Here is a 128283-nt window from a genome sequence, read left to right as displayed (position 1 = left end):
AATACCTTTTTAGCAAGAAGACATTTAATGTGTGGGGATTCAGATGTTCCTTCAGTACCACAAATATAACAAAATGATGAAATAATGAATATTACAATTTTAATAGTGGAAAAAAAGACATCACTTCATCACTTTGCATCTCCCTAAGGATACACTCATATTTCAGTATGGTAATGCTAGATATTTTTTTTTTGTAGATAAATTTTAAACTAGACGTATATATTCCTTTTTTTTTTTTTTTTTTACTGTTGGGAAATGCATGATTTGCACTTGTATGTGAATTCAATCTGAAGTTTTTTTTTTTTTTTTTTTTTTAAAAAAGGTCCTCCCTTTCCCACTATTTTCTCACTTTCTTAAAATTCTCAAATTACATTTTCCAAGAGGAGATATGTCCTGGCTCCTGGCTAAGAATTAATTTCATTTCGTGATCAAATAAAATCAGTGCAAATGTAATTCTACCTCTATGTGTTCTGATGTAGCACTTCCAACACATAGACCGATAAAACAACTGGATAAGTTCATGCCCAAAGCAACAAGCATTCTCAGATTTGTCATAGGTTTGGATAGACACAAGCTTGCCTCAAGCTTCTCTCATTCCAATCTGAGGGGGGAGAAAAACCCTCCCGGAATCTTCACAAACTCTTGGGTGTGTCCACACAGCCTTAGCTCTTTTTTTTCTCTAGGTTATACAAAGGAGGAGGAGTCGACATCAAGATGATGATTTCCCTTCCATTCCATTTTAAATCAGACTTCTTCCACGTGTGCATTTCAGCACACTTCAAATGTTAACCCTTCAATTGTCTTTCTCCAGGGTGTAGTTAAGGTCTGTGTTTGGTGATAGCATGCTGATCAGAGGGCCAGCCATAATGCTAACAATACACACTCCAGACATCATCACTCCTTTATTTAACGTTTCCCTACACCGCCATTACAGATAAATAACCTGTGTCTTGTCCTTCCTTCTCTGTCCTGTGTGTATCAGGACACCCACAGTGCTCACCTGCAGTCAGGGTGACTGGAGTCTTCAATAAACGGCGAGAAAATACAGCTGCTGTCAGCAAAAAATATAGTAGCAGAACTGTAATTAAAGATGAAAGTATGTTACGTTGCGCTTGGGTAGATAGGGCACAACATTAATTTTCAATATAGCAATAGTAACTAGCATTTATTTGATAACAGAGATACAGTCTTTTCAGTCTTATGGATAACACACTGAATTTTTGATATGCTATTCTTGTTTGCATAAAGCAATTTACAAATAAACGCAAATGTAATCCAGTCACAGAGATGAATAGTAGAGCGCTAAAGCTGCTGTAAGGGATGTTAGCTGTTCTTGCTAACTTCCTCCAGACCTAGTCACTAAAGAAGTCCATCCATCTCCTCCCTTCAATTACACACCCTTAATCTAGATGTCTGTCTCAAGCCACGCCATCCAAACACATTCACAAGCACAGCGCACTGGTTAAAAAGAAAGAAAGAAAGAAAGAAAGAAAGAGCAGCAATGCTTTTGTTCTATGTAATTAGTTACACACTGCAACCAGTTGCATGAATTAGATTTAAGTCTATTTCGAGTATAAATTGTTTAGTTTACAAACTGAAAATATAATGCTTGCACCAAGCAACATAGTTTCAGCAAATATAACTTTATATATAACTTAACCATAGTTTCAGGTTATAACCTAAAACGTAGGAGTAGTATACTTCTTGCTAGCTACTATACTTCTGCATTGAAGCAAGTTTGTATCTGCAACAGGCAGGCAACTATTATAAAAGGTGTAAACATTCACTGATGCTTAAGAAGGCAACACGATACACCAAGAGCCGGGGGGGGGGTTCAAAATTTTAAAAACAGTAATTAATCATCCAGGTAACAACATACAGTATTAAGAATCAAGCATGTGTAAACTAGTCCACTGTCTTGTGTAAACATCTGTTATGTGAAATAGCTTATTCAAGGCAGGACTAAATAAAAAGCAAAATGCAATTTTTATGATCCGTCTTATTTAAAAAAAAAAAAAAAAAAACCCAAAGATTAACATTTTGCAGATTCTGCAAGGTGTATGTAAACTTACGACCTCAACTGTACATATATAAAACAAAACAAAACAGCAATTCAGTTCATGTTAGTAATCTAGCTAGTGTAGAGTTGGTCAGCATGAATGTTAGGTACACTAAGTTTGTGGTATCTGAGATAGTATGCAGTAAGAGCATATTATAGATTTTCTTTTAATATATCCATGAAATCCATGACACATCTTTTCCTGTGGAGAAAATCTGAAAAATCCCAAACTGTTCAAACACTGTATTTGTGATTTATAACCTGGAAGTAAGTAGTGATCCTTTATTCTCTACTTCTTCTTCTGCATTCATTATATAGTGAAATGTGGGACTTTCTATTACTTTGTCATTTTCTGATACCTAGTGGACACGTTCTTGTTACGCATAAGTATGATGGTAGACACCGAGACGCATACTCTCACATGTTTGCAGATACACAGATTCTATTCGACTCTATGCTTCAGTAGTAAGAACAGCTAACGGGCAAACTGTTCTGAAATACTCCATTTGTAATGTATAAATTAGCTAGCTTTTTAGACATTATATTCTGAATATCAGCTGACTTTGCAATGCCTGAATGAATTTGTAGAATTACCTTGGTGTAGCCACTTGGTTGGATCAAACAGTGCTACGTTACTATAGAGGTAGTTATGTAGCTAGCATGTAGTGATAGCAACTAGGCCTGGATAGAGTACAACAGCACAACAGCTAATTTGACTAGTGTTACCAAGTCTGTTGTCTGTTGTATGTTGTCTGTTATAAATATATAAATAGATGATCTCCTATTGCATCAGAATAGTGTGTTGTTTCCCGTTTATTTAAATGAACTGATTTTTAATAGGTACAGAGCCTTTTTAAAAAACAAAATTGCTGATCATGGGTAGGGGAAAGACATTTCTTTCACACAATATTTGAAAATGAGCTATTCTTTAAGTGTCCGTTGATTGCAGTTACTATAAGGAACTATGGGAGTTTATTATAAACAATACCGTTTAATAATCAGGTGTAGTGTAGAGCTGTTTTGAACACCATGATTTCATTTCTAGTAAAATGCACTGCTGAAAAGAAATGCACTATTACCAGTGTTCTGTCATGAGCCGTGAAGTAAAGAAGAGTTTGGAGAATGGAGAATACGCACCCTCAGGTCATGGAGTGTGTGAGGACAAGTCCTGACTGGTGCTGCGGCAGATCGGTCTCTCTCAAATTACACCCATTCTCTGGTTTTCTAGCTTCATTCCACTGTGCACAGAAAGCCGGGTTATTTTACTATTCTTAGGATTCGAATTGGTGCACTATGAATCTTAGACAAAAGAATATAATCGAAGCTATCTGATTATGAGAATTAAATTCCATCTTAAAATGATACAAAAAGTGTTGACTTTGTTTGGTTGGAATTGGTTCACTTATTCTCAAGTTTAAACTATGCTAGCATTTAGAAGCACTGTGAAATTCCTATGATAATATTGAAAATAACAATGTCAGAACGTTAATATTCACTTTCTCCCTCCAGCTTTGCTGATTACAGAGCACAGGACAGTCACTTTTTCTTAAAGCATCTTAGGAATGGCTATTAGAAGAGACTGTTTGGCCAAAATGGGTGGTGCATCATGTGACTGACATAACCACATCATCAATGTGTCGTGGCAGATGTTATACACTACCATGAGTCCTGTTGTACAGCAAAGTCATATTGTTGTTGCTAATTATTGTGATAAGCTGTTTCAATATTAGATGTCAGGAGAGCTTACATAATTTTTGCTCTAATTAGCAAATGCTTTATTTGACCGATATCGCACAAGCAAAAGTGCTGTTGTACTGAATATCAACACGGCTGTGATTCGACTGTAGGCATTATCCCAGCCTTGCTTATATTCACTGCACCCGCATGATTGTGAGTGTAATAATGCTTTTATACAACCGTTCTAGTACTATGAACAAGAAATGGATATCGAATAACTGACACTTCAGACACAATATGACCAAATATTTTGTTTATTTTTGCTCCGTCTACAAAAATAGTTCCTAAAGTGCAACAGCTGAATAGAGCATTGCTTATTGCCATGCAACGCTCAGACTGACTGACAGCTTGTAATAAGTGTAGCGAAGGTTTCTCTGTAATGAACTATTGCTAGAATTTGAAGTTCATATAGTGAACACAGACAAGTGGAGTGATACAAAAAGTGAAATGTACCAGTGCTGTTATACTAAATATCAGCACTCATGGAATAATTATCCAATCAAATTAGCGGACTGGAACTAACTGTTTTACAATATGTTTTTGGTAGATATTATGGTATGTACTTCATGACGCTTGACTAAATAAGTCTTACAACTCCACTGATTTTATAAGAAACATCGCTTGACGAACATACTTTCCCATAAACGGTTTTGAGTTTTTGCAAAAATCTATAAACAAAGCACAAAAATGCTAAATAATTGTCTCCTCAGAGGAAACTTTAATTACACTTTTAAAAAAAAAGGTGTCATTTCCTCTCCCTTTGAATGCGCTGTTACTATAGAAATGACAGTAATATATTTGAATGAGTGCTTTAATATAAACCTGTGATTTGCCTTGCAGTCAACCTTTTACTGTCCAAACTGTGCCGTTATAGAAAATGAATCAACACAGTTCATCATCCCTCATAAAGCATATGCTAACTAGTAAACATGTGACTTAGGATGCCATGGCAATAGTTATTACACTGCAACAACCAAAATAATAACATGGTAAAAAATAAAATGTCATTAAATTTTCTGTGTCATGAACGGAGACATTTGGCTGATGATTGGGTTTGTGTGTGAGCGACAGATATGCATCATCACGTGCAATTACTCACAATTAAATATCTTAACTTAACATCGCCTCTTCAGTTATGTGCCAGCAGAAATGCCGAAACATGGAATTACAGTCCTCTGCTATAATAAATGTTTCTATTACAGACTTGAGGTAAATCAGATGGATTCATTTTGTTCCTACACCCTAGCCTACAGTAAAACAGTTATTAACCTTTGATTTAAGTAAAGGTGCCTGAGAGGTAAAAAAAAAGAAGAAAAATAATTCTGATGGCATTCTCACTGTCATTGGTCAAACTGTTAAATATTTTCAGGTGTGGTGGGTTTAAAGAATGGCTTGGGAGTGAGGATAACGTGATGGTTAAGAATAACTGTATAAACTTTACCTATATTCACTTTTTAACTCAGGAATTGTTTTGGATATTGCTCGCCTGATATTGTGTTGAGACTCCGCATTTATTTATATAAAGTTAAGTAATTAACACTCAGAAGGCTTTGACTATTAACATTAAATTATGAATTTGTTACAGTAGTCTTGTATTGTTACAAAACATTGGCATATACTTACACTATACACCTATTCCTTAGCATACATAAATAATATATCAATTTTTTAACAAATGCCATTATACCACTGCACTATTGAATTCTGAAGGTATTGATTAATTTTCTCTAATAGCATCTCGGAAGAACTTCTGACTGCAAGCCTAAGTATAGGTTTCTATATATACTGGTTAGTTCTAATACATTAAATTTTCTCTAGTAACAGCTAATTCACAGGGACTTGTATGGCAGACACTCCATATAACCAAAGCCTAATAATAAACTGGTTTAAAAAATTGTGTTGTATACTTGTTGATAAAAGTTGTGACATATTTCTCATTAATAAATAAAAAAACAATAGTGGAAAGCATGTTTTCCTCGTACCTCTGGGGTTGGGGGTTTGATTCTCGGCTCTGCCTTGTGTGCGTAGGGTTTGCATGTTCTTCCCGTGTTTCAGGGGTTTCCTCTGGGGACTCTGGCTTCCTCCACCAAAGACATGCTTTGTAGGCTGATTGGCATTTCTAAATTGTCCATAGTGCGTGAATGGGTGTGTGAGTGTGTGTGCGATTGTGCCCTGTGATGGGTTGGCACCCCATCCAGGGTGACCCTTGTCTTGTGCCCCGAGTCCCCTGGGATAGGCTCCAGGCTCCCCGCGACCCTGTGTAGGATATGCAGTACAGAAAATGGATGGATGTTAGTGTTGGAAAATTGCCATACATTAGAGCAATAAAACCCTTCAGAGCATGCTGTTACTGGAAAATAATCAACTTTGGGATGGTGTGATACTGTTACCACACTGAAGTTGAGTCATTTTCTATACTCATGCCCCCAAAGCATTTTATTGTTGATAATGGTTGATTATTTTCCTATAACATCCTATATTTACTATAATGTTAGCTAGCTAGTAAGCCTAACTTTGATGCGTTCACATAACATCCTAGTTTTATTCGCAGTGATGATTTCATCATTTGTTTTCACTGATGGTTCACTGTAACAATCTTCTACTTATATTTATTTTTTGGTTTTTTTAAAAAAAAACATTCAACTTTGCTGCATTTATTTATGAAAGTCACCCCGTCTAGGGTAAATTTTCAGAAGTCTAAAATACAGGCACCAAATGCTTACCCGGCAGTAAAAATGCCTAAGTCAGTGGAGAGAGATGAGCATCCTTGCCCCAATGTATCATATATTTTCAGTTTCAATGGAAATAGCATAATGATCTGCATATTATGCAGCCAAATCCCAGTGGAGATATCAGCATTTCACAGCTCAACATCCCAACCTGCAGCAAAATGTACAAGTAAGCCATTAGCTAGCTGAGTGTGCGAGAGTAGCTAACTAGATCTTTTGAGATTTTACAATATCAACGCTCTGTTTTAATCATGTATTAAACTTGTGTTAAATATATCTGAGCTGTTACAGCCTATAGGTAAAGCTTAGGATAATGTGCCACTGAAACCCCAACAGCTAATGTTAGCTTTCTTTATATACTGTTGATAATCAAAGTGGTGTTCATGTCGGCATAGTTAGCATAATTATTCAAAATTGTAGATATAGAACATTCTTGGATTAGTTGTGTCAATTGTAGACGGAAAAAGATTATTTGTAAAGTAATTACAAAAAAGTTTTGTTTTTTTTTATCAGATGGCTTACTTGAGTAATTTTCTTGATTGCTACTTTTACTTTTACTCAAGCGAATTACTGATACAGTAGCTTTACTTTTACTCAGGTCAAGTATGTTTTGTACTCTTTCCACCACTGATCCCCACACATCCCCTCCTCAAATCAAACCTTGCTCATAGTACTCTAAGCCGTTGGTATAGAACTGAAATCATGAAAATACGACTAGTTGATGGCTAGATGTATTTAACAAATCAAGAAATGATTTGACTGCTTAATATTTATTGATCTAAACTGTATTCATTTAAATTTAAATTTCACAGGAAAACGAAGCTGCAAATATTCTGATAAACTTCATAAGTCTAGATTCGTCTTGGTCTTCAGAGAGACTTGATGTACTGTAGTAGGGCTTAATCCAAATGTTTTGTAATACAAGTATTTAAATTTAATAATCGGAGGTAGTCAGATTCCATTGATGTTGCTATGATATAATAATTGGATCAATTCACATGTTTCTTTGTTGCCACTATGAGACTGCTAAAGCACATCTTGGTGTCTGTTTTTCTGTGACTGTCTTTCACAGGACATTCAGTCATCAAGACTGGCATCCTTCCTGAATAAAATGTTCACGCTGACAGAGGTGAAGCATTGCCGATGTGCCTGCAGGGTAACACTAGCTTCTACACGCTACAGTGGAATTTAGCTACCTGTGAGCTCTAATGAGCATTTGGCTTTCACTCTCGTCTCCACCTCTCCTTTTCTCAGCCTCTCATTCGGGCAAATCCTTAGATGAAGCATATTCACACTTTGTCCTTTTCTCAGGTAAAGGAAATATATAAGGTGTGAAGTTTGAGTAGCTGTGATGGGGTAGTGAGTGGTTATTTGCTTAGCCTGCAGGCAGGCAGGAGAAATCTTGCAGAGTTGGACGCAGTGCTGTTTCCTCTGCGTGTCCCAGGGGCCGCTAGACAAACACGCTCAATAGTTACCCGAGATCCAGACCTCCCCTCTGCTAGTTCACAACATGGCCGCTGTGTTTTCTCTCATCTGATCTTCAGCTGGTGTGATCAGTGTGTGAGTGGGTGTGTACATGTGGGTGCGTGCAGGCCCAGAAGGGAGCATTAGTCGGCCCCAGTGACCACAGACGTGTCTGAATCTCCACCTCCTATCTTTTCTAAGTCTCTCTATAATGCAATTACATGCAGAAATATCCTTAGTGATGTATTAATGCATTGACCCTCTATTGACCTGGACATTCATTTACTTATATTCTTGTACAGCAGCATGGCTGCTTCAAGACGTTTCTGAATAAGATCTGTCAGTTAATGGAATGTGTATTTGATACTAGACATTTCTAAAATATTTTTGCATATTCATTAGTTTTGTAGCATGTGTTATGGAGAAAGGGGAAGAGTGGTAAAGAGGGAGGGTTAGTTGAAGTGGGATGTGCTTTAAAAAAATCCCGTCCATAGCTTCTTATCCGTCTGGGTTTCCTCCAAGAAGTCTGGAAGGCTCTCTTTTCCCCCTTTCACTTTTTCCTTCACATTACATTTGTTCCATGTATTTGGCTCTTCTTTCTCTCTGGTGCTGTTAAATTAAATTAAAAAAAAATTATGAAGCCCATCTCATCATTTCAAGGTTCTGTTGGGCTATTAAGCTTGCTTCTACTGCTCTTCTTCTTAATATCTCATTTCATAATGCAGTTTCACTCTCAAGAACTTCTTCAAAAGTCTGCGCTTCTTTTGGGTGGACAGTTATGGTTGAAAGAAAGCCAGATGTTGGCAGGCCAACTCATACTTTTTCCTTTTCTCAAGCGTGATTCTTTTTGTTTCCGCAGTAGATGACGTGGCTGTAGGTCTAAAGGAAGGATTTCAAGGCCTGCTCTTTGCTGTACACATCTTCAGAAAGAGAAGGAAAAAATCCTAATGATATACAAACTGAGCCAAAAAGATTTGGAGTCTCGCAGCTGCAGTATGAGTTGCTGTTGAGCTCCTCCTTCAGGGGGAAGATGGGTCAGAATTTAGGACAACAGTCTCCAGTCTAGGAAAACATAACATTAGAAACAGGGTAGCAATACTGTGGGTGCTGAGTTATTGTTTATGAAGGTCTAAGCTAGTAGTTTTTATATGGTCTACCCTAGTGGATGGCATGGCTCATAACTTGAGTGTATTTCAAAAGCAGCCTAAAATGGTCATAAATCAACAAAGCAAGGGCCATAGTGAATTGTAACAGACTTTAGTTGTAGGAATTGAATCTAAGGTCTAAACTCAAAAGTTAGAGAGCTGTGAAGGAATGAAATAGCTTAAGGAAAGGGGATATAAGACATGTGAATGTTTTCTTTTTTCCTTTTGTCTTTTTTGGCCAGATGTGTTTCTCTTCTCTACCTCCCCTCAGCTTCTGTGATTCATTTTCCACAGGCATAAAAGCTGTTGCCCCTCCCTCCCATACTTTTTCTTCTCTCTCTCTCTCTCTCTCTCTCTCTCTCTCAGCTCTGGAAAAAATGCACAGCAGAAGGAAGGAATGAAGTGTTTTTAAGGTACATACATGTGAGCAGAGGATGGTAGCATTCTTGTCCTCCCCCTGATTAGATCATGTGGCCATTTTGCTGACTGGTATGGGGGGTTTACTCTTCCTGGGTGCAAATAATTCTTGTCTACAAGGGGCTATGATTTAGGAGGCGGGGCTTCCATACATCACTCTCACTGAAGTTGAGAGGAGCACCCTCCTTCATCAAGCTCTCATCAAGCTCTCTACACTCCTCCTACTTGATGGTATTTTCCCACCTACATGTACACAGGAGGAATAAGTCCTCACAGCCCACCCCACACAGGGGCTTCCCTGTCACTTTACATTAGTTTACAAGGTAAGCTAAACACCGTAGGCATGTTTTCAGTGATGTAATTGAATTATAGTACTGAGTGGTTTAAGAGATTAAATATAGCAGTAATCTCGGTTTCAAAATGACACATTAAAACAGAACTCACCTTTAAACCAGTTGCCATATCTAATGGCAAATTTGACCTCTGCTTCTAGACAGGAGGCATTCGTTATTTATGTCTGTACATGCATGATCCGAATGTAAAGCTATTTAAACTGAATGGTTAAAAAACCAATAAATAGGCCACCCAAACCTTAACTGTTTATAGCTTTTCATCTGAGTTGGCTCAAGTGAGTTGTTGCAAATTTGCTAAGTCTGCTTTAGATTTCTAAGCAAATACAGTGTGTGTATGTAGTGGCTGAATAAGAAAAATCAGGATGACAGTTTCAGCAAAAACAGAGAGGTTGCCTAAATTTAGATACTAATATAAATTAAAAAAAAATAAAAAATTTAGCCACAAATGTCAGTAAATTACCCGTAGGACATAACGAGAATAAGAAAAAAGCTAACAAAATTTCTTAGAAGAAACCCTAAAACTCACATGAGCCATTTAGTTAACTAGCTAGCCAACTGTCATAGACTTAGAATAGTCATCTTATTAAGTAACATTTCATAACTACAAGAGAAGATTAACAAAAAAGGGATCTATTCTTAAACTGAGGCAGGTAGCATGCCCTGTAGATATACTCCTGCAGAGAGTCTTAACTTCATGAGAGGCATTGCATGTTGAGAGACCTGCATCATTCCAGGGGAAATAGATTTGAAGTAAAAACTGTGGATTAAATAAGATCTACTGAAAATCTAGCTGTTTTGCTGGAGGTCACAAGCATGAGTTTAAAAGCAAGTTAAGAATCAGTAATTTCAGCTCTGGTGCTGTGGAACAAAATGGTTTTTGTTTTGAGTTTACTAGTAATATCTAGGGCCAATGATTTCTAATAGTAATAATAATAATAAAAACACCTTAAAATCTCATTTTACTTCAGTTATTCATAACCTGGCATGAAATATATTACACGTCGACTACATTGTTTGAACTGAGAAGTTTGAAACTCAAAAGAACTGTGAAATGAAACCATGATAATGTGCTTTCAGTGCATAATGTAATGTCCCAATTTGTAAACTTGTAAAAATCTCATCTAGTAATATGGAAAGATACAAACGTAATGTTGGGGTTGGGGATAATGCATTAAAAATGATTTTTTGAATTGATGTAAATTTCTTTTAGGATCAGCTTCTAAGCTATCATGTTGGCAGATCACAGAAACAGAACAAAATCTACAATTAACATTTTATTAGTTCTGCTTTGTGTGACCCAACAATGCAACAGCACACAACTGTCCAATCACATTTGGTTAATAGAAATGGGGAAATGATTTATAAAAATGTATATCATTTTTTTTACATACAAAAATGTATATAATGTGTATAATTTTTTACTTGGCATTTTTATCATTTGAAGTACATATCCTCAAATCGAACCTGCAGTGAAAAAAAAAAGAAAAGTTGACTTAACTTAAAATTTCAAGGCAATTTTTAGTTTACTCAACTTTTAACCAAAGTACTTCACTTAACTCAATTTTTAACCTTAAGCTGAGTAAACTAAAAAAAATCTGTGTAGCAAGTTACCTTGAAATTTTAATTTGAAATTTTTTTACAGTGTGACAGAGTATATTTATTCTTAAATTCTTATTCACTGCATTTCAAATCCATTGTTCTAGAGAAAGATGAGCACAAAATGTATCCACCGTCTCACTATTTAGATCCAGTGCATGCTATATAAAATATAATATGTGTTTCTAATATATTATGCAGTTTTGTGCTTAATTTTCAGTAAAAAAACTGTAGCGTATATGATTGACACCTTTAGTCACACAGTCCCCTGTGCCACCTCAGGTGAACCTTCAGTAATTTTACCATCTCTAAAAATTACACTGCATCGCTGTCTGCCACGTTGTCTTTTTCATTCTCTCTCCCCTCCCTGTCTCTCATACCTCCTCTCCTCAGCTACATTTTTCCCTGCTGTCTCTCTCTCTCTCTCTCTCTCTCTCTCTCTCTCTCTCTTTCTCTCTCTATACCCTCTAGTTGTTCATTGCTGAGACTTATGATGTGGTGGATGTTGGGTTAAAGGGAGTGTCCAGGTCATTCAGTAGCTTCCTGTACATTTTAAATAGCATTTTCAAAACCACCTTATTTTTTAAATGTCTGGAGAATCAGGTCAGGATGCAAAGGTTAGGATCAGACTAATTTAATGATATTTTGTTGGACCTAAAATCAACACTGTCATCCAAAACAGCCTCTAAACGTAGTGCTAGTCATTTTTAACTTCATGCAAGGTGGCTCAAGAGAAATCATGAAACCATGCTGACATGGCACAGAAATGGTGGGAGATGTTTAGTAAAACATTTTGAAAAGATATCACTGGACAGACATTTACAGATTTATTTACATTCTATTGGGAGTGGGGCCTCCTACATATATATATATATATATATATATATATATATATATATATATATATATATATATATATATATATATATATCCAGAAATAGGTTCAATTGCTGAAGCTTTGCAATGCTGCAATATGATTGGGATTAGATGATTAGATGAGAGGATAAAATGAGAGGCTTAAATACAATTTAATACAATTTATTCTCCACTTTAGTCAAGTGGGGTTTTACTGCCATTCCTCTATATAACTTGTGTATATATGAACGACATGTTGTTTTTTCAGGACCATGGTACAAAACAATATAGTACAGTACATAAGTCTACATATGCAAATACATGACAGCGAGATGAGAGCAAAAGTGTAGGATAAATACACAGGATGATAACATTATAACGTGTAGGTGTGCAGTAAGGGTCATACAACGCTGAATAGTCGTGATGCGTCCAGGTGGGTGTCGGGAGGCAGCAGTGTGTTCAGGCCAAGTATAGTCTTATATATTTTAATATACCCAGTATATTTGTGGTTGTTTTTCAGAAGATTAAAAAACTTGGAGGCACAGACATTCAAAGCTTCCTGTAATCATTGTAAGACATCTATAATTTTCTGTTCAAAGTAACACTCACACTTAAAAACTACACATTTATAAAAAAAAAAAAAGGGTTCATCAAGCATTCTTTCATCCATCCATCCATTTTATAAAATGCATATTCTACACAGGGTGGCAAGGGAGCCTAGAGCCTATCCCAGGGAACTCGGGGCACAAGGCAGGGGACACCCTGATCGAGGTGCCAACCCATTGCAGGGCACAATCTCACACTCATTCACACACTACGGACAATTTGGAAATGCCAGTCAGCCTAAAATGCCTGTGTTTGGACTGTGGGAGGAAACCGGAGTACCTGGAGGAAACCCCTGAAGCACGAGGAGAACATGCGAAATCGTACACATGGCAGGATTTTAACTCCCAACCCCGGAAGTGCGAGGCAAACGCGCTAACCACTAAGCAGCTGTGCTCACCCATCAAGCATTCTTTGCATAGATAAATCTTCCTAAACTGGTTCTAGTGTGGAACCTTTTCTGAAACACTTGTAGGGTTCTACATAGAGCCTTTAAGTGTTCATCCGGAGTGATAACAGACCTTTTTTTTCTTTTTTTCTAACCCTTTTAAAGTTTTCTTTAGTTTGTTCCTCTGTGGGAGCCCTTAGGCAGTAAATATAACAGAGTGTTTCCCTTAAAGAATTAGACTGCTTGAGAACTAGCCAAGAAAAACGGATGAACCCCGTTTCTAAGATGGTAGGGATGTAAGCTGTTAAATGAGATTTTAATTAAAATGTACTAGGCGTAAGACTTAACTGACTGTTAAATGAGACATGTACAATAATATACTCACACACATTTCACATTAACCATATGGGTTAGGGTTAGGGTTATGGTTATGGGGCTTTATCATGCTAACTGGTGGCTACACGCTTTTATTTCTTACGTCATGTTGTCAAACTTCCTGTGAGTTTGAATATGAAATATTTACTTAGGACAATATAATAAGGAAATAATAAAGAAATATAACATCTGACATCTGAGCTGATATTTTCCCTCACTTTTGCCTTTGACGTACTGGGTCATGGAAAATATCAGGACTTTCAGTGCTGTATAAACTCAACCACCGGAGTGGTTAAATATATTCTGCTAAAATATATAATATGTCCTCACTCAATCACGTTCAGTAACTGGATCCTGAGCCTATCCCAGAAACACTGGATATGAGGCAGGAATACAACCGGGATGGGACGCCAGTCATATGGACACTGGGAGAACATGCACAGAAAATCCAAACAGACAGAAAGTCATATTCAGGATCGAAGCAGAGGTTTCAAAAGAGGTACTAGATGGAAACCTGAAAAGGAGTCATTCTGTTGTAGGGTTCTACCTTTAACCACAAGTTCTTCATCTTAAAGCGTATTAATCATTAACTTCTATGAATTCTTTAGTAACTACAGCGAAACTAAGAGGGAAGTTGTGCAGTAGAATGAGTGAGGTTCAGACGGGTTCTGCAAAAATCCTGCAAATTTAATGCTAGATCTGTTTATAAAGATGGGACCTCACTGCATTCGGGTGACAAGACTTTTTCAATTTACCTTGTTTTGGCATCAAAATGTTAAAGATTCTTTTCTGACAAAGATACATGACACAGTAAAACCTTTAACCATAAAAAAAAACAACAAAAAAACAGCATTTTACACTTTCAAATTAAGCTTCCATAACGTTATATGAACATTACAGAATGCTATGATTTACATTTATATTAAATTACAGTACTGTAGCTCAGCTCCACTTGCTTCTCACATGAACTACAGGAGGGGCAGCTCACGTCTCCTGTCCTAGCCCCAGTTTAACCCCTGGGTATAATTTATTCTCAGAACCAAATTGTATGTATTGTAAACGTTCTCTCAACCATATGATTATATTCAGCTCTGTAAAAAGGACAATACTGAATCAGTTTTCAGGACTGTCTGGCATGTTTTGTTGCATTTTGTTTTTCAGTTTATTCCTTTAAGGGCAGATGTAGAGAATCCTTAGCAGTTCTGTGGTGTAAGAAATGCGAAGCATTCGACATCTCTCCCTGTTCAGAGACCTTTCTCGAAATGACTTCACCAGGCAAGGAGGAGAAGAGAAAACAGACAGCATAACACACAATGCTCTAAAGCCAAATTAATTGTAAAATGTATAATATGATAAATATTGGAGAATTCATTGTTTTCATACATTGTGGATGGATAGCTTAGTCTTTTTCCATTGTCTTTTAGAAACCTATGGTACAATTATTGTCTGCAAACACTCAAAGCACTACATCTCCTTGTGATGATCTGCCCTATAACATGCTCTCTGAGTGAGAGAGCAGCATCCTCTTGTGGTTAGAAACAGAGATGTATGTATAAGAGAAGAAAAATTGGTGTGCCAAACCAATGGTGCAAGAGTGGAGGCTTCCTTTTGTTGTGTTAAACTATTTAGCTCTTCACTGGCCGTGTAGGCATATATAAATATTCCTAGATTACAGTAGGCAGCTGCTCAAGGAGATCAGGGCAAAAAAAATGAGTATACTTACTTTATTGTACGGGAATGCGCAATTTCTATTTCACTGGGTCAAGCGATGATGCCTAAATAAACTAAATAGCTTTCCAGCTAACACAATGCTACACAATAAATAGCTTACTGAAATAATATGCATTGTACAGTATAGCAGCAGGGGCTAAATATGGTTGTGTATGTGGTTTGTAACTCCTTTTTGTGGTGCTGCTTCACTGATTAGATACAACATTATAAATAGACATAACAGTCTCTTGTAATTGTATTTAATAGAAAAAAACTATTTCATAGCAGTGACCATAATCCTCCACTGGATGGCACTCAGAGATTAATATAAAAAATGTATTAATTAAAACAACAACAACAACAACAATAACAACAAAAAACCTTGACCTTGCTACACCACCCTCGGACATATTGCCACCAAACCATTATGTATAACCAGAGTCATCAGTTAGATGTGGCATGGGACCAGATTCAGTATACAGTTCAACAACTTGCACACTCCCACACACAAACTCGCACACACACACACACACACACACACACACACACACACACACACACACACACACGCTGTGCTCATTCATGCTTCTGTGTCTTGGTCACTCTTATTCAATCACCCACTGCTTTGCACCACAGACACTTTAACAATGCTAATTACAATGGAACCAAAATTCAGTGGAAGATTATTCTAGTGCATATGTTTTTAGTACGTATGAACGGATTTTTTCATGCGTCCGATAATTTTTAATTCGGACCATTTTTAGTGTAAAGTCTGAATTGCAATGATTTGTGGTTTCTAATATTCATTCATCTTCAGTAAATGCTTTTTCCTGATCAGAGTCATGGTGGATCCAGAGCCCACACACCCTGGACGGGATGCCAATCCATTGCAGTCACTATGCTCACACACATGCACATATTTATTTATGCTTACAGGCAATTTAGTGTAGCAAATCCACCTGCTGGTATGTTTTTGGCAGGTGGCAGTAAACCGGAGGACCTGGAAGAAACCCACACAGACACATGGGGCACATGCAGAATTCCACACAGACAGTAAACTGATGGATTCTAAAATGTTTTCTAATATGTTTCTAATATGTCTATTTTTAAAAAATAAATGTATTACACGGATGATGCAAAGTTTAAATAACTAGCTTCAAATTTACAAAGTACGCCTTAAGGGAAAAAAAATAGTTCGAGCCATAATTCCATAAAAGACACACGAAGTGATGAAACAGATGAAAGCCACAAATTGCATTTCTAGAATCTTCACTAGATTCCTCAGTAATTCACATTTAATTTAAAAAAATCTTTATGTATAATGCAATTCAAAATTTCAAAGGATTAGATGCTCAAAACAAGGTATTTAAGATGGATCCAGCCATCCAGCTACTATACTACTTATCCTTCAGGGTTGTGGGGAACCTGGAGCCTATCCCAGGGAGCATTGGGCACAAGGCAGGGTACACCCTGGACAGGGTTCCATTCTATCGCAGAGCACAATCACATACACACTCACACACTACGGACATTTTGGATATGCCAATCAGCCTACCATGCATGTCTTTGGACTGGAGGAGTAAACCGGAGTAACCAGAGGAAAGCCCCGAAGCACGGGGAGAACACGCAAACTCCGCACACACAGGGAATCGAACCCCCAACCCTGGAGGCGTGAGGCGAACATGCTAACCACTAAGCCACTTAGGTATTTAAGGTATATAAGATATATCTATAAGATAGACATAAGATATATCACCAATATATTAAAGATTAAAGGACTAATATAATCACTAATGAATGAAAATTGTACAGTATCTATGAGAATGACTATCTATCATGTACATTTTTTTTTAACAAAATAAGTCCTACTTATATTTTTACTCTGAATTTAAAAAAATTTATTGAGTCCGAGACGCTGTGTTCCCTAGAAGTTCCAGAGTTTAAGGGAGTAAGAAAAATCTTCCACTGAGATCCGTGGAACTAACACTTTTCACTTAAGGGAATTAATCATATGCATGCATTAGACTTGCAAATGTGCCAGGGGTGCGCAACAGAGCTCATGAATAAAGGTTAAATATGGTGTCATCACTCCAAGGAAGGATTCAAGGGAGATGAATCATAGATCAATAGTCTTGAAAGACATTGAGAGACAGCCAAAGAGAAACAGGGCAATCAAGTATATGCTAATCTACTGTGTCACTGGCAAATGTTAGCCCTGAAATTATGACGTGGAAAGAATTTTTACAGAATCAAAACAGGAACTAAATTGATATTAACAAAGAATTCACACTTCTAAAATGATATTCACATATGCACCAATACAGACCAAAAAAAAAAAAACATTTTAAAATGTTTAAACATTAAAATAGAAAATATATTATTCTTGATTTTAATTTGACAGTTTTATTTTTTTAGACGAATCACAAAACAGAGGTACCTGTTGGGGAATGCAAACGTTTGGACTGAACTGTATTTTTGCTATTATTTTGAATGTACTTTTAAAAGGTACAGTGAGGTTCAAAGGTCTGAGACCATATTGAATATCTGGGGGTTTTTTTTCTTCATTTATTTAAAACTGTAAATAAACAGAAAGTTTGGAATTTTGAGAATTTGCTGAACTGATGAGGATGTGCTAACTTGCTTATCTTTTAGCTGTGTAAAAAAAAAAAATCAGCTAGCTACCTTGTTACTAATTATTACTTGTCACTTTATTATACACAATAAAATGCACTTGAGTGGAATTAACAATAACTCTGATGTGGAATGCAGAAATAGATATAAGCATTTTAACATAATAGACAAGAATGTGGGTGCATAAAACCATAAGCTGAAAAAAGAAAATCAGTTATTAGGAATATGTGTCTTGTAACATGTGATCTGTCCATCTAACTGTCCATCAGCTTTTGCTTGCCACATGACCACGAAACACAGTCTCTCAACAATCTTAATCTTCCTCAAATCATACTCAACATTAACATATAAAAGACAAAAAATCTCTTGCTTTGATGTCAGAAAATTAGGAAAATAACATTTAATTTTGCTTTTCACAGGCTATGCACATTTCAAAAATGCACAATGGGTTATTCTGTATGTGCAAAATGAAAAGCAAGACCCCAAGAAAAAAAAATGTAATTAAATTAAAAATCACTAGAATAACTGTTAGACCAAATTAAAACCTAATTCAGTACAGGGAATTGATGAGAGTACTGTGTGATGGAAGTGGAGTGCTGTGTGAAGCAACTTGGAAGCAACAGTAAGGCCTTTTCACATTCATTAAATGTGTAATTAGACCGAATCATTAATACCTTGTAACACCCTGATGGGTGGAAATAAAGACTCAGGAGGCAGGCTTAAGAGAGAGAGAGAGAGAGAGAGAGAGAGAGAGAGAGAGAGAGAGAGATGTGGAATATTGTGCTTTCTAGCCCTGTTACAATACATCCACAGCTTGATGTTTGATTGTCTGATTTAGAGGACTGCTTAGACAAGAACTAGTTGTCTCTCTGGGATTTCCCCAGGGTATAAATAGACTACTCATTAAGCACACAGAGGTGTTCTCTGTGACACCTTCTCGTATTCACATCAGGGACTTGACCATATCCTTGCTGTCACATGCAACTATGTTAATAACCAGATAGAAACCTTAAATGTAATTACTGATTAAAGGCAAGGATGATGAGAAGCTCTGTTTTGGCCAGTTTGAGCTTAAGGTGGTGTTCCCTCATCCAGTCCGAGATGTCAGACAGGCAGGCAGAGATGAGTGCTGAGATGGACGGATCTTCAGGCTGGAAGGACAAATAGAGCTGGGTGTCATCAGCATAGCAGTGATTTGATAATCCATGAGACTCAATCACAGGCCCCAGAGATGTAGTACAAATAGCAAAGAAAATTACATGTGCCAGTGGAGAGGGATGTGTTAAAGTGCACCTATTATGCTTTTTAAAGGTCCTTATTTTGTTTTAAAGGTCTCATACAATAGATATACTTGCATCCAAGGTAAAAAAACACAGTGCTTATAAATGACTCATTCAAGGATCTGTTCACTCTAAACTCCTCCTTTCAGAGAGCCTACTCTGTTCTGATTGGTCAGTTATCACAATCTGTTGTGATCGGTCTACCGCTTACAGCGCGTGTCAGAAAGGAAATGACCATTACCATATACAAGTTTCAGCTCCGTAGTAATTTCGGTTTTACCTTACCAATTTGAGCCCGAGGCTGATAATGATGCGTTGGAAGATCAACCCGAACCACCATCGCAAGCACGACGAGAACAGGAAGATTCTCAGTGGTAAATTTATATATAGTTTGGCAATAACATGAGTAAGCCGGTTAGCAGAGGCTAACAGCTAACAGGCAAACAGCTGTGCACTGGCTGCAAACGTATACAACACAAACCCAGACATTTGGAACACTTGGTAGAAAATATATGCATAAGTAATTGAGAGAGATGTATCATCACATAAAAGTACATTGTTCAACAGGGCCTTTGACACATTAGTCATTACACCCCTCAGGGTATTGAGCACTGCCCATGATTGCCAGACACTTCTTTTATATGGTGTTGAACCATGACGATAATAACTTGCCAGTCCCAGAAACCGTCTCACCTCATTTTTGGCCTTTCGTCATGGGCAGGCTACAGTCGCAACAGTCTTATCACTATGAGTTTGATAGCCCACATACTCGACCAGTCACAGATTTTGCTGGGTTCACCATGAGGCCAACTTGTCTCAGGACTTTAGGACTAACCTTACTTGCTGTATATGCCACTGAGAATCATGACTATAGATTGCTATGACAGCTATGTAAAAAGTATATGCACAGTGGGGCTATTGCACACAATAAATTAGATGTTGAGGCATAGCCAGCAGTTCAGAAAGCATGAAAGGAAGAATGACAAATTGGTGGCACCCAAATGAAGTGAAAAAAGCTGTACTGTTTTCTTACTTTGTGGCAATAAAGGAATCAGTCTATAACTCTTGGTCAAGGCCAGGGTTGACTAAAATTGAGCCATACATAGCCAGTCCAGGAGCTTGTTAGTATGAGGCTATACAACCATGCTGGGCAGAGTCTCAACATGGTGTTCTATGAAGACAGTGAGCCCAGGCAGTGGAGAAAAACGCATCTGAGCTTTCAGTTTGAAAACTGTCAACCTCTGCGTTTTGGGATGGTGAGACATCTCCATGTGGGATTTGATGTTTTTGAACACTGTCCTCCCAACTCATCTCTCTCTGGCACTGCTGTTACCAGAGCAACAAGAACTGCCTATTTCCACTGTTTAAAGTGGTGGAGGTGGTAAATCCGCTATGTTTTTCTGGTGTCCTTTCACAATACTTCATAGTTGACTTTCACAGCTCACTGGGTGCCCTTGTCACTTGGTGAGTAATTTTGAGTTAAAGGTGGGCAGTAATAAAAGGACTTTCTAATTTTTTTTCTCATCAAACTCTTTCATTTGGGGGTGATCAATGGTGATCTCCCTAGGCTTGGAGTTATGGGCCTTTCAGAAGTGTCTTTAAATCAAATGCCTTATTTGTCCTTAACTCAGCAAGAGAAGCTTGCTTGAGATGCAGGGCATTCCAAATGAAAAAGAAGTCTGGTTGGGAGTAGTACCCTTATCAAGTTCGAACATTTGATCTCAGGTGTGACAGATGTGTCAATTGGACTTGACAGTGCTTTTCCTCTGGGGAATTTTCTTGATTTGAAGTGAATCTGTTTTGTGAAAAATATGAAAGTGGAATTGATGTGATAGCCTTTGGCAGCCAAAGTGCTTTCACCTTCATTTTAACCACCACTGACTTTTCCCTCAAGCAGACTTGTCTGTGATGCTGTTATGGTGGGCCTTACAATTCTGAGTGTTGCTTACTTGTAATCTAAAGACGTCTTGCTGTACTTGTATTCACATATACAGTCAATTCCAGAATTATTGAAAATGTTTGTGAAAATTATTTACATTTGAAATGATGTGTTCTCCTTCCAAATACTCATTTCAAAATTATTGGCATACTCAGAATTAATATTTAATAAAGCCTTCGAGACTCAGATGGCCATTTTAACCTCCTGACAGAAACCAGGGTTTTGGGCTAAAATATCCTGCCAAAATTCAAAGCATCAATCCTCCACCATACTTCTTATTCTTCTTCTTCTTCTTCTTCTTCTTCTTCTTCTTCTTCTTCTTTTTTGCCAAACATGTCAAATGGCATACATGGCCAAAATGTTTGATTTTCGTCTCATCATCTCATCATAGTCTCAAAAAACAAAATGATGTTTGGTGATGTTCAGAATTTGTAGGACTTTTAAAGCATTTGCAAAGCTTTTAGACAGCAGGTTGTTTTTTTAATGGAGGTGTGTGTGTGTGTGTGAGAGAGAGAGTATATGTGTGAGGTTTGAATATTAATGTTTATTGTAATGTGTATAAAATCCCTGTAAAATCCCTATGGGTCTATCATTTTTTATTTGAGTTAGTAAATCTTTTTGGAGCTGTTATTATAGCTGTTATTATATTAACACCAGAATAGTGTCATAATGGTTTCTCTTTAAATGTATAACCAGTGAGAAATATGACAACTTTCTAGACTAGATGGCACTGTTGTTCCTCCTCCCAGTATTTGAGGCCAACTACAACTACTTTGTACAGCGGCACCTTGTTTTGCATACCCACACTAGTGTTTTTCAGCTTTCCTTGTAAAGACACTGACTGGAGTAAGAGAAACAACGTAATAATAATTGGACTTTAGTCAATAAAACATTTTTCCTGAGTTATATTTATTGTCCTCATACAAGGTGTCTTATGAAAGCCACTGGCTGTTTTTAAAGATGTACAAGTAATATGTTGAAATGTTATAAGCAATTTTAATTTATATTATTACCTCCTTCTATGATATGATGACGTATAAAAGAAGTGTTAAAGAATTACAGAAGTGATGCAATAGGATCTTCTGTCTTGTATAATTTCTTGACTAAGACAAGGCCTCCTAAATGTGATGAGAGCTTCCTGTGTGATGCTAGTTGATTAGAAGCACTAACAACTCATTAACACTTGTCTGCATTTATTAGGTTTTTAATTAGACATGCTATCTTTCCATGCTGCACCATGAGCCTGGGGATTGTTCAATTACAAATATAAATTTAATTAGTCTGTTTTGGTGTTAAGTGTACATAGAATATGAGTAGTACTTACTGAAGATACTTATCAATTCATACACATTTACAAAAAAAAAACAAAAAACACCTTCACTTGTTTGTAGCCCACAATTACTGTTCTATGATTGTCTAGCTGTGTTTAATTCATTCACTTTCAGAAATATCTCCACAAAAGCAGATGGCCCTTTCCCAAGAGTGCTCAGTCGGTTAACAGTCAGGCTGCCCAGGGGAAATTTGTCCTCGGGTAAAGACCCAGCCTTTTTTTTTTTTTTTTTTTTTTTTTTGGAAAGAGCTTTAAGTAAAAGCAGCATGCATAATCTAAATCAACAATGCTGTTCCTGGAATGATAAGTACCTGCTTTTGTAATGGAGTGTGACCCTGTGGTCCAGTTACTGTGGAGGTAGCCAAAGCAATTTATCTTATTTGAACAAACTAATATTTACTTGGGGGAAAAAACTGTCACCCTGTGAACCTACAGTAAGTGGAAAGGTATGGATTCTATTGCAACTCAATTACACCAGACAATATTAGATAAAGAGAAACAATGGAGTGGAGAAATGAAACAGTACTGTCATGGTCTTCAGTTACAAATGACTACATGGAAAGAAGGAAAAAGTCAGAAAAGAAGAAAGCAGTACAATGCAGGAATTACCATTTGATAATTAATTTTTACCTCTGCACCTCAAAACGCACACGGATTTTGGTTATTGATGATAAACGAATCACCTTTTGCCAATGACCCAAGAATATAAGCAAACATTAACTAACACTAGCTAAAGACCGCTAATAGAGCTATCTATAGTGAGGAGAAATAAGTATTTGGACACTTTTGGTTGTGTTATTTAATATATTTTTGAATATATTAACCTGTGTATATAAATTAAACCTATTCAATTCATATTCACAGCAAATCTTTGACTTTGAACTTATAGGACCAAAAACTATGTATTTAGAAGCGTAAACATAGATATGTTTTAAAAATGAAATTGATAGAGGAAAAAAGTATTCAGACACTACAAATCATCTCCATCCACAAATCATTGGCAATTACAACACGAGTAATTATTCTCAACAAGTACCGTTACAGTGAAGCATGTACTAAAGTACTGTAATGAAAGTACATGTAGTTTATTATTTTCCCAGCCCTGAATGCAGATGAGCATTGCAGTGTGTGGACTATTATAGACACAGACGAACACTTCCGTAGTCCTCACTGCGTTGTTTTTCTTTATTTTTTGATTTACTTTGGATTGTTTTCTTTCAAGCTTATATGGAAAGACTTTTTAAAAATGTTCATTGAGTGTGTGTGCGCGATTGAAAGCTATTTAAACTCGACAGCTTACTCTGTATTCACAATTTCAGTATCTCGTTGCCAATTATACAATTTAAAGCCTATCAGTCGAGGTTTGTATTAATGAGTCTCCTTACTTTGTAAAAATTTACACAAACTCAGGAGATCTCATAAGAAAAGAATGTTGTTTTTTTTTCCAAACTGGATTTTCACAAATACCATATTTCTTGAGTAAATGCTCCTGTCATTATTCTCGTTCATATCCAGCTTGATAAATGAGTCTCAGTGTTATTGGTGGGATATGGTGCAATTTTACAATGTCCTTCTTTTTCTTCACACTGCACCTTGGAAAGAAAATGAGATTGTACAATGAAAATGTTGTGAAATAATATATGTTTTTTTTTTTTTTTTATGAGAAAGGAAACCCTTTTAACAGGAAACAGAGCAGCAAGAACTGATTGTGCTTCAGTAGTTCAACAGGCATACCTTGTTGGAACATGATTTCACAGCCAGCATGAGGAAAATGCAACCATACAAAACAACCATAGCCTTCCATTGGATTAATGTGCAGCCAAGTATTGCCCAGAGATTGAGGAATACTTCATGGTTCATCAAAGGTGGGAGTAAAATTCCACCCCGTTAAAATCAAGCAGTGACATCACACTTTCTATTGCTAATCTGGGGTCTTTAAATTTCTTACATGTTTTTGAAATTATGGATACTTTTACAAAATTAATCAGGATGTTCAATGAGCTTACACAATTCACAGAACTACGTGAACTAATGACCCTGTGGTTTTCGGTTCCTTCAGTAACACCCCCCACGCCAACACACTTTTTCTCCCTTTCCCCAAATTTAATTAATTACTAAAATGCCTTTATTTTCTTTACACATTTTGTCTGTTTTAAAAATGTAATTAGAAAATGGCACATATGTATATATATATATATATATATATATATATATATATATATATATATATATATATATAATATGTATAAATGCAGATGTAACATAAATGTATATGTGTAAATAATTAAATAAATAAACAAAAAAACAAACAAACAAACAAACAAATGAATAAATAAAGTAAGTTGTAAATGCCATGCATTGATTCACATACCTTTTCCAGCATGAGTCATTTATCCAAAATGTTTAGGATATTCCTGTATCGATAGAGAAAGCAGTTATCATTGACGTGGTTGTTTTTTTTTTTTAACCTCAAGTACGTATACCTTATGAAAATTAAAATACTTTTGGGAAATTATAATTGTTACTGCTATAATTGTTACTGAAACTGTAGTCTAACACAGAACCATGGAAGTGCAACCCATTACTCACTTCGGCATTTAAACATTAATATTGTTTAATTTTTTATTAATAATTTCAATAATTTATTTATAAAGGCATGTCCCTACCAACTTTCACAATAGCTGAAATATCCTTATCAACATTTTTGGGCTTTTAATGGAGGGTAAAGCAGATGATAGTTTTTCCTCAGATCTTTTAGATGTTGGTACATGCAAGAAAAAGATAAGAAATGGGGAAAAACAGTCAGCAACTGTTTGGTAGTAGTCAGCAACGGACACAGGAATTGTTCATTTATGTTTTATGCTTTGCCTTTGATTTTTCGAACGGTTAAGATGAAACATTTCTCTTGCATTCCATCCTTGAAAGACATCCTGGGTATTAGTGTTCCCAGGGTCCTATGTTCCCCACATTTATATGGCACATGAAACATTTTGCTCCTTTTATGACCGTTTACTGTGTTTTATAGGCTACAGTATGGCATTTCTTCAGTTTAATGTATACATTTCACTATTGTCCATGCATGGCTTTGAACTGTATGAACGTAGACTAACAGCCAGTTTTAGAGCAGCACAAATGAGTGTTCAGCATGTGTAATCTAGTTCATTTTCCAAGTTCATAACTTTCATAAATTTTTAGTGTGGATGAAGGATGGATTTTAAACTAATGAATGTTGTTATTCATTTAAATGTGTCTTTGGTGTCTATAGTTAAAAGGTAATAAAGTTAATAGGACCCTGGGAAAATGAGTCCTGACTACATAAAACCTTTGGGAAAGTTTACTTAATGTGTGTTAACAGAATATTGAACTGGGGAACATAGCGCCCTGGGAACGTAGGAAGCTATTAGTGTGCTATTAGCTAGGATAATGGCTCGCTCTTTGTATTTTGTCTATGAAGCTCATTTTTAGCTAGCTAGTTATAATGTGAACTAGATGCCACCTTAAACCTTTCCATGTATATGTACACTACTTGTACTTTCAGAGTCAAACAAGTGTGTTAATGTTCTTTTATTATCATTTGCCCAGTTTTTAGAGTATGCATACATGTTATTGCATGCTAATTTACATGTGCAAGTGGGCAATCAAACAAATCTATTCAAGTGTAAATCACATATTAAACTGATGGATTGGTTGCTCTCTGTGTTATAGGCTATAGGTTTAAGGCTCAGAGTAACTTTCCTTTCATGTTTCATCTTCAAATTTCAAGAGAAATCTATGTTCAGTCATGCAGAACATGCTGCAAAATCTATACATGTCATTCATGAAGTCCTGATGCAACTACACTTGTTTAATGGACCTTCAGGTTGAACAAACCCCACAACAGGTTTGTATAATCTGCACACTGAATCTAAATATTGTTTGATTGGATACAGTGTATAATTTTTTGTTTCCTTAAGCTTCAAAACATTTTCCCAGGAAACTCTGGAATGCTGCAGGCACATTTACGAGATGGACAAGTAACTCAACCAATTTTCTAACAGGTGATACAGGTAATAAAAGCAGTAGGTGACTTGCTGTCATTTGTCATAAATTTTTGGGAATAAGCCTTTCCTTGACCATGAAATGAAAATCATGAATTACCTACTAGGCCAACAGTTCGGCATCTTGATCTTTTAACTTTCACTAACTGATGCATGAACTCATACTTACGTCTTTTTTCTAATACACACATAGGCTTTCTGTAATCAGGCTTGTGCGATTAAAGGAAGAATCTGCAATTTTTAAGTCAGATCACTTTTAATAATAGTCAAAGTTCTCCTTACATTCTGACAGTCGTCAGGAAAAACTCCAGTCTCAGCGGCCACCACGGGCTCTGTAAACGGGAGAAAGAAAGAACCCCCCACCACCACTCCCAAAACCCCACCAACACCAAATGACAAATGGTGGTACTGTCTGGCACACACGTTTCCTTAAGGGTTATGACAGTATTTTACAGACTTGATTCAAGCTCAAATGCTAATTAGAACATGCTAATTCAATCATGTATTTCCCTGAAGAGCATGCATAATTTGAGACATAATTCACATTCAGTTGCAAAGCATTGATTTCCATTTGTATCTTTATGTACAGCAATGTATCATAGCTGTCGAACTTAAAATGCAAATGCAAAGTCCATTTGTCATTTCATTTTCAGTGTCTAAACTGTTATGATTCTGCCGTACTGAAGAATAACAGCAACCCGTACATTTGCGATTGCACTTTCTCATCCTTGGCCAAAATTAAAATGCCAATTCTGTTTGAATTTGCATTTTCCACTACAAACGAGGTAACCCTGTCAATCAAACATTGTAGGCAGGGAATAGTAACATCTGACTAAAATGTGCAAATAGCTGACAGTCCTGACTTTTCAGTGTTACCAGGTCTGAGGCATTTCCTGTGAAAATATGCTACTCTTGCTATGCCGCTGTGAGTCAATTTTTAAAATGTGGGTTGGAGGTTGTATCAGTGTCGGTTATATCAATCATTTGCAAACAAAATACATAGATTGGACTATGTGGTTTTTTTTTTATGCATACAATCAGTGCATATCCTATCGTGCATGGATGTAGGCTGTGGTTATGATAAAAATGTAGCGAAGAGACAAGTGATATGGTGTAGAAATTAGAGAAAATGGAGAAGTATTTTAACTACAGAAAACGAAATATATCACATAGAAAAGATGGATCACGCTGTGTTTTTGGCAAGCGTTGAAATGTCCTCATATCATTGGTATGGATCGGTATGAAATAACAAAATGAAAATAAATAAGGAAAAGTGCTCATCTAGCTTGTCAGAAATTCCTCCTTTTAGCCATATGGATGTACTCCACACTTTAATGGTCAGGGAGTATAGTAAACATTTTGCCTCCCTCGGACCGCTGTTTTGACTCTTCTAGAGCAAGTTTGACAGTCAGGGATGTTCACTATCATGTTTTTGCTCAGTGGGAGACAATGTCTTGCTAAATATGCCCATATATCTCATTTAAGAGCTGTACCATGCTACAGAGATGAAACTACTTCTATGTCAATGTCAGAAGCATCTACTTCCACTTTAAATATCTTTAGAATTTTGTGCTTTCATGTTTTCAACAAAAGACTTCTTATGCTACGACTTTATGTGTGTCATGGTTAGACATTTGGGCAGAATAAATTAGCATATCAATATAAACAATCATAATTGGCTCAACACACTGATATTTAATGAGGTCCATAAGGCATCACTAAATACTCGTAGTGACCAGGAGTGTCTGGAATAAATATTCCAGCTGTCTAAGCTGTCTGAAACCTGTCTTTCAGAGATAAAAAGGCATCAATATATAGTTCATCTTTGGCATCTACACTACCGGGCAAAAGTTTGGAGACACTTGACTGAAATGTTTCTCATGATCTTAAAAACCTTTTGTTCTGAAGGTGTATGATTAAATGTTTGAAATCGGTGTTGTAGACAAAAATATAATTGTGCCAACATATTCATTTCTTTCATTAGAAAATAAACTTTTGATTTTACAAAGAAATATTTTTAAATGGATGACTTGGAGTGAAAAGCAGCCAATAAGTGTCCAGCGTAGGTGGGAACTCCTTTAATACTGTTTAAAAAGCATCTCAGGGGGATTCTTCAAGAAATTGGTTGAGAAAATGCCAAGAATACATTTCTGGAAATTCTTGTCAAAAATGTTTTCTACTTTGAAGATTTAATTGTTTTGATTTTATTTGTTGTTGTTTTTTTTTTTTATCACAACATAACTCCCATCGTTGCATTTGTGTTATTCCAGAGTTTTGATGACTTTATTATTATTAAAGAATGAAAAGGGGGGTAAAGAATGAGCGTTTCTAAACTTTTGACCGGTAGTGTACATCTTATGTCTGATTATTTTGAATTTTTTTGGATTTTTTTTTTTTCCATGGCTTGAGTTTTGGCTCTAAGCAGAAGTTTTTCTCATGGAAGCATGCATGTCACTAATAAGTCTACTGTATAGACTTCAGGGTGGTGAGGTGGTAATTAAGTGACTTCGGACTTACTAAAACATCTATGAGGTTGTGATATGCCTGAGGCAAGGTTGTCTAGAAGGAGATTAATGGGCTTTCAGTGCAAGCTGACTTTAAACTCTTAGAACAAGAGCATAATTAGCACTGGGTAGGAGGGATTGCAATACTTTCTCCCTTGTCGATCAGAAATACACTAGCTAATATGGGTGTCTTTGAAGTCATGTAAGCAGAAGAGGGCACTTAGGGCTCCAGCAGCACTATGATGATTTATGAGGTTTTTACCATTGTTTTCATAACACTGTAAATACTGACAAAATTCTGGATTGTTAGGTGGATCATGCTTAAGCAACTTCAGCACTTTTCACTAAAACCTGTTTTTGATTTCTTTATTTTTCATCCTTTAAATAAAAGTTTTTGGCTGCTGTCTGTTCTACATGTATTTGGCCTGGTCTTTTCACAACATCTGCATGTTGCCTAACATGAGGTGACATGCTTCCATGAGGTAATGACAAAAAATAGTATAGAAATAACACTGATAGACCATCAGGAGAACTGTTGGTCATGCTGAGTGAGGAAATGCATATGCTCAGGGAGACCTACTACAATAGGAACAAAACAGGTTTTTATTTTATTTTATTGTTATTAAGACCTGTAAGGTTACCTACCTGGATTGGCACCCCATCCAGGGTGTACCCTGCCTTGTGCCTGATGCTCCTTGGGATAGGTTCTCCGCGACCCAGTAGGATAAGCAGTATAGAAAATGGATGGATGGATGGAAGGTTACTTGCCAAAGTGGCTTGTAAATGACCTGTTAGTGCCTAATTTTTTGTGTGCAAGAGTGTGTGAATTAGTGTATAAATGATGCCCTGCGATGGACTGGCATCACATTTGAAATGAATTTAATCACCTTGTGCCTAGTGTTGCACACACTCATTCATTCACATTTACATCCAAAACACATCCTCATGCTAGCTCACTAGGTCTGAGACCAAGAGTACCATGTCTAAAAACCCTGTTGAGGAGGCTAGGGTAGCCAATGTATGATTTTGGGAAGTGGGAGGAAACTGTACCATATGTAAATAAATAAACAAACAAACAAATAAACAAATTAATAACAATAATGATGATAATAATAAAACTCACTGCAACTCACTGCTTTCAGGCCTCCCAGCCAGCTCCATCAAACCCCTTCAGATGATTCAGAATGCTGCAGCGCGCCTCGTCTTCAACCAGCCCAAAAGAACCCATGTCACACCCCTCTTCATCTCCCTCCACTGGCTTCCTGTAGCCGCCCGCATCAAATTCAAGGCCTTGATGCTCACCTACAAGACCTTGTCAGGAACAGCACCCTCCTACCTCAACTCTCTCCTGAAGGCCTAAGTTCCTTCAAACAATCTGCGATCGATTAGCAACCGACGCTTAGTAGTTCCCACTCAGCGTGGCGCAAGATCCCTTTCCAGAACCTTCACACTAACTGTTCCCCAGCGGTGGAATGACCTTCCAATCTCAAATCCAGATTGCAGAATCTCTCACCATCTTCAAAAAACAGCTAAAGACCCACCTCTTCCATGAACACCTAACCAACTCATAAAAAAAAAAAATAAATAAAAATATATTTATATATATTTGCACTTTCCACCTCTACTCTGTGCACTTTGCTTCTTCTAGAACTCAATTAATGGATCTTGTACGGTAGCACTACTTGTATTGTTCTCTGCTAGATATATTGCTTTGCTTGTATTTTTCTCATTTGTTAGTCGCTTTGGATAAAAGCATCTGCTAAGTGAATAAATGTAAATGTAAATGTAAAACAAAGACAGCAAGTTGTTCCTGTGTGATTCATTAAAATATGTGAAGACATTCTGTAGCATTGTTTTAGACTCAAATCTGAATAATAATAATAACTATTATTATTATTATTATTATTATTATTATTATTATTATTATTGCGATTTGAGTCTGCAGAATGTCTTCAGATACTTCAATGAGTCACACCGGAACAACTTGCTTGCTTTGTCGTTCACCATTTCATAACGCTACACGTGAAAACTGCATTTCCCACATTCCTCTTGATCACGTGACGACTCGGCGTGTCACTCAGGGTCCATACCGGCTTCCGTAGGCTGTCGTGGCGTGAAAACCTAGGCTAACAGTTGTTAGCGAAGATATCAGAAGTATAGCCGGATTTCTCTTCTGTCTATAACAGATTGTGTGTAAAGAGTGAACGCGGTGTTTTAAGCAGTTAGGTGAGGTGATTGTAGGAAAAACACAGGTGAAAACTTGACGGTAAAATGAGGCGTGCAGGTTTGGGTAAGTCATTCTCAATAGTGCTAGTCATCAAAATGGATTATTCTCACAGGTTAGATAACTGGTTACGATTTCTACTTGTGTTCTTTCCATTTCCCGTGTGTAAGCTGAGACTTACTATTACTTAACTAATTATTTGCGCTTTTTTAGGAAGATGTGCTACATGTAGCTTACTTAAGGGGCTTACTTGGGTAACTAGCTAGCATAAATGGTTGGAACGTCATACGTGGAACTTATTTATTTATTTATTCATTTATTTATTCATTCATTCATTCATTCATTCATTTACAATGAACTTTGGGATAACAGCCTGACCAGGGGCTTGAAATGAATGGGAAATGACATTAATGACAAAAAAGGAAATAAATGGAAAAAAATACATTCAAGAAAAGACTTTGTACTAAGGATGCCCCGAATGTTCGACAACCGAAATTATTCGGCCGAAAATAGCAAAAAAAAAAAAAAAACCCCTTTCGGTGTTCGGCCGAATAAATTTGACCGAACAATGACGTGTTTGATGACGCGCCAAATAGCCTAGCAACCAGAGTGAGATACGCGAATTTCAAGACCTCCACTTCCGGCAGCGCGCTCGGACAGATGAGGGGGCGCGCGCATGCACGAGCGCATGTTCTTCGGATGTTGACAACCGTGACATTGTTTACTGTGGACATGTGCGTTTGTTTTGTTTCTGTTCCGGAGTATTCGGTCACGTCGCGAGACTTAAGGGAGTAGAGTATGGAAGCAGGTAAAGACATATTTATTTAAGGGAACAGAACATTAACAACGTATCTAACTATAGTATATCTAAATATAATAATACTCGAGGTGTACAGGGACGCGAGCGGTATATATCCCCAATGTAATCAGCCGTATAGAACCCAATACAACCATTTTTTGCACTCTTGTCAATGCACTTTTTTGTTGTAGGCTACAGTGTTCCATTCTTTCAGCAGTCAGTTACAGGCCTAACATCGGCTATTCAAGGGGCTCAAAGATGACCACATCAGAATATTTTCAATTTACTCATTTATTTATTTAAAGTTATATTGTGCCTTGTTGGTAGCCTATGCCTGCTGGAATGAAAAATGTTCAGTGTTAAATAAATATTTTGAAATTTTGAAAATATTCTTTGAAAAGCAAGACAAAATAGTAAAAAGCACATTTTGACTATTTAATTTATGCAATGGTGAAAAAAATGGTCAAATAAATGGAAAAAACGTGTTCGGTATTCGGCCAAGTTTTTCATTATATTCGGCTTCGGGCAAGAATTTTCATTTCGGTGCATCCCTACTTTGTACACTTTCAGTGTTTCAGGGCACAATTGTTATGTAAAAACCTAAAAGAAGATAAATCAATTCTGAATAAAGGAGACAAAAACCAGGACATGTATTACTCCATTTATTCCATTACAGTGAAGATCTTAGCCATGAGAACTGTTGATAGATAAATTAATATTGAAATGCAGGTAGGTTCAAAACAGTGTTTGTGTTTACATGAGAACACACACACACACACCAAATGTTCAGTGGATTCATAATGGGAATAATGAAGTTTTTTTTTTTTTTTAAACAAATCTAAAACAAAGAAAATTATTAACAAGATAAGTTCAAGAAACGAGTTTCTTTCACCTTTGGAGAGACCGGAGGTTTTGAGAGATATCGTATTCTTCATCTGTGGAACCGTTGAAGCTGATAAGTTATTCATCACTGATTATTCATTAACCCACTGACCTGATCTAAATTAGAGATCTAGTGCTGGTTTCATATGTGATATAAAGTTACTTTGTTCAGGCAATGTGTAACAATGTTATATTAGTTGTACTAAGTGCAAACGTTTGCATGCCCTTAGAAAATAAAGACGATGTTAAATTGATATCAATGGGCTATGTTTCACAGATCTTGCTTTATCGTCATCAGATGGTGTACTTAAGATTTTAATAGTGGAAATAATCGACATTTTTCGCTAATACCTTGTATTCCCATTGCCCTTATTACATACAGCCTTTAACCACTTTTCATGTCTTCTGGGCAGATATTGAATCCTCTCCGTTGTAATTTATTAGACCAGTATATACTATAATACAATTAATCTAGTTAGGCAATCTAATCCAGCAAGCAAAGTTATGATTAGGCAGAATAAACTGTCATCCATCCAGCAGATAAATGTCTTCTGCTTAAAAATGTATTAGTATAACAAAAAATAGGCCTATATTTCTTATGCAATGAAATTCTTTTATAGGAATGTATTGTATCTTTCACGGTACCAAATTAAAACTCGTGTTATATATACGGTATATATTTCTTGTGCCTCCGTATACCACTAGGTATTATGCGGACTGCTGCAAAGACCGTGAAACCATGACTTATGCTCCAATTTATGATTGATTTTAAATTGTCATAGTGTTGTGATTAAAGCTGTTGTATTATTGTTTATGCAGTATGAAATGAATTAAAGCAAAGCATTTTATTTAATGGTTCACAGGTGAAGGAGCGCCGCAGGGGAATTATGTGGCCAGCGGTTACAGCGTTTACGAGGAGGAGAACGAACATTTACAAGAAGGTCTTAGAGCCAAAGTAGACGCACTGAAACATGTAAGTTATATGAATATTATATGTGCAGGTATATGTCACAGTATAGCCAATATGGTGTATTTTAAAGGTGTATGCTGTTGAGTAGTCAGTAGTCAGTCAGGTGAATGATCATTTGTCTCTTCTTATAATTCGCCAGCTTTCAATTGACATCGGGACTGAAGTCAAATACCAAAATAAAATGTTATCAGACATGGTAAGTTTATATGTTTTTATTTTTACATGTCAGATCCTTTGGGCACTATCAAAGAACTGTTGGATAAATTACAATTGTCTAGGAGTTTTGCTAACTTCTTAAAATTGCTGACATTAAAAACATTACTATGTCCTGTGACCGCAAATAGAACTGTCTTTTATTATTATTATATTTATTTATTTATTAAACCATTTTTAACCCAAGAAATCCTATACGCTGTAGCTTTAAAAACATTAAAGTTCGTATTAGTGGTCTACACCAGATCTGGGAGTCGGAGCACTTCACACCATGTAGAATTTAGTTCAAATCATTCAACCGTTAAAAATGATCTGTAATATTCCATTTCATTGCAATAAAATAAAGTGGAATGCCCCGGGTTCAATCATGCTTATTAACTCCGGGATTTTCCTGGGTCAGAAATGGTCTTCGGTGGTGGCTGACAGACATGTTCATCCACACACACAGTAAAAAGTATCCTACCCACGTGATCTGCCAGCCGAATACTGACGACAAATTTAAAATAAATGCAGAGAAGCAGTTTGCGATTTTTGCTTATCCTGTTTATTCATGAAATAATAATAATAATTAAAAAACATCACTGTCTTATTTGAAAAAAGTGGTAAGCACTTGATAATATTCTCATGTCAGGACAGATTTTCTGTAAAATGAGTAATACTGTACTGTAGTTAGTGACCTGTTCTACAATTAAGCCTAGTTCAAAGTAGAAGCATTATTTGATTGAAATATTGGAAAGAAGTATTTTTCAATAAATGTTTTGGCATTTAGTGTGTGTGTGTATGTATGTGTATATATCATTTTACAATAATCATATTAGTGAATTTAAAAAAAAAAAAACAATTGGTTAACTATCAGAATAATCCTTAGTTGCTGGCCTACCTGAAATGCTAATGTAAATATCCATCTTTACAAATATAAGACATGTCGTCTAAACCATCAGTCTCATTCTACATGATAATGAAACATTATGAGGACTTATTTGTGCTAAAAAGAGGTTCATTCTGGATTTGATTGAGTGCCAATATGATGTATAGAATGAAAATATTCATGCTCACACTTTGTTGTTGAAATTTGCTTGTGATCTAGACATCAGAAAGTTGTGCTTATCTCGGCAGTGAGGAGCTTAATCAGTTTTGCCACGTGGTGCAGTTTTACAATGCAAATTATACTGCAGTCTACATATTTAGTAGAGAATAATGCTTTAATTAGTTCCTAGTGAGCGAACGTTCAGGAGCCTGTTCACAAAGCGTGTCTATTATATATGCGTAGGAAAACTTCCTACAGGCTGCGAATTTGCATATGAGGTGCATAAGCGTAATCTGTTAGGTGAATATTCTTTTAAGAATTTCAGACATGCAAAGGTACACTAGCTAATTATGATGAGACCATTGGTCTAAACCCAGAACAAACCCTGCATAATATTTTTAATTTGCTGTAGGACTCGGACTTTGACTCAACTGGCGGTTTCTTGGGAGCCACCATGGGCAGACTGAAGTTGCTGTCCAGAGGAAGTCAAACCAAAATCTACTGCTACATGCTACTTTTTGCTCTCTTTGTATTCACTGTTCTTTACTGGGTGATCAAACTGAGGTGATGGAAAGACTAATGACTGACTGCTTTCTTGACATCCTCTACCCTGTGTGCCATGCTCCGCTGCATCAGACAAACGGAACGAATCAGGCCAGTGATGCCTCTGAAATGATTAACAAAGAGTATCTGATGTGTTCAATATTTCACTCAAAAGTTATGCAAAATCAGGGACAGAAGTTATTAGTATTCCTCACTGTAATAGGTTGGTCATTTTAGGATGTAAATGTTTGTATTATCAGTATTCAGTGTGAGATATAAAAGGCTTTAAGGCAATGCCAATATGTCATTCTAGATATGCAGCTGTTTCCTAGGATTAATCATACTATCCCAGAATGTTTTTTCCCCACAGTTCAATGCATGCATCATATGAGGAAGTAATCGACTGCTTTTTATATAAACTCTCCGAAAACAAAGATGTTAGTTTTCTATGAATACACAGATCCAGGCTGTGCTGCAGGTCAGAGAACAGAAAAACAGTGAGAAAAACATCGTCTATTTTGTCAAGCTAATTGTTCATCAAGCTTCTTGGTGTAAACAACTTATTAAGCTGGCCTCCTGGTCAGCATGTCCTTTCAGAATAATTGTGACAACACTGTAGTGAATGCACAAAAGCTCTAAACGATAGGGAGGTCACGGTCTGCCCCTGTTCAAGGAAATGTGTAAACATTAAAAATGTTTTCTGAGGGGGAAAATCAACAGTGATAAACGTAATCTTTTCTAACCGTAACATTTTAATCCTTTTTCTGTTGACTTGTAAGTTGAGGTTTAATTTAAGAATGAATTCTGAATATACAGAAGATATCTTAAGCTTAACAGCTCTGGACTAAAAATGAAATGGATTTCTCGCAATTGTGATTTGTACGTAAGAGAAAATATCTAATAATGTTTAACAATATACAACAATAAAATGTTGAAGAAAGTAATTTAATGTTTTATATACACTTTACAATTATACAAACCAATATCAATCATCCATGGACTAATTCTGTTTTATCTAGAACTTTGTACAATCAAACAAAACAACAACCTTGTACTGGTTTTTAAAAAAATAGTTCCCAAAATGAAAATGCTCCTGTACCAAATTGGTTTTCTGCATCAAACAATGTCATTGGTTAAAAGTAACATGAGTAAGACTACACTTTAGGGTGAAAAAGCTGATATCTATCACTCAAAAGGGTTATTTCACTCCTGAAGATTCGGTATAGAACAATAAACCAGAGGGGTTTTTCGGTGACAATAATAATCTTGTAATGGAAAACCTACTTCATTAAAATGATTTGCACTCGAGTTCAAACTGAGTTAAGAACACTGTTCGCACCAACACCGATATTGCATAGTGGTGTTATTTTCTGGGCAAGATGTCCATGTACTTGCAAATGATTGAGAGCATGACTTCATCTGCTCCTGCACCTATTGACATCAGTCTGGAGTCCCTGGTGACGAGATTAAAAAAAAAGACGTAGTTTCAACTACATAATCATCCAAGAGCCATTATGAGGCTGTAATGAATTTGTTAAGTGATGGAGTATTAGAAACCACTATCTTTTAAAATTCAAGTCGGGGCAAGGTCTTTACTTTTGCCTTCATCAGCCACATCGCTAGGTGTCACTACAGCTTAATATGCATTAATGACAGACTGAGGGCAAAGACTAGGTAGAGTTGGATACAAAAAGACAGCAGGGGACAGACCTGTAGAACCTGCTGACAAGGACATCACTGGTGAAGCCCATCCCGCCCCAGTACTGCAAACAGCTGTCTCCCAACTCACGTGCCAGACGACCCGCCTTCAGCTTTGCCATGCTTGCCAACTTTGTCACATCGTTGCCCTTAATGTACAGCGCTAAGGACAAAAGAGAGAGAGAGAGAGAAAAAAGTCATCACCGAACCATTTACCGTGTTGTATCGAGTCTCCTGAGAGTAAATTCATGGCAGTATTTGCTGGTGGTAGGTTGCTTTTCACATTACATAAGTAGCCAGTGAAATATTCAATTTGGAGCATAGTATTTGACCTTCACTAGATATATTTGCTTTAAGGCCAGACTTTGTTTTGCTAGCACTGTATTGAGAACTGAGCAAATTCACTGTACAACTGCAAAAGAAAGAATGGGCTTAAAGGGCAACTCCAGCAAGTTTCATGAAATATGTTTAAAAACAACAACAACAAAAAAAACATGATCTTATACTGCATCATAATTTCTTATCTTAAACAAAAGGAATGTCAATAAGGAAAGTTAAAAATGGTCCCGTATTCTTTAATTATTGTACAGGTCAAGCTTTTCATTTCTCATTTATAAGGAATGTCATTCATTCATTGGAGAGCAGAGCTCCATTTACTTGCTCTTTCCCGATAAGTACATGGTAAATATACCATGCAAACTGTCTTTACAAGTTTAATAGCCCGACAAAATGACATGGCTTTCCAAGCATTTATTAAAATTGCTTTCAGCAGTTCAAGTTGTGTTCTCCGTCGGCTCAAGTTTAAACACATGCAAACAAAATGTGAAAACAATGGCATGACGGACAAATATAACCCGTGTTATAGGGCAGCTAAACATGGAGTATCCCGCTGGAGTTGCTTTAAATGATTAGGTCGATGAGTTGGCCCACCTGTGCATTGGTACAGCAGAGAGCGCAGGAGCTCGATCTCAGTCTGCAGCTCTGCTAACCTGAAGTGCACTACTTGGTGGTACAGCACCGGCTGCTGGAAGATCTTCCTCTGCCGAGTGTAGTTAATTGTCTCCTGCACCACTTTCTCCATCATTGTTAATACTTTATATTACAAACAGAAAAGTGTTAGTGGTATAATAATAAACAAACATCACAATAATGAGCTTCAATAATCTGGATCCCAGACAGGCAGGAGTACATGTGCCACTGACCACAAGAGAGGCAACTATTCATGTAATGAAAGTAAAACTCAGACTTTCCAGCTCCACATGATGACCAGTCCCACATATACAGTCAGACATTTTTGGAAACAGTCTGTCATGGAGGAAGTTGAAGTCAAAGAGAAACATGTTTTCAAATTACCTTAAGGTCACTTTGCAAAGTTAAGCAATGTAGAGGTGTTGTACTTTTATTTCATAAAGAGCACTGCCGTCATTCATGTGATGTCAAGATGACACAGGCAGTGAATCATACTCCAAATACTCTCTCAGTACTAGGGAGTAAATGGTTCTCTATGGGATACATGGGAAATACCACTAGCACTTACTATTGGCCACTCCCCAAAGACGTTCTTCCTGAAATTGCAGCATCTGGTACGTGAAGCCCATTCCCTCTTGACCTATGATGTTTTTACATGGCACCCGAACGTCTTCGAAGAACACCTCTGCTGTGTCCGAGGACCTCATGCCCAGCTTATCAATCTTACGGGCAATATGAATTCCTGTAAGAGATCAGCCTCAGAGTAAAGATTCAGTACAAATAAGCTAAGGCGCTATCAGAACAGGAGTCAGTAATCATACATAAGGAAGTATTCATCCTTCTTGATTCTTGATTGACCCTACATTCTCCTAAAAAATTACATTCTGAGGACAAACAGCTTCTTGATTTTGCATACACTCCTACCAGGTAGATTCATAGGTAGGCAGATGAGAGACTTGTTCCTGTGTGGTGGCCCATCGCTTGTATTGGCCAAGAGGCACATCCAGTCTGCTTGTGTGCCAGTGGTGGTCCACATCTTTCCTCCATTAATGACAAACTCGTCTCCTTTACGCACAGCTGTGGTCTTTATGCCTGGAGCACAACAGAATTTCTTTTATCAGTCTATGAGAATCTACAGAAAACTCTGTTCAAATTCCAAAAGTGTTTCTTAGAGGAAGTTGTTTCTAGTTAGCCAAGTCAGGTTACTGGAAAAACAAGCAGCTGCCAGTTCTGCTTTTAAGGATGCACAGATGTAACATGGTGTTTTGCTTAATGAAAACATTTGGGGAACTCTGGGAATTTCTACCATCGAGATTTTACTTGTGTGCGCATGAAGAAAGGTTCTCTTAATGGTAGGTTCTGTGGATGTTTAAACTTCCTAGAGTTCTAAAAAGGCTCTGAAATGAAGGGAAACTCTTTTGAACCTTTAATTGTTCCTCCAGAGAGAGAGAGAAACAAAATCCTTTGTGGTGCTACCTTTTTCCTAGAACGTAAACAGATGGACAAAATACTCTATGTATCAATTAGCTCTGCTTAAAATCTCTTCTTGCCTAAAACGCTTTTCTCCACTTTAATCAATTTTGTGTCTCATGTACAACTATGCTAATCCCTTGTTGCCTTTTTCCTTGGGGGGAAAAATGTACTTACTTGCAACATCAGAGCCAGCACCAACTTCACTCACTCCCAGGCATGCCACTTTTTCTCCCATTATGGATGGAAGCAAGAACTCATTTTTCAGCTCTGCAGACCCAAATCTACAGGGGCATTGTGTTCAGTTACATACCTCAAAGCAATAATTGAACATTATTCATTATTCGGCACAATTTGCTCCTTTCATTACTGCAAGCAAAAACCTCATGAGATGGTGATGAAAGAGCTTTCCAAAACAAATTGAGATTTTAATAAAAGAAAATTCATTTACAAGGTTATTGATACAACAACTTACACCAAAACAACACAGAAGAGTGCAGAAAAGTCAAAAATTGAACTCGGAACTGAGAGTCCAGGATGTTTAGGTGCAACTTTCTGTATTAATTACTGTAAAATTACTGTATGGACCCTACTAAAACCACAGCTGATAGTAATTTCAGGAAATTCATTTATTTATGTACCACATTTAAGAGGTTACTCAAAGTTACCTGGCCAGCGCAGGAGTAGCCATATCAGACTGAACACCGATGGCCATGGGAATGCCTCCGCAGTTGATGTTGCCCAGTTCCTCTGCCACAGCCACACTGTAGCTGAAGTCCAATCCCAGACCTCCATATTCTGTCAACATCAAACAACTCCAAATGACTGTTTATTTCAACTGCATTTCCTCTGATTTCTGTTTATCTAAAGTGCACTCTAAATATCATTACAATTTACTAATTACTTTTCACACATTATTCAGGGTAGTATGTCATGTTTAAGAGCCTCCACGAAGCTAAATACTTAGAGATCAAGACCAAGGCTAGCCTAATATATGGCTCCATCCAAGCAGATTCCCCAAGGTTAAAAATTCACTTCAGAGAGGTGGGAGAGGCGGGGGCATGTGGCAGTTTGGAAGATTAATGATCCAGTAGCACCTGAAATGGCCACCCACCTCCAAAGCGATTAACCTGTAGCAATATGTGAATAAATGTGATACTGGTGATAGCTTCGACTACTGGAAGATGATTCCTTAAATGTGTTTATATCACAGACAGTTGACATTTCCTACAGCCAGGTGGAAGCGTAATTTATTTTTAAATCAAGTAACTTTTTATCAAGTATTAGAGATAAAGGCTACATTCTACAAAACTGATATAGAATATATTAAAACCAGTATAGACTATGAAAATAGAAGTTTACTTTCAAAAACAAACCAACAACAACAAAAAAAAACAATGTGGTGTTTACTACTTAACAGTAACACTACTTGGTCAATAAATGTTTCTACTACAGTGCTGTTGTATTCTCTAATCTGATTGGTCAGAAGATTTTGTATAACAGCAGCTCTGACAATAATCCAAGCTGCAAAGCAAGTCACAGGTTTATATTAATGCACTCATTAGACTATACTCATTAGAATTATTTCTATAGTAACAGCTAATTCACAGGGACTTGGTGAATGTTTCTGTAAGGAGAGTTCAATTCGCCCCTCCGCCCTGTGTGTGTGGATCTTGCATGTTCTCCCCATGATTCGGGGGTTTCCTCTGGGTACTCAGGTTTCCGCCCCCAGCCCAAAGGCATGCACTCTAGGCTGATTGGCATTTCCGGATGGTCCGTTGTGCGTGTGTGTGTGTGTGTGTGAGTGTGAGAGAGAGATTGTGCCCTGTGATGAGCTGGCACCCCATCCAGGGCGTCTCCCACCTTGTTCCCCGAGTTCCCTAGGATAGGCTCCAGGCTTCCCGTGCCCCTGTGTAGGATAAGCAGTATAGAAAATGGATGGATGGATGGAGTCTCGAGTTGTTACAGCCATTATGCCATTTTTTTGTGGAGTTGGAATTTGGGGCTGTTTTTGATCTGTTTGTTTGGGATTGTGTTGTGTTTGTGAGGTTTGGTGGTGCGTTTGCTCATGGGTCACGTGTGGTATGGGAGGTGCATATAACGTGGGTTAACCTTCCAACAGGTGCGGATGGAAATGGAGAGCTGGGAAGCACACCTTTTTTTTGACCGCGCTCCTTCAATAGTAAGGTTTCATTTCAACACGTTTTCATTCATTATTTGTTTTTGTCAAGAAAAATAAAGGTCTTTTTATCTACGGCATGCGAGAGAGTGCGTTCATCCAACCCTGTTTCCCCCGTTTCCCCTGCATCGAACAAATCGCCGACACACGAGTGTTACTCGAGTATGTTTATAACAGTAACTTTCTTGGGAACATTACAAGCTGTGTTTTTTTGTCTTACTAACTTAAAGAGAGGGAAAATTAGAGGGTGGTGAGGGAATGACCATTTATTGCTGTTATAAGTGATACTGGCCAAACAAAAATCCTCCTACTGTTAAAAAAAACAAAAAAAAACAAAAAAAAAAAACCACAAAACCCTATGAATGCTCAGAACTTCTTTTGAACTTCGGTTCCATCATCACTTCTGAGAAACAAGGCTTCAGTTTAAACTTCTTTCTCAGGTCTGTCTTAAATGTGTGGTGGCCTGGGAAAACCCTGCACAAAACCAAATTTTTCAAAACTTTCCGGAGCTTAAGTTTCTCTTTTGCATGTACCTCAGTTACAAGTAAAATTCAAACATTTTAAAATCTGTTTTCCACCAAAGGTGGAAGTGGAGAAATTTACATCATACTAAAGTTCCATTCAGACTACACTGAGACACACCAATGCATTTATTATCTACGGAGATCTATTAAAAAATATATAAAAATGTAAAATAAATAAATAAAAAATATGGGACTATGAAAACTAGATCTATGTTTACATCTTTATTAGCCTACAGCTGTGTTTTTTTTTTTTGTTTTTTTTTTATAGCCTTTTTTCTTAACTGGCACCTTTATGCATCATTGCAGAACACCTATAAAAGTTTAAAACGTTAATAAAAACATTTCTACATAATCTGCCTATAACATCAAAGTAAACCATTTTAGTCAAACCCTGTTTTTTTTTTTTTTTTGTCCTTTTTTTTCCTGTTTGCCAGGATTCCACAGTGAGCTCAGACGGCTTTTCTTAGACCGCCACACAATTACCGAGACTGGTGCTTGAAACGAATTACACCTATATGTCTATTGTAAAGATAATTCTTAGTTACGCAATATTACAAATAGTAAGCTGTGAAACGTCACACCACAAACGCATAACGCAAAGCAAAAAACATTTCACCTTATTTGAGAGCATTTATCCATTACACTGGCTCAGGTATGTTATATAAGCACATGATACACAACTCTTTACAATATTTCCTTCAGCAGTACAGGTCATTTAATCCTGGTGTACTCAGAATAGGAGTGTCTGGCTCTAGCAGAGGAAAGTGAATGCAGAGGAAGCAGATACAGCTGTAGAGTGATAAGGCTATTGCAGTGACGAAGCCTGAAACAGCAGACAGATAAGAGGAAAAAGAACATTGGCTTTGGTACATTTAAATGAAGCATCCAGGCAAAAAACATTCAGTTTCTTGATAAGACAGAAACAGCCACTGAGTGCCAAATCTCATGGGGTCCACTATTAGAAAGACCATGAAGAATGTGATATGGTTCAGTCAGTGTTAATTGTCAGGTTTTTATTGTGCGCTTCATGATCATGGCTCTAATTAGGATTGATCGCAAGCTATTTTACAGCTACACTTTGAGAGTATGTTTAAATAAATCAAAGCGTGAAATTAAAGAGCAATCCCCAGTTGTCCTAAAGGAACGGCGGTGTTAACGCTGTTGAAACTGTTCAAGAATGGCTTCAATGTGACAAATTTCACAATTACGGTTAATGCAGTGCACAAAAACGAGGCCCAGAAAAATTTGCCACCACAACTGGAATAAAAATGTGCAATATCTTGTAATTAATATTGAGCAACCGGTTTCAGTACATACCACTGAACTTGATAAAAGATAGAAACGTTCTTTAAAAAAGGGGGAAAAAAACCCAAAACAAGTTCAGCTGCCAAGTTAAGCAACCGGCAAATATTTCACGAGTTAAAATAACAAGATTTGTAGTAACAGGGAGGAGAGGTCACTGATGTGGTGCCCAACCTTGTCCAAGATACAGCTCACACTCTTTCCTCTTCGTGAGTGGTTATAGCACTGGGAATATTATTTCTTAGTGGAAAAAGATGTTTCATATCAACACCAATCAGGATTTCACTCATCTCTCATTATGATAATTCATCATTCATTTCAGCAAACTCTGAAAGACCCTGAACAGGAAGGCCATGTGTCCTGCATGACTATATCTTCAGGTTTACAAGAATGTTGGTCCTTTTAAATGTGATAGATTTTCATGAGGTAAGACTAATACATTAATCGATTTCCATATCTTGTAATTATAAGGTTCTTTCAGACAACTGGAAAATCACTTGACAGCATCGCACTGCATAAAATCATGCAGATACAGGTCAAGATATTAAGTTACTGTTCATAGCACATATCAGAAGGAGAGAAATGTGATCTCAGTAACTTTAACTGCGGCATGGTTGTTGGTGCCAGATGGGCTGGTTACACAGGATGGTGCGAAAGACATCCAGTAAACGGCAATTCTGTGGATGAAAACACCTTGCTGATACAGGAGGTCAGAGGAAAATGCCCAGTTTTGCCCAGGTTTGAGCTGACAAGAAGGCTACAGTAACTCAAACAACCACTCTATACAACCGTGGTGAGCAGAAATGCATCTCACAACACATGGAGCATTGAGGTAGGTGGGCTACAACAACAGAAAACCACATTGAGTTCAGTCCTGTTGGCCAACAACATGGTTCTGAGGCTACAGAGGGCACAGGTTCACTGAAACTGGACAGCTGAAGACTGGAAAAACATCACCTGATCTTATACATCTTGATTTCTGCTGCTACATGCAGATGGAAGGGTCAGGATTTGCCTTCAACAGCATGAATTCATTTACCCAACATGCTTTGTGTCAAGAGTTCAGTCTGCTGGTGGTGGTATAATGGTGTGGGGAATGTATTCTTGGCACACACTGGGCCACTTAATACCAATCGAGCATTGTGTAAATGCTACAGCCTATTTGACTATTATTGCTGACCACATGTATCCCTTTATGGCCACAATACCCATCTTATAATGGCTACTTCCAGCATGATAACATGCCATGTCATAAAGCACAAGTCAACTCAAACTGGTTCCATGAACATGACAATGAGTTCAGTGTTGCCTCCTCATGACATGATGTGGTAATACAGCAGATTCGCAGCATGAATGTTCGGAGTGTTCTCGGTCTTGGTATTAATAATAACAATAAAAAAAAAAAAAAAAACATGAATCAAGAAAGAAAAGGAATAAAACAGCTTGCCATGTCAAAGAGAAACTGGAAAGTACAAAGTCTTCTTTCATGATGTCTCTCCTGTGATGGAAAACTGCTATTATAGAAAATTAATCATTGCCTTCTAAACAATCAGAGCTTAATTCAACAGCGTTGTGGTATTTTTTTTTTTTTTTATGCGCAGTTGTTACAAAATAGTAATGAGAAATCCTCGAGTTTTATATGTTTTGAAAAATGAATCTTGAGCCAAGAAAATCAGAAGTCTTCATGAGAAGTAAAGGACTTAAACCTAAACAAATATTCTGCGCTTAGTTCATTTTGACTGTGTTTCTAACAAATTATAGCTCCTCTCTTAGGGATTACGAGAACACAAATATTTATTTTGTCTCAAATGAAGAATTAATCCTCAGTTTTTTCCTCATAAAATCATCACGAGTCATTTTAGTATTTCAGTAAAAGTAATATCGTACACAAGAAGTGTCTCACAAGTAACAAAGGTTGTACATATCCAGTGAGGTGATTTGAGTTCCCAGATGGTAATCTCATGTACAGGTTAGGCTTCTGAAGCTCTTGTTTAATCCTACCTGCTAATGCAAAACATTCCCAGTGTCAGCGTTTCTTAATGCAAGAGCCTCTGTCTCCTGACCCGTTGGTTTATAAAGTAAATTTCTCATTGCTCCAAACACTGTGCTGGCTCCAAACCCACATCTTTGAAACAATTAAAAAACTATATAAAAACGCAGGATTCTTTAAGGAACACAGAATGAGGAGGACTGAAGAAAATTCCTCACAAGTTAATGTTTTTTTTTTTTTTTTTTTGCCTCTATGCAAAGTTTCATGGACTGCAATATATCGTTTCCCCTTCAATAAGAAATACCACTTAATACACATTTAATCATTTACCTTATTGAAATATTACTTTGATAATGACTAGCTATTTAACTGGCACAGCAGACAAATTAAAATCTAGTCGCTGAGGACACATTTATTAATATTCAAGCTCTTTACGCACAGTCCTGGTGCTTACAATAGATTTATGAGCTCAGAAATACATTAAAAGAAGCGCACTGCTATGTATTCCTTTGTGCATGTGTCTATTCAGAACAACTCAACCTTAATTAATATTGTCATTATCAAACTCTCGTCTTCTCATACATCAAATTTCCACATGCTCAACTCCATTCTCGTACAGAAGTGTAGTAAGAGAGTTAATTACTCTGTAGCGTCCCGTCACTTTAATCTAAAAACGTATGGTCAGCTCACCCACAGGTTTATTGACTCCCAGAAATCCAGCACTCCCGAGGATCTTGAAAATTCTGTGTGCAGGGAATTGACCCTCCTCCTCCCATTTGTCCACAAAAGGGTTAATCTCCTGATCAATGAGCTGTAATAAAACACAATGTACAGCTTTTCAAAAGCAACAGACATTTTTAAGCATCCTTACCTTGAGATATTTTACAGTATAATACAGATTTGACTTAGAATAAACACACTGCTGGATTGGCCTCACTCTCTTGAGTGTATGTGCTTGCTTGAATAATTGCCACCTGTTCTCAGAAACCACTTACACAGATCTATATACACCAAAATAATTTATACACATCGTATCCAAATATGAAGAGGTGCGTTTAATTAAAAGTTCTTTTGTACACTTAGCAGTACTACTGAAAACGGTCTTTAGATGACTAGAGTACATAATGAAACAATGAGCAATGACAGGGTAGTGGGATGCAGATACCAGCCCAAAGTTTATTACGTTCCAACAGCACAACCAGGATTGTTTTATTCTTCAAAAATTACAGTGAAAGTTCTACGATAACAATTTTTATTTATTCGTGATACATCATACTTTTAGCAGTATTTAGTTACATGTTATGCTGTAGTGCATCTGTGAAACAAATCGGTTCCTGTTATCACTGAAGTGTCCCATCCCGTGACTCATATTTGAAATCTCATTACCACATTACAGAAATTATATTCCACCATTCTGTATCATTTTGTTTAAATGGATTTAGACCACATTTGTCACTTAGTGTAAAGTAGTGTTTCCAGCTCATTATAGCATGTAAAGAGAAGTTTTCCTTGAGAGGGAGACCAACTACCCAACCTCAACATGCGTCACAAGGACATGTTTGTTTGCAGTAGCAGCATCACTAATAAGAACTGTAGCAAGGCTCAGTCCCACAACTGACCGAACAGTAACCCTTACAAAGAACAGCTGGGAATCCACTGCTGATGCAATGTAACAACTTAGAGTCCAGTTTTGTAGAAATTATACGTGAATCACTAAACCTTTAGCAGAGTTACCACATGTGTATCATGTATTACCAATGAATAACAGTGTAAAGCACTTTGGATAAAAGTGCAGACCATTCAACATTTATGTCACTGGACATTGAGTCATCAGTGTCCCAATGTGACGTAAGCCAGGGTCCTTACCATTGTCCACACTCATGTACACGATACATACTGACTCACGACCTAGGGAGCTGATACACACTCTAAGTATTCACTGGTGGTAACTGAGTACTACACAGTTTGAAAAGAGGTGGAGCATTAGCTGTGTCTCCAACCATATACTTATACACTATTCCTACATTTGAACATTCTTAACTTTTTGGTACACTCATATATAAAAGGTTCCAACTACACCCTAAAGGAGTTTTTCAGTTTGTTCCTCTAGGGGAAACCCTTGACGTTTCCCTCAGAACCCTACAAGTCCTTATCCATTCAAAATACCCTTACGGAACTCATTTTCCCACAGCGTGTGTTTAGAAGCAGAAAACGGACCCAATATGATCGGTGGTAAGTGTGTTAGAGAGATGGTATCTGCAGCACCACTTAATTCTCTGTTTCAAAATGTACAAATTTACACACAGTAGCTGCAGCAAACCCAGTTGTTAGTTAGTTAAAATGGTAGGTATCTAGTAAGCATCAGTTAGCACTGAACACAATACAATTCTAACACCGTCTTGTGCTTATTGTTTGAATTTAATGAATGTTGTTTATTGTTACTCATTTAAAGTTTTACAGTTACAAGGTGAACAAAGACACAGTTGTATATCTATATCACTCTCTGTAGGCTAACTACTAGCATGCTTTCTAGAAACTGCAGCATTCATTTGTACTAGCCAAACACCAAGCAGGAATGTCAGTTACATAGCTTACTCACTTACTGACCACTTTAATAGGAACACCGGTACCCCTGCTCATTCATGCAATCATCTGATCAGCCAATCAATCATGTGGCAGCTCAGTGCAGGTAGATACAGGTCAAGAGCTTCAATTAACGTTTACATCAAACAAATGGGGGAAAATGTGATGACAGCAACTGCTGATGTCCAGACATTTTCACACACGACAGTCTCTAGTGTTTTCACAGAATGAAAAAAATATACAGTGAGCAACAGAAAATGCTTCATTGATGAAAGAGGTCAGAGGAGAATAATCAGACTGGTTTGAGCTGACATGACAGCAATGGTCAATCAAATAACCACTTTTTACAACAGTCATAAGCAGAAGAGCATCTCAGAACGCTCAACACGTTAAACCTTGAGGTGAATGGGCTACAGCAGCGGAAGACCACATCGGGTTCCACTCCGGTCAGCCCAGAAACTGGAAAGATGAAGATGGGAAAAACACTGCCTGAGCGCTTTCCGATCTTCAAGATGAAGATGTGAACATTGATGATGTAATCGTCAATATTTCCAGAACCAAAGATCAGACATATGAATCACTAAGCCTCAAGAAGTGTTACAATTAGGTAGCATACACTGCCAATGAATTATTTCCTACCAGGTCACTTCCGTGAAATAGATCATTTCCTACTATTTCTTCCTATTGTTATATGGAAGGGCCAGTCTAGCCATCTATTTTTGTATCCAGGGCTGGCCAGTACTTTCAGAATTTTAGTATTTACTGGTAGTAATTACCCACAACATGGAGTAAAAGGAGGGGCATAAGGTGTTTCTCTAATCACATACAGTGGGGTCCAAAAGTCTGAGTTCCTCAATTTTTCAAAAACTGTAAATGAACAAAGTTTAGAATTGAGAAAATTCTAAAACAACAACAAAAAAGAACATGTGCAACATCTTGACTATTCAGTATTCAAGATGTTGTGCAATTTTTAAGTCACTTTTTAAACTTAAGAAAATTTGTGATGTTGACCACATTAGATCCTTTGTTCAAAAGGTCAGATTTTCCATGAGTCGAGTCTTATCCCTTCCACTGGAGCATGTGCTCAGAAGACATGCTGATGGATTTTATCTAACATGAATCATCAGGTTTTACACAAACTTGTGTCACACTGTTATTAAAGCAAAAAGAGGACATACCAAATACTAAGAAACTCTGAAATTCACATAAATATTGCTAAGATTCTACTTTTCACTCAAGTTATTGTTGATAAGATCATCTGTAATGAAAACCTGTGGGTTAAATTGAAAAAGAATGCCAGAGTGCTGGACCCCACTGCCCTGATGCACTATTCCTAGATTACAAAATACTTCACTTTTTTAATGTGTTGACACTGACAAACAAATGCAAAAGAGTGAAAGGAAAAGGATGGACTACATTCTAATATATAAAAACTCCATTTACATACTAAAGGGTTTTTAAGGTTATCCTTTAAAGGTTTTATGCAGAAACCTACAACAGAGAGGGGTTTTATTTTTTTAATAAATGTGCCAAATTAGAACCACTAACGATTAACTATTCGATGAGCAAGAATTCAGAAGTGTTCAGAATCATCTTAATTGCACAGCTTCAAAGGTCACTGGACTGTGCTTGTCAAAGGTCGCTGGATTGAGCTTCACTTTTCAGCAGAATTATAGCATGAAACGTACAAAACTGACTTTATCAGGGTCTGGCCTGAGACCCCATCAAACATATTTCTGAAGACAACACTAAAGATTAAATTACTTATGGACTGCACTTTTTATTTTTGCATTTTCTCAACCCACTTCAGCATGAAGATGAATGTTAAAAGGTGTGAGAAGAGATTTCATAATTTTCAGAGCTATAAACGGAAGGATTTAGTAATTTACAGAACAGTACATAGTGTGACACAGAACAAATTCATTCTTCTAATGAACTTTTTTTTTTTTTTTATCCGGTCACAGTCATGGTAGTATGCCCTTTCCTGCTGAACATATTTCCTGTCCAGTCATGTCCTGTGTCAAAATACATTTGCCCTCCTGTCCTTCCATTTCATGTTCCCTGTTATGTAATTCTGCTGTATGATGCCCTTGTGTACAGAAATAAAGTCCTGGCAACTTACACATTAAAAACAACTTCAATTGAACACATTTTGTTAAAATGCTCTTCAAAAGGTAACAAAGGCAATTAATTAAATGCAATTAGTAAGACATTCTGTATCTGACTGTATTTTGCTAGTATCTAATCCTACACTGTTCTGTATTTTGGTAAACTGTATAGCTTCTTTTCTGTTCAGGACCCCTTTAAAAATATTGCACTATATTAAAAAACCTTCTGGTACAATCTGATTGATATGCTATTAATGCTAAAATGCCACCCTATATTTTGTAAGATTGTTAATAAGATTGATTAAATAGATGGATAGATGGATTAGATTAGACAGAATGGACGGATAGGCTAAATGGATGGAAAGATGGGTAGACCAGATAGACTTGGAAAAAAATGGTTCAACTGAATGGAATGACGCATGGATTGATTAGACAGATGGATAGACTGTATAGATTTTATTGGATGGGTAGAATGGAATATTGGAGTGGAATGGACAGAAGGATAGGTGAATTTGATAGCTGGATGGCAGATGGGAATAGACTGATCAGATTGGTTGGATGGACTGGATAGACTGGAGAGGGTGGCTAGGTGGAACAGATAGACTGGATTGGACAAATGGTTGGATGCCTAGATCGATGGCAAATGTAATAGATAAACCAGACTAGATAGATGGACTAGATAGACTGAATGGATGGATGGATACAGTATATAGATCGGGTTTGATTTTTGGGTGCATGGATGGATTAAGTGGACCACATAAATGGGTAGACTGATTAGAATGGATAGATGGACCACGAATGTTTATTTGACCAAAGTGTAACACAAGTTCTCAGTAGGAATGGATTTTTACTAACTGACCCTTTTTTCACTGCCTATGGAAACAGTCTGTAATGGAACAATGTTGTAGAGAGGAGGAATACACACTAAACCTCATCCAAAAAACACTGATAAGTTATTTCACTAGCCAGTGATAACAGTGTTCAACTGCTCCAACCTCCCAGTAATAAATCCACACTATATCAGTCACCAACTTCAAGTGCCAAGGATTATTCACCGTAAAGGAAGGGAGGTACCATAAAAAGGCAATACTGGAAGCATTGAGGTCTTCTGGGAATCCAAATCTCAAAAAAGCTTATTGTTGCAGTGAAGAATTGTAGGACATTATATGGAGGGTCAGGGGCACTTAACTTTTCAGCACATTCAACAAACAGGACACAATTACTGGCCTACATTATTATTATTATTATTATTATTACATTTCTAGTATGTCAACCAACATATAAATAAGTTACTCAACATTACAAAAGTGATATTTGATTCATTATGTGATCTTAAAAATATACAAAATAAATAACATGATCATTTCATTTGAATGCATTAACAAGTACAGTAAATGTAAATGCTACAGTGATATTATAGACCCCAAAAGGCAATGTTCCTTTAAAAAATAATAATAATAATAATAATAAATCTAATATCAGTATCCCATTTTAACATACTCAAAATCACATGGGAATATAACACAAAGCAACATCCTTTCTCTGTTACAACCTTTTCCAGCCGACACTATTTTGAGAAACAGCACTTTGATTCAATGTATGTGCAGTGGTTTCCTGACAAGGAGGTGGAAGTATGACAATGTTCAAGGTCTAAATTTTTACTCCTATAGTTAGTTACTGAGACTTTTTATAACTTCGATATTGCAGAATTGCACGGTCTAGCTGCTTTTTGCCATTGTTCAAGCTCCAAAACCAACGATTAGGTGCCACCTCAATCCCAACGGACCTGCATACAGCAGCTTTTTCTTTCGTTTACACCGTTTGATGAAAGGCGCCCTTCCCGAGAGAATGTACAAAATATATCTGTTGAACTTCCAGTAAGTATCACTGGAGCTACAACTGGAACTTTGTGTTGGGTACAGAGACCAAAAATCAGACTTACTCACTGACAGAGTCACTGTAATATTTTCATAAAGTGTCAACAATTTCAATAGGCTACACATCCATCCATTTTCCATACCGCTTATCCTACACAGGGTTGCAGGGGAGCCTGGACAACAAAGCATATCTTTGGACTGGGGAGGAAACCAGAGGAAACCCCTGAAGCTTGGGGACATATGGGGAAGAGGCAGGATTTGAGCCCCCTAACCCCAGAGGTGTAAGGCAAACTTGCTACCCACTAAGCCACCATGCCCTCCTAGGCGACACATAATGACATCATAAAGTCACAATAAATAAGAGTATATTGATGCCCAAGGTTTCGGCCACTGTTCTGTTTCAGCACTGATTGTAAGACAAAGTAAACTGGTGCCTCTAATGGGAGCAGGAAAAAATGTAGCAAAACATTTTATTTCACTAGGGACAGCTAGCCAGATTTTACTAATATTATCTTGTGAGGGAAAAAAAAAACAAAAACAGGTTTGTCATGAAGATTATTTGTAATTATCAGAAAATATAATTAAATCATGACACAGGTTATAGTTACGATAATTTACAAAGCGACTTGTTTTTTTCTTTTTCTGTTTTCATTATGATGAGTTCAGATACCGGAAATTAGCTAGCGTGGAGTACGACAGGCTGCGTGGTTCTGCGTCATTCCGACGCAGTCACTCAGCTCACCAGATTCCCTGTACGGTGAGGTCATGTGACCGCGCGGATTTCCTTTACTCGCGTTTCCAAAACAGAGGCCGTAGCGTCGATATTTCAAATGCAGACGTACCGTATAGAGATTTATGCAAGGAAATATACGATTTCCTAACGTTACATTTAATCAAATAAGTAATAGCCCATTGCTGGTTGTATGAATGCCAGGTGTGGAGCTGTGTTAGCTTGCTAGCCTGTGCTGTATGTAACTATAGTGACCCCTTACCTATATTGGAAACTGTAATGCCCTTTCAGGTTCATACGTAATAAAAATAACCACAGCGGCCAATTTTTATTTATTTATAATTTTTTTTGGTAGGGGAGAATACGTATATAAAAAAAAACAACCCAAAACTTTAAAATATTGTGTGCGAGAGCTTGTAAATAAAATGTAATGTTCCCTATAGTAGGATATGCAGCCACAGTTACCTTTCTTAGAGAGTCCTTCAGTGCAAAATGCTCCTGTGTGTAGAGAATATGATCAGCCGGCTCGGCACTGGCCTTAGATTTGGAGGACACATTTTCCGAGAAGTGCCGTTGGTGATAAACTGCAGTTGTTTTAAGAAAGTGGCGACTTGCACAAAAGTGCATTCGGAGTGCTCTTACGCCTAGTGCCATTTTCGGGCCACTTTGCTGCGCGCATGCGCACTTGCGTCGTGTTATCAGAAGGTCAGCCATCACCTGCAAATGGCTACACAAAACATTTTTTTTCCTCTCCCTCCCTCTTTGCATGTTTTGACGCAAGGAAGACATTTATCGTATATTTGTTAGTAAATATTTCAGTCCTGTTACTCATTTGAGTAAACCGATTACAGTTCTTAAGTCTCTCTAAAAGTGTGTTGAGTGAAATCTTGCGTCAGTCTGATAACACTTCACTCTCAATGACCATGTGCATTATTCTAGAAATATCTTCAGACATGCAGTAGAATACATTTTATTCTCTACTGTATTGCCAATTCAATATATTCCACTTTCTTTACTGAATATTAGAATGTGGAACAGGCCACATTCAAGTAAGGAATAACATATCTGTTCTCAGCGCACTATCTGTCTATTAGTGATTGATGTTTTATTTCCTGTTTTGTAATTGAGATTATAACTTCTGTTGAAATGTATATTAATGTACTTTGTCCTGTTAAATGTATATGAAGTGCAAAGTGTCCTTGAGCTTGTAGAAAGGCGCTATATAAAACGAGGTGTATATAAAATGGGGTGTTCATAGTGTACATATTATTATTATTACTCTTATTCTGATTTGTCTATTCCTATTATATTTTTTAAAGACATTTCTATTCTATTTCTGTTTAATGTTCATTTTCTTTCTGTTGTGTGAAATTGAGCTGCTGTAACGAGTGAATTTCCCCAGTGTATGATTAATAAAGTTTATCTTATATAAATGAAAAATATTGTTATTATTATTATTATTATTGTAACATATATAAGATGTGCTGTTATTGGAAAATAATCAATGACAGGATGTGTGCAAAAAGGGAGTTACTGTTACCACCTCAAAGTTGATTATTTTCAAATAACACCCCAAAGTGTTTTATTTTATTATTTTATTTATTAAGTGTTCTACTTCTTAGACAACAGCAATTTCCTTGCAGTTACCATTTGTTTTCCTTTATAGTTCTATTTAATGTTGTGCAACATCCACAAGACAAGTTGGTTCCACTTATAACTATAGCAGCTAACACAGTGATCTGCTCACCTAAAGTTTTCTCTTCCTTGAAGGTAATAAGGCAAAATATATGTCTCCCTACACAAATCTGTACAATATGAATAATAATTTTTTCTTGGTTAAATAACACATTTTTAAATCCGTCTGTTACTAAGCTTATATTATGTGTTTGTTTTCATGATGGAAAACTACAGCATAAATAATATAGAATAAGAATATTAATATAAACCTGTTATTTGAATTACAGACAGGTCTACTGTCAGAGCTGGTATTAATAATTAATTAACAATTTATGACCAATCAAAATTGAGATAACATTGTGGTATAAGTAAAATATAAGGCAAAAAGACATTATCCATGTCAGAAATACCTGCAGAATCTTGTACACTCCGGACATATCGCACAACCACACAGATAAATGCACATGGCGAGGTGACACTGTAGACATTAAAAGTTTTTTAATAAATATTTCTACAAGGAGTCTGTACATATTGATGTTGAACCCATCATGGCATGCACCAAAACTGACAATCGCTGCACAAAATTATTGTTTAATTTCACCACTTAAAAGAGAAATACACAAGATGTGAGAGGGTAGACATTCAAGTCATTTAGAGTAATTTTAGTAGCTATCCTCGACTGTCTTTTCTCTGTTTCAGACAGCATAGAAAATTCTGGCTAAGATTAAACAGTTGCAGGTGACCATGTGCAGTACCAAAGAGTCTAAATTGTAAACGGAATAGGGCAGTTATTGCTGTCCACATTAGCAAATGACACATCCACCCTTTTCCTTGAATGGATTCTTTTCTTCTGGGATTCCTTTGACCAGGGGATCGTCGTCCATACCACCCTGAATGTATTCCATGACTTCTTCACAACATTTAGACACCTTCCAAAATAAAAATTATTTATGACTTTTGACTTCATCAAAAGGGTATTGGTATGTAATAATAAAGTTAAATGAAACAGAATTGCCTTCAAAATATTTTAAATACTTAGAATAGGTTTTACAAATGGCCTTCAAACAGATATTTTATTTTTGAATGAATAGGACCTTTGTATAAAATGTTTCTGAAACCTGTGAATCACAGCCCAGGCAATTTGCTATGCTTCATATTTACTATTTGTAAATGATTATTTATACCAGTGAGCCTATGTGTCTGCTTATAAATTCACAAAGTTCTTACCTTTTCCCTTTCCAGTTTCACCTCTTTTTTCAACTGATCTACTTCCATTTTAGCCTTATCCAAGTCCGTTAGATTGTCTACATCTATAACTGGCATTTTCTGTGAGAAAACAAATCAAATGCACTTGGTTTATAACAGCATTAAACGCTATGCACTATTGTCAAAGCAACACTAATAGCAGAAGTATTTACATTCTACACGAAGTCAGTAATGAAGTCCACACTTACTGCTGCTTACGGTGAGTTCTCTTCGCCACGAAGATGGACAGAGAATCCTTCAGCTCTCTCTCAATCCGGGTTATAAAGTAATCTGTATAAACACTGCAAGCTTATAATCCTATTAAAGCAAACTCTCTTATTTTACCACCGCTTTAGATATCTATTGAATTAAAAAGTGAGTTACTCATTATGCTACTACTTTTTGTTGTCACATAAAATAAATAAAAAAATTGCACATGGACACAATTTCTAGAAGTCTGAGATTTACTGGGTTCTCTTGGCCATTATAATATCATGGTAGAAATGTAGGTCAAGGGGACACAGTATTATAAATTGCAGTGATAAGCAAGCTAATCTGTGTTTACCCCAACCTGTCGTGCTGGATAACACATCATCACTCTTAATGACAAATGTGTTTCCTCAGGTTCTGTTAGAGGGAGATGTGCATTCTGACCATACAGCAACCAGCAGCATGTTAAAAAGCTATCTTTCTGACATGCTCTAGAATCACAATCAGGGAATGTCAGCATATTTAACCATCAATAAAGAAATGCTTTAAAATGTCATATTGGCACTGATCAACCCTGGTCTTGAGCAGGAGCAATCAACTTTCAGTGTGCATGAAATCAAAGGAATGACAAAATCAATTAAAGAGATCCATCCATCCATCCATCTTCTATACCTCTTTATCCTTTTCAGGGTCACGGGGAAACCTGGAGCCTATCCCAGGGAGCATCAGGACAAGGCGGGGTACACCCTGGACAGGGTGCCAATCCATCGCAGGGCACCAATTAAAGAAATTTCCATCTTATTACATATTATTTCACAGTACATAAGTTGACTCTTAAATTGACTATTAAAGAAGCTAAATATAAAAAGGAAATGAAAAAAAAAAAAAACACTAAACACTCAAACATAGTCTATTCTGCATACATGTATGTTTATTGATTTATAGTCGATAATGAGTTTATCCTTGTCTGGGAAGAAACTAGAGAACCCAGGGGAAACCTGCATGGATACAGGGAAATCCTGGTGTGTAAGGGGTTTGTTTCCTGCTGGTTTTAGTATAAGTTTAGGGTATGTGTCATTTGGGTGTGACATAACAGTAATTAGCTGCTTTAGAATTATATAAATAAAAGGTCCTCACAAGCATAGTCATGACAGGAAAAGGTGTGTAAATTTCCTTTTAAACAAGACTGGACTGCATAAAATGGTTTCACAAAAATTAGAGGAAAAGTGAAATGCCATTTCATAACTCATGAGTAATCAGTGGAAATGATCCAAGAGATTTCTGCACTGCTTATCAAGCTAAAACTATGCAAATAAACTTTCTCTTCTCAAATCAACAAGAGCTTCTGAAATATGCCAGGGCGGGTTGAAACACGTAGTGAAACCAGTGCAGAAAACAAGAACCATAACATAAAGCTTAAAATGCATATCATCGAATGCCTTTACAGACCTTGGTAATATTTTTGCATGAGATGGCTAAGGGAGTGATGTTGAAATCATAAATGACATGCAGAAATACAAAGGAGCAATCTTTTGTCTAAGTGACTGTGTGGAGAGAAATTTTATTTGGTGGATAATAACATATCAGTGACAACAATAATTTGTTTAAATAGCACATTACATACACACTGGTACTAGGCCAAGAAAATATTGGCTTGCTAACCAAGTCATTAAGTAGTGTGTTAGGAAAGATGGGCAGATTCTTAGCTATAATAACTTATATAAAAACTTTATTTATATTGCTCTATCAACTTACATATATATATTTTACAGAAGAAAGTGCCTCGTTTAAAACTTATACACACAAATAATCTGAAATAAAAATGAACAAATTTTAAGATATTTTCTACAGTCAAAAAGAAACTCTCGGAAACAAGTTAGCTTTTATTATTTTGCCTCCTGCCAGTGCAGTACTATACAGAACACAGGAGACCTTCACAGTCTGTTACAAGCCAGACATTTAAATCAACTACTCTTCTTGTGCTCCATAACTTTTCCATAAGTTGTATAATTTGTAGGTTTCATTGATTTCAGCTGTATGCCACGGTCATATACCATTTGAGCTATATGCCACGGTGGAACAGAGGCTTAAGTTGCGGCATCCCAGTTCCAGGGTTCCAGGTTTGATCCTGGGCTTGTGTTACTATGAGTGTGGAGCTTTACATGTTCATGCCGTGTTTGTGTGGGTTACTTCAACCTTTGAAAAACATGCAGGCACCAGACCAGGATAAAGCACTTACTGAAGATGAATGCTGCATAACATTTTAATTCATTATTCTAAAGTGTATTATATAGCATTGATTTTGATTTTGTGACTGCATATTTTATTACCTCCTATTAAGTCTTAGGCACATGCAAAGAAATGCTGTAGAGCAAAGATGCTTTCAAAAATAATTAAATTAAATGTTTCTACATTTAAAAAATAATAAAAAAACAAAACACTAAAGAGCAGTAAACAGTAATTAACGAAACAAAGTCAATATTTGTTGTGACGACCCTTTACTTAAAAAAAACCCCCAAAAAACAAAAAAAACAAACAAATAGTAGTCTCAGGTACAATGTGTGCAGTTTTATAAGGAAATGAGCTGTACGTTTTACTGAGCATCTTGCAGAACCAGCCACGGTTCTTCTAGACTAGAGACTTTGCCGTATTTGTTTCTGATTTCTGCAGCAAAACCCACCAGCCTTCATTATGTTTGTGTCTGAAAAGTGGTCTCTTATGTAATATGCTGCTTTCTTTACTGACATACAGACAGTTTTCTGTAACATTACATTTTGTGCTGGAAAACTAATGTTTAGTCATCTAAAATGTTTTTATACTGACTCGAAAATGTAAAGGTAAATAAGTCTAAAACGAAGTTTGTACTAAAAGAAGAGGATGTCTAAGCCTTTTGGACAGTAGAGTGGGCTTTACAGGTCTTGTGCAATATACAGTGGTTTACACTTGAGGCTCTGAGAGCTCATCCCGATAACGCCCTCAGCCTGTTCTCTAAAACTACTTACTTCCGTCGACGTATAACAGCAACTGTAATGAAAATAAAGCACGCAGAGACTCACTGGTATGTGTACACAATCTGATTCAACTGAAATGTTTCGTCAGTAGACTACAGCCCGCCCTTTTATTTCCCACCGGACATCAGAGAGTCTGCTATAAATAAAGGAAAGCGCTACACTTCACACAGACACATCTCTGAAGACCAGGATCTCACAGACAGAAAGATGGAGGGACGTTTTCTCGGATGCTGTTTGCTCATAACCTTAATCCAAAGCGCATTCGCTTACAGACTTTCACCCAAAGGTAAGTTCACGTGTCTTTTTCTCTGTCTCTGAACTAGAGGCTTTCTTTTGTGTTGTGTACAGGGGAATTCACGCCGCCTTTTCTGTTTCTTTCAGAAGTCTGCCTTCTCCAAGTGGACGAAGGACCGTGTTTGGATGATGTGCCTCGTTTTTACTACAACACGCTCACTCAGAAGTGTGAGGAGTTCAGCTATGGAGGCTGCGAGGGAAACTTGAACAACTTCAAGTCTTCTGTGGAGTGCCGTAAAACCTGCTATTCTATTCCGAGTACGTGAACCGAGCACCAGATTTACTGTTTCATCTGCGGAGTCGGTTCTGTGAACTTGTTCTGATTTCTAGTTCTGGTTATAGACGATAGTTCTCACTACAGACTGCAAGTTTCCAAGCTGCAAAACAGTTTAATGCAAAAGTTTACAACTTGGGGGGGGAAGAAAAGTTTAGTGCCAAAATGTTAAGGGCAAAAGTTTCTAAGTTGTAAAAAATAAATAAATAAATAATAATAAATAAAATAATAATAATAATGTAAAAGTTTGCAAGTAAAGGGGAAAAAAAAAGTTTTGTGCAAAAGTTTCAAATTTACAAATTGTTAAAAAAAAATCATGCAAGTGTTTACAAGTTGAAGAAAAAGTTTAGTGCAAAAATGTTGATTTTTTTTTAAGTGCAGAAGTTTCTAAGTTTAAAAAAAAAAAAAAAAAATTATGCAAAAGTTTCCAAGTTTTTTTTTTAAGGGCAAAAGTTCACAAGTTGAAAAAATAAAAAAAAATGCAGAAGTTACAAGTTGGAAAAATAGTGCAAGCGATTACAAATTTTAAAGAAAAAATACAGTGTAAAAGTTTACATATTTAAAAAAAAAAAAAAAAAAAGATTTAGTGGCAAAAGTTGCACAAAAAAGGCACCTCTATGACATCCAAGGAGTACAGATTGAAATACCTTTCTGTCAGTGTCTTTTACCTACGAAAGGTGTCATACCTTTTGATTAGCTTTTACTGTAGTTTTTTTTTTAATTATTCTTAAGTTTCCATGCAAAACATGCACCCTTGATGGTACCACTTCAGTGACAAGGAAAAGTACAGTTTGTTACTTTTTATATATAACAGTGTAGGTTACAAGTTATTAGAAAATATTTATAAAAGAAAGATGCTATCCTTTTTTTTTAACTACTATCTTAACATGCATATTTGGACCATGTTGTTACATGTGATCTTGAAAGACTATGTGTAAAACCCAATGCACTAAATCTCTTGTTTAGTATCATCTAGAATTCCTTTTTTTCATAATTTTATCCTAAGGATATGCAAACTTTTGCACACAACTGTAATGTAACATAAATGATGCCTATTTAAATAGTACAGATGCATGCAGTGATTTAAAAATATTTGTATTTTCTTTCTGCAGAGATTCCCCGAATCTGTCGCCTTCCAAAGGAAGAGGGGCTATGCTTCGCCATTTCCAAGCGTTATTTTTTCAACATGACCTCCATGCGGTGTGAAGAGTTCTCTTACGGAGGCTGCAATGGAAATAATAACAACTTCCAAAATCATATCTCGTGCATGGAATACTGCCATCCTTCAAATTGTATGTTAAGTGCAAACACCCGATTTTGAGTTTTTACGCTCATACTAACCAGTGACCAATTAGGACAAGAAAGTCTATTTGGCTAAACTGATCATCTCTGATCATTACCAGTAAAAAAAAAAAAAAAAAGCGCTAAATTTGCATTAATCTTTATACTTCTTTACTTTAGAGTTTACAAGTGTGCTGCAGGGTATGGTGCAGGTTTAGCTGTTTTATTAATGGAGAACATCACTAGGAGGGATACACTGGTTTGTGGTTTAAGGACCAGTCAGTTTCATTTTAAAATTTCTCCACATTTTGCTGGGATTCAGACGCTTAGTAGCTTAATATCTGAACAAACTTGGCAGAAAAAATAGTCAGAAAAGCAGTACATGAAGGGCCTACAAATGCCAACGTTGGCCATGAATCAGGGTTTCTGAACAGATTAAGCCTGTCTAGCATCTCAAGGCCATCAACCCAATTTATTCAGTGTAACAGACCAGAGTCCCATGTATAACAGATTAGCCCACTATCCTAAAAATATGACTGCTTAATATTTCACATGACTTCACTTTTCAGAGTGTGCAATTAAAAATATAGTTGTCGCTGCAGGTTTTTTACTGTTGTATTATTTTGCAGCTGTCCCTGTGATTTGCCTCGGTGGCTTGGATGAAGGAACAGGCAGTGCCTCTATACCCAGATACTACTACGACTCTACCCAAAAAAATTGCAGACAGTTCAAGTATACAGGAAGTGGAGGAAACAACAATAATTTTGTCTCCATGAAAAGCTGCATGGGGGTTTGTGCTAAAAGTAAGTGTGGAAATGTTTTAGTACCTAATTAAAAAAAAAATATTTCTGATGAATTCATTGTGTGTTTATGAATTATAACAACATTAATGAACTAAATATTTCAATTGGCTCTTTTCAGAAAGTAAAGCATGGAGACCATTTGGGCAATCTACAAGAATTCTTCGAAAAAGATTATAATTCATAGCGAGCTTTTTCTTAAACCAGATGTGCTAGTGTAAGCACACATGCTTTCTAATCTTATTGTAATGTGAATCTGTTGTACTACACGTATTCTCTTCAATATCTGTTTATAGTATGTAATTTTACATATGCAGTGTGTGTGTGTGTGTGTGTGTGTGTGTGTGTTAGTTACAAGTTGTATGATTGGACTGTGTATTTGAATTACACTGTGAATTTTCATTTTATTTTATTTTTTTACTTTTGTAACATATGATATTCAGAAAAGTGGCCTGCTTGTATATTTTAACATGTTTATATATTTGTTTATTTTAATCATTTTGTATTGTGTACATTTAAATAAAGACTTTCAGTTTCTCTGTCATAAGGCTCTGTGGTATTGTACAAAAAATCATATATATATATATATATATATATATATATATATATATATATATATATATATATATATACAGGTTCATCTAAAATTAGAAATCATGGAAAAGGTTTTTTTTTCTGTGATTTAATTAAAAAGGGGAAACTTTTATATAATCTAGATTCATTACACATAAAGTTAAATATTTCAAGCCTTTTTTTTGTTTTAATCTTGATTATTATGGCTTACAGCTCATGGAAATCAAAAATCTAATATCTCAAAATATTACAATAAAGAATTTAGAATAAAGAAATGTCGACCTGAGAAGACTCTAATCAGCTAATTAACTCAAAACACCAGCAAAGGTTTCCTGAGTCTTTAATCTCTCAGTCTGGTTCAGCACACAACCACAATCAATTTTCAGATGAAAGCCATAGAGAATCTGAGAGACACCAGAGCCGACAATACAGACGAGCTGAAGGCCGCTATCAAAGCAACCTGGGCTTCCACAACAAACACCTCAGCAGTGCCACAGGCTGATTGCCTTCATGCCACGATGCATTGATGCAGTAATTCATGCAAAAGTATTGAGTGCATAAATGAACATACTTTCAGAAGGTCGAAATTTCTGTATTATAAAATTCTTTATTTTAATATTTTGAGATATTGGATTTTTGATTTCCATGAGCTGTAAGCCGTAATCATCAATATCAAAACAAAAAAGGCTTAAAATATTTGACTTTATGTGCAATGAATCTAGAATATATGAAAAGTTTCCCTTTTTAATTAAATTACAGAAAAAATTTACCTTTCCACAATAGTCAAATTTTAGATGGACCCTGGACAGGGTGCCAAACCATCACAGGGCGCAATCACACACCCATTTACACACTACAGACAAATTGGAAATTCCACTTCAGCCTACAATGCATGTCTTTGGACTGGGGGAGGAAACAGGAGTACCTGAAGGAAATCCCTGAAGCAAGCGAGAACATGAAAACTCTGCACACACAGGGCAGCGGCAGGAATCGAATCCCCATCCCTGGAGGTGTGACTCAAATGTGCTAACCACTAAGCCAACGTGCCCCGCCCCCCCACCCCACCACTGATTTATTGCACTTTATTTATGTCATGTTGGCACTACATAGGTCATACATGTCTATTGCACCTTGGGTCCAGAAGAAATGTTATTTCATCTCACTGTGTACTGCACACTGTATATGCTGATCAGCCATAATCTTCAAACCACCGACAGGTGAAGAGAATAACTGATTATCTTGGTACAATAGTACCTGTCAAGGGGTGAGATATATTCAGAAGCAAGTGAACAGTCAGTTCTCGAAGTTGATGTGTTGAAAGCAGGGGAAATGGGCTAGTGTAAGGATCTGAGCATCTTTGCCAAGGGCCAAATTGTGATGGCTAGACGACTGGGTCAGAGCATCTCCAAAACGGCAGGTCTTGTGGGGTGTTCCCAGTATGCGGTGGTTAGTACCTACCAAAAGTGCTCCAAGGAAGGACAACTGATGAAACAACGACAGGGTCATGGGTGCCCAAGGCTCATTGATGCATGTGGAGAGTGAACGCTAGCCCATCTAGTCAACCACACAAATGAGCTACTGTGGAACAAATTGCTGAAAAAGTTACTGCTGGCTTTTAAAGAAAGCTTTCCGAACACAGTGCATTGCAGCTTGCTGCGTATGGGGCTGTGTAGCTGCTCATGCTGACCCTGTCCACTGCTGAAAGCATCTACAATGGGCACATGAGCAAAAGAAATGGACCATGGAGCAATGGAAGAAGGTGGCCTGGTCTGATGAATCACGTTTTCTTTTACATCATGTGGACAGCCAAGTGCACATGATGCCTACCTGGGGAAGAGATGGCACCAGGATGCACTGGGCAAGTTGGCAGAGGCAGTGTGGTCCTCTGTGCAATGTTCTGCTGGGAAACCTTGGGTCCTGGTATTTATGTGGATGTTACTTTGACTAGTACCACCTATCTCAACATTGCAGACCAAGTATACCCTTTCATGACAACAGTATTCTCTAATGGCATTGGCCTCTTTCAGTAGGATAATGAGCACTGCCACACTGCATAAATTGTTCAGGAATAATTTGAAGAACATGACAAACAGTTCAAGGTGTTGAGTTGGCCTCCAATTTTCCTAGATCTCAATCCGATCGATCATCTGTGGGGTGTGCTGGACAAACAAGTCTAATCCATGGAGGCCCCACCTCGCAACTTAAAGGATCTGCTGCTAATGTCTTGGTGCCAGATACCACAGCACACCTTCGGAGGTCTTGTGGAGTCCATGCCTCGATGGGTCAGAACTGTTTTGGCAGCACAAGGGGGACCTACACCGTGGTGACAGTGGTGTCACTGTGGTGACAGTAACGATCGGCTTGACTTGAGTTGACTTGACCTGGTTCTCATATACATAGTGGGCATTCCCCAGATTTTTAAACAATTTAAACTTGACTTAGTATGAAAGTCATAATAATTGATTATTCAAAATAACCACTTTTAGCCTGGCACTTACTGTGTATGGTATGCTGATTACATTGATTCAACATTTACATTTAATAGATTCTTCTGCAAACAGCTATACTAGCAGTGATACAAAGCATCTAGCAAATCTAGACAAGCTGATTTGTACAAGTGCTAGAATGGTCTACATAGTAATAAAAAAGACCATTTTAATCCTGATTACACAGAATAATTAGACAATTCCTAGCTGACTTGCAGTTATGAGTGCTGTTAATCATTGAATGCAATGTTTCTAGTTACATATTGAACAGCACTCATACAGGAAGTGTCTGACTTTTTATTCAGACGCTTCCTGAACAGCCCAGGGAGCTCATGAACAGCTCATGGTTAATGAATTTCTAGCTGAGTGAAATTGATGGGTCTCAGGTTACATAATTCAAATATCACATAGAAAAGCTATTTTCACTTGGCCTGTTTAGTATAAGTAAAAGTAAAATAGACCTTGTCATAACTGGCCTTTGGAGACTATAAATGCCATTTAACATCACATCATGTTGGAAGAATGCATGTAATGGACTGCAATAAGCCATTAATCTTGTACTGGCTGCAGCTGTATAAGTGTCTCTGTAGCACCTCCTGGTGTGCTTGTCTGTTTAGACCACAGGTCAGCTAAAGACTCTGGATTGGTCATATGATTGATAGGATAAATATATTTCAAATAACCAAAAGACACTGTAGGTCACATCCATCCATCCATTTTCTATACCGCTTATCCTACAAGGTCGCGGAGAACCTGGAGCCTATCCCAGGAAGCATGGGGCACAAGGCGGGGTACACCCTGGACCGGTTGCCAATCCATCGCAGGGCACACAATCACATACACACTCACACACCCATTCATACACTAGGGACACTTTGGACATGCCAATCAGCCTATCATGCATGTCTTTGGACTGGGGGAGGACACCGGAGTACATGCAAACATGCAAACTCCGCACACAGAGGGTTGTGGCGTGAATCGAACCCCCAACCTTGGAGGTGTGAGGCTAACCACTAAGCCACTGTGCGCCCCAATGTAGATCACATGTCAAGCAAAATTACATTGTACATTAGGAATTTAACCTCTTACGTCCAAGCTTATTATACTGTTGCTAATCGAAAGCTTTTTATTCAGTAAGTACAGTGAAACCAATAGGAAAGGTGTGTAGATAAGAGAGAGAGGAATATTAATCTGGACCCTAGATGGATTCTAAGAGTTTAAGGCTTTAAGAGAATAAAAAACTGATGACTTTCACTGGAGGAGACACACTGCTCTCAGTCATTGCCTTGCATTTTAACTGGCATAAACAGCCACAAGGTGGAGTTCTGCATTCATGCTTTGAGGCAAATTCCATCTAAGATTTCTTTAACAGTGCCTGCTGAACATCATCCTTCCAAAAGATTTGATCTCAGTTAGTGTGTTTGGTTTGTTTTTGTGGCATGCTCCAAAATCTCAGTCAATTTTTTTTTTCATTTGAAACAGTATACACTGTCACAAGCATGTTAACAGAAATCCGAAGGTAGATTTAGATTCCTATTGAGCAAACACGAGATTACTCCTGAGACAACATAATGGAGAAAACTTGAGAGGAACCCGACACATCTGGGTGACCCCAAACAGTGCTAACCCCAAACTCCAAAATCAATTAAAACGATTTAATTAAACGTAGGTCTCCTGGTAGTTAGAATCATGATCCTTTGCCTAAATCCATCCATTTCCATTTGATCAAAATTTAATCAGAACTTCTAATAGCAGCACAAGGTCTTTTATTGCATTGTTTATTTATAAGAAGTTCATTGTTTGTCTGTATTTGAAAATGAATAGGGGCATCAACATTCCGGAAGAGAGCATTCCCATCAGGGTAGAAAAGTTTCATCACAGGATAAAGGTGATCAGTCAGAAGAAAGTTGTACTGATTAGACCCAAAACATTCCAGCAAATATAAATCGCCCCCCCGCTCCCCCCACAACATAACAGAGCTGTTCTCCCCGCTTAAATTTGTTTTCCATTTGTAACTCCCACACAGAAAATCTTTACAATCCCTTTTGTGATTATTTTGAAAATTACGATTATTATTATTTCAAAACAGCAATATGCAGAATCAAGCAGAGAAACATCTATCTGAAATCGTTTGCCGCATTCTACTACCAGTCTCCGAAAGGTTAATGGTTTTATATTAAAAAGAGACTTGGCAGCTCTCAGATGTTTTGGCAGGTAAACACATTTGCGCAATCTAATTTGCAGTGAAAATGCTGTTTTATATGTGGCTGCTGGTAGGTGGCAGTACACTTCCCCTGAGATACACACTGCTGACTGCATATACCCTGCAATGACACTTTCAAATCTAGACATCAGAAAGGCCTAATGAGTGTCTAATAAATAATCAATACAATATGAGTTTGTGCTGCTGTTAGACATTTTCCTGTGTTCTGTGATTAACCTTTTATGAGATGGAAGCGAATGGATTTATTCAAAGACATGTGATTATACACCATCAGGTAATTTTGATTCCTGCTACCAGGAGACCCTGGTTTAATTCAATCGTTTTAAACCACGTGGAACTCACTGACTGCCTTCAGACTGAATGTTAAAGCTGATGACTTTTTGATTTTGCTAGAAGAAACAAAGTAGTATAAAACATTTGAAAAACAGGAGATTGAGCTTCTAACCGGCGACTGGTCCGACCCACCAGGCCATTCACCAGCACCACAATTTTGTTTTAATGTCATCGCTTTTCGATACACAGTCATTGACTTTGTTAACATCAGAAAAGCAGCTTTATAAATGGGAGTGCACCAGAGAACAGCATGACCTATCTCTACTTAGTTCAGTGGCCCAGGGATTGTATTTTGGCAAATTAAAATGCCAAGTTTTCTTACATTAGACATGAAAAAGGGAAAAAAATGGCTGTTTAAGGGTTTAAATCATTTCATATGTTAAGGAAATGAAGATGGACTGCTTTAGGTAGGACTAGGATATACACGTACATACATGTGGAAACAATACGGTAGCACAATACAGAAAAAATCACATATATTTAGATGTGATGACGTGAGTAATATGTGATAAACTGGTCCTGAAATTGCACATTTGAATTCAAGTAAATAAACCACATGCCGAGCACGTGCAAAAATAACGTGCAGAAATAATGATGCGTGAAACGTGACGTAACGTAATGTAATGTAGCGTAACGTAACGTAACATAACGTAACATAGCAACATGTGACTTGTCCAAAAACCACATGTGTAAAATACATCATGTGATTGTTCACATTTGAAATTACCCTTCTATAATAAACTGATTGTTGATTTGAGAGACAAACTATTGTCTGACCTAGTCTGACCTTTTTCAACCTTAATTCAGTCTTGTAAATTATGTGTTGAACTGACTGGGATATGGTACATTGCTTAGATGAAAATACAAACAATCTACTTAGCAGTTAGTGTATTTAACTTCAAATTTTAAATTCAATTCAATTACGTTTTCATTACTCATTACTTCGTCTTTTTAAGGCAACCGATTTCCCCAAATATTTTAAAAAGTAAATTCGAACTTAACCGTGTCTTAGAGTGCAGTTCCATGAAGAAATACAACAGAATCACTACTGTTCATTTTATATTCATGAGATCCACACAACATCCTATTTTTTCACGTTAGCACAAGCCAGTGATTTGAGAATTATCTCCCACAGGGTCACAGAGTTTGTCAGACAAATTTTTAATGGAAGGAGACACTCAATACTAATGGCATTATCATCATTCAATAGAGGCCTATATCTGCTTACGTAACAGGTAGGATGTGACCTCCTTTCCACCACACTTTGGATAACACGGTGGCTATGTAAAAAAAAAAAAAAAGCCTGATTTCCTCTCTTTTTAGGGAGGAGGCACTGGCCTAACAGCATTCAGTCCTGAGACACTAGGTGATTTTATGAGATGTGGTAAGGGCAGCTTGCCTTTGTGTTGCCTGCTGTGGCTAACCTTTAGCTCAGGTGCATGTGCCCTTTGAAAAACATCACGTTAAGGATGTGTGACAGATTAGCACATCCAATTATTCTGCTTATAGCACTTATCAGGTGCACACAAACCACGACACATTTGTTCAAATGAGAAAATTTAGATAAACCCTGAAAGTCTAAAATGCTGTAACACATCAAGCGTGAGGTTATTTTTGCAGATGGAAAGAAAGCGATATGTGCATTCTGTCTAAATCAGGATACTTTTTATCATTGCTACCATGCTGCATTTCACCACCAAACAGATGGTGAAAGTGTGTTGAAACCAGGTCATTTTAATGGTCCATAAATATGCATCATGGCACCTATCACCTACCTGTAAATCTGTGTGTATACATGATGCACATGCATGACAGGTGGATTAAGGAGAGGTTTGTTTTGGTGTGTGTGTTTGTTTTTTTTCTGTAAAAGTCATGATTACTTAACATTTCAAGAACAGAAAAGTAACCGGATTTTTATACGGCAGTCCAAGTCCCCTTCCTAAAACAAGATATTTCAATACATACATATACATAGATACATATATTTCCTATTTATATTTTTAGAAAGGTTTCTTAGGTTCCAAGGTTCAGAATAGTCCAATGGACATTCAAAGCTATCCCAGTGGTCAGTAATTCCAAAATCCCAAAATTTTACCTTTCCAAGTCCTATAACTCCAAATTCATGACTATCCTTGATAAATGTGTAGTACTATTTACAAAGTACTATCTTACAATACATTTTAAATAAAGCTTTATTCATTTATTTCACGCTTTCATATGAATTTTCCATAGTTACCATAACATTTATATTTTTACAGCAATTCACTATTTTAATCATAACCACAGCCCACACACATACATAGTATACTTGTCATTTGTGTTTGAATTACAAACAACCTTCTTGGCTTACAAGACATTGATATAATTAATCCAATGTGCATGCAAAACCCTCAACCTCAATCACACAGACAAAACTTGCTGACAAAAGACAGCTTCCTCAATGGTGAAGCATAATTATAATGACATTTACAGAACTCTGCCCTGATGCATATTTGGCAGTGGTAATCTGGTAAACATAATTGAGAATCTGAGAGGCAAGTGTCTGCCACATCAGGGAGTTCCAGTTAAAGGATTCTGCATTTTCTGGTTTAGAATCACCAAAAATAAGTTACCTAAGTACCTAACTAACTACTTAAATGCTACCTACCTAACCACCAACCTACATACCTACCTGCCTTCCTATTCACCTTCCTAACTAACTAACTACACTCTGAAAAACACTGGGCTAAATACAACCCAAATTGGGTTATTTTTAGCCCAACAGCTGGGTAAATATAGGACAGAAGACATTTTGGGCTAAACTAACCCATCAAGTTGGGTTGTTAATTTTAACCTTGTGAAGAACCTTTGGCCTCGACATTACTGAGCTAGCTAAGTTCTGTTAGCCACTGACTGTCTGCACCTGTTAACCAGCATTAACATTCACCGAATACATGAAGAAACACGGCTCTAACCCATCCTCCTAATGCTAATTACTGCAGCTTGCCTCGTCCAAAACACTTGCTAAATGTCGTTAACGTTAACCCACTCTCTGATTACATCATGGTGAACAGCTGTAATGCTATGTTAACTTTCAAAAAGGTAATATGAATGTCTAAAATTACCGCGAGCTGTATGCTAAAGTAATGTTATCAGCTCAGGTGAGCGTCTAGGTTAGCATCACTCATCCCTACTGTGATTGGTGACAGCATCCAGCTAGCTAACCCTAACTCTCAGAACCTCAGATAAGATGCAGAGCCAGAGAATTCTAGAATAACCTCAGTCCATATTTAACAGCCAACATAAACACATGACACAAGTAGTGTAACGCCAACGCTGAGGAAGCAGTACATGATATTCACTTTTGAAGACGCCGAGTTGATTTGACCCAAGGAGCTGGGCTGAGGCGACGGGGTGTGGGAGGGGTGAATTGATTCAACTGTCGGTGAAAGTGACCCGGCCACTAACCCAGCGGGTTACACAAAACTACCCAAGACTGAAAAAATAACCCAATTAAATGACCCAAAAGGCTCAACCCAGCGTGTGGGTAGAAAAAATAACCCAGCATTTTTTAAAGTGTAATTAAATCAGAAAATTTGGACAGTAATGAAAGTGGAGGAAACAAAATATCCAAGATTATTTTCTATGTCTAATATCTTGATCTAACCTCGCTCATTTGTGCCTTTTTTTTTTTTTTTTTTTTTTTTGAAATCCAGTTGTGGGATTTTAAAAAGAAAAGCTTTTTGTATGCTATAATTTTGATTACGTGTATTCTCAAGCAAATTAATGCCACAGATAAATATTCCCCTGATCAGGCTTAAAACATGATTTAGTCTTTATGTTTCTTTTTCATAATCATTGGGAAGCTCCATTCAAATGCTGGCATTCATTTCCTTCCTATCACACAGTTTTATGAAAACTCTAAATGAAGTGTCTGAAATACTAGGATTTCCCGCTAATGGCACATTTTCAGTCTAGCTATATTTCATATATTTATTTCAAACTCAGCAGAGATATTGACAGGAATACTGATTAAATAAACTCTAATAATAAATGTAATAACCAGCACATTAGCTGATATAATGCAATGCACCAAATAATCAGAGGATCTGGATGTTATGTTATAAGGGCTATTGTCAATATGCTGTATTCCAGGTTACACATTAAACCATGGAAGGATACAGGTATTACAATTTAATCATGTTTCTGGCGAACCATAAAAGGGTATTCTTATCTTCTTATCTTAAAGGTACATCTTGTAATTATGGGATTGAAGTCGTTCAGGTGGAAAATCCAGTGTAGTCTTGAAAAATCTTTAAATCTGTCAGAATGGTTTTTCACCTTCAAATAATTACACCCAAAGACCTTATACTCCTTTAAGGTTTTTGGAACTTTTCATTTTAGTTCAGTTTTAAATTTTATACCAAGACATGTAGTATTTATGTTCACAGAAATGTTCAAATAGTGTATGGTATAATATTAATAGTAAATGTTAGTTCAATATTCCATAATAACCTGCATGCACATTCTTTGTGAGATGTCAAGAAGAACCTTTGCCCATTCTTTCCTGTTTTAACTCTGCCTTTTCAAATCAGGTTTGGAGAACAAGACCCACTTCTGCCCATTTTGCTCTAGGTAGCATTGCGTCCTCACGGCTCCAGGGTCCCTGAGCTAGTCTTACTGTCTGTGTGGAGTTTCTGTGCACGTTCTCTTGTGTCGGTATGGGTTTCCTCCTGGTACTCCGGTTTCCTTCCACCTCCCAAAAAACATCTCAGTAGGTGGGTATGAATGTGGGTATGCACGCATGGTGGACTGCCATTCCATCTATGGGTTATTCCAGTTCTCCCAGTACAGGTTCTGGATCCACCACCACCCTGATCAGGATGGAGATGAATAAACTGAATAGAATTTCGTTTTGTAGATAAATTGTAAAGGTTGCAATCAAAAGTTTTTGCATATTATATTTTAAGTTTGTCTCTTGAAACCTTGTTTGACCCTATCACTGCAAATATACATCGAACAACATGTTTTACTTTGAATTTTGAGTCCTTCTGTGTTACAGTATTCAGCACGTTTTCTCAGTTGTGATGAGCTGTTATTTTTCACTCATGCGTTTTAATTGACTCTTGATCGTTCCCCCCCCTGCTCATTGTTCTTTTTCTTTCTATTTTTTTCTCGGAATGTTTGGTCCTTAATGCGCCAGACCCTCCGCCCCTGACACTTTTCATGGCGCACAGCGGCTCTGCGCGTTTTTGCGCCTTTCCTTACAGTGACGAGGAAGCCGTCTTGCGATCACCTGCGTTGCCAGATTGTTCATCAAACCCACTCTGTATTAATTTTTTAATTCCTTTGACCTAGTATAAAATTTGGGTTGATTTGTTTATTATCCAGGAATGGTGCCTTTCTGATGAATGACCCTGTTATTATTAGGGATAGTATAGTGAACTAGGCGTTTTGTATTACGTGATTGGTAGGGGAGAAAATCAAGTCATTCTGGCAACCAGGGTCGATCAGCTGTGAGTCCGGGAGAAGCCCGGAGAGCTCGTGAAAACGGCTGGCAGTTAGAAGCGCGTAGACTACCGACAGCTCAGCTGAAACGACAGTAACCACCTTTGCGTCCTCGTCACAGCGCTCATCAAAAAGTACTCATCCATCATTTGCACCAGAGCTTTAATTATTTTCAAATTAAGTGGATATGGTTTTTAAGAGAAATAAACAAGAGGTAAATAAGGTAAGAGAGTGAAGCATCACCGTGCGTCCTCGGCAACTTCTCAGTGCGCTTCAGGATGGAATTCAGTGGTTTACAGTCAGGGCATCAGCACTGAACCCAACGAGGACTTCACGTTTACCCTTGCAACGGTAAGACTTCATATTACCCTGTCACATGAGCCTAATGGTTTTCCCATGATATCTGGATGTTCAATTATGTTAGAATATCATGTTGCATTTTCACTCCAGTGGACTTGATGGATCTTTCTCCAGTTGATCTTTGCTTTGAGTTAGTTGTTGAGTGCAGGTTACAGAAATCAGCAACTGATAACGTCCAAACCCATGCACAAAGTAGCACATCCAAATATCACACTACTTGACATAAATATAGCTGGTTTCTGTCTAATTTCTCAAAACAGAAAGCAGTCAACAAACACTATTCACTGTCCTGAATGTATGATCATTATTAAATATCTTATTTGTTGTCTGTGCCCATTCAGTAGGCTGTATGAAGGAACCACCCTGCTCTTTCAAAGAAAGCAAATTTCCTCCAGGCTACAGTATTTTTGAATTAACATTATATCCCATGCATAACAGCACTTCAGTAAGCTATTCGACATCCTGCATTGCAGTGCAGTGTAAAGACATATTTCCTCTTTAATCAGGAGATGCAGCCACTTATACATTCTTTATAGAGCAGCACTCTTCCATCTCTACTTTAATGCTGGAAGATTCAATTGGACGTACTCTAGGCTCACGCATAACCTAGAAATAGGCTACAGTTGGAAATTGTATAGGCACGACGGAAAAAAGGAACCATTACAAAATGAAATATTATGGACCATGCCTTCATGCCTGACCAAAACAAAATAGACAAATTGTGTTTAAATGTCTTTTTCCCCCCCCTCCAAAAGCATTAAACACCCAATAGGATTAATGGTACAGTGTGATGCAATATTGTTCTCTATTTAAGGAGCTAAATCTGGGTCTTCTCTGAATAAACTACATGGAAATGCATTTAAGCTCGGTCTGAGAGAGAGAGAGAGAGAGATAAAGTAAACGAAAGTAAGATGAGGAGTCTTGCCCCCGCAGGGCAGATGCTTGTCGTGCTCTTAAAACATTTTTACAATGCGATATAGGCACATTAATCACTGGTTTGCCTGTGTCCATTGCATGCTGCCACACCATTATACAGATAAGATAGAGAGCATACCGAACGCAAGTACCACTCCAGCTCTGTGTCACAAGACTTAAAAAGATCCAGGGCACAGAGTAGAAAAAGAAGAAAAAAATATGGCAAGAATATTGCTCAGTGATATTCCTCGGTCCGCTTGGGTAATAGTCATTCACTTGCTGTGATTCAATCCTAATCGTGATAATGACCCATGTTTTATTCATCGGTGTGTGTACAGTGTGCTCCCGTGTCTTAGCCAATTTCAGCATGCCCGCAGAACTTAATTCTTACTGTCAAGGTGATTTACCAGGAAAGACACTTGCCCAAGACCTGAAAAGCTTTTTGTAAATGATCAGCCAGATTGCTGTAGAATCACATTCCTCATTCTCTTAACTACATATCGTTCATATTAGTTTCACTGTAGTTACTGAATAATTCATACAGTTACTGAGTAACCTGCTTTAAAATAAATTACTGAATAATAAAATGCTGGGACCTGGCGTAGTCGGAGTTTACATTATGAGCTTTATTGACCACAAATACAATAGAATTATCTTTAAATGGTTAGAAAATATTATGCGTGCTTATATTTGACGTACAGCCAACAATATGCTAATTAAATTCAAAGAATTGTACTCAGGATTGCCCTAAAGTGGTTTTATGTGCATAGTTGATACACTAAATATTGAATCTATGTATATTGGAGGTCCGAATGTAAATGTCATGATGACTATCATATGTAATGTAATGAACTTTTATATAAAATTTTAAATGAGCTGGCTGTTTATGTCATCTATAACGAAAATGAGGTATCAATAGGTGGAGCTACGGTACAGTCGTATGCTGTGAGATGCACTGTGCAGTTGGTAGTTATTCATGCTTTGAATAGCCTCCTGTGAAGTGTGACAGACATTTCAGGTTAGTTGGAAAGTCAGTTTAGCATTTCTTACAACTTCACTGCTCTCATCCTTCCTTTTGTACACACTGCTTATATATTTATATTTATATACATGTAGGTTATCCTCCTAGATAATCTGATTTGAAAGTCCATGTGAAAGTCTGTGATTTTTCATTGTTCTCCTCATTTATGTAACCTCATTTAGTTTTCCAAATGATGCACTTGCACTATTCTGATAAAAGCACTCATCTCCATTAGCACTTAGATCCGAATGCATGATTTTTCTGGGGGTTTTTTTTCTTTGTTTGTTTTTATTTTTTAATTAGGAGTTCATTTGTTGCTAGGTATGGTTGTCTGACTGAGATGCCTTATCTGTGAGAGTACTGTAATATGAATAGGGTGTTTTAATATGAGTTTCTGTGTGTGTGTGTGTGTGTGTGTGTGTGTGTGTGCGGACAGTTATATTCTTGAATGATTTGTATTGTACTTTCTTTTTATTACTTACCTTTTTACCTTAGTAATGATTATTGATGAAGCTCTCATGATGAAGAGACACAGAGATCGAGAGAAATTATCATGTGGGTTCTACAGTCATCAATTAAATTTCGTAACATTCGGTACAAAGTTGGATCACCTCGAAAACTTGAATTTAATGGGCTCATGGCTTTCTCATAGTAGTCTGTGTTGTCCATTTATTTCCCATAATGCGATGTCAGTTGTTTAATTTAACACGCTTTATAAAACTGATGTTCCATTTTCACTCTTTATGGGCTACTAATACACAGGCTTCATGTGCTCGCGCACAGTCAGGTGTGATATTGTTGCTTAATTCTTTCTCTCAGCGCAATAAACTGTATGTAGTTTGGCATGACATGGGCTTGTGTATTCAAGTTAGCACTGTATGCGTCATTGTCACTACAAGATTGCTTTTCCTCTTGTAATGAGGACGCAGTGATTGCTGTTGCTTTATTATGCTCAGCACTATGAGGTATATTTAACTCTGAAGTCAATCTGATGAAAAAAAGGGGGAGAAGAAATGTGGATGCAATTTGATATGATATATATGACTGTCACTTGGTGACATTCTCCATTTATAGCATTTTGTCTTTATGTGTTCTTTTCTGGGCACATTTATTCATGATACCAACGGTTTGTGTGTACTGACTTTCAAAATAACAGCTGCCTTTGTACTTCACTGTCAGCTTTCTCGGCATTGTGTAATAGTCTCTATTACGTGTCCATGATAGACTGAATTGATTCGCATTGTTTGATGGTTCTTATAAAACTTTGACTGGCGGAGGAGTTTAGATGATACAATCTTTTAGATAATAAGTGTCCACGGTATATGACAGATTGAATAGTATTTGACACTTGTACATTTTTAAACTTTTAAACTTTTAAATAAAGATTTACTGTAGAATCTCCTTTAAGTATGTTAATATTTGAAGTATGGATGTCAAACAGTTACATTTTGGCTGAGGACTTCACGTCACGTAAGGAATGAAACATCATGAATAAGCATCATGAATGGGTTTTTTTATTAATTTTATTTTTTTGGAGAGAGTTAATTAAATATCACAAGTGTATGCACTGTATATAATAGGAGATGAAAAAAGATTCAATGAATTATATTTCAAAACAATTCCGTGTAAACGTAAAACAACACCAAAGAAAATTGTATAAGCACAAGAAAATTATTTATCTTTAAATTGTCATTTACGTTCATATTTTAAGCGGTATTTAACTTAGTTCCTTCTTAGTTTATTCGCAATACAACATCGTTTCATAAAACACTGACTAACGCTGCGATCTGGACTCTAGACAAATAATCATATTTCTGAACGAGTCTTTAAATGTCCATAATGTTTATCGCAGATCTGTTCCTGTGATGTCACATCAATAACATTCATCTGTAATATGCACATGATCATCTTATTTCTGAATATCGATCTGCATTTTCCCTGAAAGGTCACATGACAGCATGTACGAGCCATATCACTAATGCTGAGTTTGGGCAGGCTATGTCGATACGAGTTCAAATGTCTCATCCAAATGTCTTCATTCCAGCGAGGAAATCAGTAACATGTTGATGTGTGTTTCCTTTTGATAAGAGTCATGCTTCACAACATCTCCCCTTTAAATGCTTTTTAAAACATTTGCTATGTTACAATACAGTAAACGGTATTGCATTAAATATTTTTGCCTAAATCTAAATCAGATCACCGATGTCCGTTTCCAGTCCTGGCATCCCATTGCCCTTGATTAGTTCCATGTGTTTCCTCCTCTAATGCACCTCATTTATCTCATCAATTTCCAATCATTGAAGAGTTGAATTAAAATGACAGACAGAAATATGTCACAAAAAAGCCAAAGAATATGGCAAAATTGTTTTCATGTAATACTTCTGTACATGTGAAACTGCCTTCAGCCATTTTTCTGAGTTAATCTTTTTTTTTTTTTACTTCAGATATAAACTTTCATGTTAGCCAATTCCCTTCCTTTGTTTTCTCAAAATTCTTCTTTTCTGTGCTGTACATTCCTTGTTTTTAAATGGAAGGCCTTTAAATTTGTGTGCAGAGCCACTAAAAATCACAATGTCTTTTTTTTTTTTAAATAACAAATGTCCAGAGGTTCACAAGGTAATTATAATGTGACCATTATTAGCCACTCTCTCTCTCTTTCTCTCCCTCTCTCTCTGTCATACCCTGTTTCTCTCTCTTACTTTCTCTGTAATCCCTCTTTCTCTCTTTGTCTTTCTTTCCCACCCTCTCTCTCTTTCTTTCTCTCTCTCCCCCCCTCCACCTCTGTCATGCCCTCTTTCTCTCTCTTACTTTTTCTGTAACCCCCTCTTTCTCTCTCTCTGTCTTTCTTTCGTTCTCTCTCTCTCTCTCTCTCTCTCTCTCTCTCTCTCTCTCCCCCCTGTGTAATAAAATTCAAAATGCACACATGGACCTGTAATCAGAAATGTATTTAAAGTGGTGAAGTCATCATTACGGACAGCTGTGCACAATGGTAAAGTTTTATGGATTCGTTATTTCACTAAGAATATTGTGATTATTTTCTGTGTTTGTGTTATGAAGCGTACCATCATCTTGATGTGCTGTGTATTGAGCATCTGTGGAATTTGAGCATTGCTTTGTGTTTAGTTTTTTGGGTCTCAGTGGATATAGATGCACATTATGTGTAAGATTTATTACCATCTGTGTCCGCATTCCAGCCAAGAACTGAAGTGATTATCATTGGAAAAAGGTGTGCGATTTGAATTCAGAGATGTTTTCAGTTGTGTTCAGTATTGTTGCATTGTTTTCACTTCAGTTATTTAGAATATTATTTCAGAGTTACAAAGGGGAAAACCAACTTCAGGGTGTTCTTAATATAAAGTTCACACTGAGGGAAATGATCAGTTTAGAACATTGCAATGTTGAAAGGAGAGAGAGAGGAAGCAAGAGTTAGACAGAGACAGATAGATGCTGCCGCGCAGTGCCTGCTGTAATTGGAAGCACACCCCAAAAAGAATGTGTGCATGTTTTTTCTTTGACTTTGAAAGCAGCTTTTCAAAAGGTTGAATTATATGCCACTGTAGGATTAACATAGTATGGAGATGCTTTCACTGCGTTATATATGTCAACTTCAGATCTGCCCTTTTACCTGTTGCCTTTTTTGTCAGCTTTCTCTAGGAACACGATACATTCAAGGTGACCTGTTTTCCTCAGAAACATCACGCATACATGAATTTGAGCTACAAAAGTATTTCTGTATTCAAATAGTATGTAAAGTATCTAACCCAAGGAAAATTAAGCTTGGACAACATGTTCAAATGTTTAACTTATTCACACGTGTTCTCAGGGTGAAAATATGACACTACCATTTTCAGTTTTGTGCCAAGTGTAACTTTCACATGCCAAAGCACTGACACGTCTTTGGTGAAGTTGCCGTCTTTTTTGTGGCCAGCACAACTTTTCCTGGCTTCTGATGTATCCTTGGAAAAGTGTGGAAAAGAGTTGTTTTTTTAACACCTGAATAATAATGCTACTTAGTTACAAAATAGCTAATTACCAAAATATAAAATGAAATATGCAATCAAAAGAAAAAACATCCATATTCGGTGAGTTGTATGAGAATAAAAATTCTACTAACAAAAATGTCTTCAGCCCCTTTCACCCCTTCAACTTCCAGATGCTGTCCATACTTCCTTACTCTTGTAACATTCCTCATTCTTGTAACTAGATAAGTTTTCCTTTAGTAGTACCGAATAAGTCAAACCTGTCACTGATTATTGGCCTGGAGTTTAATGCATTTATTATACTTACTCTTACAGTAGTGATGTACTGAAATAAAATACTTGACCACAGAACTGAAACTGAAATTTAGAAAAACCTCAATTAAACCCACTACTACTATTACTACTACTACTACTACTACTACTACTAATACTAATAATAATAATAACAATAATAATAACAATAATAATCTGTACCATGAAACAAGACAGTTGGAGATTGGAAAAACATCACCCAGTCTTTTCCAAATCTTCAGCTGCCTGTTTTGGTGACCCTTTGCCCACTGTAGAATCAGATTCCTGTTCTTGGCTGACAGGAGTTGAACTCAGTGTGGTCTTCTGTTGTTGTGGCCCTTCTTGGGGCGGCTGTGGTTCAGGTGGTAGAGCGGGTTGTCCACTAATCGTAGGGCTGGCGGTTCAATTCCTGGCCCACGTGACTCCACATGCCAAAGTGTCCTTGGGCAAGACACTGAACCCAAGTTGCTCCCGAAGGCAAGCTAGTGCCTTGCATGGCAGCTCTGCTACCGTTGGTGTTGGTGTTTGTGTGTGTGTGTGTGTGTGTGTGTGTGTGTGTGTGAATGGGTGAATGAACCAGTGTAAAGTGCTTTTGAACCGCTAAGGTTAAAAAAGCACTATATAAGTGCAGACCATTTACCATTACCCTTTACCTCAAGGTGATTGTGCATTCTGAGATGCTTTTTTGCTCACCATGGTTGTAAAGAGTAATTATTTGAGTTACTGTAGCCTTCCTGTCAGCTTGAACCAGTCTGGCTATTCTTCAACAATGTTCTTCAACATTCTACCAACAAGGTATTTCCAACCACAGAACTGCCACTCATGGATGATTCAGGACCATTCAGTGTAAATTTTAGAGAATGTCATGTGTGAAAATCCCAGGAGATCAGCGTGTTCTGGAATGCACAAACCAGACCACCTGGCACTAATAAGAATACTACCATCAAAGTCACTGAGTTTATATTTTCCCTCATTCTGATGTACGATGTGAACATTACCCCTGATGGTCTTGACGTGTATCTGCATGATTTTATGCATTGTGCTGCTGCCACATGATTAGCTGATTGAATAACTATGGGACAGCACAATGTCGTCACAAACAGTGTCATATTTAGTGGTTGATATTTCAGCGTATTGAACTTTGGAACATTCAGGGCAAAAGAACAGTGTAATAATAATAATAATAATAATAATAATAATAATAATATTGTGGATTTGTCTCTGTTATAATGTGAGCTCAGCATGTTCCTATTAAAAGGTATTCGCTTAGTTTGCTCACTAATTAGTTAACAGTAGTCCATGCCCAGGCCAATCCAACACTCTAATGGCTCTTGTGCGTCTCTGATATTAATATAGATAGTAATTCTCCTGCTGCGCAAGTGCACATATCTGTGAGCAGTAAATTCTGATTGTCAGATACTGACATAAAATTGAAAACATTCTTTGCTTTTCTTCATTCGGCTATATACTGCAATAACTTATAATAATACGTTTTAATAAACTCTATAAATTCTCAAGTCTGACTGGTTTAGAACGTGATAAACCGATCAATCCCATATGTAAGCTCTCTGTAAAACCTTCTTCTGACCTTTTGGCTCACAGAGAATAATATATAGAGATAAACGTAAATTATGCAATGAAGGTCATGTGACTAGTTTGGCTTATTAGGTTGTGAGTGTTATCCAAGCTGTAATGAAGGGAATAATCCAATCACATGTCTGTATAAGCAATATTTCACTTTTCATACATGTCAGGACTCTGGCTGCTCTCCAGAGAGAAGCTGTGAATAGTGAACTGGAAACTTCTCCTTGGCCTAAGATTAAACCCACTATATTTACCTTTAACGACACATTCTTTAGCTGTTCTGCAGCTCCTCTGGAGCAGTTAGCATGTTTTCCTCCTCAGCAAAGTGATCATGGGTCAGTAATGTTGTCTTGAAGACTAACATTGGGCTGCGTGTTTGATTAATGTGAGTTTCTTACGGAGGAGAAGAAGGAAGCTGTTTGCCTGTTTTGGTCATGGCTGCTTTCAAGTGAGACTAAGCATGAAAGTGGTTCAGAACTGCAGAAATGAACAGTGTGTGTGGACGCTGTGAATGAGCACACAGACAAGAGCAAAAATGTATTCTTTTATTAGTGTAATTAATGAGGAGGGCTATTTGGTTTATGTGAGCCCTTACAGTGTTGCGTGACTCTCTCTTGTGCCAGTGCAGCTGGACTCTCGTTTCTAGAGCATTGAAACTGGATCCATGAGACATTGCTCGTTTACAACGTTAAGCAGAAAACCACCTTGGATGTTTTTTTTCCTGCTTGTTTTTGTTTTGCTCAGTGAGTTTTGTAATAAACAAAGCTGTTCAGTTTGTTTCTAGAATCACTGTTCATTTGTGATTTCCTGATTATGTCATTACCTCCACAAATAGGCTGATATACAGATCAGCAATGATATCTGTTATTGTAGAGATTAATTCCCTGCAAAGTGAAGGCACATGAACATAATAAGATAGTTCATCCTTAACACTGGGGTTAAAAGATATCGCAACAAGATGCTGGAATCGTTTTTGTGATACTGACTCACAGTGCATCACTTTTTTACATTACAGAAATGGAATTGAATATGTGATAGTATTTAGGGAGCCCTTTCCTGACCTAAATACCTTTAAATGTACTTTATACACATTTATGTCTTTCACATACTGATGGACTAGGTCTGTTAAAGATATTCTGACTTTCAGTTATTTTTAGCTGGATGGTTTTCACAGCAGATAACAACATTTAGAGCCATATAGGCTATTGTTTTAGCAACAAGAGAGTAGTTTGAGGTTTTGTTTAGACTAGTGTCCTAAGATGACAGCTGTTAGAGATAACACACAGTTTTATAAAGTTAAAAAATAAATACTATTGGCCTTGTTGACTTAGCTAGCTTGATTTGCTAAGCTAGCCGTATCTATGTCTGCTAATAACGCAGTTATGTAAACAGCTAGTTCTCTAGCTCTGTTGCTAGCTAGCAAACTATTGTCATACATCAACACCCCTGCTAGGTAGCATTATTGTAAGACCGTGCTTGTTGTGTCTTTGTATTAGACTATAACTTGAGAAAGATAAAGTAGACATTCTGAGGTAAAGTTAACTCGTGTATTAACCAGAGCAAGAGAGAGAAACCTATCAGTGCGCATGGCTAATTACCAATCAGAAACCAATGCTTAGGGGAGTGCTTCCACTTAAAGAAATAGATCCACTCTAAACACTACAGCGCTAGTCTATTGTGAGAGATCAAACTGATAGCATTATATGTAACTTGATTTAAGTTGAACTGATTTTCACACAATTTGCATTTATACAGTGTCATTCATATCTGCAGTGGGATAATGTAAATGTGCAGTGGGACAGAAATGATCATAAACCAAGATCAGCCTGTCCTGAGCAAGTGTTTTAACCTCAGTCCATATTTCAGAGCCAACATAAACACATGACACTAGTAGTGTAACGGCAACACTGAGGAAGCAGTTCATGATATTCACGTTTGAAGCTGTCGCGTAGGTAAAGTTAATTATCACTTGCTGGGTTACTGTTTTCCAATGAATATGTTTTCGAGAGCTCCCTGCCTAAATATCACAAACTCGGCCAGGCATTTTCAGCAGCGTTAACGCTAAATAGTGATGAACGCTAACTTACATGTGGTCATTTGGTTTCCTCACGTCAGGACTCTGACTCCGCTGTCACAATCAAAAGCTCAAAACAACGAACATTTACTTTGAGACGAGTTAAGATTCGGATGATGACGTCGGCAGCGCAGTCCGCAACATGATTGGACAATAATTGAACACATGTTGTGTTGGTCACTCTGTGAAATTTTGTTCTTTTTTTAACACAATCATTGGATAATTTAACACAACGTGTGTTTAAATAGTGATTACACAAAAAAGGTGTAGGATATTAACACATCCTTTCTGAGTGTGTTTCTACAAATAAATCTAAGAGTCTGTTCGTGTGAAAACTGCTACCTCCACCTGAGGCGAATTCAAACAGTCCGCGCTGAACTGATTTGATCCAAGGAGCTGGGCTGAGGGGTCGTGGTGGGGGAGGGGTGCATTGATTCAACTGTCAGTGAAAACTGACCCAGCTACTAACCCAGTGGTTGGATTGCACAAAACTACCCAAGACTGAAAAAATAACCCAATTAAATGACTCAAAAGGCTCAAGCCTTTGTAGAGTCTCAATTTGAGAATGCCATTTCAGATTGTACTTTTAGGACATATACTTTTTGGGTTTTCTATTGAATTATACGACAATGCTGTTGAATGTTCGATTCCGATTGGTCAGAAGATGTTGATTAATTTTCTATAAGCACAGCTCTGACAGTAGTTCCGACTGCAAGGCTTATATTAATATGCTCATTTTAATATATCATTGTTTCTTTAGCAACAATTTACCTGTATGGCATGTATGGTGGATGCGCCACATAAATGGATATTAAACCGTGTGTAGTTATTGATAAGTTGTATGGTTTAATTAGTGACTAGCGTAGCATTGTTCGGAAGGAGTCTCCAGTATCAATTCTTTGTAACGGGGCTAATGCTGTAACTTTGTTTTCCGACATGGGATGGTCTTCTGAATGGAAGGATTTGTGGTTTCTCTGCAACATGACAAGCTGCCTTTTATTGTCTTATTAACTTCAAGAGAAAAAAAAAGAGACTGGTAAGGAAACTACTGTTTCTAGCTGCTCTGATGTAAGTGACAACAGGAATTCTCGGACGTTCGACAACGTTAAACAAATAAAAACTATGCTGTGTCCCTCTTCAGTTACTTAAAAAAATATTTTGTTGTCAAATTGCTGTTGTATAAGAGGAATTAAACACTTTGGGATGTTGTACAGTTATACTTCGGGATAGATTAAATTGCCCTGTCAAACCACCATGTCTTAAATAAATGACATATTAGGCATCTTAAAATAGTACCTGGGATCTTAAAAAAGTGCAGCCTCTCACTCATTTAAAAAGTAAGGTGGAATACACTGCTATTGTTGCTATTTTATTCGGGGACATGCTTTAACTTTTAAGATCAATACAGCAAAATTTACTCAGAAGCCTTCCACACATGCAGCGATAGCGTGATTAGACTCATTGTGTGTAAGGGGTTGAAAGAGTGGAATGGGCCAGCTGAGAGGCTGAGATGGAGTGAACAGCTCCAGCCAAGCATTAAATGCGGTGCAAGTGAGCTGATGCATGAGAGGCAGCCGAACACTGTTCTGTTCCACGGGAGCCCCGCCAGCACTTTCTTTTTTCCGCCTAGATGGTGACAGTCAAAAACGTCCTCTTGGCTGTGCCGCACAAGTGTGACAGCTCTGTCTGGCCGTTTTCATAACAAATATCCTCGTGCCTCATGCAGCTATTTTCTTTGTGACATTAAAAAAGAAAGTCACAAACAACATTAAGAGTGCTTCATGATTAAATTGTGCAGTAAATGTGCATTGCATTATTTTAGATGAATATAAACCTCACAAACTTCTTTCTCATCTTGTTTCTGCCTGAGAAACCTGTCATGCATGCTAGAAAATTAAACCACACTGTAGAAGAGAAAAAAGATCAACACAATTCAATATGTATTAATCAGTGTTATATTTGCAGGACCATTTTCCCCTGTGAGTCTGCAGGGCGAGCTTTTCCCTTGTCTGCTTCCAGAGAGTTATTTTGGTATTGTTTACCCCATGTTTGATTTATCATTGTAAAGTTTGTTCCATTAATCAAACACAAACCCATCACTATTTTACCTTTTCAGATGCCTCTATCTGAGATCTCATTTATTGCTTTAGCATTTGCCTCCAAGGACTACCACAGGAGTTCCACATAAAATTTATTATTGGGCTTTAGTTGGATTTCTGTCTGGTCTCATATGAAAAGAGGTTTTTTACAGAAATTCTTTTATTTTCCACAGACAAATATTCCTGCTCTTCATACTCAATTGTTATTTACTCCAGTCAACACGCAAATAGCTGCAGCTCTTGCTATTAAATGAGTATGAGTATATATTTTCTTTCCTTCTAGTTATTTTGTTGAAATATGTATTAACGTACTACAAGCTAGCTTTAAAAAAAAAAAAAAACAACATAACTTCAAGTTTAGTTTCAAATGATGTCTTAAAAAAAAGAAAGAAAGAAAGAAACTCCAGTATCATTACTCTAGAAATACAAAAGATATCAACACCTTCAAATTAAAAATGAATAGTGACTCGCTAGATAAGCAATAGTATCAGTTTGGAGGTACTACTAAATACGGTAAATACTACTAACGGTGTGTTTCAGCTGCATTTCTCTATAAGCTACATGGCAGCAGAAGGAGCAACCTTGCAGTTTTAATTTTAATCTCTTTTGGCAACTGCATTCAGTTATCAGTTATGAGGTGGTGGTTTGTTAATTGTTAATGTTCGTAACTTATAATATGGCCGATGCAAAAAAAAAACAACTTTTTAACATATGAGAGCAGAGTATTGACAGACATAATATTACAACCTAATTATAATACCTTATGAATTGTATTTTTGAGCTGCATGTAAGGTGAGAAATATTTTAAACAAACAAACAAACAAAAATTGGGGTCCCCCCCCCCCCCCAATATTGTGACTGGTATTATTGGGGGGACCCCAATGAGGTTCAATGTGCATACGTTTACCTAGCGCCTTTCTAGATACTCAAAGCACTTTACATAGTATGGTGTGGGGAGGGATCTCCTCAACCACCACTAGTGTGTAGCATCCACCTGGATGATGTGACGGCAGCCATAATGCGCCAGAACGCCCACCACACATCAGCTATTATAATTATAATTATAATGAAACATATACACTGCACAATACGAAGTGGAGTTGAGTTTGTTTTGTTTTTGTAACATCGTATGTTACAAATATTACTTTTAATGCTATACATTAAGAATTCATTATGCATAATGAAGGTTGCCATATAGTATAGTGCATTTTCATAGGTAGTTATAACAATGTGTAGTATGCTTTTAAATGCATTATAACATGTTATGAATGTGTTGATGGTTCATTACCAATATGGCCTTTGTAGAAAGTGTTGCTAGACATTGCAGTATGTCTGTGCGCTAGTGTTGTTTTATGAGAAACACGTTTAATCAGCTTGACTCAAAAGTTACACAAAAAAAACAAACCCTCTTGAACCCAAAAACTTTGTTCTTTTAAAAGTTAAATATATATTTTGTAGCTGAGTGCTGACAAATGTTAATGCATTGTATTTCTGAAGGCTGTGGAGTCGATAAACTGTTTATTTTCCAAATTACTTTCTAAAAGCATGTATGACTCAAAACTGAGGCTCTAAAAAAGCCTTCCTGCTATAAACCTTCCATTCTGATATTTCTTAGTGTTGACTGTTGAAATATATAATATCTGTTGAATATCAAATGCAGTTTTTGCCCCTTTATGAAACAGGATAAAGCTCCAAATTTTTCCTAAGAGCTCCATTTAAATCAGCCGTTAGAAAAATGCATTCACAGAAAGCTGCCCTACAAAGAGGTCTTGAAGGTTTGGAGGGCATTTAGCTGGAGCTGAGCAGATTAATCTGGACACCATGCTGCTGCTGAATAGGACAGACGACATAGAGGTCAGGCAACATCACACGTGAATGGGGTGCCCACTGAGTACGACAAAGAGACCACCATTGAAGAGGTTCACTAGTGCACTTGACATTACTTGCTCCCCTATATTATACTCCATTTTAGAGATGAAGTATATAGGAAATACAGGATATATTTTTTCACTACCCCGAAGGACAAATCAATGAGCACACGCTAAGGTTAGACCTACTGTAATTCCTGTTATTCTTCTCATTCTTATCTGACACTCAGTTCTCATATTAAAAATTGCAAGTGATGTGGAATTTATCCTCCTTTTTCCTTCTTCTACCTTCTTCTGCCTCTAGCTGTGGGTTTGGGTTTTAAGGATGCAGGAATCAATTTATGAATACATTATCAGTATAAACTGATGTGTTCTAAACATATACAAATACAGATACACAATATGACAGATAAGCTTGCCAGAAATAGTTACAGGCATCCCTGAAGAGGCAACAGATAAGTTGCATAATCTTTTTACTTTCATGCTGGTGAGCGGTCAGATAGGAAGCTTGTGGGACAAAGAAAGATCACATTCTTTAACATGAATTTTACTACCCTACTACACTGTAGGTGAAAAGAGGACTAGTATGCTCTTGTTAGGTGAGAAATACCCGGATGGTGTTCTGCTTCTGGTGAGATTTTGCAGAATGCAACCGATGGACACGATGTGAGTCAGAAATCCCATAATGCAATGGGACTGGTGCGGATGAGCTCAGAAAAATAAAATAGCAGAAACATTTGGCTCTTTTTAAGTATTAAACCTTGGTTAAACAGGATTGGTTTAACGATACTCAAAGAAATTATTAACTTTTTAACTTTAACTTAAATGAGAAAATAGTTGTCACAGCATTTGAAACCTTTTTTGTGATCTCCATCATGCCTTAACCAGCAAAGCTAACGGCAACGAATTTACCGTCAGTGTGGTTGCTTTAATTTGGTGGTCCCTTTAACATTTTTGTGTTTATGATGACATCGAAGGTCACATGACAGTTCCAACATGGTGGATGTAGTATGTCCGGGATTCCATTCATACTACACACACATACTGATTAGTACATACTGTTTCAACGGCCGTGCACTAGGTACTGTCTCAGTACACGGACGGAGCCAAGCAAAAACAAGGGGATTGAAGAAACAGTCCCACCTACATCTGTATTTAAAAGTAAACAAACAAACAAATAAATAAATTAGAGCTACAACAATGAATCGATAAAATCGATAATAATCGATTATAAAAGTCGTCGTAAAGGAACGTAATTATCGATTAGTTGGTCTGTGCACGGCAGGGGTACATTTACTCATTGTGTTACTTCTGTTCTGGAAACAACCGTCGGAGAATACAGACCAAAGTTCTGTACCAAATGACGTACTATACACTCACACTGTACTGTCTAGTGTATGACATTTAGAAGGGTAGTATTGTCTGAAATGGAATACTAGTGTTTTTTTTTTACTAACCAGAAGTGTAAGCCGTTTCCCAGTTGATGGCAAATGACATCAAACGCACGTAATACACTGCTGCAAGATTTAGCAGAATACCCAGAGTCAATGAAAGTGAATTTCTTCCGTTTACTGTTCATGTCAGCGTTACCTTTTATTCCCAACATGACCTCAGTCACCATCAGACAGAGGCGTAATTGTCAAGTGACAGCAGAAAAAAGTGTGTGACCCAAGTCCTGTAAGGCATGGGGGCATTTTATATTAAAAACCGTGAAGAAGATGAGGTTTAAGTGCAGAGAAAGCAGCATGGCTGGAAATCGCATCTTCAGGATCAAGAAGCTATAGGAACAGTGCTTAGTGATCTTAGTTCTTCAAAATTTGTAAAGAAACATTGTCAGGAGGAAATCTTCCCAATATACAAAAGAGGAAATCTTGCTCTTGAGATGGCTATAACTGCTCTAAGAGGCAAATGAGCACATTTAGATATATGATTTGGGCCACCTTTACTTTTTTATGTAAACCTTGCACGTGTAATTTAAAAGAGTGTTAAAAAGTTATTAAAAGTATTAAACTGCTTTACTGCGAGTAAAAGTGCAATTATTCATCTTTACTCTGGTAATATAATTGAAGTACATCTTCCAGTGACTTACTCAAGATAAAGTAGAAATATATCAAATTTTAAATTTATAAAAATTTGCGTTTTGTAAATTGTCATGCCAGCACTGGAATCCTCCAGAATCCCCACGTCCCAGACCACACTGCGGCCTACAAACATGGCACGTTCACATTCACCCGAGTTCTAATCATACACACATGTTCCCAATCACATCCTTTATAAACAGACTTTGGCCTCTTACCCAGTTGTGAAGTAACACTCATTGTGTGCATACCTGAATTTACCAAGACTTGTACTACATGTCTAGATATTCTGGTTTTTAATATTGCCTTGCTCTCTGGTTTTTGGATTTTGAGATTTGCATAGTGTTGTTTGCTGATAGTCTGACTACTTGCCTGTCTCTGCTTATGTTTTTTTGCTTCACATTTTGGATCTGTTTGCCAGTATTTTCAGTAACTTCTCTAAGTTTAAGTTCGAATCTCAACAATGTCACAGCCAGCCGTGGCTGGGAGTCATGAGAGCCACTTGGGCATCAAGTTGGCTGTGCTCTCTGGTTGGGAGAGATGGTATTACTACCTCTCCTGTCAATCACAGTGACACTAACTAGTCATGTACATCTGTGAGCTCATGTATGTGGGAGAGAGCAGATAGCACTTTCCTCTGAGTGTGTTACGCTTCCCTGTGACACAACACGACCAGCAGTTCGGAAAGATGTGGTTGGCTGCCTCCACATGTCTCAGATAAAGCACAAGGAAGCTTTTGTTTTGTAAATTTTTTTTATCCTATGATGCTGGATCTTACAGTGTTGTGAAAAAGTATTTACCCCCATCCTGTTTCTTCTGTTTTTGTGTATATCTCATACTAAATAGTTTTAGATCTTGAAACAAAATACAACATAAAACAAAGGAAACCTAATTAAACACACAATACAGTTTTTATTTATTTTATTGAAGCAAAAAAAAAAAAAGGTTATCCATCGCCTATTATCAATGTGAAAACCTAATTGTCTCCTTAAATTTAAAATCAGGTTGCGGCACCTTTAGAAGCAATATCTGCAACCAAATGCTTCCGATAACTAGAGATCAGTCTTTCACTTACTTCTAGGACTAGGACTTACTCCTATGCTTTGGATCATTGTCTTGCTGCATAATCCAGTTACGCTTGAATTTCAATTTACAGACTGAAGGCCAGACATTCTCCACTTAGGATTTTCTGGTAGAGAGCAGAATTCATGTTTCCCTCAATTATTACGTTTCCCAGTCCCCGAAGCAGCAAAGCATCTTCACACCATGTTCTTCTGGGTTAGCAGATTTTTCGCCTTGCCACTCTTCCATGGATGCCATTTTTGCCCAGTGTCTTTCTGATAGTGGAGTCATGAACAGTGACCTTTATTGATGCAAGAGAGGCCTGTACATCCTTTGATGTTGTCCTTGGTCTCTTTTGTGACTTGCTGGATGAGTCGTTGCTCCTGGAGGAAATTTTGGAAGGTCGGCCACTTCTAAGAAGTTTCACTACTGAGTCGAGTTTTTCCAGTTTTTCCAGAGATAATAGTTCTCACTGTGGTTCTTTGGAGCCCCAGAGCCTTTGAAATATCTTTGTAACCCTTCCCAGACTGATGTATTTCAATCACCTTCTTCCTCATCATTACTGGAATTTCTTTTCATTTTAGCATAGAGTGTTACTGGGTAAGACCTTTTAACCAACATCATGCTGTTGAAAAAGTTCTATTTAAGTGTTGATGTGATTGCACAGGGTTGGCAGTAATCAGGTCTGGTTGTGTCTAGTCCAGCTGAACCTCATTATGAATGCAGTTTCATAGATTTGGGAAATTAGTAACTACGGGGGCAAATACATTTTCACACAGGCCCAGTTGTTATTGAATAACTTTTTTGCTTCAATAAATAACACAATAAATTTAAAAACATATTTTGTGTTTACTCAGGTTGCCTTTGGTTTATCTTAGATTTGTTTTCATTTCTGAAACAATTTAGTACGAGATAAACACAAAAACAGAAGAAATCAAATACTTTTTCACAGCACTGTATGAGACACCCCGTTTAATAGCTATACAGCATATGAGTTTGACTGAATTTAGGTACAAATTGATAGCAGTGACGATTAATTAAAAGATTAATTAAAATATATATTACGTATTACATACTTCCAAAGAAATTGGTCTAATTTTATTCTGTGTTTAGAAAGTCATCAGCAGCATGAAGGCCAAACTCAACTAAACTATTTTTGCTTAAGCCAGACAGAACAAAATGTATTAAAGTGTTAAATGAAATAGTGGCCTTGTTCTAGGTTCTACTACCTGCCCCAGACAAAAAATTGAACAAATAAAATGTAACATTCTGTGTGATCAAGTGGTATTTACCAAGGTTAAACGGTATCTGTTGGGGCTCAGTAAACTGCCTGGGTAAAACCTGAACTATTTTACAAAGGTAGATGAAGATTAGGGATCTATGATTGGCATTGTAAATGTAGTTTGTTCTATATTTAATGAGCCATTATTATTCTGCCTTATAAAGTGGTGAAGACTGATCATAATCAAGGCCATTTCCAATTTAACAGCTGACACGTATCATTTCCCCCTTTCCTCAGTTCCTATTACTCTCCTTTAATTCCTGCGCTAAGAGTCCTTGATTTTCTGCAGAGTGCATGCAACGGTATGAATTGAGCTGAGAAGAGCTAGAGACCATGTGGCACTTGGCTGACTCAGAGTTGGACCGAAGATGGATTAGGTGTAAATGTGACTCGTCACGACAGAGGGCTCAGCTCGAAATGGATGTTTGGGCGAACGAATCCGACTCCCGCAAGTAGATGCTTTGGCTTAAGACAGATGGAGGGGAATGGTGGTGAGGTGCAGAGTTTCGGTTAAGTGAAATCACACATTTATTTAAAGGTTAGGTCAAGGGTAAGCATGTTAAGACAGGTAATCACTAGGATACATACTGTCCAGCCGAGATGAACTTTAGTGCTCTGAATGCTGTTCATTTGGTTTGTGAAGTAATAAAATTCACATTAGTAGACAAATTTGACTATTTTGAGGGAATTACGAAACATTTTGTGTAATTTGTGTTATACTGTATTGTTTTTAGTCTGGCACATTAGATTGTAAATGGAACGATGACAGTGAAGTTAAATGCAGAATATTTGGTAGTCATAATAATGGTAGTCATTTCATACGTACAGTACAGTATGTCAGGAGATGTAATTTAATAAATAAATTACTGTCAAATATCATAGAGATAAAAGCCCTGCCCCCTCTATTCAAGCAGACAGGATCAAATCATGATATCAGTGATGATAACATTATCAGTGTTATTTGTATTCAAGGCATATCTTATATTCGTTATCAGAACACCCATGGTCTTCAGTGAAATGCATGCTGAATGGAATTTGGGATGATTGACTGACTTGGACAGTTAGGAACATTATACCCTTAAACCCTGAGAAGCTCATAAGTTGCTTTAGTGTGCTTTGGGTCATTATAGTGCTGCAGGGTGAAACACATTTTCAGGCATTTGGCCGGCTTCGAGCATTTAAGATGGTGCCGTACACATCAGAATTCACTCTGATGCAGTTTTGCTCTCAGACCCTTATGCCACCATGTTTCACATACCCAACAGTAATGAGTTCTCTAAAATCATCTGCTTTAAATAAGTTTAAACTAAAATGGATTTAATAAAACCTTATCTATTAATTCAATTACACCAAACTTAAAACCTTATTTAAAATGAATCCATATTTGGTTGAAGCCAACCTTTAATCCTGGCTTATGTGGTACATTTTAATTAACTTTAAGTCTGTTGTTCCTTTAGTTCAAACTCACGTTTCAATTTCAGTTAGGTATTCATTTTAATTCATTGCAGATGATGTGGATTTTTTAAATGGCAATATATATTAGATGGATTTCAGAAGCAAAAGAGTTCTACAAAGACTTAAAACTAAACAACAAATCGTTGAATAGATCTAAATTGTGTTTATTTCTTTTCTTTTCTTTTTTTTTATTTCAGCTCAAACAATCTCCAGTTTCATTTCTACTGAACATTTCTACTGAACATTTCTGCTGAATATTTCTACTGATCATTTCTACTGAACATTTCTTCTGCTCATTTCTACTATTTTATGTTTCTAAACATTTCTAAATTGTGTTTAATTGATTTCGTTTTGGTGCAGCTCACCCGTAATGCTGTGCGTGCCTATGTGTCTAACATGTTGTCCTACTTTACTGTCACTGACATTTCTTTTGTCCAACAACCTGTTGAAAATGTCCTAACAACACAAATGTAGTGCTGACATTTCTGAGATGTGAATTTGATATCTATGGCATTAAAATAGTCCTATCTTTTTGTCAACATGAGTTAAATTCACCACTGAGTGTATATGATAAGTTTTCATGCATTCATTCTTTCATTAATTTTCAGCAAATGCTTTATCCTGGTCAGAGTTCTGTGGCCTATTACAGGAACCCTGGGCATAAGGTTAGAATACACCCTTGAAGGCATGCAGACCACCATGCACACACACATTTACACCCATGTTCACACCTAGGGCAGTTTTAGCATAGCCAGTCCACCTACCAGCACCTACCTGAGAACCTGGAGGAAACCCTAACAAATAAGTAGAGAAAAGCTAAAACTCCTCACACTCATGGAGCTCTGAGGCAGTGATGCTACCTGCTGCACCATCATGCCACCTGTGATACATTTTACCCCAACAAATTAATTAAACATAAAAAAAAATCTAAAGTTGAAAAATTGTGTCTGATTATACCTCATTTTGCTCAATATCTTAAAATGACAAAACTACCAGTTAGAACCTTATAATCCCAAGGTCTAGATAAATTTTTTCTGCCTAACATGGAAGCAAAGTGTGCATCTGATGTGGATGTACATAGCCCATAGACTCTAATTATAGCTGGCAAACGTAGCATTTTAGCACTGTTTCACTTTAAACACCATATGCTAGAAAACTAAGCCAAAGCAACACAAATTATCACTCTGTCCAATTGTAGTTGGCCAGACTGTGAACGTTTTCACTTGAAGGCTTCCCTGACTAACAGCAGTGATTCAGCATCACTTCTTCTCAGCATCACCCTGCTCTCTGAACCTTCTTGTGAAATAGTATCTGTCATCAGATAATAAAGTTGAGAAAGTCCACTGTGCATTGCATGGGATGCTGAGCAGCTTGGTGATAGAATTCCTTATCACTTTAAATGAAACTGACACACTCTGATAGAAGGAGAGCTGAAATTGCACCATTGCCGTGTGTGGGGAAAAAGCCACATCATTACAAAATGGATCTGAACATTTCAACTGGACAATTTTAGACAATTCTTTGTCCGTGTAGTAATGCTTCCAGACGGGTTTCTTGTTTTGGCAAAATGCACTTTGGACAACTCCTCACCTAGCCAACCAGCATTAGGACAGAAAATGTCTTTCTTTAATGGAAAAACGTCACACCTCATCAATCATTTGTCATATTGTGGTCTAGCAATGGTTCAGGAAATCTGAAAATTCCTGTAGCTGCCATGTGAAGGCTTCAGCAGTCAACCATCAGTTCTCATCATCTCCGATTAACTTTATCACTGTATCTCATCTGAGACAATATGGGATCATCCAAAAGTGACAGCTCTTCTCTCAGTCCCATCATGAGTGTTGATGCTGAGCTGGAAGGGCACTAGATGCTGTTAAAACACTGCACAGCTGTATGTGCCTGCACTTCATCTACAATAAGTGCATCGAGCCCTTACGCATAGCTTTGCTGGGAGAGAGCGTCGCACGTCCCGCTTAGTAATTGGGTTGCTGAATTATGGACAGTCCATTGAATGCATTTTCCCATCTACTTGTTGAGAATGCTTGGTTCCATTTTTGGGCTATATACATGTCATACCTATTAAAGCTGGTTAATGGCTCTTTGCTGTACAGGTGCTATACTTTTTAGGGTCAGCGGCAGCACGGCTAATGGATGGGGAATTTTCATGCACCCAAACACTCTAAGCCAACCATAATGGTGCTTTTCTGATGGGGAAATTGCCTCGGGGTATGAAATGGAAAATAGAAACTCAAACATCAAGCCAAACACACATATGTTAGATGAATCACCTAGAAAGCTTTAATGCTGGGGCACAAAGAAAAACTGCAGGGTTTAAACCACGGCACAAAGTAGATGGCACCCTGTCTTTATTGTCAGGTTCATCACACTGCTTTGACCTTTGGGGGATGAATCACACTAAGCTGGATATCTTCATCTCTAAATAATGTGTGCTGTTTTTGCTTTGTGCCATTGTGCATCCTAGGCATTCCATCACAGTTGACTTTAATGACTGGCAATTCACTTATGCCACATTTTCCTAACTGAGAGATGATACTGATGTGAGCGGCACTGTCATTTCTCTTCCCTCAAATACTATCTCGGAAATGAAAAGGAGCAGTATGTCTCTAATGAGGCTGTCTATAATGAGTCCTCAGCTGCAAGGTAAAAGAGAAGCAATGCTGCAACTGTGAGCACAAAAAACTCACAAAAAACTCTAGTTCAGACAGTCTGACTGGATCCTTCATCATCATAGTCCTTATATGTCTGTTATAGTTTCTTTATTCGAGACCTACGATGGATCCACAGGAAGCATTCCACACTTTAATATAGTATACAATACTGACCTAGACTACAACCTTTGCTAACAGTAATGAATAATGCGTAGGGTGCAAGAAGTTTATTTCAAAGAATACAGAACAGCAGAGATGAAAACTTTGAGAAGTTGGAGCCAATTAAGGACCTACACTCATAGTAACTAAATGCGAGTCACTGCTACAACGGCACACGTCAGTGAATTTTGAAAAATGTTTTAAGGTACATCATTTCCCCGCATCCAATTCTGGGTTCAATTGGAGTTTATTTGTTTGTTTGTTTGTTTGTTTGTTTGTTTGTTTAAAAACTTCTATCCCCAGTACATAATTTATCATCTGCAGTGACATGCAAAGTTTTACATTTTCATGATTTCTGGGTGAAACAATTAATCTGTAATTCTATTAAAAATTTATCAACAAAAATTCCATGATGCAAAAAATGAAATCGTGTGGCACAGTGGGTAGCGTTGCTGCCTCACAGTTCCAGGGCACTGGGGTTGACTGGGAGCTCAGGTTACTAACTGTGTGGGGTTTTTTTTGGCTGTTTCCCCCATGTCTGTCTGGGTTTCCTCCTGGTTCTCTATATACCACCAACCTCCACAGGCAGATCATGTGATACCGTGAGATGAACTGGCGTCCAATCCTAGGTGTGAATAGGTACAATGAATAGTTAGGATAGTTACAAATCTACAAAGAGTGCAAATGGGTGTCTGTGGTACACCAAGTTATAGCATAAGGTAAAGTTGTTTTTTCTTACCTAATACTATTATATTGCTGATTAGTATGCTGTAATGCTATACAGACAGTGAGAGGTTGGTGCTGTTCTGGCAGGAAATTGACTCATTATAAAGTGTTCTTGCTTTGGGTACAAATGACCTCACTTGCTGCACAGGTATATAAGTCAGTCAGCTGTCCAAGCAGCTCCTATGCTTCCTCAAAGTGGCCCGCTGCAGGTGCTGAGAGTTCTCCGTTATAGATAAAAGTTTGTTGAGGGTTTCAACAATTGTCAGGGTAAAAAGGTGGCAATTAATTTGCAAAAACAAAACAAAACGAAAGTATATGCTCATTTGCTAACAATATACAGTATACAGCATCTCAAAAAATGTGAATATTGTGGAAAAGTTATTTTTTTCTGTAATTTAATAAAAAAAAAAACCTCATATATTATAGATTAATTACACATAAAGTGAAATATTTCAAGCTTTTTTTTTTATCTTGATGATTATGGCTTACAGCTCATGGAATCAAATCAAAAATCTAGTATCTCAAAATATTAGAATAAAGACTTTATTCTACTTTACAGAATTGTCGCAGTGTCATATTCCTTGTGTCTAGCTACTCTTGAACCAGAGACACTGTCAGAAGAGTCTTACCTGGGGTAAGGAGAAAAAGAACTGGACCACTGCTCAGTGGTCCAAAGTCCTCTTTTCAGATGAAAGTAAATTTTGCATTTCATTTGGAAATCAAGGTCCCAGAGTCTGGAGGAAGAGTGGAGAGGCACAGAATCCATGTTACTTAAAGTCCAGTGTGATGATTTGGGGTGTCATCTGCTGGTGTTGGTCAATGCAGTGACAATGCAGCATCTACCAGGAGATTTCAGAGCTGGAGATGGAAGCTTTCATGCTTCCATCTGCTGACGAGCTTTATGGAGATGCTGATTTCCTTTTCCAGAAGGACTTGGCACCTGCCCACAGTGCCAAAACTACTAGTAACTGGTTTGCTGAACATGGCATTACTGTGCTTGTTGGCTAGCCAACTTGCCTGACCTGAACCCCATAGAGAATCTCTGAGAGACACCAGACCCAACAATACAGACGAGCTGAAGCCCGTGATCAAAGCAACCTGAGTTTCCAGAATACCTCAGCAGTGCCACAGGCCGATTGCTTCCATGCCAAGCCACAGTGATGCAGTAATTCGTGCAAAAGGATTAAAGCCCCTACCAAGTATTGAGTGGATAAATTAAAATACTTTTCAGAAGATTGACATTTCTATATAAATTCTTTTCTAATATTTAGTGATGCTGGATTTGAGATTTTCATGAGCTGTATATCATAATCATCAAGATTAAATGTGTACATGTGGAACTTTTCCCACAATATTCTCTCTCTCTCTCTCTCTCTCTCTCTCTCTCTCTCTCTATATATATATATATATATAATATAAAACCCACAACATGCCCACCCACTATTTATCTTTCAGGTTACACACACACAGTAGCACATTTATTTGAGATGTTGTTAAATTAAAGTCTAAAATTCTGTTTGTATAAATTAAATTACTTCATCTTCTTCATTTTGTCCTAAGGGAAAGAACACTGCAAAAAGTGTTTTTCCGTTAATCCGTTTTCCGTTAATGAAACTGTTTCAGTGTACTGAAGTGCTCTCAGAAAACAGAGTTAAAATTGGTCAAAGTTTGATATTTTTTGTGCCTGGTTGCCAAAATTGCATCTGCAGTACGGGTTTGAGAGTAAAAAAAAAAGAAGCAGCAACACAAAAGTACAGGTTTGGAAAATGATGTGTGAGTGTAAAGATGAATTGCACATTATGGTAATATACAATTTTATTCCCAGACAAACTAACGAAGGGAATAAGACCTCTGACTCTTGTCGATTAGAGGCTGTATCAGATGGCAGAGTGGATCCAGAGGCTTTCTGGATTGTGTCCATCAGCGGTGCTACCCGCTGAGGTGCTGAAAGCAAACACGCACTGAGGGAGTCTGGTTACGCGGCAAAGTAATTATCTCACAAAAAGTGGATTTACAAGGTGTGACTAAAAAGATCCATTGGGAAAGGCAGTTTGACAGGAAGCCAAATGCCTGTGAAAAACCAAATTTACATCATGCTGATAACACAATCCTGATAGTTTAATTGTTTTGTTCATTCATGCATCTTCAGTAACCATTTTATCCTGGTCATTGTAATGGATCCAGAGCCTAGCGAGCATTAGTTGTGAGGCAGGAATACATACTGAATGTGGCGCCAGTCAAATGAAAGGTATCACACATGTACTTTTACATACTCATTCAAACCTAGAGGCAATTTAAAGTAGCTAATCCACTTACTGGCATCATTTTGGAAAGTGGGTGGAAACTGGAGAACCCAGAGGAAATGAGGAGAACATGCAAAACTCCACACAAACAGTAACTCCACAATAAATCAAACAGCAAATCTTATGTAAGCCTGGACCTAATATCCGCCAAACACTTTTTCCTTTCTTGTCTTTTCAGACAGATAGAATCTCAGAGCATGGGTTGGAAAGGTATCTACAGGCTTTTAATGTCGTTTGTATTGGTGAGTATGGAAAGATTTTATTCATAGTTTTTTTTTCTGCATTGCAATTTTATATCTAGTAACTTAAGTTGTATCAAAAGATACAGAGGTTAAGCTTAGGGTTAGGGGAGGGTTTTGTATCCATAGCTTTTCTTGCAGCGTTATTTGTATGAAATCCAACCACATCACACTTGTTTGTTTAAATTTGTATGATTGTTCATAATATCAGATTATATTTGTTGGTTCATGTCTTGTCAGATTCAGGTGCATTCAGGAAATGGGACAGATTAACAAAATATCAATTATTATTTCTAAAATGAATAAAAACTACTGCATTTCAGAAATATACCATCATCTGATAGGACAGGGACGAAAAGTTTCCCATCATAGCTACATTCCCCATACACAATAAAATGTTGTACTTTGCAGACGGACATTTACTGTATGAACACAGTCTAGTCTTTTTCACACCGAAGTTGAATTCACACTGTCTCAAGTCTCAAATCCTGTAAATTGTTTTCTGGCCAGTTTTCTCACTCCATTTTTCCACTTTGCAAATCTGTGCCTAGAAAGAGATTAATTTGATGTATTTCAGTACTCCATCAGACACTAATTGCTTCAATTTGTTCAGAAATATGATATGACTCCCCCAAAAATGATGATGAAAAATGACTCCAGGTACAGTCTCTCCAGTGTGCTGTTTAGTGTCAATGGTGTAGTAGGCAGGTCTCATATGGAACATGTAAAACCCTCCAGATATAATCAGTTCTTTTACAGTGTGACAGTGGTGTATAGCGGTCTGGCAGGAGGGGAAGCACTTTGCCCAAAATGTCAAGTGCTTGTCCTCACACACTTCTCCTCTTTCAAGCATAATCAATGTGCTTTTACACAGCCTGTGTTTTATTCAGGTTTGCTTAATGGGCTTCTGTCACCATTATTTACTGTTATCTATCTATCTATCTATCTATCTATCTATCTACCTACCTACCTACCTATCTATCTATCTCTCTGTCTGTCTGTCTGTCTGTCTGTCTACCTACCTACCTACCTACCTATCTATCTCTCTCTCTGTCTGTCTGTCTGTCTTTGTGTCTTTCTGCCTGCCTGCCTGCCTGCCCGCCTGCCTGTCTGTCTGTCTGTCTGCCTGCCTGCCTGCCTGCCTGTCTGTCTGTCTGTCTGCCTGCCTGCCTGTCTGTCTGCCTGCCTGTCTGTCTGTCTATAAATACCGCTCTAATTGTGTCTTAATCAGACTAATGGAAAGACAAATAGAAATACTTTTCAACCACAACATTCTCAAAGAAATTAAAATGCAGCATTAATGGTGTTCTTGTGCGTTTCAAAAATGTATTTTTGGTTTATTTTTTTGTTAGCTTTTAACAGAAGAACAGCTGTCTAAATGCTGGTTAGCTCAGAAGTGGCCTTGGCACTGCTATGACATTTCAGTTATTGGTTTTGGCAGTTTCGTTGCTGCTTTTAGAAACCTTGAAGCCACTGGTAGGTATGCATACGAAGGCCTTACCTATTACATAGTGTGAATCATGAAGACTTGTGTGATGAAATGTTGATGTATACTATACATAATTGCTTGTTTTGGATGTTTGGTGAAATGATTTTGGTCAAAGTCGCAGAAAATGGTAAGTGGTCTGGTTGCAGAGGCTTGGCTTTTCCACTGTGTAGGTGTGCTGTGGAACATGTTGAGTAGATGTGATGTGATTTAGTATTCAAGATCAAGTTTTGCTGAGAGGTGAAGTGGCTCTTTGAGCTGACATGAGTGGTGGCCTGGTGGTCGTATGTATGACGTCATTTACTTCAATGTTTGGAGTGACATCATATGTACGGCTGCTAAACTGCTACATGGGACATCAGAAAATCTCTCAAATATGTTTCATTTTTCAGCGTTTAAGATGTGAGAACGGGAGGATGCAATATTCTTATTTTGGTAATATATTTTGACTTCATTTACATGCATTGATTAAGAGGAAGACAGACAGTCTGCTTCTGAAATACCTCTCATCTTTCTTCAGAAAGATAAGTGTGATGACTCATGCCAGATGCCGCTACAACAGATGCTATCTGAAGCATTGCAGAAGGAGCATTATCTATCTGCTTTAGAAAAAAATCTGGGCTTCATCTCAGCCACTCTGAACTACACAATGATGACTCTAGCTGAGCGCTTGTGTTTATGAACCATTCCTATCTTCACAAGCATGCTTTACCATGCTTTACAAGATCTGAAGTGCTTTTGAAGTATGAAATGGCTGACAGAGAGAACCTGCAGATTCAAAATTTCAAAAGTTTTTTAGTGCTCAATGTAGTAGTGAAGGAATGTGATTTGGTTATGCCAAATTTGTTCTTGTCATTTCTATCAAGAGCAGAACATATGCCAGTGTGACTTTCTATGTTGATGCAGTCTATCAACAGTGCTTCTCTTTTTACAGTGGATAACCACTGTTGGTGGAGCGGAGCCTAAAGCCGAACCAACCACAGACTTTTCTCTCACTCCTGCTATGGGGGTGATGGAGGGGGAACGCCAGATCATGACTGAATCTCAGTATAAATGCCTGGAGCTGTTGAGCAGAGATGGGATACGCAATAAAACAGGTAGAATAAGACACATTTTATCCCTTACATTAACTGCATATGTATGGCAGCTTTGGAAAACCCTTCACATAGTGAAATATTTGATTCTCACTACTATATATAGAGTCCCTTTTTTTCAGAAGGCTGCATTTTAAAAAATTATTTTGTAAAATGCAAAAAAGCGTTGCAGATTTTTATTGGAAAGGGTTTAAACAATGGTTTCATGCTTGTTCAGTGAACCATAAACAATTATTGCACATTCACCTGTGAAACATGCCTTAAGACACGAACAGTTTACAGGCGGTAGGCAATTAAGGACACAGTTACAATAACTTAGGACACTAAAGAGACCTTTCTACTGACTCTGAAATACACCAGAAGAAAGATGTCTAGGGTTCCTGCTCACCTGCGTGAACATGCCATAGACCTGCTGCAGGGAAGCATGAGGACTGCAGATGTGGCCAGAGCAATGAACTGCGATGTCTGTAATGTAAAACATCTGAATTGGACACCAGTCCATCACATGGCACCATGCACGCACACTCATTCATGCTTTTTGCATAGCCAATCCACCTACTGGTATGTTTTTGGGAGGTGCGAGGAAACTGGAGAGCATGGAGGAAAAACACACAGAAATGATTGAACATACAAAACAAACAAGCAAACAAAAAATCCCACACACAGTAACCTGGAGCTGTGAGGCAGCTATGCTACTCACTTCACTCTTACTTGGAGCTATGAATTAAAAACTAATAGCACAGACACAAACTCTGTCATCCCAGCACACAAGCTAGTGATTTGTCCACCCTGTACAACCTGACAACTAAAGCTCACATTTAGCAGTATACAAGTTTGGGTTTGAGCTCACATTTACGCCTGGGGAGAAGTTGCTTTTTATTAAATCAGTTTTCAATGTCGTTATTTCTAGTTTCCCACTGTAGCCGGTTTTGGGATGGCTGGCTGTGCTGGGATGAAACTCCTGCTGGATCTTATGCTTCTCAGAGCTGTCCAGACTACCCCACTTTTGACACCTCAGGTAAGCCTCAGGAAGCTATTATTACAGAGCCTATCTTGACATTTGACACTTTCGGTAATTGGAAAAGCTGTCTCAAACAGATATTTAATTTGCACCATGTTCTTCTTTACCCTCTAACATGGATTGCAGCAAAACAACACCAGTTTTCAGCAAGTAGTTTCAGGGGGGTTTTTTTCCCTTAAAGGTGTCTGGGAAGGCTTGTCTGGATTTTACTTGGAACCCCAGAAAACACTTTATTAGCTGTTGGGGGATAGCTGAAAGCAGTACAGGAACATCTCTCTCCTCAAATGGAATCACAAGAATAAAAAAGTGATTAATTCTACAGAATTAGAATTATCTTGTTCATTTATTCAAAATTGTTTAATAAAGCACACAAGGTTTTACATAAAATCATTAATTACATTTTTATACACAATTTTTAAAAAAAACTATTACTTTCAAACTATTACATTGGATCCGAAAGTTCTCCCTATAATTACAAGAAAACAGAACATTCATCGAAAATTCAGGAAAGACATTACATTTTTGTCATTTAATGCAAGATTTAAACGTGCTGTGTTTTTCTGGTGTTTGTATTTGAGTTGCTGTAGTTTGCTGTAGTTCTCAAGCAATGTGTGACGGATTTCCCCTCGAGCTGAATGCTTCAGCACTGCCCAAAGCACGACAGCGTGCGCTTCCAGGTTTTCCTTGCCATTGACTTTATTTACAGCTACACACGCGCTTTGTTTTGGTTTTTGTCCTATCTCCACCCCTGTTATGTTATAGGTTCTTTCTGTTATGTTTCAGCTGTTTTGTGTTATCTCTCTTTGATTACATTAATTATTTAAACCCCTCGTGTGTCTTTGTTCAGTGTGAAGTATTGAGTGTTTCTGTGTTTTTCTGCCAGTACTTCACCGAGACGTTTTGATCTTTGTTCCTAGCTTCATAGTTTTGCGATGCAGTTTTCATTCACATGTTTCCGATTCCCGTCTCGGTACCGATTATGCCCGTTTGCCGATCGCCTGACTCCTCGCTTATTTTTTGACTACGTTTTTGCCCTGTGTTTTGGAATTGTCTGCTTGTCTCTTTAATAAAAGCTTTAAACTGTACTTACATTCGTCTCCTATCCTATTACAAGACACAATGATGGGTAAGGTAGTCTTCCAGTGAGTGCCGGTCGTAACAAAACCCCTGTGTATAGATGCAATTTAACTTGGTAAACTTGGATATTATATGAATATGGTAGATAATACTTGGGGGGGGGGGGGGGACTTCTTGAAAATTGACAGCAAGCAAGCCCCTGACAGCTGTGTAACACCGCAGCTTCCCTTTGGATTAATTGATTGCTCTTCAAATGAAATGACTTGAAGTTTATCACAAGGTAAGACTTGGCTATATTGTTATTGTTTGTTGTTCATTTATATAAACAGCACTTTTCCTATGGGTGATGAACACATGACTTCAGATGCGTCTCGTGTGTATATAATAATGCTGGCTTGGTGTGTTTAGAGATGGATTGCTGTAATATTTGCTGCTGCAGCACATAGTGATAGGGGATGAATGAATGAGGAATGAATAGAAAAATGTGGTATTTCATGCTGTCATGTGGGGTAGTAAAGAGAGAACGTATTTGCGAATGCCAAACCAAAATGACTTGTGTCTTCACGAGTCTCTGTCCCCGAGTCCAAGTCAAGCCTCTAGTCAGTTGTTCACGAGTCTCTGTCTCCGAGTCCAAGTCAAGCCTCTAGTCAGTTGTTCACGAGTCTCTGTCTCCGAGTCCAAGTCAAGCCTCTAGTCAGTTGTTCACGAGTCTCTGTCTCCGAGTCCAAGTCAAGCCTCTAGTCAGTTGTTCACGAGTCCATGTCAAGTCGCAAGTCTTTTTATTTGTGACTTAAACGTGACTCGATTCCAAGTCGTAGACTCGAGTTTCCATCTCTGGTATGCATTTCCATAAAATTATAGCAAATTATAGATTATTTTGTGAAAGAGTGAACAACAAAAAAAAAAACTGTGAACGCTGGAAGGTAAACAGGAGGTTGTTAAAGTGATTTAAAATAGCCTCACACTTCTGTTCTAGTCTAGACCAGTATACAGTTTACTGTGATTTACAGTCACACACTGTGCTAATGCACTGATTGATCTCAAGATATGGCACTGGCACAGTTACTGCTACATTGAGTGATTGCTTTTCATGTTTTTTTCCCCTTACACAGAAAAAATAACCAAATATTGTGATGAATCTGGTAATTGGGCTTACAGCACATCAATAAATAATACCTGGTCTCAGTGTCTCAGCATCTCAAAGAACAAATCAAAGGTAATTACAGAAGTTCTGGTCTGGCCATGTACCATTTACTTTGTAGTAAAAGAAAACCTTTTTGTAGTAACATAATGAAGTAGTCAGTTTATTTACAGTTTCCCCTAAGAGCAGTTATATCGTAGTTCAACCACTTCTTTTCTGTTGACTGTTTCTAATGGCATTTCTGCAGAAAGAGTCTGTTTATGGTGATATGGAGCCGGAGGCTGATACCACAGCGGAAACACTGGTCAGTCCTGTGGAAACTCAGAAAGCAGAGGAGAGGAAGAAAATCATTGATGGTCAATATAAATGCTTTGAGAAAATGAACAGAGACCCGCCATATAACAAGTCAGGTAGTGGAGGACTCTTACTTTTGAAGAACTGTAATGTGATATAGTACAACATGCTCTTACATTTACTCACACATTTCTGTGAGATAAAAATTCGCTTAAAAACAATTTGCAGTCTCATTTCTGTTTAATTTGATTAATTTAAACTTTAGGCCCGTACTGTAACCGGACATGGGATGGGTGGCTGTGTTGGGATGATACACCAGCAGGAGCTTATACATCTCAAAACTGCCCCAACTACTTCCCTGACTTTGACCCCACAGGTAAAAGCAAAATAAACAAAGATCACACAGTTTGAATCCCAGTTTCCCACCAAACAATGTTTTTTTTTTTCCCTATGCCGTGATCATAGTGTAATATGATGTGACAAAATATTACGATTTCTATCCTTGTTGTTTGTTGTTAAATTTTAAGAACGTTATAAAGCCTTGAAAATTTCCCTTTTTAAGAACGATACTTCCTGTCAAAATTTCTGTCAAATAATTACTCTCCTTCAATTAGAAAAGGCCATAAAATATTGTGATGAGACTGGGAACTGGTTTCTACATCCTGAGACAAACAGGACATGGTCCAACTACACCCTCTGCATTGCCTACACTAAGGACAAGTTAAAGGTAGGAATTCATGGCAGTGCTTTTTTAATATCTAAATATTCAAAGAACTCTGAAATACTAATCTACTAGCCTGAACAGTTTACTTTGACACCAGATGGAAGAAAACACTTGGTTCCCTTTGCAGGCTATTAATAGTGAGGAGTGTATCTGTAGGACTTTTACAGTAAATAAGAGAGGGTGGAATAAGCCACGTTTGTCATTTCATGTGTTGTTCAAAGTTGTATAAACTAAAAAAAAAATGTCCCAGTCGTATGTTCTGTAATGTTATGTGTATATTTTACAGAATGCATACATTCTGTACTATATGGCAATCGTGGGTCATGCTTTGTCCATTGCATCCCTCCTCATCTCTCTGGGAATATTCTTTTACTTCAGGTAAGTGTAAGTGCTTCCTTCCCAACAGTATTGTGGAATATACTTCTCGTAGCTGCCTTTTATAACAGGGTTTCTCAACCAGATTTTGAGTTTGAACCCCCGTCAAATGCTTATTTGTGGGTGGTTAACATTATACACATATAGTGCAGCTGATTAAATATACATACATAAATATATACGTGTCAGATAATATGTTTTGTGCAGTAATTGTGCTGTAATGATGTTCATAAAAGGACATCATCAAACAAACGTTTCTCTAACTTTTTAAAATCATATTATTTTATTGGTTACCAGCTGCTATGGTGAGAAACAGGATTAGCCAATCAGAATGATGCATTTTTCTGGTAGATCTGTTTTTTATGGTTAGATGTAGTTAATAGCGTGTTGTTTCAATCATTTTCAGTGGAACCGTCTTCAGGGTATTTTATTTCCTATGCCTATTGATGTTATTATTGTGGAAAGATTGTAAGAGGATAAAACTACTTCTGCTGTTTGGCTTCAATTCAAAATGCATGAGTGTGTCACACGTACTACACTTACAGTTGTACAGATCATGTGATCATTTTATTTAGCACATTTCCTCATCCCCAGCTGACATTACTTCCTGGCTGTGCCACTACAACCGAGTGTTTAGGGGTTCTTGGTGGCATTGTAGGGGGTTTCTAAGACTGGAAAGAAAAAATTTTTAAACTGTAATAGCTCGGAAAAATACTAAAGATGTTAATGTATTTCACAAACTGAAAAGTGGATAGCTTCGATTAACAAGTTTTGGCTTTTTTTTTTTGCTTTTTTTTTTTGACATGCATAACCTCACGTTCATGTCAAGTACTGGAGCAGCATGACATAAAGCATACTGTAAATTCTAAAGTGGTTTGTAATTTGTCAGATTTGTTCATGATGATGCTTAAAGAGTGGAATTTAGTCGAAGATTTATTTAATTAATGAGGCCTTGCTCATCTCACAAGAATTGACCGGGGACTTATTCTAATGCCATTCATTATCAGAGCCCATTAAGCAGTAAAATGAAAAGATGGATGTGTGTTTCCTGTTGAGGAGCTCAGTGCTGTACTGAAGGGCCATTTTTGTCTCTCTCTCTTTTTTTTTTTTTTACTGTTATAAGCCTTTCTAATAGACCTACTCAATTGCCATGTTGTACGATCCAAATGTTTACATCACAAGTGCCAATATGAACCATTCATAAAAAAATCATTGCAAAAGTCTAACAGTTTATAGTGCAGTATTGATTGGATTAAAAGTTCCTCAGTTCTTTCCAACTAATTTGGTTCTACATTCCAAACCTTATTTCTTAGTTTCAGACTTTATTGCCTGCTAATCCTTTATGCCCTTTAGTTTTGCTGACTGTTTCATAAGCCAGATGACATCAAAAGTGTTTTGCAGGTTTTTGACAGTGTCATTTCATGCTGACTTGGTTTCCTTCTTAACTATTATAGTTAGTTACTCAAGCAAACTCTATTTCGTGGGTTGATTCACATGGTCTTTAGAGAGATATACCAATCTTTTTTTTTTTTAACTTTACTCTGGTTTCCTCTTCCAGTCCAAAGACACACATGGTAGGCTGATTGGCATGTCCAAAAGTGTCCATAGTGTATGAATGTGTGTGTGATTGTGCCTTGCGATGGATTGGGTGTACCCCGCCTTGTGCCCCATGCTCCCTGGGATAGGCTCCAGGTTCCCTGTGACCCTGTAGGATAAGTGGTATAGAAGATGGATGGATGGATGGATGTGTTTTTTTTTAACTTTATTTCTGTCATGCTTTTTTTAAGTTTTGGATTTTTTTTCACAATGTTTGAAAAGGGCAATATGGTGGCTGTGGCTCAGGTGGTAGAGCGGGTTGTCCACTAATCGTAGGGTTGGCGGTTCGAGCCCACGTGACTCCACATGCCGAAGTGTCTTTGGGCAAGACACTGAACCCCGAGTTGCTCCTGATGGCAAGCTAGCGCCTTGCATGGCAGCTCTCAAAATGTTGCTGGATTGTTGAGCCTTAACGCTTCCTTGGTCTTGAAGGACTCGGCCTTTTTTGGAGGCTGTTTATATACTATGATTAGACGATTGTCTCAGCTGTTTCTCATCACCTTCTTAAATGGTAAATGGCGCACTTATATAGCGCTTTTATCCAAAGTGCTTTACATTGTGTCTCATTCACCCATTCACACACACACACACCAATGGTAGCAGAGTTGCCATGCAAGGTGGTAACTTGCCATCAGGAGCAACTTGGGGTTCAGTGTCTTGCCCAAGGACACTTCAGCATGTGGAGTCACGTGGGTCGGGAATCGAACCTCCAACCCTACGATTACTGGGCAACCCGCTCTACCACCTGAACCACAGCCGCCATATTAGGTAAAACACCAAATACCTTGTCTTTATAAGTTTTTTGTTTAAATACAAGTCAGTGTACATTTACAAATCACTCCTCTTTGTTTTTATTAGCATTTTCCGTACTATATCAGTGTTTTTGGAATTGTGGTTGTAGTGAAGTAATGTCAAGTCAAGTAATGTGGTACAGTAGTAATTGTGCTCTGTTGTAATTTGCATCTGCAATGTATATGCCTTGATTGATGACTGTGATATGAGGAAAGATGGGGAGTTGTAGGAGGGAAAGAGTGAGTGACAGAGAACGGAAGACAGAGTTGGGAATATATGGGAGGAGTGTCGGCGTGGTCTTTCTGCAAAACGTAATTTTTTTTTGCGTAACTCATTTAAACATCTCCATTAAACATTAATGATGAATAGCTGAGGCTTTTTTATGTGCACTTTTTTTTTTTTATGTGTATTTATTGCTAAATGTATTATGTATTATTTGATTTCCATAAGGGTTTAATGTTACCTTATTGCATCCAGATGTGGTGTTTACAGAGGAATGTGACATTACACCACAGCACAAGGCTTTTATTTATGCCCCTCCCTGATCACTGCTAGAAGAGATGGGTTAGAAGTGTGTGATTCAGTGTGGAAAATGAGTGCAGTTTTCCCTCAGGTCTTGCCAGTCTTCCAAGAACAGTATTACACAAGGCAGCTGATTTTTGTAGCTGTTTAGGGCCCATACTGGTGAGGTCATGTGAACGGGATGACTCTGCTAATGGGCAGGATTTGTTGCATGTTTAAAATATTTTTGTCATGTATGTTTTGTTTGCTGGCTTGATGAAACTTACTGAGACAGTTGTTAACAACCCACCATGTGTATAACCTGAGATAGTTGTTGCATCTGCTTTACAATTATGTTAATGTGTTTTTTCGCTGCCTGGATAATTACAGAGCAACAAGTCTAATCTCTTAGTAGCAAGTGGCATGCATTTTAATTCACACTCCATGCTCTTGTAGGAAAATAACGATTTTTGTAGTGGTAACAGTAACTCCGCTTTAATTTCGGCTGCATCACACCACCCAATTGTTGGCAAGTGTTTGAATTTAAAGGTGATGGTTTTTTGGGGGGGAAAAGTTTCAGATGCTTCTTCTTAAGAAAAATCTTCTAGCCGCAGAGGCATGAACTACACACAGTTCATTTACATAATCTGAATGGGAGGAAATCTATGTGGGTGTGAAACCTGTCTCTGAATACATGTATGCAAGGATTTTATAGACCGTGCTTACTAAATAGATTTTATGCTAGTAAGCTATAATAAAAATATATATTTATAGTTTGGATCACATACAGTGCTGTTGTCCTAAAAAAAAAGTTAACCTGGTACTTGACTCATGCTTGTTAGCCGTCGTAACATTTTGTATGACATTTTATTAATTTTGTAGAATCTTTATCCTCGAAGAACTCCCATAAGACAGTTTAAGTTTAGCTTCATAATGATTCACCTTAATATGATTTAATGTTACTTTGCAAAAGAGAGCACAGGTAGCATCTGACAATCACATTATGCTAACAGGAGCCAGGATATTCTTGCCAGGCTTTTTTTTATTTATTTATTTATTTTTTTTTATCGTTCTGCTTACTGCATCAAAGCTTTCACATTGTGTTTGTAGGATAAAATGTGAACATTTCTAGGTTCATTTGTATTCCAAATAAACATATTTGATTTTCCCCAAATTACAAATCATACAACACAAGTAGTACACATGCATATGATAATTATGCAGGTTTTATATTAAGTCTATTTCATTTAATTTCAAGCTTAAATAATCCTCTAACATTCATTGTTTGACAGAAAACATAAAAGTGTATGTTGTGTAGCACGTTTTGTAAAAAAAAAAACAAAAAAACAAAAAAAAACGTTCCTGTAAAAACAATGCGGGATTAATATACACGTGTGCATTTCTAACACTTTCCTTTTCTTTTTAAAGAAATGATTTTTCAGTTTGTTTCATTATTGTGTGTGGATTTCTGTTGCTAGGAGTCTAAGCTGCCAAAGGATCACCTTGCACAAGAATCTCTTCTGCTCTTACGTGCTCAATTCAGCCTTCACTATAATCAACCTCACATGTGTGGTCAGCAACCCTAAAGTGGTGGAGAGAAACCCGGTAAGAACCCTGTAGCACAGATCTCAGTGCTGTTACACATGATCTGTAGTGAATGGATGGGGTATTTCACACGCTGTTTGTCCAAGAGGTGTTAAAATTGTATTTAACAAGATTCCAGCTGTGTGTGTGTGTGTGTGTGTGTGTCCACTTACTGATCCAGGAATCTGTCTGGTGATTAAACACAGAGCTGAGTATATTTAGGAGGCTGTTCTATTTATACACACCATGAAGATCATCCTGATGGGCTAGTAACAAAAAAGCACATTGAGCTGCTTTATGCTACATGTGACGGAGAGCAAAAAGGCAGTGTGTGTGAGACTGTGTGCTCAGGAAAGAAAGAAAACCGATCAAGAAGAAAGAAAGATATGGAGGAAGAAATAAAGAAAAACTGATCGAGAGAGAAAGAAAGAAAAACAGATGAAGGAAAATGAAAGAAAGAGAGAAAGAAATGAGGAAAAACAGACCGAGAGCGAGTACGAAAGGACGAAAGACCAAGAAGAAAGAAAGGATGAAAGGGAGGAAGAAATATTAAAAACTGATCAAGAGAGTGAAAGAAAGAAAAGACAGAAACAAAGAAAAACAGATCAAGAAAAAAAGAAAGACTGAAAAAAAGAGAGGAAGAAATAAAGATAAGCTGATCGAGAGAGAGAAAGAGAGAAAAAAGGAAAAAGAGATCAAGAAAAAAAGAAAGAATGAAAGAGATGAAGAAATAAAGAAAAACAGATTAAGAGGGAGAAATAAAGAGAAAAAAAAGGAATGAAAGATGAAGAAATAAAGAAAAACAGATCAAGAAAAAAAGAAAGACTGAAAAAAGAGAGGAAGAAATAAAGATAAGCTGATGTAGAGAGAAAGAGAGAAAAAAGGAAAAAGAGATCAAGAAAAAAAAAGAAAGAATGAAAGAGATGAAGAAATAAAGAAAAACAGATTAAGAGGGAGAAATAAATAGAAAAAAAGGAATGAAAGAGATGAAGAAATAAAGCAATACAGATAAAGACAGAAAGAAAGAAAGAAAGAAAAACAGATGAAGGAAAATGAAAGAAAGAGAGAAAGAAATGAGGAAAAACAGACCGAGAGCGAGTACGAAAGGACGAAAGACCAAGAAGAAAGAAAGGGTGAAAGGGAGGAAGAAATATTAAAAACTGATCAAGAGAGTGAAAGAAAGAAAAGACAGAAACAAAGAAAAACAGATCAAGAAAAAAAGAAAGACTGAAAAAAAGAGAGGAAGAAATAAAGATAAGCTGATCGAGAGAGAGAAAGAGAGAAAAAAGGAAAACGAGATCAAGAAAAAAAGAAAGAATGAAAGAGATGAAGAAATAAAGAAAAACAGATTAAGAGGGAGAAATAAAGAGAAAAAAAAGGAATGAAAGATGAAGAAATAAAGAAAAACAGATCAAGAAAAAAAGAAAGACTGAAAAAAGAGAGGAAGAAATAAAGATAAGCTGATCGAGAGAGAGAAAGAGAGAAAAAAGGAAAAAGAGATCAAGAAAAAAGAAAGAATGAAAGAGATGAAGAAATAAAGAAAAACAGATTAAGAGGGAGAAATAAAGAGAAAAAAAGGAACGAAAGAGATGAAGAAATAAAGAAAAACAGATCAAGAGAGAGAAATAAAAAAAAAAGAATGAAAGAGATGAAGAAATAAAGCAAAACAGATAAAGACAGAAAGAAAGAAAGAAAGAAAAACAGATGAAGAAAACGAAAGAAGGAGAGAAAAGGAGAGAGGTGTGTAAGTAGATGTCGATGTAGTGTTGAATGTAGATTAGCTGGCAGGTTGGAGTAAAGTAAATGGAGCAGGGAGCAGTTGTGAGGTCAGAATGTAAAATCAACTCAGCGTGGATTTAATCTCACTTCTGCTGCTACACACACTGTTATGTTCTTTCAGAGGAAAAGACCTCTCATTTAATCCATGTGCTCAACTCCGTAGCCAGCTTTCATTTCTTTCGCTCTCTGACTGCAGACAAGTCAGACTGACAGCGCTCAGCTCCAATCCAAATACACAAGTTTTACTTTTCAGCAGATTCTGAGCTCTGCACTCCCTTCTTTGGTCTGGACACGTGGAGCAGCTCAGCGTGATTTGGAAGTGGTGGAAATGAGCAAGAAATAAATAGGTGTGCTGTTAAATAGTCCAGCCTTCAGCAAGATGAAAATGATGTTCATGATCATTGTTCGTACTCTGTGTAAACACGATTTTTTCTTAGAGAAGGGTTTTATTTCATTGGAGTACTGTGTTCATTCCATTCCATTGAATTTACAGTATTCTTGTTTATTGGTCCAACTTTAGTGATTTACTTCCCCTCCACCCTGCTGAAAAATTCAGCTTGGTCTGATCATGTCTGCCAAAATGGTCAGTCTGGTGGACCTGTGCAGATATACAGAATCAGTTTATAAATTATTGCTGCTACTATAACACTGCAGACAAGAAAATAACAAGATCCCAACATGTATTAATCACTTTGCTTCGAGTATTAAGGAAGCTAGAATATAAAGACAAAGTCTTCAAATCTTGTGAATGTGTCCAAATCAAGATCATATAAATATCAGCCTGCGAAAACCATTCACATGGCGTAAATGAGTGTATGTAAATGGACAGTTTCTACTATACTGTATATACTGTATATTAGATGTGGAAAGGAATGCTAGGAAAAGAAGTAATGGTTGAATTGCTGCTGTTTTCTTTTTAAAACTGGCAAATCCGATGCGCTGAACAATCGGAATTAATCCCAGGTTAAGATTTTAATTTTCCTGCATTTCGCAAGTACAAATTCTCAAATGTATGTATTCACAAATATTCACAGATCTCAGTGTAGTATGTTTTTTCTGTTTCCACACATCAGTATTATTTATCTACACACACTTTGTCCATCAAAAGTGCATCTGATGAAGACACCAAAATGAATTGGAAATGTTGTAAAAAGAGACTGCATAAGTACCTTGGTGATAAGGGCTTGTCTGAATGCCATCCAACTAACATATTTTTGTTGTTGTTTTGGTACAAACAGAGAGCTTTTCTTAAAATAACACATCCTCGTGGACAAAAAGTAAAAAAATAAAAATTTAAAAAATAAATAAAAAGGAACTGAAAGCTGTCAGAAACACTCAAGCCCCCAATGTTCCTGGGGGTTTCGTAATATAATTTGCACTCTTCCTTATATATCAAGACACTTTTTACTTCTTCCTTCTCTCCTCTGTGCTGTTGTAGGTTGGTTGTAAGGTGCTACAGTTCTTCCACATGTACATACTGGGCTGTAACTATTTCTGGATGCTGTGTGAGGGCATCTATCTGCACACTCTTATAGTGGTGGCGGTTTTTGCTGAAGAGCAGCACCTTCACTGGTATTATCTCTTAGGATGGGGTGAGTTTCAGCATGGACTACACTTTTAGCTAAAATCCATCTGCATTAGCGTTCTTGTTAATCTGAGTGTTATTATACTGGGGTAGGTTTAGGGTAAATCAGGAGGCAACACAGACAGAGAACAGAGCCAGCGACCAAGAGGGATGTTTTTTCCAAGGAGTGTGTGAATGTGTGTGCGATTGTGTAACCTGCCATGAGTTGGCAGCCCGTCCAGGGTGTTCCCCGCCTTCTGCCCCGAGTTCCCTGGGATAGGCTCCAGGCTCCCCATAACCTTGTGTAGGATAAGTGGTATAGAAAATGGATGGATAGTTGGATGTTTTTTCCAGGCTGATAAAGACCCAGGAGTTGAAATGCATTGTAGAATTCTGGCCTCAGTAATGTCCAAAAATGAATCTGACACAACAAAACTACACTGAAAGGCATGAAACAAGGTTTGACAGCCACCCTCAAAAGTGGCCCTAGCAGGACTGGATAGTGATGCGCAACTAGCAGTAGAGAAATGCGCTCTTTCACACGGCACTGGTCACGAAGGAACTCGGTATGCCACAGTGAAAGGATTTTATTTGCATTTTAATTAGCTTTAAAGGACAATGAAAATACGTGTGTGAGGGACACACTTTGGCAGTGAGCAAGGAAGAGATTTAAAAAACACTCTCAAACACACCTCTACACTTGATAGAACGTGGTACCATTCTATTACAGTGAAAGAAAAAAAAATATTTCCCAGAATAGTCTTAAACAGCATGACGTTGACTCTAGAATTGGATTCATCCAGTTTAAAATATTTTAGACTAACAACATACATTTAGCTTGCTTTCATTACCATCTGCCTCGCTGTTTCTGCATGGAAATACATGTCTATCAACTTGTATATTGTATATTGTTTATACAATTGTATAGTGTATATTAACAAGATGATTTAAAGTATGACTTTTATATTCCTGTACATGAGTTGCACTGTAAATTGTTAACTTAAACAACCTATACTATAGCATCCAGGTGTATTCATGTCTAAATTTGACACTACCTAAATTTTCTAATTTTTCTTTGATTTGCCACAATGACATTGGATGCGTTTTCTCAGACCTGTAGAGATAAATATATATAAAGTTATATTTTATAGTACATGAAGAGTTTGTGCATAGTAGGACTGTCAAATGCCTTTAGATTGCATTAAAATTTCAGTTACTAGTTTCAGTATTTGAATGTATTCAGATATTAATTAGACATATAAATTTGGTCAGTTTTATACCAACACCAGGTAAGCTAGAACAATCTTGATTAACAGAGTACTATACTAACTGCTATGCTTGATTTATTAAAAAGCCATGCCATCACTTTAATCAGACTAATCAGACCAGAGGATAAATACAATTAGCAAAAACTATCCTTTCTCAAGGACAGATCTGCCTTCAGCTAAGTAACTGATATAAATGCACGTTATTAGATAAGACACAACAGACACAACATCTGCTTTGTACAGAAGCCAAGCTGGTTCATTAACCAAAAAAAAAAAAATCACTGAACTATGGCCAGTTTTTTCATACATTTATTGACTTTGCTACAGTATTTTTGAAGGCTTGGTTCGGTCTGTTGAAATACTTTTCTGGGTCAATATCCGTACTGCGGTCCTCCAGTTGCCAGTCCCTGGACTGCAGCATCAAACTCACATCATTCTCATAGACAACAGCAACGTTTAAACTATCCACATCTTGAAGATAGTACAGTATGTCAAGAGTATGTCAGATCAGTGTGTGGTCCTAGCGATACATGCCACAAAGCTCAGAACTTATCCGTGTGCACTTGCACCTAAGTCTGATCTCATGAGAAAGTTTTAAGAATGAAAGAAAGTGATGGTGGGATTTAATGTGAGAAGATATACGGACACTAGCACCACCCTCCATCTTAACCTTCATAACATATTCCACAAATCGTAGCATGGGAATTGCTACATATTTGTAAGAGTGAAATCATGTTATTCACATCGTTATATTAGTGCAAATTGAACATCCAGTGGTCCATCATTGCAATATGTAATAACAAAGAAAGTGGGTTAGTTACAGGAAAGCGTAATGTACCACAATGACCTAGAGGTTGTGTCAAACGTTGCTGTGTAATTTATTTCCTTAGCCATGTCATGAATGTGCCACCCTGTGTATTTCACAGAGAGAACATTGGGCCATTCTGCAAACCCTCATAAATGAGCTAATCCACAGGCAGGACACATTGTGCATTTGTAAATGTGCCATCTGCAGCAGTTGGGCTCAATTCATCCTGGTTCACCCATGGCATTGCCAGTTGTATTGTTATTATGACAATTTATTGGAAATAGCTGGTGCATTACGGCGGCTCTGGATGTTAAAGAAGCCAAGATATTGGTAAAGTGCACAATATAGACGTGAATAGGCAACAGTTTAAAGATTTTGCAATATCATTGGACAGTATTTGACATAGTTCCCTAAGGGGATAGATGATAAATCTGGATTATTTGTAGTCAGAGAATCTGGGCTTTTTACACTGGTCTGATTCATAGGTTTCTGTCTATGCTAACTTTGGTAACACTTTAATGTCAGGTCTACAACATTTACTTTACATTACATTACATTTATTCACTTAGCAGATGCTTTTATCCAAAGCGACTTACAAATGAATACAAATATGATAAATGTGTGATGAATTATTGATGAATTAATACATTCACTAATCTTTTGTGCATTAAGAAATAATGAAGCTTACTTCATTATCTTGTTATCTCGTTAACACATTCTGTTAATTACTATCATTTACATTAGTAACATTCATTACACAATATAGGCTAAAGCAAACTGGCCTGTTCAAGTAAACTCAGAGTTTAGTTTAGGATTGGTAATGCTGAACAACACAAATATAAACGGGTCTCAAACTTACAATATAACCTGGATTAACTGACATTGTTTGCAAATACACCTTCCATTATGTAAATTATCTTTACATAGTCCAGGTCGTGATGATAACGGGATAAGTTATCACGGTGTTAATACTTAACTATTACCATTATTAATGGTTATATAGGCTGTTGATGTGTATGGATTCACCAAGGATCAGTGCATGTATTAATTCATGATTATGAAAGCATTAGTTAAGTATTAATATATTACCTATTTTTGGACCTTATAGTAATGTGTTCCCCTGATATTGAAAATCCCCAAAATATAATGTATTATGCCATCATTTATGGATGATGTATCATCGATAACGGGTCATTTTATTCCATTGTGTTATTGGCATATGAGTAGATTTTGTTTGGAGTGTGTAATTCTATCCATCTACTGTCATCATTCAAACACACGATATATAATATTAGACGTTTGTACTATTTATAATAATAATAAAACTACAGTACATATTGTGAAGAGAGGAATTTGTTATTAACCACACTGAGAGCTCTTTGTGTTCTTGATAAATGACCATTTTTCTTGATATACTCCATTGTAGACAACATGTGTGTGCTATTTTAAAGGTTTTCCCCTGGTACCTGCCTCCATCCATGCAGTGGCAAGAAAAAAGTATTTTGACGACAAGTGAGTAATGATTTTTTTTTTTTTTTTGGCCCTCATGCTATAAATACTGAATAGATTCCAGGCTCAGTGGGCACATAGTCCCCTCTGAAAGTATTGGAACAGCAAGGCCAATTCTGTTCTTTTTGCTATACACTGAAGACCATTAGGTTTGAGGTCAAAAGACGGATATGAGACAATAGATCTCGCACCTTTGGTGGCAGATCACCCAATGTTTGGGAGAGCAAAAGTATTAGAACAGATAGTATTAAAGTAAATAACACTTAATGTTTGTTTGGATTTACCTTGCTTGCAATAACTGCATCAATCCAGCAACTCATTAACATCACCAAATTGTTGGTTTCTTCTTTCGTGATGCTTTTCCAGGTTTTTACCGCAGCTGGTTTTAATCGTTGTTTGTTTTGGGGGGGGTTTCTCCCTTCAGGAGGTGAAATGCATGTTCATTTGGGTTAAGGTCTGGTGAAACCTTCCACTTTGACCTCTAATGAAGTCCTTTGTTGAGCTGGCAGTGTGTTTTTGATCATGGTTTTGCTGCATGTTGAAGTTCCTTCTAATTAGATTGGATGCATTTCTCTGTAAATTAGAATACAGATTTCTGTGGACTTCTGAAATCATTCTGCTGCTAACATCATGAGTTACATCATCAATAAAAATCTGTGAGCCTGTTCCCGAAGCAGCCATGCAGGCCCAAGCCATGACACTACCTCCACCATGTTTCACTGATGAGCTGGTATGTTTTGGATCATTAGGTCCTTGCTCATGATTTGATGGAGGTTAATCTTGTTGTATGGTCTCTATAATTCTGCTCTCAAAGTCTTCTTTGAACAGTGGATCGTGATACCTTTACCCCTGCTCTGTGGAGGTTGTTGGTAATATGACTGACCTTTTGTTTTTGGGTTTTCTTCACAGCTCTCACAATGTTTGTCATCAACTGGTGTTGTTTTTCTTGGTCAACCTGTTTAATGTCTGGTTGTTAGTACACCAGTGGTTTCTTTCTTTTTCAGGACATTCCAGTTTGTTGCATTGCCTGTGCCCAAGGTTTGTGCAATGGCTCTGATCAATTTTCCTCTTTTCTCAGATTCAAAATTGCTTGCTTTTCTCCCTTAGACAGCTCTATGGTGTTCATGTTGGTTTAACAACAAATGCAGTCTTCGCAGGTGAAACCCAGGGCTCAAACCAAGAGTAGACATTCAGAGCTATACATACTATAAACAGTCAATCTAACAGGGCACACCTGGCACAACACCTTTCAGCCACATGTTCCAATATTTTTGGTCACTTGAAAAATGAGAAGGTTCAAACAAAAGGTGTCATGTTTCAAGTGTAACACATCCAGATATAATTATAACGAGATGAAAGATGAAATTCTGTTCTGTTTGTCTCATACTCATCTTTTGTTCACAAATGTCTTCAGTGTATAGCAAAAACAAAATAACTGGCCTTGCTGTTCCAGTACTTTTGAAGGGGACTGTAAGCTTTATGTGATGCATGCTTTATTGTCTTTTTTCCACCAGTTGCTGGATGAGCGTAGAGACCCATCTGCTGTATGTGGTTCATGGACCCATTGTAGCAGCTTTAGTAGTGAGTCTTCAAGTTTAATACCATCGTCTCCATTTATGCATTTCATTTTGCTGTTACAGAATCTACACTTCAAAAAATGTCATCTTAACATCCTGCAAGTAAAACTGTCTTCAATATTGTCCAATTTATGTAGTATTTTCTATTATACGATTACAATAAACCAAATAAACAATAAACCACCTGCCAGGTGGTTAAGATTGGACAACCATAGATTTAAATCAACATAGAAATGATTCAGGAACACATCTACAGCATCATCGTTTTTTAACATTTTTACGTATTCTTCTTTTACTCTTTTTTAAATGAAGACCAATAGTTAGTAGTTCATGATTAGCACATTTGCCTCATATTTCCGGCATTGGGGGTTTGAATCCCACCTCAGCCCTGTGTGTGTTTCCTCTGGTACTCTGGTTTCACCCCCCAGTCCATTAATAGCATTTGAATGGTTGGTGCCATGATTTATTATTCACAGAGGGTGAAACTTTTCAGCCATTCTGTGTAAAAAAAAAATAAATGGAGCTTACTGTTAGAAATATTCCTTTATTCTGTGAATATGAATGCATTTTCTGTCACCATTCTTCATCATAGGTTAACCTGTTCTTTCTGCTGAACATTGTGAGGGTTTTGGTGCTGAAGCTGAAGGATACCCATCGTGCAGAGTCCAACATGTATATGAAAGCAGTACGAGCCACTCTCATTCTCGTGCCCTTGTTAGGAATCCAATTTGTCATATTTCCATGGAGGCCAGAAAACCGTTTGGCTGGAGAAGTATACGACTATATCATGCACATATTACTGCATTACCAGGTAAATTAGAAAAATATGTTTGCTCGTTTTTTATTTTTGTGGTTGGGTGAATTGTGTAACTAGTGACAAAGACTTTAATTCTTTGCCTTTATTCTTGTTCCAATTTTAAGGGCTTGCTGGTGGCAACAATATTCTGCTTCTTCAACGGAGAGGTAGGCATTAGTGAAACACCCCACTGTGGTATTATCTCTTGAGTGAACTGATTCTTGGGCTTTGCACAGAAAGCTTACAGTTATTTACAAAGAGTTATGAGATGAAATTTTCTCATTCTTAAGATCTTCGTGGAAATCTGAATTTTCTGAATGAGTTTTGTACCTACATACAGAATATTAAATGATTCTGGAGTATTACTGTATAGTATGTGAATATTGTTCCTGTTAAAGCTTCTGCTTAAAATAAATATAAATTATAAGCAGGGTGGCACGTTATCACAGCGGGGTCCTTGGTTCAGTCTTGAACTCGGGTTATTGTATGTGTTGAGTCTGTATCTGCGTGGGTTATTCCAGGTTCTTTGATTTCCTCCCACCTCCCAAAAACATGCATGTGGGTGAATTGGCTACACTAAATTGCCCGTAAATGAGCGTGTAAGTGTGTGTGTGTGTTTGTGTGTATGTGTGATGCCCTGGACTGCCCTGCCCTGCCCTGCCCTGCCCTGCCCTGCCCTGCCCTGCCCTGCCCTGGACTGCACTGCACTGCACTGCACTGGACTAGTGTCCCATCCAGGGACGTATTCCAGGATCCAGCATGGCCCTGACCAGAATAAAGCACTAACTGAATATGCATGAATGAATGAATAAATAATGAGCTATACATCATGTAATAGAATAAGTAATACTATAGAAAAACACAAATAACTGCTAAACGTGAAAAAACTCAGACACTGTAATGACAGTCACATGATTTATGAATGAGACATTTGTTTAAAATGTTTGTATATGCTTATGACAAAATATTTTACGTTAGAACAAGATCTTGACTTGAAATATTAACACAGCATGAGACTTTCTAAATATACGGCACTGGTTTAACTTAGTTATCTATTTACAAAGTCACTCTGTACACAATACAACTGTATACAATTTTGCCTTTTATCATAATATACTCTTAACGTTTGTAGGGCCATACAGCATACTAAACCACTTAGTGTTTTTCAGCAATCTGTTTCTAAAGTACTATGTGAATCTTACTCCTGTTCTTATCACACTCTAAAATCAATTAAAATTTTAGCCACACATCACATGATACCGTATGTAGAATTAGGAAATGTGTCAGCAAGAAGAATTGCCATATTGAGTAGTTGCTGTAGTATTTTCACTCTGCACTGTATTGATGCTGGTGGTAAATGCATTTTATTTACCAATCTAGTGTTCAATAAGTTTCTGGGTGAATTCCTCAGTTTACCACCTTTTTTAGAAAACACCTTGGCACATACTTCCCCGGGGTCAGGTTTTCCTATAGTGCTGACAGAAAGACAAATGATAAAAGCAACCACTTTAGTCAGTTTTAGTGATGCTTGAAGCAAAAATAGTGTTTTGGGGTGAAGCAGGCACCGCTGGGAAACGTCTATTACTTTAAAGCAACCCTGTGTTATTTTTTCACTGTGGTTCTTAATGTGAAATACTTACACACGCTCACACACAGACTTTGTCTTACTGTCCTTGTGAAGACCCTTCACTGACGTAATTATTTATGCAGCTAATTAATGCTATTCCTACACCTAAATCTATCCCTAACTTTAACCTCAACAACCTAAAGGATACTTTTAGGCTCTTTTAGTTTTTGAAAGAAATTCTTTTTTTATTATAAATGTTGTTTTTGTTTTGTTTTTTGGAAAAACAAACAAACAAATGAAGAAAATGAATCAACCAAATGTCCTCACAATGTCAATCTTTGTGGGCACATTTTATCCCCACTGTGATATAATTGATTTGGATGCAAGTTTGGGTATGTGAACTTCCTGGAACCAGATTTTGGTTTAAATATCTTGATACTTTGCAGAATTCATGACAACATCAAACAGACACTAAAGCAGCCTCAAAGTATCAGTGATCCACCACCTGGTGTAAATCACTCTGGATTAGGACGTTAGCCACATGCTGTAAATGGCATGAGAGCTTTTCCTTGTACGTAGTCCCGATTTTTCACCAAACAGACCGAAAAGTTATATTTTACAGGTTTGTAAACGGATTTTATCTGTTTTTAACCTGATACTGGGTCAAAGGCATCAATACAGCCTCAATAAAACATACATTTTTAATGTTAATTTATTTGCATTTAAAATGTTTTTCCGGTGCCACTGATTTGACAGATATGCATTTTGAGAGAAAATAATTATTTAAAAAAGACGTACCTATGATAATTTTGGAAAATTTGGATTATTAGGTGTATTAAGTTTATGAGTGGAAAAATGTGTATTTTTAAGTGTAAAGTGCATTTTTGTCCATTCTGTTGAGGGGTGCCATTAATTAACGCAGCGGTACATTGGTAACTTGTTTTGCACAATGAGCTACTGAACTTGTCCCAGGCTGGTCTGTGTAGCTGTCAAGAGTTAGAATTACATCATTGAAAGTTCCCTCCATTCACTGAGCATTAACACATTGACCAGACACTTTCAATTAACGTCAGATGTATTCGATGTGCTCAACAAGGTGGCAGTTTGCGTGAGCAGACTACTGAATCCTGGCAGGTACTGCCTGTCCAGCCAAAAGAAATTTAGCAGACTAAAAGTTTGCACATGACAAACCGAGGACAATGCAGATCATGTGGTTACTGGCAGCGATAAGAATGCCGTGAATTAGCAGCCCTCATCAAAGTCATGTTTTATATGGGGAAAATTATTCTGGGCCTGGAAAATGGGTCAATTATTAGCTCATGCATAAGCAGCCAACTCTCATCATCATCAGTATGGGCTTGTAAACTATTCAGACATGTCCTAAAGATGGATCTCCTTTCGACAGGAGAAAAGGTGCACTGAAACAGGATAATGGCGCCTTTGTGAGGATGTTTGTTTGTCTCTGCCTAATGATTTGTACTGTGTGGACCTTGTTTCCACAAGTATCCCTGCAGAACTATGTCTTATTCCATAGCACTAGAATATTTAGAAAAGGATTTATAGCAATAGAATCAGGTGTTTCTCCTTTTAGAAGATGTGTAAGCATGTGACACCCACAAGTTAATTCCTTTTTAGGGCATCTTTATGATGTGATTTTGTGTGTTTTTTCAGTAAAATTAGGTATTGTCCTTTTGTTAAACGTATTCAAAGCATGTTCAACTTTTATTGCATCCCATGTATATACTGTAATCATGTGCAGTAAAATATTTTGCTTCAAGGACTAGGACAGGAATAAGCTGGATTGCACAAAGTGAAAATAATGTGAAAGATTTAAGATGAGAATTATGTACAAAAATGACAGTTACATTAGAAGGACAAGTGCAGTCAAATTCAATCATTATATAGGCGAGCAGAGAACAACAATGCACATTACTTGGTCTGTACGGAATCTTAAAATGGTTGATTTTGGCATGCATGGATGCCAACATGGATAATTGGCATGTGGCAGCTCCAGTATTACTGGCACTCTTCAAGAGAATGGTCAAACCTATTTTGTGTAAAATATTGATTACACACAACCAATTACCTTCCTTTTCAAAAAAAAAAAAAAAAATTTTGTAAGGACTCCCTAAGTATAGTTGTGGAAAATGTATACTTTTAGGATGTTATGTAGCTGGTGGATAAGGCGCTCTCGTGAAGACTAATGGCACCATGAATTCTGCTAAGTACCAAGATATTTTAGACCAAATCTTGGTTGCCTCTTCCAGGAGGTCTTGTTGAAAGATAGATCTTTCAACACGATAATGACCCCAAACATGCTTTTTAAATAAAGAGCAGTCCATTTTTTTTACAAGAAGAATGTAAAAGGAACTTAAAATGTTCTATATGAAAGAGCATTGAAGATTTTCTACAAGTGTCTTCAAGCTTTTCTCTGCCTCAGCACACCTCTTCTGATTTTTAATTTTTTTTATTACGGGGAAATATATTAATAACATCATATCAGATTTCACCTCCTCCTCCTCCTCCTTATCACTGAGGTATTATTGTTTTTTTTTTAAAATGGTCACATGATGAAAAAAGCATTGTTATTTTGTGTCACATTGCCTTTAAATATTTAACTGGTGTTAAATGAAAGGTTAAGCTTAACCTAAGTGAGATTGCTTAAAATGCTTGACTTTATCACAGAAAAATTGAACCAGGATCAAGTTGGCAATTTTGCAAAAAAAAAAAACAAAAAAAAAACAATTCTTCATGCCTTTACACTGAACAGAAAGTGACATCTCTGACCTCCTACTGCAGGTTCAGGCTACTCTGAAGAGGCAGTGGATGCAGTACAAAGTGCAGTGGGGTCAGCGACGCCGAGAGCACTGGTCCATGCGCTCCACTTCGTACACCACCACGTCCATCACAGAGGTGCCTGCTTTCATGTTCCACTATGACAACAACAGTGAACACTTGAATGGCAGGCATGTCGATGACTCAGCGTGAACATGTGGCTCTCAAGGTCAAACACACCTACACCTGAGGCACAAAGCATCAGAGAAATATATGAGAAACTATTTTTTTCAAAGAATGCCATAAGAAAGAAGGAAACAAAGGAAACTGGAGACTCTGTTACTAGATCACATGTACAGTCCTTGCAGATTCTCCCATCTCAGGGTGACAACATGACACTCAGTACATGTGTGTTGGCAGCAGTGTCTCACTAAGGTGTGTCCTGAAGTGTACACTACCATTCAAAAGTTTGGAATCATCTGTTATATATTCAACATATGTTATTATATTTACGAAAAACATATACCATATATTACACACAGAAATATTTTTAAAGGTTTTATATAATATTTAAAAGATTTTGGGGGGAAAACAGTGTTATTAAATGATAAATCATATACAGAAATTATATATGCTTATACGACAGCATTGTTGAATTCTCAAAACTGGTTGGTCAAAAGGTGTTGATTAATTTTCTATAACAGCAGCGCTGACAGTAGTCGAAAGAATTTCGTCTTAATTATTTAGGAAATTAACAGTTGTAATCGTTAGGAAATTGCTGTGATACAGTTGCAATCAAAATGATTCGACCCCCATTGCAGATCAGGTTTATTGTCAAAATTTACAGACTTTCAGCTGTTTGCAATGAACAAATCAAACAAAAGCAACTGAAATAGTTCAGCACAACGAATGCTTCAAGTGGTTTCCACAAATTCAACTGAAAATGCAACTTATAATGACTTCTCCAGTTTCAAAATTATTCAACCCCTTCATGGCGAGCATGTTTAGTACTTAGTAGACTTAGCACGCTTTTGCTGTTATGACCTGCTGCAAACGAGATGCATAGCTTCTGGCTGCGTTCCTGAGGAATCTTAACCCATTCCTCATGAGCAATGGCCTTCAGTTCAGTAATATTCTTGGGTTTGCGTGCTGCAACCGCCTTCTTCAAATCCCACCACAGATTTTCTATGGGGTTCAAGTCAGGTGACTGTGATGGCCCTGTAGAATCTTCGAGGACTTCTTCTGCAACCAAGACTTGGTGGAATTTGAGGTATGCTTGGGATCATTGTCCTGTTGGAAGGTCCAATGACGCCCAAGCTTCAGCTTCTTCACAGACGGTATGACATTTTCTCTTAGGATTTCCTGATACTTCAGTGAATCCAGCTTGCCTTCCACACACTGCAGGTTTCCAGTGCCAGAGGATGCAAAGCAGCCCCAGAGCATCACCGAGCCACCACCATGCTTGACTGTGGACAGAGTGTTCTTTCTTCATTCTTCTGCCTCCAGACATACCGCTGATCCAGCGTGCCAAAAAGTTGTTTCATCGCTCCACAGAACAGAATCCCAAAACTTCTGTGGCTTATTTATATGATTTTGAGACTACTTTTCTTGTGCTTTTGGGTCAGTAGTGCTGTACGTCTTGGAGTTCTGGCATGGAAACCTTCTGCGTTTAATACGCGCCTTACTGTGCTCACTGAAACCTCAGCGCCTGTCACCACCAAGTCTTGCTGCAGGTCTTTTGCAGCCACTCGAGGGTTTTTCACAACCTGCCTTCTCAGAAATCTGGTTGCAGCCATTGATATCTTCCTTTTTCTGCCCCATCCAGGTACTTCAGATATTTTCTACCCCTAGCCAGTTCAGGTATTTCATGTGTTCCAGCTCAAGCACACCTGGTGCAACTAATGAAGCCCTTGATTAATTGCATCAGGTGGAGACACTACCTATTTTGCATATTTGTGCTGTTGTGAGGGATCCTATTCAGGGGTTTAAATAATTTTGAGACTGGAGAAATCATTATAAGTTGCATTTTTAGTTGAATTTGGGGAAACCACTTGAAACATTCGTTGTGTTGAACTATTTCAATTTGTTTGATTTGTTCATTGCAAACAGCTGAAAGTTTGTAAATTTTGATAATAACCCCGATTTACAATGGAGGCTGAATAATTTTATTGCAACTGTATATGAGGAATAAAACTCTTTGGGACATGCCGCTTTTGGAAAATGATCCACTTCAGGGTGGCAACAGTACCTCTGGTTAATGTCAGACCACATCACCCCACCCCATCACTGATTATTTTCCTATAACACCATTCCCGTCATGCTTTATCCCGTCTCCTTGAGATATTAAGCTATTTTTCTTAATAAGCTATAATAACATATTAAGCTCAGTAATTCTTGAATCTAGATCATTCTTGATATGCTATTATCTAAATATGTATTCTGCAGAGTTTAGTTATAACATTCTTAATGCCATACAGGTTTCACAGACATTTTGGTGCAATCTACAGTGCTGTTCATAATTATGGACATATATACATTTTCATTTTTTAATTTTCTACAAATAAATCGAAACTTACGAAGCTATTGAGTGGTAGCATGATAGTAAAATTATTTTATATTACTGAAAGTATTAATTCCAAATTTTTGAATAGTACTGTACAGTACATATGTATGTGAGGTGGTATTCCTGAAGAATGTGACAGATTTTAGCTGCTAATCCATCCTAGATCTTTTTGGACCTGCACTCACAAACACAAACGTTGCTTCACCGAAACCAAAGGGTGTGTCGGTTTGCTGGACGTCAAGAGGCCGATAAATTTTGGGAATTGAATGACTAAGATGATCCTCCAGAGGATATGGGCCACTTGGTAAATGTCTTTAAAAATGTTGAAAAGTTCCTCTGTGCCTACGTTCTGGATTCCTGTATATAAACTCATCAGGTTCAATTTTAAAGTGTCAAAGTATGTGGCGAGGAGTTTATTTTTCTGAAGTTTTTTTTTTGTTTTTTTTTTTCAGCTCAAAATCACATATGTCTGTGCTGTGAGACTTCTGACTTTCCTGTTTGTAGCAGCTGTGCTTTTTGCCGTCTGTGTCACAAGAGAGAATATAGAGGAAATTTACTTTTAGTAGTGTTTTAAAGCTGATTTATAAGCACAGAATGCAAATGCATTCTAAAAACACACAAAAAAATGAAAGTCTATATGAGTATGTGGTAAAAAGCTCTTTGAGTTTCACGTTTAAAGGTGCACTCTGTTTGATCAAGACCAATGTTTTCCAAAAAGCTTCTCCATCTGCATTGAAAGTGATGCATAGTTTATCAGGAAGGTATGTCATTGTATAGAACTCATCCAGCATTTAACATGAGCGCTGTGGGGTAGTTACTTTATCCAGCTATATATCATGGCATATTGACTACAGTATGTTTGAATTTTTGTTCACAATCTAATGTTGTTGATTTCATCTGACTTGCAAGTGTACTTCTTTTTATTTAAGAGTGAAGTTTAGCTTGTATATTTGCATTGTCTTATTGTGTTTGGAGAGTTTGAAACACTCGTGACGGGTCAAATTTCTTTGTGAATTCTGTCAGTATACTGGACCTGATATTTACCATGTAAATGTTTATAACTTAACATGGTGTTGGTTTATCATGGTGTAC

The 128283-nt window shown here is 37.3% G+C and overlaps 5 protein-coding genes across 9 annotated transcripts; 3 read left to right on the top strand and 2 right to left on the bottom strand.

Moving 5' to 3' along the window:
- The first annotated feature begins 31234 nt into the window (after positions 1–31234).
- bet1 (Bet1 golgi vesicular membrane trafficking protein) lies at positions 31235–36754 on the top strand. 2 transcript variants are annotated; one of them, XM_053613043.1, is made up of 4 exons: positions 31235–31442; positions 33921–34030; positions 34167–34223; positions 35680–36754. In XM_053613043.1, exons 1-4 carry the CDS (start codon positions 31424–31426, stop codon positions 35833–35835), a joined length of 342 nt encoding a protein of 113 aa, XP_053469018.1. In that variant the 5' UTR covers positions 31235–31423; the 3' UTR covers positions 35836–36754. The 2 variants fall into 2 exon arrangements, with proteins under 2 accessions (XP_053469018.1, XP_053469019.1); XM_053613044.1 differs by lacking the exon at positions 31235–31442 and adding an exon at positions 31718–32184.
- Positions 36737–53927, bottom strand: zgc:85777 (uncharacterized protein LOC405871 homolog). The gene is made up of 9 exons (XM_053613041.1): positions 53706–53927; positions 46633–46753; positions 40616–40745; positions 40125–40231; positions 39402–39569; positions 39046–39219; positions 38439–38600; positions 37521–37671; positions 36737–37264 (listed from the first exon to the last, which is right to left on the bottom strand). The coding sequence occupies exons 1-9, from the start codon at positions 53892–53894 to the stop codon at positions 37174–37176; spliced, it is 1293 nt and encodes a 430-aa protein (XP_053469016.1). The 5' UTR covers positions 53895–53927; the 3' UTR covers positions 36737–37173.
- Positions 53928–55558: 1631 nt separating this feature from the next.
- gngt1 (guanine nucleotide binding protein (G protein), gamma transducing activity polypeptide 1) lies at positions 55559–56240 on the bottom strand. Its single transcript, XM_053612242.1, has 2 exons — positions 56145–56240; positions 55559–55846 (listed from the first exon to the last, which is right to left on the bottom strand). Exons 1-2 carry the CDS (start codon positions 56238–56240, stop codon positions 55721–55723), a joined length of 222 nt encoding a protein of 73 aa, XP_053468217.1. The 3' UTR covers positions 55559–55720.
- Positions 56241–59424: 3184 nt separating this feature from the next.
- Positions 59425–62579, top strand: tfpi2 (tissue factor pathway inhibitor 2). Its single transcript, XM_053613388.1, has 5 exons — positions 59425–59669; positions 59765–59935; positions 61064–61243; positions 61862–62035; positions 62154–62579. The coding sequence occupies exons 1-5, from the start codon at positions 59591–59593 to the stop codon at positions 62210–62212; spliced, it is 663 nt and encodes a 220-aa protein (XP_053469363.1). The 5' UTR covers positions 59425–59590; the 3' UTR covers positions 62213–62579.
- Positions 62580–71777: 9198 nt separating this feature from the next.
- On the top strand, positions 71778–126701 carry calcr (calcitonin receptor). Of its 4 annotated transcripts, XM_053612723.1 has the most exons (17): positions 71778–73486; positions 93813–93869; positions 99240–99303; positions 101721–101883; positions 102791–102898; positions 105091–105194; positions 105367–105529; positions 105679–105789; positions 106028–106140; positions 106424–106515; positions 110880–111006; positions 114203–114356; positions 117856–117916; positions 119428–119494; positions 120083–120301; positions 120412–120453; positions 124653–126701. In XM_053612723.1, the coding sequence occupies exons 3-17, from the start codon at positions 99259–99261 to the stop codon at positions 124839–124841; spliced, it is 1758 nt and encodes a 585-aa protein (XP_053468698.1). In that variant the 5' UTR covers positions 71778–73486; positions 93813–93869; positions 99240–99258; the 3' UTR covers positions 124842–126701. The 4 variants fall into 4 exon arrangements, with proteins under 4 accessions (XP_053468698.1, XP_053468697.1, XP_053468696.1 ...); XM_053612722.1 differs by lacking the exon at positions 93813–93869; XM_053612721.1 differs by lacking the exon at positions 71778–73486 and having other exon boundaries at positions 91007–93869.
- Positions 126702–128283: the final 1582 nt, after the last annotated feature.

Source organism: Ictalurus furcatus, chromosome 24 (assembly GCF_023375685.1).
Source record: "Ictalurus furcatus strain D&B chromosome 24, Billie_1.0, whole genome shotgun sequence".
Classification (NCBI taxonomy): Eukaryota; Metazoa; Chordata; class Actinopteri; order Siluriformes; family Ictaluridae; genus Ictalurus; species Ictalurus furcatus.
Note: the sequence above shows the minus strand (reverse complement) of the source record. Positions and strands in the feature narration are given on the sequence as shown.

What these genes read in the sequence shown, in the direction of transcription:
- bet1 (XM_053613043.1), top strand. An exon ending in AAGTAGACGCACTGAAACAT is followed by an intron (nt 34,031 to 34,166) that starts GTAAGTTATATG and finishes ATAATTCGCCAG; the next exon opens with CTTTCAATTGACATCGGGAC. An exon ending in ATAAAATGTTATCAGACATG is followed by an intron (nt 34,224 to 35,679) that starts GTAAGTTTATAT and finishes AATTTGCTGTAG; the next exon opens with GACTCGGACTTTGACTCAAC.
- zgc:85777 (XM_053613041.1), bottom strand. Translation starts at nt 53,894, where the DNA reads ATGGCACTAGGCGTAAGAGCACTCCGAATGCACTTTTGTGCAAGTCGC. An exon ending in GGGAGTCAATAAACCTGTGG is followed by an intron (nt 40,746 to 46,632) that starts GTGAGCTGACCA and finishes TGATGTTGACAG; the next exon opens with AATATGGAGGTCTGGGATTG. An exon ending in TCTGCTGTACCAATGCACAG is followed by an intron (nt 37,672 to 38,438) that starts GTGGGCCAACTC and finishes TTTTGTCCTTAG; the next exon opens with CGCTGTACATTAAGGGCAAC.
- gngt1 (XM_053612242.1), bottom strand. Translation starts at nt 56,240, where the DNA reads ATGCCAGTTATAGATGTAGACAATCTAACGGACTTGGATAAGGCTAAA. An exon ending in TGAAACTGGAAAGGGAAAAG is followed by an intron (nt 55,847 to 56,144) that starts GTAAGAACTTTG and finishes TTATTTTGGAAG; the next exon opens with GTGTCTAAATGTTGTGAAGA.
- tfpi2 (XM_053613388.1), top strand. Translation starts at nt 59,591, where the DNA reads ATGGAGGGACGTTTTCTCGGATGCTGTTTGCTCATAACCTTAATCCAA. An exon ending in TTACAGACTTTCACCCAAAG is followed by an intron (nt 59,670 to 59,764) that starts GTAAGTTCACGT and finishes TGTTTCTTTCAG; the next exon opens with AAGTCTGCCTTCTCCAAGTG. An exon ending in ATACTGCCATCCTTCAAATT is followed by an intron (nt 61,244 to 61,861) that starts GTATGTTAAGTG and finishes ATTATTTTGCAG; the next exon opens with CTGTCCCTGTGATTTGCCTC.
- calcr (XM_053612721.1), top strand. Translation starts at nt 93,772, where the DNA reads ATGATAAGTTTTCATGCATTCATTCTTTCATTAATTTTCAGCAAATGC. An exon ending in CCCCACTTTTGACACCTCAG is followed by an intron (nt 102,899 to 105,090) that starts GTAAGCCTCAGG and finishes CCCCTTACACAG; the next exon opens with AAAAAATAACCAAATATTGT. An exon ending in TCTGCTTCTTCAACGGAGAG is followed by an intron (nt 120,454 to 124,652) that starts GTAGGCATTAGT and finishes CTCCTACTGCAG; the next exon opens with GTTCAGGCTACTCTGAAGAG.